At 43.8% G+C, this 136513-nt stretch overlaps 5 protein-coding genes across 9 annotated transcripts; 4 read left to right on the plus strand and 1 right to left on the minus strand.

Moving 5' to 3' along the window:
• Positions 1-16671: 16671 nt before the first annotated feature.
• Positions 16672-17564, minus strand: RPRML (reprimo like). The gene has a single exon (XM_055579872.1). It carries the CDS (start codon positions 17562-17564, stop codon positions 17199-17201), a length of 366 nt encoding a protein of 121 aa, XP_055435847.1. The 3' UTR covers positions 16672-17198.
• Positions 17565-17987: 423 nt separating this feature from the next.
• Positions 17988-48224, plus strand: LYZL6 (lysozyme like 6). The gene is made up of 5 exons (XM_055579873.1): positions 17988-18104; positions 44134-44367; positions 45316-45474; positions 46394-46472; positions 48076-48224. The coding sequence occupies exons 2-5, from the start codon at positions 44229-44231 to the stop codon at positions 48143-48145; spliced, it is 447 nt and encodes a 148-aa protein (XP_055435848.1). The 5' UTR covers positions 17988-18104; positions 44134-44228; the 3' UTR covers positions 48146-48224.
• Positions 48225-49766: 1542 nt separating this feature from the next.
• Positions 49767-60822, plus strand: RDM1 (RAD52 motif containing 1). 3 transcript variants are annotated; one of them, XM_055575637.1, is made up of 7 exons: positions 49767-49931; positions 50316-50495; positions 53184-53306; positions 53677-53848; positions 54741-54839; positions 57610-57695; positions 59345-59547. In XM_055575637.1, exons 1-7 carry the CDS (start codon positions 49836-49838, stop codon positions 59351-59353), a joined length of 765 nt encoding a protein of 254 aa, XP_055431612.1. In that variant the 5' UTR covers positions 49767-49835; the 3' UTR covers positions 59354-59547. The 3 variants fall into 3 exon arrangements, with proteins under 3 accessions (XP_055431612.1, XP_055431613.1, XP_055431611.1); XM_055575636.1 differs by lacking the exon at positions 59345-59547 and adding an exon at positions 60423-60822 and having other exon boundaries at positions 49768-49931; XM_055575638.1 differs by lacking the exons at positions 57610-57695; positions 59345-59547 and adding an exon at positions 60423-60822.
• Positions 60823-60982: 160 nt separating this feature from the next.
• LOC129650797 (leucine-rich repeat-containing protein 37B-like) lies at positions 60983-63623 on the plus strand. The gene is made up of 2 exons (XM_055579603.1): positions 60983-62187; positions 63566-63623. The coding sequence occupies exons 1-2, from the start codon at positions 60983-60985 to the stop codon at positions 63621-63623; spliced, it is 1263 nt and encodes a 420-aa protein (XP_055435578.1).
• LOC129648879 (leucine-rich repeat-containing protein 37A-like) lies at positions 63617-114023 on the plus strand. Of its 3 annotated transcripts, XM_055575642.1 has the most exons (15): positions 63617-65820; positions 68179-68250; positions 78937-79008; positions 83954-84025; positions 84630-84710; positions 93821-93892; positions 96619-96693; positions 103383-103501; positions 106153-106430; positions 106695-107960; positions 108359-108463; positions 112017-112060; positions 113419-113473; positions 113555-113697; positions 113807-114023. In XM_055575642.1, exons 1-15 carry the CDS (start codon positions 63938-63940, stop codon positions 113913-113915), a joined length of 4446 nt encoding a protein of 1481 aa, XP_055431617.1. In that variant the 5' UTR covers positions 63617-63937; the 3' UTR covers positions 113916-114023. The 3 variants fall into 3 exon arrangements, with proteins under 3 accessions (XP_055431617.1, XP_055431615.1, XP_055431616.1); XM_055575640.1 differs by lacking the exons at positions 83954-84025; positions 84630-84710; positions 93821-93892 and having other exon boundaries at positions 106153-107960; XM_055575641.1 differs by lacking the exons at positions 78937-79008; positions 83954-84025; positions 84630-84710; positions 93821-93892 and having other exon boundaries at positions 106153-107960.
• The last annotated feature ends 22490 nt before the right edge of the window (positions 114024-136513 follow it).

Genomic DNA, 136513 nt, shown 5'->3' on the forward strand with positions numbered 1-136513 from the left:
CCACGTGGACTTGCTCTGCGGCATGTGGCATCTTCCTGGCCCAGGGGTCAAACTCATGTCGCCTGCGTTGGCAGGCAGATTCTTAACCGCTGAACCACCAGTGGTTCACCAGGGAAATCCACCACAGTCACTTAACTGTGTTAGATACTTGCTCCCTTATCAGAGCCACCTCCCTCCTCTCCCCTGGAACTTAGCATTGGGCGTCTTCCCCATTCTCCTCTGCCCACCCTCCCAGGCTGAGACAATGCTCATTAGGGCTGTGTGAAAGCCAGACACTGACTCAGGAGGAAAAGGAAGCCTTTAGTTTTCTGGGGCCCAGGTACAGGCAGGCAGGAACTCCAGCTTCCATGGCCGCAGGGTGGGCAGTCCACCCTGCCTTCCCTCCTAGGCAGCTCTGTTCCTGGCCTCTGTGTAGCACTTAGCCTTATGGGTTTTTAACCTCCCTTCTCCTCCTCTCTAGCCATCAGCTCCTTCACACCCGAACTCCAAGTTCACTTGCACCAGGATGTCTTTCTAAACCATTTTTCTCAGCATGGCTATATTTGGTTCCTGCAATATAACTTTGCATATATTATGTCAGGGAAAGGAGATTCCTGAAGCTATTTTTTCTTTCTAAAGCTATTTTTTGGTATATTTTCTTTCTATACTGGAGAATTCCTGTCAGGGGCATATGTTGTTGATTTGCCCAGCATCCCCTCTTCAGACTACAAGCCAGTATCCCCTTCAGCTGGTGGCATATCTCCCCTTCATATGGAAAAGTCTCTTCCGCAGGATGCAGCCAGGGCTGCCTTCTCCAGCAGGGGGCAAGCACGTGAAGTCGGCCCGGCCAATTGGAGAACGCTATCCATGGGCCCTAGTGGTTGGTTCAAGAATGACCACATGACCACACAGAGCCAATTGGAGTCTTCCTTGGTATTCCTGGAGACAGTGCTGGCTCGCAGACCAATGTCCTCTCTCCCCTTGATTCTCACTCACAAAAGCCTACTTTTAGTGGAAGCCCAGTAGAAAATACTGTAGTCTCCAGGTTTTCTTGTTGCTAGGGGTAAATCATGACACCCTGTTCTAGTCAGTAGGAGGTGGGAAGAAGTTGCTGGAAGGGACTTATGGGAAAGACTTTCAGAAGGAACAGACTCAGACTGGCATGGCCCCTTGAGCACTAATTCTAACTGATCACTGGCTCTGTGGGAGCAAGACATCTTAACCTGGAGCTTGAATTCCAGACATGTAGAGAGGCTGCCTGAGAATGAAGCCCTCCAAGAGGAAAGCAAAGCTGAGAGGGAGAGAGGTTGAGAGAGACATGGAGAGGGGAGGGAGAGGACCATGTCAGTTAAGCCCCTGGATTGAGCCCTCAAAGCTTCCCAATTTCAGGAGCCAGGAAATCCCTTTCCTACTTAAGCAGGTTTACATTGGGTTTCTGTCTCACTGAAGGCTCAAAAGGAAATCCTCTACAAGACCAAAGCCATGCCTTTGTCTGTCTCTGTTCTCGCCTCCCAAGCTATTAATATTTACATTATAAGATGCTACATGCCAAGCTAGCACACAATATCATTAACTCAAGTAGACCATGAGCCTCCCCAGCCCAATTTTTTATCTCATCAAGTGTCAAAGTAGAGCTTGGAAGGACTTGATTTCTGAACCAAACTCATTAGAAGACACACACCCATCTGTCTTCTGGAGATGTCTCAGGCCATGCATGCTTGCCTTCTTCTCTTGGAGTCCCTTCTCGTCTTCATCAAACCATTCCTTCAGTACTCACCTCCTCCAGGAAGCCTTCCAGACCAGATCTTAACTTTGTCATCCTGCCTACCTTTACGATTCCTTGCTTTTGCTAACATTTTCATCCAGCTGTTCTTGGTTAGATGTTTCATTTGAGTGTAGCTGTGTGTGTGTGTGTGTGTGTGTGTGTGTGTGATCCCTCCTGCCGCCCCACCCCTTGCCAACTGACTCAGAGCTTTTCAGGACAGGGACTGTGTCTCTACCATCAGACTAGGAATCTTCTGGGGGCAGGACTCCCCTGCTAGCCTGGGAACCCAGATGCTGCTTCTCACAGCAGATGAGGCACTGCACAATTTAGAATCATCTCTCCATGCCTCATGAGCCTTATCAGCAAGGCAGGAAAAATCCAGTCTGAATCATATTATAAATGGAGAGTGGAAGGAAGACAAGTAAAGAGTGACCCTCCTCATTCACAGGAGGATCCACCTTAACCTTCAAGGGAAAACTGTAAGAACAGCCCACAAGATCAGTCCCAGAGCAGAATCTGCTGTTCACCAGCTCCTGCTCTATTCTAACTCAGATCCTGTTCCCTCCTGTGTAGCAACGTAAACAGAAGTCTCCCCACACGAGGCCAGAATTCTGCCTTACAGGCGTTCTTGCTTCCCTTGTTCCTTAACTGTTGGGTAACAATGAAGCCTTCATTGGGAAGCTTGTCAAATCTGCGTAGACACCAAGGGGGCGGCCATATGTTTTCCGTCTCATGGCTCCTGTTGGACTGCAGCCCTGGAGTAGCCTGTGTAGCTGACAGTGCTGGTGGGACGCGATACCACCCTCCTGCTCTCTTCAACACGCCCTTCTGTCTTGGCACCCCCTGCCCCCATCCCAACACTCAAGCCTTTTTAGCAGCAGCTGTGCAGTGAACCATGGTGGAGAAAGGATGATAAGGTTGGGTCTTGAAGAAGGTGATGGATTCCCAGTGAGAGTCAGAGAAAGTCACTGGGGGAGGACAGAACCTGAGAAAAGGCAGTGTGTGTGGGGAGGTGGGCAGGGAGTGGAAGAGGCTGCCCTCGGAGAACTGACTTGGAACCTCAGAGAGCAGGGAGCTGAGGTGAGGAGGGGTGAGGCAGAGAGGACATGAAGGGCTGGTTAGTTTGGTGGGAGAGGAAGGAATTGATGAAAGCCCTTCAATGCAAGTCAAGTCTGTATTGGGTAGAAAAAGCGATGAGGAGACGAGGCCAGATCTTGAATAGGAAAGAGACATGATAAAAATAGTGCCGGTGATCAGTCATCTGCATGTGGGAAGCTGAGCTCTTGGGGAAACGGAGGCGAGGCGCTAAGCCTGGGTGCTGCAGCAGGATAGGTGTGTGTGGCAGGGATTATGGAAGTGGGTTGGAGCAGGGATCAAAGTGAGTGATTCCTCAACTTTTAGACAGGCTTCATCTCTTGGATGAAGGTGCTAGGAGCTCAGGCTTAATTCCCCAAGGGGATGATGGCTCCAGGAATCTGGGCCACTACTTTGGAGATCAGTTGCTGCCAGAGCTCACCAGATCTGGACCATCACATTTCAACCCATGGAGAGCAGATCTCCTTGTCCTCAGCTGTCCAGGACTTACTTTCCATTGGCAGCAACTGGCCAGGGACCTTGAAGAAGGCAGGGATGGGGTACAGACTACCAAGAAGCTTGGGCCCAGGTAAACCAACTTGCATGGCAAAGGAGAAAAGGTGAAGGACCTTCAGCCTCACCGTTTTACCAGCATTCCTATCACATACCAAATAAGGATAAAGATGGGATGCATTTGCCCAATAACTCAAGACAGGGTCTCCATGGCAACAATTACCCAAAAATCCACTCCTGACAGTCGCAACAGCAGGAACTAGCAAAGAAGACTCTGGGGGTGGGAGACAGGCGTGGGGACTCAGAGGATGGCTTCCTTTTATTCTTGAACTGAAGGAAATGCTGACGGCAGAAACCAAGGTGTCTCAGAGCTTGACTCAGCCAAGAACACTTGGAGGGGGAAGCTGGAAGGAGCCTTAAAGATGAGGCCTGGCTGCAGAATACCATCAGTGTCCTGCAGGGGATGTTTCAGCTCAGGGGTGAGGGCTGGGCCATCAGTGCATCACCCCTCCCACCACCCACTTCGGGTGGACCAGGGTTCTCCCTGCCTCCTGGAGGTCATGGGATGGGGACAAGGGGTGGACCCAACTTCCTGGGAAGTGAGGGGCTCTGGGGAGTTTGAGCCTGCCTGAAGACTGAGTCCAGTCCCTGAAAATTCCACACATGATTGGGATCTAGCTCACTCCACTTGTTTCCCCAGAAGCGAATGTACAATCTACCTTGAAGAACCAGTACAAGACTGAGAGAGTCAAGTGAGATGGGAAATGCTTTACCAAAGTCAAGTCCAGTGCAGAGACAAGAGGTCTCCATGTATCCATGCAGAACAGCTTAACAAAATCTGACCGAGACTCTCCTCCACAGGAGAGTGTCCTAGGACAAGGGAGTCAGTATCAGAAATGCAAGGGGGCACCTAAGTGTGGTCAGAGAGCTGATGGGAAGATGAGAGCAGAGGGTATCTTAGCAACAGAAGCATCATCCGCTTCCTACCAGCAGACAGATGGACAGATGGACTAAGGGCAGGCAGCAAAGTGCGTGACCTCTAATCTTTAAATTTTTAAGAAGAGGTTTGGGTCAAAAGGAAAAGTATTCTGCTTTCTTCTTGGAAAAAAAACTAAATCCACTAGTAGCCCCCCACACCCACCCCTACTTCTAAGGTTATTTCTCTTTGGTAGTGCTCAAGAGCCATTGACTGTTTTTCAGATCCTGTAGATCAGGCTGCACTAAAAACCCTGGAGAAAGGAGAGGTTCTTCATCTTTCTTTTGGGAACAAAGAAAAGAGACAAACTGGCTCTATCTCTAGAGCCAAGAAGGCTCTGCTGCATTTGGACTTGTCTACCAGCCCCTATGGATAGCAGTTCTGTTACACTGAATTATGGTGAGAAGGGATTAAGCCAGAGTATTTCCTGAGCCCTCATTTGGTTCCAGCTCTCTCCTTTGCCATCCCATTTTCCATCTGCAAAATTTTCCTAGTCCCTTTTTATCTCCCTACCTATGGAAAGTTCTTTCATCCCTAGAGGTCCCCAGAAGTCAATCTTTCCACTCTGGGATACACAGACACACACACACACACACACCGCCTTCTGGACTGAGCAGGGAAGAGAGAGATGCTAGAGCAAGACCATCCGAGAAGTGTTGGCTGGGCCCTCAGGCAGAACTTTACAGGGTGGAATTCAGAGTGATCACCAAGGTCCAGGCTTCAGTAGGGACCAGAAATTTGACCAGGACACTCAAAAGTGGCCAGTCTCTCAGGACTGACCAAACTCAATGAAGAGCAACCAGAATGCCACTTCCTAAACTCAGGATGGAAGGGATGGAGGCTGCCTTTTCAGTCACTGGACTGCTCATGCTCTGCTGCTGCTGCTGCTAAGTCGCTTCAGTCGTGTCCGACTCTTTGCAACCCCATAGACGGCAGCCCACCAGGCTCCACCGTCCCTGGGATTCTCCAGGCAAGAACACTGGAGTGGGTTGCCATTTCCTTCTCCAATGAATGAAAGTGAAAAGTGAAAGTTAAGTTGCTCAGTCATGTCCGGCCCCGTGGACTGCAGCCTACCAGGGTCCTCCAGCCATGGGATTTTCCAGGCAAGAGTACTGGAGAGGGGTGCCATTGCCTTCTCTGACTTATGCTTTAGTAGCTCCCTTTCTTGGAGTCAGGAGACCAGGGAAACCAAAATAAAGGTCAGGAAGCCACTTGTAGAACAGAGAACCAGAGCAAGAAGGCAATAGGAGGGAAATCAAAAAAAGAGGGGATACATGTATATGTGTAGTGGATTCACTTTGCTATACAGCAGAAACTACCTTAACATTGTAAAGCAACTATTGTTCAGTCACTCAATTGTGTCCGACTCTTTGTGACCCCATGAACTGCAGCACACCAGGCTTCCCTGTCCTTCACTATCTCCTGGAGTTTGTTCAGAGTCATGTCCATTGAGTCAGTGATGCCATCCAACCATCTCATCCTCTGTCATCCCCTTCTCCTCCTGCCCTCAATCTTTCCCAGCATCAGGGTCTTTTCCAATGAGTCAGCTCTTCACATCAGGTGGCCAAAATATTGGAGCTTCAGCTTCAGCATCAGTTCTTCGAATGAATACATAAGGTTGATTTCCTTTAGGATTGACTGGTTTGATATCCTTGCTGTCCAAGGGATTCTCAAGAGTCTTCTATACTTCAATAAAAATTAATTTTAAGGAAATTCTATTTTTAGAAAATGCAATAGACCTAAGTGATGTAAACCCAGACCAGAGTGAGTCACCTCCTCAGTTACCAGAAGGCTCAGCTCCTCCATTCATTCATTGCATCATCCACTCAACAGATATTTGTGGTGTTCCTACTACGCAGGCACTAGCTAGGTACTGGGGACACAGTAGTGGTGAGAGTGGGCAATGGATGGGAGAGGTGTGGAACTCTGTGAGAGACTGTTAATGAAAAGACAAGGCCTAGGCTGGGGGAAAGTATTCACAAATCACACATCTGCCATGAACTCTCAAAAATTAATAATGAAAACCAACAACCCAACTTTAAAAAATGAGCAAGACACACTTCTCTAAAGAAGATATTCAGATGGTAAACGACCGCATGACAAGATTTTCAACACCATCATTCCTTAGAAAATACTAATTTAACTCACAATGAGATATCTCAACCTACATACTAGGAACAACACACATACAAAGAAACAAAATACAAAAACAAGCAACAAATAAAACGCTGACATTGCCAAGTGCTGTGAGAGTGAAGAGCAGCCAGAACACTCACACGTTCCTGATGGGGATGCAAAATATGACAGCCAGTGTGAGAAACAGTTGGGCAGCTTCTTGTAGAGTTGAAAATATTTATGACCCAACACTCCTAGGTACTGAGAAGGGAAAAGGAAGCTTCACTCATCCATACATCCCAAAACTGTACACGATTGTTTATGTTGAATTTATTCATAATCACCAGATACTGATACACCCCAAATGTACTTCAAATGAAGACAGATAAAAATCAAAATTTAATTGAAAAAGTCTGTGATAAATTCATGTAGCAGAATACTACTCAACAATAAAAATGAATGAGCTACTGATGCACAGAGCAATGTGGATGCATTAAGCTAGATGTATGTAGCCAGACTGAAAAGGCCACACAATCATGGGATTCCACTGATTTGACATTCTGGAAAAGAAAATCCCTAGGGCCAGGGAATAAATCAGTGATTGTCAGGTGCTGAGGGGGGGAGGCAGCATGAAAGGATGTGTGTTTGGCACAACTGTTCTGTATCTTGGTGGTGTTGGTGATCACACAACTCGAATCATTTGTCAAAACTCATAGTACTATACACCAAAAAAACATAAACTTCACTGTATGTAGTTTTAAAAATAAAAAGGCATATTTGTGGGGATTCCTCGGCAGTCCAGTGGTTAGGACTCTCTGCTTTCACTGCCAGGGACACTGATTCAGTCCCTGATACAATCCTCTACAAGCTATATAGTGTGGCAAAAAAAAAAAAAACCAAGACATATTTATGACTACTTTGGGGAGAGTTAAAAAAACTGGATGGAAATAAAATACTAGAGAAGAAAGCTTGGTAGATGGGTGAGGTAGTCAGAGTTCAAACATTTGAAGTCTTTGTTTTGCCCAGGATGAAGACAGAGATATTGATTAATTTCAGACTCTTTCATCAAAGATGCTATTAAAAATTGAAGGTAACTGCTATAAGAACAGGAATAAAATGCATAACTTCCAACCCAGTTGGAAGGCATGAAAGAAAGGGAGAAAAGGAAGCAAATAAAAGCAAATAAAAAGTAATAAAAACATAATACTAAATAAGATGGTAGAAATAAATCCAAATAGATTGGTTATCACAAGAAATGAAACAGGAGAAAACACACCAGTAAAAAGATCATGTGTGTTTTAATCCGGCTGTATTTTATGAACCTAATATATACTGCCAGAGAAACCCACAAAGAAAGGATTGAAAAAAAAGATACACAAAAGAAAATATTAACCAAAATAAAGTTGATAAAGAAAATATTAATATCCAACAAAGTATGAAGCCTTTATTTAATACCTGCTGTATGCAGAGCCCTGTCCTAGGCCTGTGGGGTGATATGTGAGAAACAGAATGTGACGCATGTCCTAGGGAACTAGTTAGGGCGGTAAACATGTGACTCTAGATTTTATAGTTAACAAATACTTGTTCAATGACTCTGCAAACCCAGTAAGAGGTGATATGTCTGAGAACGAGATAAGGTAGTGGCATACTTGGAATTTCAATAATAAAAATCATTTATTGATCAATGTAGTAGTTGGTTTCCAAAAACATCCACCAATGAGCCGTGCCTCCCAGATTTGATGCCCTTATATACTCTCTTCTCCCACAATGGATCTGGACTGGCCCTGGAACTCAGAAGTGATAAGTAGGATGTGGCATAAAATATGCCAATTCTGAGCCTAAGGCTTATGAGGGCTTGAAATCCTCTGCTTCTACATTCTTGGGAAGAAAGCTGCTATGTGTCAATAATAAGTACAGCCATCCTGCTGTAGAGACCGTGTGGAGAAACCACATGGAAAAGAAGATGCCATGAGACTATTAGGAAAGAAGAGGAGTCCCATCCCATCTCAGCCATCCCAGCTGAGCCCTGACTTCCATCTGTCCCCACCAAGGCACCAGACTTGGACACTCTAGCCAGATGACCCCTAGATGGCTGCAGCTCCTGCTGATGTCACATGCAGTTGAGGAACGTCCCAGCTGACCCACGGATGCCCAGTCAACCCACAGAACCATAAGAGATAATACAATTATTTTATTTTTAGTATTTATTTATTGAGCTGCATTGGATCTTAGTTGTGGCATGTGGGTTCTTTTGTTGTGGCACACAGACTCTTTAGTTGTGGCACCTGGGCTCCAGAGCACGTGGGTTCAGTTGCCACATGGTATGTGGGATTTTAGTTCCCTGACCAGGGGTAGAACCCCTGTCCACTGCATTGCAAGACGTATTCCTAACCACTGGACCACCAGGGAAGTCCCAAAATGGGTCATTTCACACCATAAAGTTTTGGGGGTAGTTTTTTATGCTGCTATAAATAATCAAGACAATAACTTTCAATGTGTGCTTACACTGTGCTTGCTAATCATTTTCATAAATGATGTTATTTGATCCCTTCAACAACACTTAGAGGTTTGTGGTATTAACCCCCATTTTACCAATGAAGAAACAGAAGCTTGGAAAGCGTGTCTTATAGCTAATAAGGAGCATAAGCAGGGCTTGTATCAAGGGCCCTTCTTGATTACAGACTCCACACTCCCAACCATCCCTTTATGTTGACAAGTGGGGGCATTGAAGAATGAAAAACACAAGGTGTTTCAGATCGAATTGTGTCTGTGTCCCTTAGAGGGTGAGCTCACTCTGAGCTTTCCTTTCTTTGTCTTTTTCATCCTGTGCTACTGTAGAGTGAAGCAGACTCTGGAAAGATGATCAGATAAGTAGGCAGAGGATATAAGTTGGAGATTTTATTATAGTTTTGACACATAACAAGCACCAATCATCCTCAGTGTTCAGTTGTCACTTGAGAAAATGTAAATGCTACATCTGCTCACTGACTGTCTTTTCTTCCAGATGAAAGAACATACATTCCTAACAAGGGAGTGGGCTTTGTTCCTCATCCTCAGCCCCACTAGAGAAGCCTGAGCCTTGGGACAGATGGGGAAGGGTTGAATCTTTATGGGCTGTCCTCTACCCCATAGCCCAGGCAAGCTTCTGGGCCCATCAGGTGTTAGGGATCATCTTAGTCCCCATCTTAGCCTCACTGATGAGAAAACAAAGGTCCACAGAGAAGGCGTGACTTCATAAAAAACCCACTGAGCAAATATCAGAATTAGGCTAGGACCCTCTCCAGATTCCTCTTCCAGTGCTCTCTGAACTCCAAGACTCTCTGGAGTCTCTCTCCAGCTGCAAGCAGGTCTCCCAACTCCTGATAGAGGCCTCCTGAGTCCACCAGACCCTAGAAGTGCTGAGAATAACCAGGATCTATTGACAACAAGACATGACCCAGGAGTTCAACGGACAGATGTTCAGCACCACAGACAGCTCCTCTGACCTATTGAGTAATTTACTTGAGAGACCAGTTGCCCCTCAGGGCAGAGTGTCATGGGAGAGAGAGAAAAGAATTGGAATGATCTTAGAGTCCAGCCACTCACTTTGCATGGGAGAAAACCCAGGAACAGATAGACTAACTTGTTCAAGGTCATATGACAGGTCAATAGAAAGGAGGGCCAGCAGCCCACTTCCTCGTACCCCTTCAGGGCCCTCAGATACCTGATTCTCATGACTTACTAATGATACAGCCAGAGCTTGAATCCAAGTCTTCAAAATTTAAGTCCATTGTCTTTGGGGATGGTAAGAAAAGAAAAGAAAAAAGGAGAGGCAAAAAGAAACTGAAAGAGCACCTGGCCCTGATGGTAAGGTTTGTGATTTGGCCTCTAAACTACAAGTCTTTGATGGGAGCTCACTACTTCCCCAAGGTGATGTGGCCTTTTAGAAACAGTTTTGTTACCATGGCAACCTCATTCCAGGTTTCATTTCCATGGCAATTCATTGGATCACTTTACAGATCACTCTTCTGGGAAAGTACACATGTGACTGCCGATACATACATTGCAGAAAAATTAATGTAAAACCACATTTTTAGAAGCATCTCATATTCTGAGTATGCAGTCAGGAGTATAACAAGGCAGGTTTCAGCATAGATGGGCCACGGCATCAAGGACCCAGAGCAGTCTTTGGAGCAGATATGCCCTCTGACTGTCATTGCAAACCTCTTCTAAACTTTACAGATCAATGTATCTTAAGCTCACCATGGCCATAAAAAAAAAAAGTCTCCTTTTCTGTATTGTCCCTAGTGTCCTGTGAATGACAAAGCCTCAGACTTGCCTCTGATTGCAAGAAGTGCTGGGACAAGGAGAGAGGGGGCTGATTCTTCTGACTGCAACCTCTGCAGTACCCCAAGAGTGTCCTCCTATTTCCCTTGCCTGTGCAGCCCAGTTTGGGGCACCCCTAGAGCTGTTCCCCTCTTTGGTGGCAGACCTTATTTAACTTGCGTGATCTGTGGGTTGTGGGCACCCCTTTCAACATGACCTAATCTACCACCTATCTCCCAGGAGATCTTTCTGGTTTCTAGTCCATGAGGACACCCCTTCTGTTTCCCAGCAATGCTATGGATTTTCTTTACTATCCTGATGTTTATGATGACATCGAGCTGGCTGGAGTGAGTATCTAGGGAACCACTAAGACCTAACCCTCTTTCTCTTTCTACTTTTAATGTTTTGTGTAGCTTTCCTTGCCAACTTAAAGTCTGTTTAATGATGGTCGTGAGTCATTCATTACTTCCTCATTATTTTCATCATCAGTAACAATACTATTTCTTGACTAAGGAGTCACCATCACATTCTGCAACAAAGAAAAGTAAGAAATGCTCACGAAAATCCCCATATCCTGAACGATGAAACAGAAAAATCAAGGTATGGTTTAATTTCAGAATTTTAATCAAAATCTTGAAATAAGCCAGCTTTTCACCTTCCAAATATCTTTCTTTTAAATTTTTTTATTTTGTATTGGGGTATAGCTAATTAACAATATTGTGGTATCTTCAGATAAACAGTGAAGGGACTCAGCCATACATATACAAGTATCCATTCCCCGCCAGACTCCCCTCCCATCCAGGCTACCACATAACACTGAGCAGAGTTCCATGTGCCACACAGTAGGTCCTTGTTGGTTTCCATTTTAAATATAGCAGTGGGTACATGTCTATCCCAAACTCCCAAAGTATCTTTAACCTGTCAAATATCTTTTGATCTCAGATAGACTTGAATTTAAGGCTTTCCTGGTGGCTCAGTCAGTAAGAATCCACCTGCCATGCAGGAGACCCGGATTTGATCCCTGGGTCAGGAAGATCCCCTGGAGAAGGAATTGGCAACCCATTTCAGTATTATTGCTTGGGAAATCCCATGGACAGAGGAGTCTGGTGGACTACAATCTGTGGGGTCGCAAGAGTTGGACATGACTTAGCAACTACACCACCACCACCAGATTTAATTTGGACTCTGGTTCTATAAATTATTTTTTTTAATTTATTTATTTAGATGTGCTGGGTCTTAGTTGTAGCACGCAAACGCTGAGTTGTGTGGCATGTGGGATCTAGGTCCCTGACAAGAGACTGAACTCAGGGCCTGTGCATTGGGAGCCCAGAGTCTTGGCCACTGGACCACCAGGAAAGTCCCTGGTTCTATGGATTCTTAACTGTGGTTTCAGAGGAATGACCTAAACAATTTGAGCCTTGTTCTCTTAAGCAGAGATGACAGCAATCTCTGCCTTGCAGGAATGATTAGATCTGGGTTATGAAAAAATCACAAAGGATTATGAGATCAAATGTGAGAAGTACTCCTCACTATTCCTGGCATGTGGAAGAGCTTCACTAAATGGCAATATTAGCACCTAAACGGGGAATCGTTACTGTGAAATTTTATTTGCGTCTAACTGAAGTGAGCGCTCCCCAACCTTGAGTTTTGTTTATTTGATTATAGGTGTTTGATCCGTATGAGCCATGACACTCTTTCAAAGCAGAGGCTGTGTCTTCAGTTCAACCCAGTTTTGTGATGTCCCTAAACAAAATAAAGCATCTTGCTTGCTGCCACAGAAAATGCACACACAGAGAAGACAGCTGTGATCCTCAAGGGTAGTGTAGTGATGGAGTTCTGTCACTCCATGGAGCTGCAGGGGTAGGCAGGTACTGCCTCAGGAAAACCACCTCACTTTTCAGCTGCCCTCTCAGAGTCCTGGACACTTGCCTGGTTTGGCATGGCTTGAGCTGGGGTTCGGGGTTCTGGACATCCCATGTGCCTGGTCAGATCTTGATTGACAAGAGAGGACTGTGAGCTGCGTTCAAGGGATGCTACTCAGAGAGCCTACTAAATTCCTTTGCATTGAGTTGACCAAAAAGTTCGTTTGGGTTTTTCATACAATCTTATGGAAAACCCAAATGAAATTTTTGGCCAACCCAATATAAACTACACACACACACACCCTTTTCCCCCAACACTGGAATGCTGGCTGTGGCCATTTTTGTCTGTGTCCACCACTTCTCACGTTTCCCTCTCCCTTCTAAACCTCCCTAACACTCCAGATTGCTCTTGGTCTGCTGCCGAGTGGGTGTCTCGGGAGAGATCAGGCAGGGCAACTCCTGGAAGCCAGCCCAGCCTGGCTCTGTGTGAAGGCGATTCAGACAAACAAGTGGGAAGATAAGTGGATGCTGTAATGTAAGCCCTTCCTACTGTTTCCCACTCCAGGGGACCTCTCTTACTAGTGAGGGCATAACTGACCCCAAATATTCCAGCACTCAAAGGAAGGAGGAAAGTGAATGGTTTGACCTCATCCCCAAGACCGTTAGCTTAGTACCCTAGGGCTAGCTGCCCTGAGGAGTGCGGCAAAAATCTGGGGCTTCCGGGGCTGCAGGCCAGGCTAGACTCCAGCTCTGCCACCCCCTTGCTTACCCTGGTGCCCACACAGTACCTGGCCCCGGATTCCCAGTAGACACGGGTACAAAGGATGAACGGGGGAAGGCCCTTAAACAGAACCTTAGTTTCCGCTCCTTAAACTGGCACACAGGAGAGTGTCTGCTCTTACTCACCACGCTATTGTGGACAGCAAACAAGAGCATGCAAAATGCGAGCAGTGATGAAATCGTCCCCTGCGGGGTGGGCGCTCAGTGCTCGCTCTGCAGGCTAGACATGTGATACATTGTTTTTATCCTGCTTATGAGAGTGCTTTGAAAACAACAAATTACATTGCAGATATAAGTTACTGGATTTCTGTCCAGGATCCCTTTTCAAAGAACCAAATATATCTTGCTGGGGAAGCATTCATACCCTAAACAAAAATCACGGCAGTCACAGTAATTATCTTTATTTGCTGTTTATTCCGTGCTAGGCACAGTGTTGGCTACCTAAACTCATCATCTCATGGGAGCTATGAGCTCTATGGCTTCCATTTTATGTTTATTTATTTATTATTTATTTTTGGCTGCGCTGGGTCTTCATTGCTGCCCGTGGGCTTTCTCTAGTCGCCCTGAGTAGAGGCTACTCTCCAGTTGCGGTGTGCGGGCTTCTCATTGCGGTGGCTTCTCTTGTTGCGAAGCACAGGCTCTAGGGTGTGTGGGCTTCAGTAGTTGGAGCACATGGACCGAACTACCCTGAGGCATATGGAATCTTCCCAGACCAGGGATGGAACTTGTGTCCCTCTGCATTGGCAGGCAGACTCTTAACCACTGAACCACCAGGGAAGTCCCTGGCTTCTACTTTACAAATGGAAACTAAGGAAAACTAAGGCACAGAGAGGTTGAGTTACTTCCCCTGAGTCACAGGGCTAGGAAGCAGGGTGACTAGGATTTCAAAGAATAGTCCAGGACTTCTTTTCTGAACCCAGGATCCCCAGAGACCTGGCCCCTCAAACTTGGGCAGCCTTTGTTGGAAGATCTTTCCCTGCCCAGCAATGGGGAGTGGGGGGACGGCATTGGAGAACTAGACCCCTTCTTGATCTAGCACCGCACGCCCCAGCCTCAGGATTCTGATCTAGTCCTGCTTTTCCCCCAGAGCATGATGCTTCCTCTTACGTAACTAAGTGTGCCCGCCCCCGAGGTTTATATAAGACAACTCTGGTAAACACACTGCAGGACATCAGGGCTTTGGGAGAACTGAGATGGACAAAAAATGAGATCTTACCCTCCACTCCTTCCCACTCACACTTGCTGTTTTCCTCTTTGGGGCTTGAGCCTGGCTTTGTGTGTCCCTACTTGTGCACGGGGGCATGCCGGTCATGGAGGGCACAAATGGGCATGTTGGTAGGCATGTCTTCATTGTCCTTTTTCTTCTTAACAGTGAGAAAATCCTGCAAAGCTTCCCCATTACGGCTTTCCTTCTTCAGCAAATTCAGGAAACTTAAATCTTAAATCCCCTCCTCTTGCCCCAGTCGTAGATCCATTTCATTGGAGGGAAGTTCTTGTAGTTGTTTGCTCCAACTTGGTCAGCCAGAAAACTAAGTTTCAGTGTCCCTCCTGAAAACTATCATTTTCCGGTCATTTGGGTTTTCCATGAATGCCTGCAGCTCTCTGAACCACATTCTCCAGGCCATCTCGTCACCCTGGGCTTTAGGCACCTGTGCTACAGAAAGCTACATATTCAGGTTGCCCCCATCACTCCAGGCTGCGCTCCCCAGATCAGGCCTGCAAATCACCCCAAGCCATCAACAGAACATTCTCCACATTGTAGATCAAATGGAGCCATCTGAATTTGATCCATCCAAAAGTATGGATCAAAACTATTTATAAACTATCCATTATAAATAGTTTCTGGCCCCTAGCCTCTACTGGACTGGCCTAATTGGATGAACTTGAACTCTCCCAGGTCTGAGATTGGGGTGGTGGGGTGTGGGTGGGAAGGTGACATATCCTGATGTTGATGACTGTGGTTACACAGGAGGGCTCAGGAACCAGGAAGGTACTGGGTCCTTCATAATCAGTGAGCATCTACGCTTTTGTTGACATGCCCTGCCCTCCCCCAACCTCGTATGGAACTAGTGTTGAAGACATGAGGCAGTGTGCCCTGTGTGTGTGTGTGTGTGTGTGTGTGCTAAGTTGCTTCAGTCGTGCCCGATACATTTCTTCCCAAAGCCAAGTAAGGCTTCAGTCCCCTTCCATCTCACTCATCTTTACTTCCACACATGGTGAAAAGGAGAAGAGAGAGAGAAATCAACTAGAGCCCTCCCCTCAAATCTTCCAAGCACCAGGGTGCCTGAGTCGGGCTGGCACTAGGGTTCAGGGGGATACATGGGCTACAAAGCCCAGCTTTCTCTCCTTCTGTCCCCCCTGACCCCAGGCTCAGTTCTTCCCCAGACCAGACACTTGCAGTCAGTAGAGCCACTCATTCCCTCTTGGCCAGTGAGTGCCAAGATTCTAACTGCTTAACGTGGCTTTATGGAAATTCTGCACCTGTAAGAGATGCCAGGGTTCTAGGCAGCAGGGGACATCTCATAATGGCAGGTTCCAAATTCCCCGAACCCAGCTGCATTGGAGGCCATTTGCTCCCTTTTAAACGTCCTGGGTGTGGACTTCACCGGGGGTCCAGTGGTTAAGACTCCACCTTCCAGTGCTGGGGGTGTGGGTTCAATCCCTGGCCGGGGGAGGGGGCATTGTGGTCCCACCCCATGCCAAGGGCTGCAGCCAAAAAAAATTTTAATAAATAAACATCCTGGGTCCTTCAAACCACAACACCCTCTCCCAAGCTCACATCCCCCTTCCCCCACACCCTCCCTCCCCACACTGCAAAGGCAAATCTTCAGAATCTGCTCACCTACCCTCTACAAAGGTGAGTCAAACAAGCCCTGAGCTGGGGCTTTTGGCCCTATCATGAAAATTTTACCTCCATCTAGACCTCTCCCCACACACCAATTACATTTCATTTGTCCACTCTCCTGATGTACTGTTTTTGCTATTTTCTCCCTTTTGAATTCAAGTCGTTGATTTATTTATTTTTTCCATCTCAGAATAGATTCAAATTTCCCAATGATTTAATTTACCTCACCAGCTGTCCAGCCGTCCTTGCAGGACCTGCCTGCCCGGGCTGGCAGCAGTAGAAAACGGGCACTTTCTCCCCCTTCCCGGCTTTGAAGTGGGGTCTCAGGAGACCCCGACCATCCGCCATAGCTGCCCAATCCGGCAGCCAGGCGTCCTGTGACCTGCTTAACGTGTTGGCTCCTAGGTTACACACCGCCCCCGCCGCCAACAAACGCCTCAGCATACACACAACACCCCACAGAGGAAGCCCCCGACGGCTGTAGCTTTATTATAAGATCTCTTCTCAAATGCGAAATCAGGCCAACAAGCCCAACAAGCTCAGTGACTCAGATTCATCCACAACTGCACTCTCCCCCACCTCGCCATGCTGCTCGGAACTGGCCCCGACTCCACCCCACCTACATACATACAAAATTCCCACGCAGGTGACCTCAGCCCCAAGCTGCTTCCCACAGCCTCTCCCACCACCCTGTCCAGAACTTTCCAAAAAAAAAAAAAAAAAGCAGTTTAAGAACCCCCATCCTGCCCACCAAGGCAGGACCGCACGCAGTCTTGTGTGGAAGTCCCTTCCCGCGCCGCCGCCTGGAGTCCTGCAGTGTCCTGGGGGCGGGCGCCCCGTGGCGCTTTGCGGGTGGGGGGTGGGGGGAGCCCCTCGAGCTGCCCTCCCGGAGGCGGCGGCAGAGCTCGAGAAGGAGGATCTAGGGTCCTGGGCTCTCCTCGGTCTTCTTCCAGCCGCGCTGACGAGGGCGGGCAGAGGCTGCGCTCAGTACAGCCCCAGGATGGCAGCGCCCACGTCCTTGGAAGGCCGGCGCTCCTGCATCAGAAAGTTAATCATGCTTTCGGACTTGATGAGCAGGTTGCAGCCCAGGAAGAAGACGCCGAAGACCACGGTGAGCGACAGCACGCAGAGCACGGCGATCTGCGCCACGCGCGACACCCACAGGCTGCGCTCGTCCGGTGCCAGCCCCGCGGGGACCCCGTCGCTGGCGGACAGCGGCGCGCCCCCGGGGCAGCAGCCCAGCCACGTGCCCAGCCCGTGGCTGCGGTTCCCCAGCGCAGCCCCGCCGCCGCCGCCGCCCAAGCCACCCGCTGTCTCCAGGCCGCTGTGGTTCAGGAAGGTCGAGTTCATCGCCGCTCGGCGCCCGGGGGGGTCTCGGGGCGCGGTCCGGGGCGCACTGGAAGGCTCTCCGGCGTCGGCGCTCTAGGAGAAGCCCGGGTCCACCTGTGCGCGGGGAGAGGGAGAGGGCGGGGGGGCTGCCGGCGCGCCTCACCCCCTCCGGCCGCCGGCCCCGGGGCACCTGGCGGGAAGCGGCGGCCCGGAGAGGCGAGCAACAGGCTTCGCGCGAGCTGGAGCCGCAGAGCCCAGCGCGCCTCTAGGCACCGACTGCGCTCGGCGCCCGCCCAGCCGCCTCTCCCCTAGCAACGGCCCCGCCCCCTCTCCTTCCTTCCCTCCCCACCAGCTCCCCCAGGCCCGGCCGCATCCATGGGGAGGTGGGAGATCCCGCAGCGATCGCATCTCCGCCTGTGTCCCAAGGTTGGAAGAGGTCGGGAGATCAGGGCAGCCCCGCCCTCAGTCGGCGAAGCTCGACACCCTCAAGGCATCCTTGGTCTGTTCCAGCCGGGAAAAATCGCCCCAAGGAGTCCCTTCTGGGATTTGACGCTCTCTGCAGTTAAGTTCTTCCTGAAGTCTGCCCTAAATCTCTTCTCTGCTCTTTACTGAGGTCATGGTAAGCCTTCCCAGATGTCAGAGGAGTTGCAGAGAACACCCACCCCGCCCCCCATCCTCTCCCCGCAGCGCGGCCTTTCCTTTCTTCTGCGCCGTATCCCCCCCTCCCCCCATCACTGGGCCGTGGCCGTGGGTGGCCTCCAAACCCCATTGCCCCGACTCAGGTCGTCCCAGCCTCGCCCCCACCATGAATATGAGGAGTACTCTCGGCCTCCTTCCCACCTCGTCCCCACCCCTCCCCACGTGGTTTTTCTTTACTTAAAAATAGGTTATTGCGTTTTTTTCTTTATTCCTTTTTACAAAGCCACATTACTGTAAACTAGTTAGAAAGTACACATTCGGAAAACGGAGAAAATCTAAAAACTCATAATCCTACTACCCAGGGAGTGTCCATGTTACCGCCTTGCTTCAAAATCTTCCTGGCCTTTTTCTATGTGTTTCTATATATATATATATATATTTAGAATAAGGATGCACTGTTCATACATACTGTTTTGTACATGCTGTTTTGTAATCCTTTGTCATTTAACAGTTTATTCTTTCGTAGTGATAAATATTCATCTACAACAGGAGCTTATTAAAACCCAGATTCCTGAGCCCAGCCCAGAGTTTCCCAATGGTAAATCTGTGCATTTCAAACAAATGCTCTTTCTGTTCTTCCTGGACTTTGAGAATTATTGGTCTGCGACATCATTTTCAGAGAAGGAACTGTGTTTCAAAGTATAGACTGTTATACTGTTACAATTTATTGAACCGAAGTCTCTATTTTTGGATATTTGATTAGTTTCTGTTGCTTCTTTCCTTTTTTTTCTCCCTCTTTCTTTTTTCTTTCTCTTTCATCAGAAACAATATTACCATAAAGAACTTGGTAAGAAATCTTTGTACAGGACCTGTAATTTTTTATTTCTATCATATTTTGAAAAATGGACCTGCAGAATCAGTAAATTACATCTGACTAAATTGCCCTCCAGAAATGCACCAGTTTCCACTCCAGCCTTCCACTGGAAGAAAGAGTGCATTGCTCCCAGGCCTGGTCATTGTCAATATTTTAAAAATCATTGTGTGAATTCAGGGGATAGGGGATAATTTCTCACCCTTGTATTCTTTTGTTGTTGAATCAAAAGAAAATTGGAAAGCGTTTAGGACTTGTTGCAAGAGTCTAGGCAAAAGATGGCTGGCTGGAGGCTTGGATTCCAGGGATGGCAGGAGAAGGAGAGAAATGTGGATGGAAAGAAAGAGCCTGGCAAGTTGGAGGGAGGGGATTCAGGCTGTCTCCAATAGGTGAGCCTCTCAAAGTCATCCCCTCATTATTAGCAGAACACTAATTTGTGTGTCTGTGTCCTGCGAAGCTATTGAATTTTTCATTTTAAAGATGAAACTGACACATGCATAGACGCACATACACACACACAGAGGAGAAATTAGAGAAAGGCCCGATCACCTCCTCAGTCCTAGGAACACAGCCTGGCACAAGGGCACTCAGAGTTTTCTGGGCAGGAGTCTCCCTGCCCTGACTACCCCTCAGGGCCAGGACAGAACAGAATGAGAACGGTATCTGGCTTGGACACTTTCTCTTCTGCTTTTGACCAGTTGGATTTCTTTAGAGAAATACTTTTATGCCCTTTGTCCATCCTTCTTCTGAGACACACCTCTGACCTTTGATGTACCCTGGACTTAGCCCATGACTGACTCCATCCAGCTGAAGTCAGTCAAGCTGCCAGAAGCGCAGAAAGGTGGGGGAGGGTAAGTAAAGGTGGGGTACGGGGCCCTGCCTACTTCAGGAAGAGGCTGTGAGGCAGCTGACGGCTGGCCTTTTCTGTGTGTCCGACTCTTTGCAACCCCATGGACTGTAGCCCATCAGGCTCCTCTGTCCATGGAATCTTCCAGGTGAGAAATACTGGAGTGGGTTGCCATTTCCTCCTCCAGGGGATCTTCCCGACCCAGGGATTGAACCTGTGTCTGTCTCCTGTATTGGCAGGCAGATTCTTTACCACTTGTGCCATCTATGAAGTCTGCCCTTTCCTTTATTAAGCACCTATTGTATGCTCAGTGCATCAAATATATTACCTCAGTGAATGTTTTTTATTTTTGGACCACACCATTCAGCATGCATGTGGGATCTTAGTTCCCCAACCAGGGATCAAACCCATGCCCCATGCAGTAGAAGTGCAGAGCCTTAACCACTGGACCTCCAGGGAGTCCCTCACTGAATTCTTTTTTTTTTTTTTTAATTCTTTATTTTTTTTTAATTTTATTTTATTTTTAAACTTTACAAATTGTATTAGTTTTGCCAAATATCAAAATGAATCCGCCACAGGTATACATGTGTTCCCCATCCTGAACCCTCCTCCCTCCTCCCTCCCCATACCCTCCCTCTGGGTCGTCCCAGTGCACCAGCCCCAAGCATCCAGTATCGTGCATCGAACCTGGACTGGCAACTCGTTTCATACATGATATTATACATGTTTCAATGCCATTCTCCCAAATCTTCCCACCCTCTCCCTCTGCAACAGAGTCCATAAGACTGTTCTATACATCAGTGTCTCTTTTGCTGTCTCGTACACAGGGTTATCGTTACCATCTTTCTAAATTCCATATATATGCGTTAGTATACTATATTGGTGTTTTTCTTTCTGGCTTACTTCACTCTGTATAATAGGCTCCAGTTTCATCCACCTCATTAGAACTGATTCAAATGTATTCTTTTTAATGGCTGAGTAATACTCCATTGTGTATATGTACCATAGCTTTCTTATCCATTCATCTGCTGATGGACATCTAGGTTGCTTCCATGTCCTGGCTATTATAAACAGTGCTGCGATGAACATTGGGGTACACGTGTCTCTTTCCCTTCTGGTTTCCTCAGTGTGTATGCCCAGCAGTGGGATTGCTGGATCATAAGGCAGTTCTATTTCCAGTTTTTTAAGGAACCTCCACACTGTTCTCCATAGTGGCTGTACTAGTTTGCATCCCCACCAACAGTGTAAGAGGGTTCCCTTTTCTCCACACCCTCTCCAGCATTTATTGCTTGTAGACTTTTGGATCGCAGCCATTCTGACTGGTGTGAAATGGTACCTCATAGTGGTTTTGACCTCACTGAATTCTTAAGTGAATGTATCTTTGACGTGAGGAAATAGAGGCTCAGAGTGGTTGACTTACTTAAGCCCAAACAGCTAGTTAAGCATCAGAGTCACAATTTGAGCCTAGATCTATCCTGTTCCAAAGCTACACTTTTCTTTTTTTAAATTTTATTGAAATTAGTTGATGTACAATGTTGTGTTAATTTCTTCTGTACAGCAAAGTGACTCAGTTATACATATATATATAATATATTCTTTTTCATGTTCATTTACATTATGGGTTGTCACAGAACGTTGACCATAGTTCCCTGTGCTATGCAGTGGGACCTCTTTGCTTATCCATCCTCTATATAACAGTTTGTGGCTGCTAATCCCAAACTCCCATTCCTTCTCTCCTCTACCCCCAAGTCTGGTCTCGACATCTGTGAGTCTATTTCTGTTTTGTAGACATATTGCTTTGTATCATCTCTTTTAGATTCCACATGTATATTATACCATATAGTATTTTTTTTAACTTTTTATTTTGTATTGGGGTATAGCTGCCTAATGTGATAGTTTCAGGTGAACAGCGAAGGGACTCAGCCATACATTTACACGTATCCATTCTCCCCTAAACTCCCCTCCCATCCAGGCGGTCACATAACATTGAGAAGAGTTCCATGTGCTATACAGTAGATCCTTGTTGGTTATCCATTTTAAATTAGCAGCGTGTACGTGTCCATCCCAAACTCCCTACTATCCTTTCCCCCCATCTTTCTCCCACTCTGCAATCACAAGCTCCTTCACAAAGTCTATGAGTCTGTTTCTTTTTTGTCTGTAAGTTAATTTGTATCATTTCTTTTTAGATTCCACATATAAGGGATGTCATAGATATCATATCATAATCTCTAGATCAATCCATGTTGCTGCAAATGGAATTATTTCATTCTTTTTGATGGCTGAGTAATATTCCATTGTGTGTATATACCACATACAAAGCTACACTCGATTGTAACTGTCCCCCATCATCCCTGAGCAGCTTTCTCTGGACACCTGGTGGGAGAGAAAGACGTTGTCTATGACCTGGGATAAGGAAGGGAGAGAGAGAACTTGGTCTTGTGGAAATAAGCAAAGATCACCCAAAGGAGAATGAGCAAAGTCTATTTTTCTAGAGTTTGCTACAGTGAGGGAGTCAGCCATACTTGCTTGAGTTTGACAGACACACAAAGGCAGGCAGAGGAGTGGGAAAGCTTTATAGTGGGGGGGGGGGCAGTGGCGGGAATGGTAGCCTTCATATATGCCCTGATTGGAGACTGCTGCCTTGGAAAAGATGTAGGTGGACAGACTAGATAGGGGCGTCCCGTGTGATTGGTTAGGGAGCATATTTAACTTTCTCCAATTTGTACTATGTTGAAAGTGGGGGCAAAATTAGAGAAGCTTGTTATTGATCAATGTCTGGCCGTTGGGGCTGGTTGCTACAAAGGTTGTGGTTTGGCTTCCGGGGCTGTTGGTATAGGTAGTGAGTCAGAGCACTGTTTTTATATACAGTCTGGCCATTGTCTGTATATTCAGTGTGTCTGACTCGTCCCCAGAGTTCAGGAGTGGGGACCTACCTAGCCTGGACCCAGCCAGGTACTCCCTCCTTCTGCTTCTCCCTTCTGCCCTTTCTGGAGGCACTGGTCCCAGAAAGTCTGGTTGCCATTTGATTGGCTTTTTTTTTTAATCTTTTTAAGCCATACCATGTAGCTTGGGGGATGTTAGTTCCCTGACCAGGGACTGAACCTGTGCCCTTGCAGTGAAAGCTCAGAGTTCTAACCACTGGACCACCAGGGAACTCCTTGCATTAACTTTTTTTTTTTTTTTTTAAGCTCTTTGGGGCCCTCAATTCTTTTTATTAATAATTAATTAATTTTTGGCTGTGCTGGGTCTTCATTGCTGCGCGGGCTTTTTTTCCTCTTGTTGCAGTGAGCGGGGCCTACTCTCCAGCTGTGGGACATGGGCTTCTCATTGCGGTGGCTTCTCTTGTTGCAGAGCACAGGCTCTAGGTGCATGGGCTTCAGTAGTTGTGGGGCTCGGGCCTTGCTGCTCCGTGGCATGTGGGATCTCCCCAGATCAGGGATCCTGCATTGGCAGGCAGATTCTTTAGCACTGAGCCACTCACTAGGGCAGTCCTGCGTTAACTCTTAATTCATACAATAACCCTGAAAGGTAAGTATGTTACTTATTTATCTCTGCATCACAAATCACGCTCAAATTTAGCAAATATTTATTATCTTGCAATAGTTTCTGAGGGCCAGGAAACCAGAAGCTGCTTAGCTGAGTGGTTCTGGGTTGGGGTCTTTCATGAGGTTGTAGTCAAGGGGTTGGCTGGGGTCACAGTCACATAAAAGCTCCATGGTGTGGGGTAGAGGATTGACTTCTAACGTGATTCCTCAACACAGCTATTGTCTTGAAGGTTCAGTTCCCGGCTCTGTAGACCTTCCCGAGGGGCTGCTTGAGTGTCCTCATGACATGCAGTTGGCTTGCCTCAGAGCCACTCTTGAAGAAGGTGCTGGAGGGACTTCCCTTGCATTCTAGTGGTCAGGACGCCACGCTTCCAATGCACGGGGGTGTGGATTCCATCCCTGGTCGGGGAAGTAGGATCCGACATGCCACAAGGTGGGGTCAAAAAGAAAAAAAAAAGCATGTGCAGGAAGGTGAGCAACTGGTGGAAGGGAGAGAGGCAGAAGAATGAGGCTGCAGGATAGTAGAAATTGTTATTTAATCTTCACAGCAAGCCTTACCGAGAGAAACCGTGAGCCTCTTTGGATAGATGAGAAAATGGAAGCTCAGAAAGGAGAAAATTCTTGCCTGAGGTCACAGAGCTGGTAACTGACACAGCCAGAATTTCAGCCCTTAGCTACCTTATAACCCAGCCCAAGCTCATTCCAGTTCCAGCAATTTGTTTGCTCATCAGGGCAGGGAGGGCGGGGGACGAATGGTGAATATAGGAGTGTGCTTTGATATTAGAGAAAAGCTCCCCCTGCCATCCAGGCCCCAGGATTCGGGAGGGGCCTCAGGAGCCCAAGAAGGTGCCTGTCTGTGGGCTCTCTCCCGCCCTAGAACCAGGAAGCCAGTGCCTCTGGGCCCAGCTGCCTCCCACACAGCACTATTTTTACCCTCCACCTCAGTGACAAGCCTGCCTCTCCCAGATCTGGAAAGGCCATCTGGGCAGTCTGGCTGCCCCAGGAAGAACCTCCACCCAGAGGCCACTGTTGTCCCCGCAGCTGTTTCTAGATGAACCTTTAGCTCTCAGGCCTGCCTTGGCCATCCAGGATCAGTGAGACACCTCCTCCCCTAGATTCAGAGATTAATCAAATCTCCCCAATTAGCATCACTTGCCAGGTGGACCTATCCAAACTAAAATGTTTAAATCCAAAGGTATTTTACATTGTCAACCTTTCCAAAAAGGCTACTAAAGTGCTCCCTGCATTTTAATGAAGAGGTCAGAATGATTTTATTTGCATATTCAACTGTACACAGGAACATGTTATTCAGTTGTTGCTCAGTCGTGTCTGATGCTTTGCAATCCCGTGGACTGCAGCACACCAGGCTTCCCAGTCCTTCAGTACCTCCTGGAGTTTGCTCAAACTATGTCCATTGAGTCGGTGATGCCATCCAACCATCTCATCTTCTGTCATCTCCTTCTCCTGCCTTCCATCTTTCCTAGCATCAGGGTCTTTCCTAGTGAGTTGGCTCTTTGCATCTGGTAACCAAAGTATTGGAACTTCAGCTTCAGCATCAGTCCTTCCAATGAATATTCGGGGTTGATTTCCTTTATACTGACTGGTTTGATCTCCTTGCTGTCCAAGGGACTCTCAAGAGTCTTCCCCAGCACCACACTTCGAAATCAATTCTTTGGTGCTCAGCCTTCTCTCTCACATCCATACATGACTACACACACACACACAAAATATCAATAGGTGACCCTTGTACCATAGCTTGTTTCAGGGAGGCCCAAGAACCCTTGAAAGGAATTTATTTTCTGAAGTGGTTTCAAACAGCTGCCCTGGGGCTCCTGTTTATGCTAGTCATTCATTTGGCAAACTCTTCCTGGAGCGGGCAAAGGTTGCTTTATGCCCAGGTCCTATCCAAATGATCTCACGTTTCACATTTGCAGAGGGGAAGTTAATAATGATTTCCTGCATCTGGTACAGAATTTAAATAAACATGAACTGCCCTGTTCAGCCTTTGCCCCTCCAGAGATTTCGAGGTTGGCCCCTACTCTGTTCATGCACACAGAGTGGAGGACAGAGGAGCCTGACTGTTCATGCAAAGGTGGCTTTGCCGAAAGCAGTGAGAGAAATGCCTTGGGGGGTGTTTGTGCCATAGCAGAAAGCGGGAAGTATTTTTTTAAGTACTGTACAGTGGAGAACTTGTGAGCAGATGTCAGGTATCAGGAACTTCACACGTCACCTCCTGCCACCTGTCTGACTTGTGTTTCAGAGAATACCTGGTTTTTGGAGATCTATTTCTGGTTTTAGATTTAGAATCTATTTCTGCCCCTAATTGTCTGCGTGACCTTTGACAAATCAGTTATCCTCTCTGGGCTTTGATTGGCTCATCTGTAAATCAAGGGAGCTGAATCTGATCATTTTCAATAAAACTTTATTTATAAAAACAGGAAGTGGGGCCAGATGGGTCATGGTTTGTGTTTCTCCACTCTGTCTTTCCTGGAAGGGGTGGGGGTGGATGTGCAGAGAGCATGGGGCCCAAAATCTGTGCCTGGTCTGTACATCAAGCATTACCCAGGCCTTTCTTGTTGATGTCATTCAGTCACTCAGTCATGTCTGACTCTTTGTGACCCCATGGACTGCAGCACGCCAGGCTTCCCTGTTCTTCACCAACTTCTGGAACTTGCTCAAACTCATGTCCATTCAGTCGGTGATGCCATCCAACCATCTCATCCTCTGTCGTCCCCTTCTCCTCCTGCTTTTAATCTTTCCCAGCATCAGGGCCTTTTCTATTGAGTCAGTTCTTCGCATTAGGTGGCCAAAGTATTGGAGTTTCAGCTTCAGCATCAGTCCTTCAACGAATATTCATGATTGATTTCCTTTAGGACTGATAGTTTTGATAGTTTGATTGATAGTTTTGATAGAATTGATAAAATACAGGGAGCACTTTATTAACCTTTTTGGAAAGGTTGACAATGTAAAATACCTTTGGATTTAAACATTTTAGTTCAGACAGGTCCACCTGGCAATCGATACTAACAAAAAACTGAACAAACTTTTTCTTTTTACTACTGTGTACCACTCAGCACAGTTTGGACTGGTTTGATCTTGCTGTCCACAGGATTCTCAAGTCTTCTCCAACACCACAGTTCAAAAGTATCACTTTTTTGGCACTCAGCCTTCTTTATGGTTCAACTCTCACATCCATCCATGACTACTGGGAAAACCATAGCTTTGACTAGATGGACTTTTGTTGGCAAAGTAATGTCCCTGCTTTTTAATATGCTATCTAGGTTGGTCATAGCAAGTGTCTTTTAATTTCATGGCTGCAGTCACCATCTGCAGTGATTTTGGAGCCCAAGAAAATAAAGTCTGTCACTGTTTCCATTGTTTCCCCACCTATTTGCCATGAAGTGATGGGACCAGATGCCATCATCTTAGGCCTTTCTTACCCCATTTGTAAGATGAAAAACAAGGGTAAGATCTGCATTCCCCAAACTGTGTATTCTGATCAGCAGTCCCAGTGAGGTACCCACAGAAGTGACACTGACCCCAACAGGTTTCTTTACTACAGGACTTCTCAGAGCCTTTAGAATACTGATGTGATTTGTGACTTTCCCAGGGCGATACAGGTTGTGCTGTGTAACAACGGGATGCTTTTTTCCTCACCAGCAACTAATACTGGTTGGCCAAATAGTTCATTTGGACTTTTCCATACCATCTTGTGGAAAAACCTGAATAAACTTTTTTTTTTTTGCCACTGTGTACCACACAGCACAGTTTGGGAAATGCTCTGTAATCTCCTGAAAACCTTTTGTTTGCTTCCCTGCAGAATAGGGGTGATGATGGTTTCTGCCTCCTGGAATTGTTGGGAAGGGTAAGCGAGGTAATGCCTGGAAACAGGCCTGGCACAGGGCCTGGCACAGAGTAAGTGTTCAATAAATGCTGGCAGCGATTATTTATAATAAGGTTCTTCCTTTCCAGCTCTGACATTCTGTGCTTCTAACTGCAGCATGTAATTAAACCCCAAAGCATCTGGCTTCTCAAGCCTAAAGAACAAGCCTGGAGGAAGGAAAAAAGGAAGAGAAAGATCCTTCTGGGTTGCCCATTTGGCATCAGCTTCAATGCCAGTCATCACAACAGGGGGAATGCAGCAGAATGCCAGCTCCTAATGACAAGGCTCTAGGGAGTCAGTGGTTCCTTGTTTAGCTCAGATGCTGTGGGGAATATCGCAGACTGTGGAGAGGAGAAGGGGAGGACCAGGGCTGCTTTGGGGTCAAATGGAAGAACCCCACAGCATCCCACATGAGTCAGCCACCCCTTCCCACTGTCCGGGCACAGTGATCTTGGCCACTTACGGTTCTGTATGATGTGCTAGGGGAACAGTGACAGGAGAACTGAGTCAGAAAAGGTACATAGGAAAATTCAGACAGAAGGGGCAGGAAGAGCAATCTGCAGGGGAAGCAGCATCTGCTGTGGCTCTGAAACCTGAGGGAGCCCAGGACTGTGGTCACAGGGACCCAGGGGTGAGGCTGCGGCGCTGCGGAGTGTCGAGAGAGGAGGCTGAAGAGTGGGCAGGGAGGGGACTTGCCTGGTCGTCCAGTGGTTAAGAATCCACATTTCCAATGTTGGGGGCCTGAGTATGATCTCTGGTCAGAAAATAGATCCTACATGCCACAGCTAAGACCTGGCAAATATTAAAAAAAAACCACATACACACAATATTAAAAAATATAAAAAACAAATATTAAAAAAAAATAATGAAGTACTAAAGATGTAGTGTACAGCATTATAAATATAATTAACACTGCTGTATGTTATGTATGAAAGTTAAGAGGATAAATTCTAAGAGTTCTTATCACAAGGAAAGTTTTTTTTTCTTTTTTTCTTTTGTATCTATGTGAGATGATGGATGTTCACTAAACTTACTGTGATAATCATTTCATGATGTATGTAAGTCAAATCTCTATGCTGTAAACCTTAAACTTATGCAGTGCTGTATGTCAATTATATCTCAGTAAGACTAGAAGAAAAAAGAGAATAAGATGATCATTTTATTGATTTTCTGAAAGCCATAATGAGCATGTGCAATGGGAGAACCTTGGAGAACCTTGGAGAACCTTCTACAAATCATTGAAAGGGATGAGACAAGGGAAGGAAGTGATTCACACCACACTAGGAACCAGTGTCTAAAACATTCACCCTGCAAAGCCAATTGGACAACAGGAAGCTGTTCACACCTGTTTGAATATTAGAAACGTCTTTTTTTCCCTTTTTCTTCAGGGTCATTTGACAGCTGAAATGACATACACAAGCTGCTTTTATTTTTTTTTTAAGTTTTTTTTTTTTATGTGGACCATTTTTAAAGTATTGAATTTGTTACAATATTTATTCTGTTTTCTGTTTTGGTTTTTTGACTGCAAGGTATGTGGGATCTCAGCTCCCTGACCAGGGATGGAACCCGCACCCCAAGCATTGGAAGACAGTCTTAACCACTGAACCGCCAGGGGAGTCTCCATAAGCTGCTTTGAAATGGTTCAGGCCTTCCACCAGCTATATTTCCAAGAATTTATCACATTGCAATGGTTTTCAAACTGTATTCCTTGTGGAGCACTAGGGTTTCATAGAGACATTTGGTTGGTTCTACGAAACTTTGACTTGAATGCCACAGGTGCTGAGGCTGATCAGAAACAAAACCAAAAATAACTATGATCTACAACCCCTGACTTTTTAAAAAGAAAATGTACATTTGAATTTATAAAATATATGTAACTAACAAGATGCCCCTCTTACCTGTTGTTTATATGAATTCTAGTTCAAGTTTTATTTGGAAGGGGTCTTACTTCTAAAAGTAAATGGTATCACCATCCCAAGAAAATAGTCATTTTATGCTAGAAGGTGTAGCTTCAAAGATACTCACTACAGCACTGCTTATAGCAGGAGCCAGCAGACTATGGCTCAGAGGCTAAATTGGCCACTGCTTGTTTTTGTAAATAAAGTTTTATTGGAACACAGCCACGCTCTTTCTTTTATGCATTGTCTGTGGCTGCTTTCGTGCTACAAAGGCAGGGTTAAACAGACACCTTCTAGCCTATAAAGGCTAAAACATATTATTCGGCCCTTTACAGAAAAGGTTTGCTAACTCCTGGTTTCTAATATTGAAAAAAATGGAACCAAATTGAGTGTCTAAGGAAGGGAGTTGGTCAAATTACAGTGTATCCCTTCAGTAAAGAAAACGCAAGGCCACCATGGGAAAGCGAGGCTGTGGCAAGGAGCGCTCCAGCTTGACTGCACATTGGAACCCCCGGGGAGTCTTAAAAGTCCTATGGACCAACCCCATCCAGGGTCAATTAAATCTGCCTAAGAGTGGAACCCAGACATGAATATTTGTTAAGCTTTCCTTGGGACTTCTAACAAGAGCCACTGTTGGAAAAAAATATTCGATGACATAGAAATACGACCACTGTTTGCAGGCGTCCCTCCATTTCCACAGGGAATTGGTTCCAGAACCTGCTTCAGATACAAAATTTCCCGGATGCTAAAGTCCCATAACCAGTCCTCCATATCCACAGATACGGAACCTGCCTTGTTTTGAAAAAAATCTGCAATAAATGGACCCGCGCAGTTGAAACCTGTGCTGTTCAAGGTCAACTGTATTGTTACGTGAAGAGAAGCAAATTATCTAACAGAGTATACCTCATGACTCCTTTTTGGTAAATTTCTGCCTATACACACACACATGCACACAGACTCACACAGATGAACAATAGGTGTGAAACATAGATGTGCTCATCTCTGTGTAAGATACTTTAATATTTTTCTTTTATCTATATTTCCTATATGTTCTAAAGTGAATATTATATCTTGTAATAAGTACCAAAAAAAGATAAAGTCATCAGCTTAAAAAGTCATACACTTTTCATTTCAGGAAAAAAAGAGAAATGAGCATCTAACCAAGGTATTCACAGGTCATTTGTGTATACACCACACCCATAGGGGTGATGCAGCCCAGTGGAGAGGCAGGTCCCAGCCTCTTGTGACTGCTGGGTTCTGTGAGTTAGGCAGTCGCTGCTGCCTCTAAGCCTCAGGGCCCTCAAGATCAATGGGATGCAGGCTTCCGTGGTGGTCCAGTGATTAAGAATCCGCCTGCCCATGCAGGAGACATGAGTCCCATTCCTGGTCCTGGAGAATTCCACACGCCACGCCTGTGCACCACGCCTGTGCACCGGGCACCTTAGTGCCCATGCTCTGCAACAAAAGAAACCACAGCAATGAGAAGCGCTGCAACAAAGAGTAGTCCCTGCTCACCGTGTCTAGAGAAAGCCCTCACTCAGTAATGAAGACCCAGCGCAGCCATAAACAAATAAATCTTAAAAAAAAAAAAAAGATTAATGGGATGAGTTTGTCCACCTCATGAGATAAAAGACATGAATGTGCAACGTCTGGCACAAAGCAGGTGCTCAACAACATTGCATTTTTCTCCATAAGCAGCTCTCAGAGTCAGCCTGCAGCCAGTCAGCTCCTTGTTCATTTTGCTGAAGGAGAAGGGTTAGTTTAGCCCAAGTTCGTCTACAGTTGCTGGTCCCCGGTGCTGTTGCTGTTGCAGTTTTGCTAACCTGGAGGCACCTTTCACTGGCTTTAGCTTGGAGTCTCTGCTGCCTGTGGAATTTTCCTGGACTCCCTAGAAAGACCCGGGCTTCTTACCAACCTGTTGACCCTCTTATAAGCATAGCCTGTCTCCACCATCCCCAGATGGGGTCCCATCTGCATACAGAAAGAAGGGCTTTCAATTTTCCTGGGGCTGCTCACCTTTAATAAAAATGACAATTGTAGCTGCCATATTTGGACCCTACATCCGCCCAGGCTTACCTCCTCTGTCTCTCAGCCTCAGCTCTGTTGGGCATGGGATGATGCTATCCCCATTTCACAGGTAAGAGAGGTGGAGGGACTCAGTCAAGGTCACACAGCTGATAACTGGCAGGTCTGTCTGGTCCCCAGGTTTCCCCACTGCACCACACTGCCTTCTAGCAGCTGTTTCTGTTTGCTTTTCTATCCCAGTGGATTCTAATGAACAGCCAAGTTAGAGAACTGTTTTTACAAAAGCAGTGATTCTCAACATTAACTATGGAATTGCCCAGAGAGATGTTTAAATGCTAATGATAGGGGTGGACACTGAAGGGTGTGGGGTGGGAAGGGTGGAGGTGGGAGGAGGGCGAATGGGAAGTCACTGGAAGGGACCCTTCAGGTCTTCTGTGGTTGTGGTAAGGTTCTACTTCTTGATCTGGAAGCTGGGTGCTTAGCTGTGTTCGTTGTGTGTGTGTGTGAAGATCACTTATGATTTGTGGACTTTTCTTTGTCCATGTTATTCCATAGTAAATTTTTTAAAATTATTTTTTAAGTAAAGAAAAAAAAAAGGCAGTTGTCCTCAACCACATCGCTGCCTCCTGGGAGAAGGCAGTCTGTGACCCTTGGACTCATCTTGAGAATTCCTTTCACAGCATCAAGCCGTTGTTGGCCTTTGAGTCTGTGCCTGTCCTTGACAATGAGCAGACAATTCTTCCACGGCTGATGCTGCACTTAGCTGTAAAAGGCCCACTGTTGCTGCAGTGGGTACTGAGGGATAGTCAGGCCCTGTGGCTGGGTTCAACACCTCCTCCCTCCCCACAACTGAATTCGTGTGACCCCATTCCACCCAAGCCCTGGAACCTAGGGCAGCAGAGATGGAAACAGCTACACCCCAGCACCTGGGTCTAAGGGTGAGCCCCCTGCTCACTTCTCCCTTATATCATAATTTGAGTCCCTGAAACATGTTCTCTGATTTTCACTTATAGACTCTCTGATTTTGAGTTGGGCCCATCCATGAATGTGTGAAACTCAGACTGTATTTCCCATTGTCATTTGCAGCTAGGTCTGGTTCTGGCCAATAGAATGTAAGTGAAGTAGTCTGCATAATTCTAGGAAATGCCCTAAAAAAGGAGACTGTACCTCTCCTTTCTTGTTACCTGGAATATGGCAAGGAAAGGCTGAGTCCTAGCAGCCATTTTGGGCCAAGGAGCAAAGTCATGACTGAAGATAGGAGAACAAGACAGGGGAAACTAGATCCTCTCTCTCTTTGATCTCATTTGCACCATGGGGCAACCTGTTGGTAGCAGACTGACTCCCTGGGGGTGTCTTAACATGAGAGAGAAGTAAGCTTCCACTCTGTTTGAGCCAGTGATATTTGGGGTTTTCCATTCCTCTCAACCCCAATTTAAGCCTAGCTAACACTCAGTGCTTCTGATTAAACAAATATATATACTTGTAATTGATCTACTTGTCTGTGCCAGGTCTTAGTTGCGGCATGTGGGTTTTAATTCCTCGACCAAGGATAGAACCCACGCCCCCCTGCATTGGGAGCACAGAGTCTTAGCCACTGAACCACCAGGTAAGTCCCAGGGCTTCTGAGTTTGATCCTTGGCCTGAGTTCTAGCCTTGGTCACCCGCCCAATATGAGGATGAGGGTCTTACCTTTCTCCCTCTGGGCACTGGAGTTCTGCCCCAGTCCCACCTGAGTGGTTGAACCCTGCAACCTGCCGGTGCTCCCTATCCATGCTGCCTGCAGGATTGTGTTGGCCAGAGTGGTGTACAGCCTGCTGCTCCAATTGCTTTCCTAGAGTGAGCCCTGCCACTTCCCTCTTCCCTCTCATCCCCTTACCTGTGGCTCCTGCCCTGTACCTGACAGGCTGGCTGCTTTCTGGACGTCTACAGCAGGACCAATGCCTGCTGTACCTTCCCCAGGGGGCAGACAACAGCCAGTTCCTGAGATGTATTGAGAATATGCAGCTAATGCAAAAGAAAAAGTACAGCTAATAAATAATTTTTTGTTGTTGTTCAGTCTCTCAGTCATGTCAGACTCTTTAGGACCCCATGGATTGATTAATGAATCAATCAATTAACTTGGTACCCCTGCAGCCCCACTTCCTGTACAGGGGCCGTTGCTGGCCCCTAGTGGCCACTGGATAACTTGCACAGAGAGTTGGCCTGAGAATCAGAGTGTGGGAAAAATTTCCCCCCATTTCTGAATTTTCCTGATGCTGGGGGTTTCAACCATGACAGACCCATAACTCCTTCGTCATAAAATATATTTTGTGTAATGATAATAGTTTTTAAAGATTTTAAGCACTTTATTGAGGTTGTTGTTCAGTCGCTAAGTCACGTCTGATTCTTTGTGACCCCATGGACTGCAGCATGCCAGGCTTTCCTGTCCTTCACCCTCTCCCAGAGTTTGCTCAGATTCACGTCCGTTGAGTCAGTGATGTGCTGTGCTGTGCTTAGTCGCTCAGTTGTGTCCAACTCTTTGCGACCCCATGGACTGTAGCCTGCCAAGTCGGTGATGCTATCTAATAAATGACATATTTGTAGGGTGCAATTTGATAATTTTTGATTTTTGTGAATATCCATGCCCATCATCACAATCAAGATGGTGAACATCTCCATCACTCCCCCCAAATTTCCTTGTCCCCCTTTCTACCCCCTGTCCCCATGCAACTAATGATTGCTTTCTGCTTTCTATAATTTTTAAAATATTTTATTTATTTATCTTTTTGACCATGCCACAAGGCATGTGGGATCTTAGTTCCCTGACCAGAAATCAAACCCTTGCTCCCTGCAGTGGAAGCGTGGAGCTCTAAACACTGAACCACCAGGGATTCCCCCCATTCTTTCTATAATTAAAAAAAACATATAGATTAGTCCACATTTTTGAGTTTTCTATAAATGAAATCAGTATATACTTTTTTTTGGTCTGGCTTCTTTTACTCAGCATAATTATTTTGACATTTATCCATTCAACGAATTAACCAATAGTTCTTCTCTTTTCATTGATGTGTTTATCCATTCAGAGTGATGGTAAATTTAAAAAGCAGCATTATGCCCTAACTATCATATAGAAAAGAAACAGAAGGAAAGTAACAAAATAATAGATAAGTCCCAAGTAGATGCTCATGCATGAGAACAGTAAAACTTACAGCGATGTGGTCACAGGCTTTACCTACACATGAAATTACACGAACCCAGTTCTTTGCCAGAAACTTTGGCTGGTTTGGCTCCAAAGGCCACTCCATGCAGGAGAGTACATGCTGTGTGGATCACACATGGGTGCTGAGATTGAGCAGAGGAGGTGGAAACAGGCAGATTTTAGTTCAGTGGATTCATTTCTCAGAGGACTGATCATTAGGGTGGCATGTTACTTTTTGAATTATGTGAGTGGTGTGTTCAGTGTGGACCACTGTGGAATTTTCTCCAGTCTATTAACTACTCAGGGACCTCCCTGGTGGTCCAGTGGCTAAGATGCCGCACTCCCAATGTAGATGGCCCAGGTTCAGTCCCTGGTCAGGGAACTAGATTCCACAAGTTGCAACTAAGTTTGCGTGCCACAACTAAAAGAACCCACATGCTGAAAAGAAGGTCAAGGATCCATCATACCACAACTAAGACCCAGTGCAGCCAAGTAAATAAAGAGACGTTAATTACTCCGGCTTATGAGCTCACTGAGGTCCGTACTTGATTTTTTTTAAGGCATGTTTGTATTTGATTCATCTTGTGTTTCACAGTGCAATCTAGAAGCTTCCTTTGCACTTTCCTGAGCAGAAACAGAAGTCTCCTTCCGTGACCCATGCTCTCAAGGCCAGCAGCCGGCAATGGTACCTCTTTGTCCCACTGGAGGCCTTCTTGAGTCAGAACATGATTTTATGAGAGAAAATGTTTGGCAATGGTTTTGAAGTAACAAAGCTTTAGAACCCTAAGTTATTCTACCTTCTTGGATAATCAACCTACTGAGTTTTGTGGTGACCTGTAGCTTCAGAGTGACCTGTCCTTGCGAGGAATTTACTCCAGAAACTTTGAAGAATTTAGCTTACACTGTACTAGTGCCGCAGAGAAGAATCCAAAGTCCAAAGTGGGACACAATATGCAGGTTCTCTCGTTGCTGTTTCTTAACTCCATTTTTAACTTGTCACCCAACATTTCCCCTGAATCCAATTCAATATGAAAGTCTGAAAGTGTTAGTCACTCAGTCGTGTCCGACTCTTTGTGACCCCATGAACTGTAGCTCTCCAGGCTCCTCTGTCCATGGAAATCTTCAGGCAAGAATACTGGAGTGAGTAGCCATTCCCTTCTCCAGGGGATCTTCCCCACCCAGGGACCAAACCCGGGTCTACTGCGTTGCAGACAGATTCTTTACCATCTGAGCCACCAGGGAACCCCTCAATTAAATATATTACGCTTTTATTCTTATGCTTTGCTTCCTTCTGTTTTCCTTGGGAAAGTTTTTCTTCTAATTTTTCTAACTTCTTGAGTCAAACACTCAAATTTGTTTTACTTGAATGAAAGCAGTTAAGACTATGAATTTACTTCTAAATAAATTTCAGACACGATATATTAATGTCATTTTCATTTTAGAAAGCTGTTACTCCAGATTTTATTAATAATTTGCCAATGACCCAATAATTATTCAGGGGAGAAAAAGTGTATGTGTGTCTGTGTATGTGTTTCTTTTAAAGTTATAAGAAATTGAGGTTTTTAAATTGTAGCCAGAGTATGGAGCTGATATAATTCCTCCTTTTGGGACAATTTGAGGTAATAGTTTTAGCCTAGTTTATAATCAGTTTTGTAACTATTCCTGAAGTTATTTGAGAAGGTATACTTTCTTTGGGGTAAAGTGAAAGTGAAAGTGAAGTCGCTCAGTTGTGTCTGACTCTTTGTGACCCCACGGACTATAGCTTACCAGGCTCCTCCGTCTTTGGGATTTCCAGGTAAGAATACTGGAGTGGGTTGCCGTTGCCTTCTCCAGAGGATCTTCCCGACCCAGGAATCGAACCCAGGTCTCCTGCATTGTAGGCAGAGGCTTTACCATCTGAGCCACTAGGAAAGAAGTACAGCCTAAATATAGAATAAAAAACTCAGTCTTGGACTTCCCTGGTGGTCCAGTGGATACGAATCCGTCTGCCAATGCAGGGCACACAGGTTTGATCCCTAGTCTGGGAAGATTCCACATGCCACAGAGCAACTGCTGAAGCCCATGTACCTAAAGCCTGTGCTCCACAACAAAGAAGCCACCTCCATGAGAAACCCGCACACCGCAACCAGAGAGTAGCCCCAACTCGCTGCGACTAGAGAAAGCCCACACACGCAGTGAAGACCTAGCACAAACAAAAATAAGTAAATAATTTTTAAAATTCAGTCTTATGAACATATGGTTTGAGTATGTCTCATTGTGACTGCCTTTTCATGTCAGATCTGCAAACTCACCTTTTTCAGCTCTCTTGTCTTTGTCCCAGGTTAAGTCTCTGATCTTTGTCATCCACATCATCCTTTTTGGTCTCATCGTTTTCCGTGTGCCTTTCTGCTCAGGATTTGGAGGACTTCCAAGTGTGTGACAACAGCCTTTTTTTTTTTTAAAGATATTTTTATATGGACCATTTTTAAAACTTTATTGAATGTTACAATATAGCTCCTGTTTTATGTTTTGGTGAAAGCTTAATGGCTCTTGCTAGGCACTATTATGAAGTTCAGAGAGGCTTTGAGCGGAAAAGTATTTAGGTAAGAGAAAAGACTAATAAATTAACTCTTCAGAGCTTTCCTCTCAGGTAGCCTGAAGGCAATAGATTTGAACACAATGAGATATCATTTGCTAGTAGTGCTGAGTGTACAGTTTCTTATTTTTGTGTTCCTATTCTTTGTTCTGGAAGTATCCATGAATTAGTACAATATTTACCTCAGCTGTAAAAAGCTGAGGAAATGTTTGTAATATTGCAAAACTCACATTACACATTACTCTTATGTTTTCATATATGTCTAGACTTTAGACATAATATAATACTAATTCTTTACATTGGCAACAAGACAGACATTAAATGCCAGACTTATGAATTTTGACATTTTAATTTGAAAAGTTACTTTAAGTTTTAAATTACATTTACAATTTAAATAAAACTTAAATGTTAAAATTCAAAGTTACTTAGTAAAGTGTAGTTAAACTTTCAAAGAGTAAAATAAAATGGATCTCTGTAATTTTGATATAAAAATTTAACATACATCCACTCTAATTTGCATTTTGACTTTTAAGAAAATAATTTTATTTATTTATTTATTTATTTTTGACTGTGCTGTGTCTTTGTTATTGCTCGGGCTTTTCTGTAGTCTCGGCAAGTGGGGGCTACTCTCTAGTTGCGATGCGCAGACTCCTCGTTGCGGTGGCTTCTCTTGTTGGGGAGCACAGGCTCTAGGGTGTGGGGGTTCACCAGTTGTGGCGCACGGGCTCGGTAGTTGCAGCTCCCGGGCTCTAGAGCACGGGTCAGTAGTTGTGATGCACAGGCTTAGTTGCTCCATAGCATGTGGGATCTTCCCGGACCAGGGACCGAACCCGTGTCTCCTGCATTGGCAGGTGGATTCTCTACCACAGAGCCACCAGGAAAACCCTTGACTTTCAAATTATTAGCTACTTTTTAATATTTTAAAGAAACTAACGTTTTGGAAAACAGAAAAAATTAGTACATTTTTTACATAAATTTATATTTTTGATGAAAATATATTTAAAATGATGTACTTTGAATATAATTATGTTTTTAATTCTTAAATATATTTAAAAGTTGATCATGGAAATATAACTAGTGTTTGTGCTGAAAGGAAGATAAGAAAATAAATTTCATGAATGTTTTAATCCTTTATGAATTATGTATACACTTATTATTCATCCCAACATTATTAGTCCATTAACAGAGCTTCCAGGCATGTGGAATAAAAGTTAAATTCATTGATCTTGGGCATTTTGCTAACTTTGAGTCATATATTAATATAAGCTGTAGCTTCATATGGGCTTCCCAGGCAACATTAGTGGTAAATAATTCACCTTCTAATGCATGAGATGCAAGAGACATGGTTCGAGCCCTGGGTCAGGAAGATCCTCTGCAGTAGGAAATAGCAATCCACTCCAGTATTCTTGCCTGGAAAATTCCATGGACAGAGGAGCCTGGCGGGCTACAGTCCCTGGATCCGCAGACTCAGACCCAACTGAGCGCACACACACACACATAGCTTTAGACACAGTTTAAAACGTTATTCTTTTAAAGGAATGTTTGTCAGAATATGAGGATAGAAAATATTTTATTTAACAGCTGTTGCTGCTGCTACTGCTGCTAAGTCTCTTCAGTTGTGTCCAACTGTGTGCGACCCCATAGACGGCAGCCCACCAGGCTCCCCCGTCCCTGGGATTCTCCAGGCAAGAACACTGGAGTGGGTTGCCCTCTCCTCCTTCAATGCATAAAAGTGAAAAGTGAAACTGAAGTTGCTTGATTTATAACTTGAACATGTTTATTTAGACAAGCGATAACGTGGAGTCCATGTCTTCTTACCCCAGGCTACAACTTCCAGACTTTATTCATGGGTCCCAGGTTGGATGTGCCAGTTCCTTGAATGGGTAGGAATCCATCCAGGGCTCATGTGTACCACAGTTGGGAGTGAGTGGGGCTGGAGGGTCCCTATGGTCCCCTTCTGAGTGCTGCCATCATTTCCTCTAAGACTTCGTGCTGCAAGGAGACCCTTGCCTGCAGGTCCAATTTCCAGCATGTGGTCCTGGACAATGGAAGCCTTTCCTGTCACCCAGGGCTCTAATTCTGCACAGGTGAGGTTACTTGGATCATCTGAAGTTATCTGGGTCATCCATTTTGGCCACAAATGGTACTGCATAAAGTGATACCCAGAGAATGCCCTCCTCCCAGGGTTCAACCTCCACCAGAGCTTCAGAATTGATGCTTTCAAGATGTGGTGCTGGAGATGATTCTTGAGAGTCCCTTGGACTGCAAGGAGATCAAACCAGTCAATCCTAAAGACAGTCAGTCCCGAATATTCATTGGAAGGACTGATGCTGAAGCTCCAATACTTTGGCCACTTGATGCAAAGAGCCAACTCATTAGAAAAGACCCTGATGCTGGGAAAGATTGAAGGCAGGAGGAGAAGGCGACGACAGAGGATGAGATGGTTGGATGGCATCACTGACTCAATGGACATGGGTTTAAGCAAGCTCCAGGAGATGGTGAAGGACAGGGAAGCCTGGCGTGCTGCAGTCCATGGGGTCGAAAAGAGTCGGACACAGCTGAGTGACTCAACAACGAGAGCTTCTGCTGTCTTTACATCCCAAGACGCAATGCGCTGCTGCCCCAGTAGGGAGACAAGTCCAGAGATACAGGGTACAGGGCATCACTGCCCACTTAGAAAACTCCTCCTACTTTCTTTCTGGTAGACTCTATCACCCTGTCTCAAGGGTGAAGTGAGCATCAGTAACAAAACTTTCTCTTGCCTCCTTTTTGCTATGCTTCTGCTGCTAAGTTGCTTCAGTCATGCCTGACTTTTTGCAACCCCATGGACTGTAGCCTGCCAGGCTCCTCTGTCCATGGGATTCTCCAGGCAAGAATACTGGAGTGGATTGCCACGCCCTCCTCCGGGGGAGCTTCGCAACCCAAGATCTTTGTCTTTTATGTTTCCTGCATTAGCAGGCAAGTGTTTTTTGTTTTGTTTTGTTTTGTTTTTTTAAACCACTAGCTCCACCTGGGAAGCCCTTCCTTTTTGCTATAGTTGGTGGAAATGTCTCCAGACTTCCTTGGTGACAAATGACACTCAGATGTGTGTCCTTCATGGGGAGGTGACAGGTTGTCAGGTCACCATTCCATGGATGGTTAACTCCATCCTACCTGTACTAAGCAGGTCTCTTTTGGTTGTATGGGTGACAGAAACTCAACTCAAATGTGTTTATACAAGAAAGGACATTTATTGAATCACAGGGTTGCAGTAAGGGCAAAAGTGAGTTTAGGCTGCAGAAGCGGTGGATGCTGGGACAAGAGTCCTGTCTGGACTCTGCTCCCTGTTCAAGGAGGCTTATTCTCTCAGATGGGCTGTATCCATCAGATTCCAAGCAGTCTCAGGCCCCACACCTGAAGGCTTCCTGTGAGAAGCTGAGCCTCGCCACTTAGTTTCAGTTCAAGATACACGGTTTGGGGCATGAACAAACCCTCTCACCTGGAGGGCAGGGCCCTGAGACCAGCAGACTGCCTAAAACCCATGGGGGAAGGAGTTCCCTCAAAGGTGTTACTGTGCCCAGAAAGGAAGAGGGTGGTGCGCCCTGTCTACCCTGTCCCACCAGTGGTCCTCATCACAGTTATCACCAATCCCTCCAGGCCCATCTGCCGCTTCTGCCTCAAGATTGGCCTCAAGACTGAGCCAGTTTGCAAGGTTAAGACCAGAGTATTTCCAGGAGAGTGATGACATCACAGAACTGGGGTTCCAGAAGGCGGGGGTGACTGAGGGCTCCCATCTTCTTTGGAACATGGAGAGCAGTAAGCTGGGCGGGGCTAAAGGATAGTCCATGAGGAAGAGGAGGCTCCCACCCAAAAGGCTTTGTTCTATAGATTCTCACGGAAAGCCCTGGGCAGGCTGGGACCTGGGGTCAGCGAGGGATAGGAGAGAGGTAAGCTTCGGGAGGGGAGGTTGGGATGTACCTGCCCGAACCACTGTCTTCCCTGGAGAACCCCAAGAGGGGCTTTCAGGGGCAGAGATGGAGCTCCCTGCTTTCCAAAGCTCAGTCATATCTGTCTCTGAAGGATCCTACTGAGTCAGGGCCAAGTAAGGTTGTATGAGACACACTTATACCAAAAAAATAGCCATTGTTTGTTTGAAATTCTAACATAACGGGACATGCTGTGATTTTATTTACTAAATCTGGCAACTGTAGGGTGGGAGAGAGAAGCAAAAGAATGGTCTCAAGCTCAGGCTGCTAAGGAGTGAGTCTCAGGAGACAGAATAAAACATTCATGAGGAGACAGACTGTCAGGGTAGCCATTTTGTCCAAGAAACTGCCAGACTCATGAAGCCAGTGGATGGAGGAACCTTCAGGAATATATACCTAGTTAAGGAAACCGCGCCCCCACACACACACACACGAGGCTTCCTAGGCGGTATAGTGGTCAAGAATCCGCCTGCCAATGCAGGAGACATGGGTTCTATTCCTGAGTCAGGAAGAGCCCCTGTAGGAGAAAAGGACAAGCCACTCCAGTATTCTTGCCTGGGAAATCCCATGGATGAAGGAGCCTGATGGGCTAAGTCCATGGGGTTGCAAAGAGTTGAACACGACTTAGGGGCTAAACAAGACAGCAGCAGTATGACCACAGAGCAAGACGTTTTCCCTTCCTCCTTCTCCATTTCCAGCAAAGGGACATGTATCCATTCTCCCCCAAATTCCCCTCTTGTCCAGATTACATTGAGCAGAGTTCCCTGTGCTATACAGTAGGTCTTTGATGGTTATCCGTTTTAAATATAGCAGTGTGTATGTATGTATATGTTCATCTCAACTTCCCTAATTATCCCTTTCCGCATCCCACCCCCATCCTTCCCCCCTGGTAACCATAAGTTCTTTCTTTAAGTCTGTGAGTCTGTATCTGTTTTGTAAATAAGTTCATTTTTATCATTTCTTTTTAGATTCTGCATAAATGGGTATCATAAGATATTTCTCCTTCTCTGACTTACTTCACTCAATGTGACTGAAGTCAAAATGCTGTCTGGTTTCTCCACTGTACTGTGACTGTTTTTCTCATGCAACTAAGATGCAATCTGCGGGGAGACACGTTAGGACCATGAACATACTCAGTTCTTCACTAAGCTTCCCACTCCGTCTGATTTAGCACCCACTGTTGATTCTTTCTTGCTCAGATCAATCTATGATGGTTTCAGGATGGTGATTTTTCAACTTCATGCCTACCTCCACATTTATCAGTCAGCATTTTCTTGTCAGAAAGAGCCCCCGCCCCTTGATCCCCATTATGAACCTATTTGTCTATCTATTACTGTTATGAACTCATGGATTCCTATCTCACTCAATGGGTTATCATCATTTGATAGAGTGAAAGTTATCACAGATAATAATTATCATTTATTTTGATGGCCAAATTGTTCTAGATTATCATGGAAACCGTTATTCATTGGTTTCACAGATATGATACCAAAGCACATGCAACAAAAGAAAAAAATACATAAATCAGTCTTCATCAAAATTTAAGACTTTTGTGTTTCCAAGAAACACTGTCAAGAGAGTGAAAAGTGACCCATAGAATGTGAGGAAATATTTGCAAATTACATATCTGATAAGGTTCAGAATATATAAAGAACACTTACAACTCAATAATGAAAAGACAAAAAACCCAACTGAAAAAGTAGGCAAAGGATATGAAAAGACATTTTGCCAAAGTCATACAAATGGCCAATGAGCATGGGAAAAGACAATCAACATTATTAGCCATCAAGCAAATGCAAATCAAAACCACAATGTGATACCACTTCACACCCATTAGGATAGCTTTGCTCAAAAAGACAGTTAATAACTGTATTGGTGAGGATGTGGAGAAGTTGGAATCTTCATACATGGTTAATTGGAATGTAAATTGGTACAGCCACTTTGGAAGTTTAGCAATTCCTCAAAAGTTTACACTTTAAGTCACCATGTGACCCACTGTTTGGTATATATCCATAGGAATGTAAATATTTGTCCACACAAAAACTTGTACATGAATGTTCACAGGACCGTTATTCCTAACAACTGAAAAATAGAAACAACTCAAATGTCCACAAACTGATGTATACATAAACAAATTGTGATATATCCATACAATGTAATATTATTCAGCCATGGTTTAGTCACTCAGTCATGCCCAACTCTTGTGACCCCCATGGACTGACGGTAGCCCTGCCAGGCTCCTCCATCCACAGGATTCTCCAGGCAAGAATACTGGAGCGGGCTGCCATTTCCTTCTCCAGGGTATTCAGCCATGAAAAAGGAATAAATACTGGTACATGCTATGACATGGATGAACCTTGAAAATATTATGTTAAGTGAAAGATGTCAAATTCAAAAGACCAGATATTGTATGACTTCATGTATATGAAATGCTCAGAACAGGCAAATCTATAGAAATAAAAAGATTGCATGCATGCATGCTAAGTCACTTCAGTTGTGTCCCACTCTTTGAGACCCTCTGGACTGTAGCCCATCAGGCTCCTCTGTCCATGGGAGTCTCCAGGCAAAGAGTACTGGAGTGCGTTGCCATGCCCTCCTCCAGGGGATCTTCCCCACCCAGGGATCGAACTTGCATCTTTTATGTCTCCTGCATTGGCAGGCAGGTTCTTTACCACTAGCTCCACCTGGGAAGCCCAGAAAGTAGGTTAGTGGTTGCCAGAGTCTGGCGAGAAGTGGAACAGGGAGTCACAACTAATGGATATGAGGTTTCTTTTTGGGTCGATGAAAACAGTATAAAGTTGACTGTGGTGATGGTCACACAGAACTGCATTCTGAAAGTGATTTTCTGCGACCTGAAAGTGATGGAATTACACACTTTAACGGAATTAAGTGTACAGTGTATGAATTATATATTGTCAATTATATCTCAGTAAAGTTGTTACCTCAAAAATGTTATTCCAGATTTGGCTAGTGGGTACCCCTTTAGGCCAGCTCACATGTCTATTTGACATGCCCCAGCTCTGTTAATTTTAAATTGGGAATAAAAAACCAAACAGGAGACCAAAAAAAAAAAAAAAGTATTTATAGAATAATACATGAAAGGAAAGAGAAATAGCCAGGAGGGGAGCAGTGAGTGAGTGAGGACATTTGGCTGCCCTCTCCAGATTCCCCGGGAGAAGACCAGCAGGCAGTCTGAGAGATTCCAGGACCCGCAGGCCCTCCACCGCTCACCCTCCACCGTGCCTCCTCCCCTCCAAGGATGACAAGCCCACTGCTCATCTCGTTGGCCAGCTGCCTCGTTGCTGTGAACCAAGCCAGCCTCATTGGCCGCTGTGACTTGGCCAAGGTGCTGCACCAGGAGGACTTGGATGGGTTTGAGGGCTACTCCCTGACTGACTGTGAGTGACATTTTCTCACTCCCTCCTCCTTCCTCCTCCCACGGTTGTGCCCTCAGTGGCCATCTTTCTTTCTTCTCTTATTTGTTTTTTCAAAGTCAAGTGAACAAAGCAGCCCTTTCCAAGAAGTCTTTCCCAACATTCCATATTTGTTCAACCATTATTAACTGAGCACTTACTATGTCCCAGGAATGATTTTAGGTGCTGGGGATGCAGACTTCAACATAGCTCCTTTTCTTACAGTATTCACATCCTAGGGGAAGAGGCAGCAAGAAACATACACACAGATACATGAAGTGCTTCCTGGTGGTGATAATGCTATGCAGAAGAATAAGTCGGGGAGCGGGGGGGTGATGGGTGACACTGTTGTAGAAGGGGAAGTCAAGGAAGGCCTCTCTGAGGAGGTGACTTTGAGAAGTGCTGAATAGAAAAAAGGATCCAGTCCCCCAAACGTCTGGAGGAAGAGCATTCCAGGCAGAGCGAACAGCCTGTGCAAAGGCTCTATCCCACTCCTCAATAGAGATAGCTCCTTTTGGCCCAGAATTTGTGCATATCTGCCTTACAACACTCTCTCCTTTTATTTTGCCTTGTGGGTTTTTTAGGTCCATAGTTTCATTCTTACTCTATAGGCTCCTTGAAGGCAGTATCTGCATTTGACCCAGCTAAATGTCCCTCTCTGAGCTTTGCACAGTTTCTGGCACACAGCAGGTGATCATTAAGTGCAGAAAGGATGGATGGACAGATGGATGCATGAGTGGTTGTACTGATGGGTGGCTGGCTGAACGGACTGAAAAATGAGAGGAGAAGCTGATGGATGTTTCTGGCCTGCCAGCCCCATCTAGCCTCTCAGTCCTTGCTCCTTTCTTCCGATTCCTCATCCCTTTCTCCTCCATCTTCCTTCTCCCTCAGCTTGGCCACCCCCTCTGAAAACCCTCTTCTCCCTGTTCTAAGGGCTGTGCCTGGCTTTCGTAGAGAGTGATTTCAACATAACAAAGGTAAATGAAAACACAGATGGCAGCTTTGACTATGGCATCTTCCAGATCAACAGCCACTACTGGTGCAACGATTACCAGAGTCACACGGAAAACAATTGCCAAGTGGACTGTCAAGGTCTGGCAAGGGCCCCAGGGTGGGAGAGGTGAGAGAGATGACCAGGCTCTACTCACGGGACTTCCCTTCCCATGCACAGCCTAGGAATGCCCCCAGAGGGATGGCTTAAAGAATCAGGGAATTCCTTTACTGAGCAGGGGGTTAGACTGTGTTCCTGGATGCCCACAGGAGGTTCTGCAGGGTGCTCTCAGGATGCAGAAAGGCTCTGCACAGTCAGTAGAGCAGAGCAGTGCAGCAGCCAACATTTATTGAGTGTATTGCATACTCAGTACTTTGCACACATGGCTCATTTTACCCAACTTGCTATGTGATAGAGACTAATATGATCCCCACTTTACAGATGAGCAAACTGAGGCTCATAGAACCAGTGCCAAATGCCACACTAATGGTCCTGAAGGCTCAGCTCTTGCCAGCAAATAATGCTGTCTTTGGCTAATGGTCTGACCGAAGGTCAAGTGCAAAGTCCCCACCTCAGGGCTAGTCTAGAAGATTCCACAGGTCCATGACTCTGTGATGAGGAGGAGACCTCATCTCCTCCTTTGAACTCTGATGAATGGCCCTCGGCTCTTCACCTGAAGAGCCTCGCTCCCTAGGCAGGAGTTCACTTTGGTCTCTGCAGCCTGTTTTTGGCTTTTTCTTTCCCTAGAAACCTCCACACTTGGGGTGAACCACCATCCACTAGAGAGTATGGCAGTGACAGACCCAAATCTCTGTCCTCCTGACCCTCCTGCCCCTACTCCTCCGCCACCCCCAACCTCCACCAGCCATTGTATGGATATCCAGATGGGCCTCTGAGAGGGAGGCCATGCCTCGACTGGAAGTTCTCAGCCTCTGGGTGGGAGGTGCATCGCAGGGAGAGCCAGTCTTTGGGACTGTCCCTGGCACTTTCATGGGTATTCTCTTTCTCCTTTTCTTTCAGAACTGCTGAGCCCCAATCTTCTCGCAATTATCAACTGTGCAAAAAAGATTGTGTCTGGAGCGGGGGGCATGAAGAACTGGTGAGGAGGTCACTTTGGGACGAAGTTAGTGGGCAGAACCTTAAGAAAGATGTGGTGACAGAGAAAGGGACAGTAGGTCAGGACTTCCTCTACAGTCTAGAAAAGTGGGGGCTGCAGCAGGAACTCTGTCTTAGTAGCAGCTGGGATCTATCTAGCTCTTTCTCTGATGCTATATTCAGCAAAACTCTTTTGGTTGCAGTAACAGAATGACTTTAGCTAGCCGGGAGTAGGGTGTGTGCGTGGGGAGGGGTGGATTTATGCTGAGAGGACAAGGTGTCTTGCTGGGCCCACACGAGGGATGCAGTTAGGCCTCAGGAAAGGGATGGAAGCAGGGCTGGGGACTTTCCCTGGCAGGTTTCTGCTTTTCTCGGTGCCTTGGCCTCACTACTCCCTCTGCAGACCAGCTTTCTCTAATCTACAGTCTACCAGACGGACTATGTCTGCCCTGAATCTATGGGCTAATGTCCTAAATGACCATAGAGACCCGTGAGGCTCAGTCCTAATCCAGACAGAGGGTCTGTTAGGTTCAACTTGGACCTATTGACCCACCTCCATTCAGCTGTAGGGATGGAAGCAATTAAGCAACATAAACATGGCTGCCATGGGACCCTCTCTCCATAACTGGCAGCAACATTTCTATAAAAAAGAGAGTTGTTCATCAGCTGGATGACTGTTGCAGATCCAGCTTAACTATGGTGGATGTTGAGTTGATTATTTAACATTTCTAAGCCTCAAACTGGATATTTAAACAATGTAAATGGCTGCCTCTACCGGAAACTGAAAACAGGAGTTAAGTGCCTTGCATGCTCCAAAGTGAAGTGAAGTGTTAGTCATGTCCAACTCTTTGCAACCCCACACACTGTAGCCCGCCAGGCTGCTCTGTCCATGGAATTCTCCAAGCAAGAATACTAGAGTGGTTTGCCATTCGCTTCTCCAGGAGATCCTCCCTACCCAGGGATTGAACCTGGGTCTCCTGCATTGCAGGCGGATTCCTTATCATCTGAGCCACCAGGGAAGCCTGAATGCTCCAAAAACAGCATGCAAAATAAGGGGCACTGGGGCTTCCCTCGTGATCCAGTGGCTAAGACTCCACACTCCCAAAGCAGGGGGCCCAGGTTCAATCCCTTGTCAGGGAACTATATCCCACATGTCACAACTAAGACCCGGCAGAGCCAAATAAATAATTTTTTTTAATGAATGCACATAGCAACTTTATCAAAAGAAGAGAGAGAGAGGGAGGAGGGGGCATTGATGACTGTTAGGGCTGACCCTTTCTGAAGGGAAAGTCAATAGTTGCACCTGGGATTTTTTTTTTTTTTTTTTTTTAGTAACTCTCAGCCCTGCAAAAAAGTGCTCTCCCCCTTCAGAAGGAGTTGAGGATTTGAAAATGTGGAAGTATACTAAGTAGGGGGAAAGAGCAAACACTATGGATGACAGAAATTAAAGGAAGAATCAGAGGGGCCACAGGAGGACCCAGTAGAGAGCTGGGAATGAAGGGGTTTCTGGGCGTTGCTCTGTATGGAAAACTCACGTAACGCTGGGTCAGGTATTAAGAAGCAGCTGCTAAGTAGAGAGCAAGAACCACTCTTCTTTCTCTTCATAGGGTAAAATGGAGGTTGCACTGTGCTGGCCGGCCCCTCTCCTACTGGATGACAGGCTGTCACCTGGCATGAGGCAGGGAGCAGGCCTGTGGTGGAGTCATTCCAGAACTCCTCTCCTCACTCTTCAATTCTTCTTCCTCTTGCCTCCACTTCATGTTATTTTCTTCCCTTCCTATTTACAAATAAAACTGACCAGAGCCCCAGGAATAAATGGTTTTCTAGGGCTTCCTCCTTGTTCCCATCCAGGCCCAGGTCCCTGGTTCCTGACTGTCATTTGCAAACCAAGAAGACCACGATGAAAGAAGCTTCTCTATTTTTTTGGAATTATTAAACCATTCCTTGTGCAAAGAATGTGTTAATTTATTCATGATTAATTCCACCTATATTTGAGTACCTAATAGATTATGAGTGTGTGCTAGGTACAAGAAGAAGGATGATAAATGGTAACTGTTCATGTGGTGTTCATAATCCAGCTGGAGAATCAGAGACATCTGTGAACAATGGATACAATGAATAAATGGACACATACAATGAATGCAAGAATAATGAAATAGATAATAAAATCTGTAGTTACTGGTTTGAAACAATATCAAGATCCAAGTTATTCCTCTAAGGTCAACTATTTTTGAAGTAAAAGAGCTCAGAAGTAGGTAATGAGTGAGGCTAAAGTTCTGATATATTGAAGTGGAGAAAGTCGTGGTAGGCATACAGAAATATGGCAGGTGATTTGGGGGTACTTTAGGAAAATGGGCTAGAAACCAGCTTTTTAAGGATTTCAAACTAGACTGTTGATGGCTTTAGTAAGTTATACCTTGATTTGCATATTTTAAAACTCATGAAAACAAACACTCTTAAGTCCAAGTGTTGCATCTTTGGTGGTCATTTCCCAGAGTCAGGACATCTAAAATTTTAAAGTTCAGTGGGTATTTACTGCTGCTGCTGCTAAGTCGCTCCAGTCGTGTCCGACTCTGTGCGACCCCAGAGACGGCAGCCCACCAGGCTCCCCCGTCCCTGGGATTCTCCAGGCAAGAACACTGGAATGGGTTGCCATTTCCTTCTCCAATGTATGAAAGTGAAAAGTGAAAATGAAGCTGCTCACTCGTGTTCGACTCTTAGCGACCCCATGGACTGCAGCCCACCAGGCTCCTCCGTCTATGGGATTTTCCAGGCAAGAGTACTGGAGTGGGGTGCCATTGCTATTCTGGGCTTCCCTGGTGGCTCAGACGGTAAAGAGTCTGTCTACAATGCAGGAGACCCGGGTTCGATCTCTGGGTTGGGAAGATCCCCTGGAGAAGGAAATGGCAGCCCACTCCAGTATTCCTGCCTGGAAAATCCCATGGACGGCGGAACCTCGTAGGCTACTGTCCATGGGGTCGCAAAGAGTCGGATACGACTGAGCGACTTCACTTTCACTTTCACTTAGTACTCTAGTCTTCCCTGGGAGTCTGAAGATGAAGCCAGCTGCTATAAAGTCCGCACCATTCGATCCAGTAAACTAACGCTTTGGACTCGATCCACAAAATACTCGTGTAGACTCACTAAACTCCAACGTCTCCCCGGCGACTGAGCTGCGGAAGGGGAACTGGAGGCGGAGACCCGCCAGGAGTGGGCGGGGCGAAGGAGAGGTCCGAGCACCGTCCTCGTCTCACTACCCCATAGCTGGCCCCGCCCCCTCACGCGCTCTTTTTAAAAAAGCGCGGGCGCGCCGTGCGCAGGCGCAGTGCGGCTTGCTCGCGAGCCGCGCACGCGCGGTGACGGTAGGATGGCGGAGTTGGTACCTTTTGCGGTTCCCACAGGGAGTGACAAAACCTTGATTGTGTGGGAACTGAGCTCTGGACCCACGGCCGAGGCCTTACAAGTGAGCCAGGCCGGGGTGGAGGGAGGGATGGAGAAAGTCGCCTCGCGTCCTAGTAATTGGGAGCCCCGGGGGCGCTGCTTCAGTACCTAGCCCGCCTGTGGTCTTTGCTGAGAGGAATCTTAGCTCTAGAGCCGACTGGAGCAGTCAACTCGTCCTTACAGATTTTTGAGAGAGAGCTCCCAGCAGGCCTCACACTGCCTCCTAATGCTTCTCGAAGCTTAGCAGTTCAGAGGGAAACTTGTTTGTGAAATGAGAAGTGTTTGGAGTTGGAGGCTCACCACCGTCGCCTGTGGCGAAGGGCTGGGGGGAATATAAGGGAATGGGCAATTTTGTTTCCTGGGCTTGAAATTTCCTGCTCTTACTTAGCGTGGGACCACCCTACAGCATTCTCTGTTCACAGTCTTCTCCCAGTTCGGCCTTCTGTATTCGGTCCGAGTCTTCCCAAACGCAGCAGTGGCCGGTCCTGGATTTTATGCCGTCATCAAGTTTTATTCAGCGAGGGATGCTCACAGAGCCCAAAAGGCATGCAACCAGAAGCAGCTTTTCCAGAAATCTCCAGTGAAGGTGGGTCCAAATGTGGAATTCCTCGCTCCGCTGGGATGAAGTGCTGAATTTAAAACGAATAGGCCAACGTTTGTAAAGCACTCTGGTTTACAGAATGCTTTGAGATGCATTGCTCCACTTACCGCCCCCCCACAGCTCCCCATTTCTTCCCCTCACCCCCATTTCTTTTCTCTTCTTTTTTAAAGAAACTCGAACTCAGGATGGTTAACTGACTTACTTAAGGTTCATGACAATAAATATGGAAACTAGAGGTCAAACCCAAACTTACTGATGTTAAACCCCATGTCATTTCATGCTGCCCCTTAATTTAAGAAATCTTCACAAGAGTTCTTTATAGTTTTATATGAATTTTAAATATGTGAGCTTGACAAAGTCTTTAGTCAGTTGTAACATAAAGGATGCTTTATCATCATCATCATCATTCTCAAACTGCCTATTCAGAACTCCCTTCAGTTTCCAGAAAATGGTTAAAATATTCTTTAGTGCATGATTATTCTAATAATATGGCTCCATAGTAACATGCCAGCCAGTTTTACTTCCCCAGAGCCCCAGAATGAAAATTTCATTATATCCTTCCACTCAGCCACCATTCTTTTTCCAAGGATTTTTTCAATTCCTCTGAATAAGTGAGTAAGGCTTAGATTTCCCAAGCCTTTCACTTTATAACTGTATGTCTCCTCTGGTTGGCTGCTGCTTCTTTTTAAAAATATTTATTTATTTATTTGGCTGGGTCGAGTCTTAGTTGTGGCGCCGGGGTGTGTGGGATCTTAATTCCCTGACAAAGGATTGAACCCACGTCCCCTGCTTTGCACAGTGGAGTCTTAACCACTGGATCACCAGGGAAGACCCTGTGGTTGGTTTTTTGATCTGGCTACTTCCCACTGACCTTGCTGCCTATTCTTACCCATATTTCTTTCCTCACTGGTTTAACCTTGATTGAATCTGAGAACTCTTCTCAGACGTGACTCTAGGTACAGTACTTCCCACTTTTGTACCCTGTTTCATACCCTCTTCAATCTGGGCTCTCCTCGCTATGATTGAAATGATTTCCTGTCAGACATTCTTTAATTTGGAGACTATGATCTGCCTGCTACTAGGTGTGACCATTTCATGTACCCACTTAGATATTACTGGAAAGATTATGAAACAATTACTTGGTATCAGTTGTGAGTAATGAGCTCTTTTTCTTATATTGACCATTAAGACCATTCCGTAAGCTTAGGTTTTGAGATTTGCACACCATAAAATCCATCACTGATAGAGAAATGAAGAAAATATTCTATAAGTCACTATACAGTTGAGAGGAAAGGGCATTCATATTAGATTTCTTTATGTAATGCAGAACCTTGAGTTTTTACCCCCCTCCCAGTTGTTTCCTAGTTTAATTATATGTTGTTTGCCAGTGAGAACTGTGGCAAAGTTATCCCAGATGTAGACTGTCTCTACTATGCTCAGAGCTCTTCTGAGGCTTCCTTATTGTCCAGGATAGCTGAATTATGACTCACCATACAGGGCCTAGCCTCCCTCAAGACACTTAACATTTAACAATTAGTCTTCATTTCTCCTTCCCAGCAGGCAGCTTCAGTTGGAGAAAGTAATTTCATTTTCTTATTTACTCATTCTTTCATTCGTTCACTGAGTCAACAGACCCTCAGCCCTCTATTATATGCCAAGAATTATGCTTGTTCCTGGTAACAAGATATGGTTCCTTCCAGCACTTAAGAAGTTCATAAACTAGTGATAGAGGAAGATCCACAAACAGAGCAATAAAGAATTAATAATGCTTTGACTTTATTTGAATTTTTATTAATATATTTATATACTACACCCTGTTTAAAATGGAAATAGACATTTAACAAAGTGCTAGTGATGTAAAAAATCCACAGTAATGTGATACTGTGTAAGTTATTTGGAGAGTTAATGCTGGAAATATTTATACTCTCAAAGAAGCTTGTTAATGTAGATGAATCTCTAATTCTTTTGGTTACTTATAAAATTTATAGAGGTATGTGTATTCCCTCTTCTAACAGGGGTTAGTAACTTGAGGAGGGGGTGCTACAGATTAAGGTCCTACTTCAGTGGCAGGTCCACCTTGTCTCCCCTTCAGGTCATATTCTCAAGCAGGATAAGATAGGGATAAGATGACTAAAAGTTTTCTTCCTTTGCTTACCCACAGCCCTATAATAGGCTTCTACTGGGCTTCCTTGGTTGCTTTCATCATCACTTTCACCACCAGAGGTCAGGGAAACCTTCCGATGAATCAGGGGTTCTGGAAATGATGCAGAAAAGTACTGACTTATTAAAAATAATAAAGAACACTTATTTAGGGCTCATTGTGAACTCATTGCTTAAAATGTCATATATAGTCTTTACAACCACTCTGAAATTGGTTGGGGTTTTCCCAGGTGGCTCAGTGATAAAGAATCTGGCTGTAATTCAGGAGACGAGGGTTAACTCCCTGGGTGGGAAGATCCCCCAGAGGAGGAAATGGCAACCCACTCCAGTATTCTTGCCTGGAAAATCCTATGGACAGAGGAACCTGGAAGGCTATAGTCTATGGGGTCACAAGAGTTGGACACAACTCAGCAACTAAACAACACAAGAACGTGAAACTGGTATTGACAAACAGGCATATTCAAAATAAATCTATGTCAGAATGTGATATTTTTAGGGTTCTTATGTCTTTAGATTCGTCTTGGCACCCAACATAAGGTGGTTCAACACAACGCCCTTGCCCTAAACAGCTCCAGATGCCAAGAATTGGCAAATTACTACTTTGGTTTCAATGGATGGTCAAAAAGGATCATCAAGGTAAGCTCTAGATTTTCTTTGACCAACCAGGCCCCTTTCAACATTGAACTCCTAGACTTTAGAAAGAAAACTAGAACTGGGCTACAGGGAGGAAATGGGAAAGACTTCCCTGTGGAAGTGTCTGAGCATGGACATGCTACCTAGAATTCGTGATCATCTCAGTGACTTAAATGGCAGTGTCCATAATTTTCTCCAGTATTTGTGTGATGTATAATAAAAAATAGTTCTCTGTACCTAGTAATTCATTTGCAAATCTCACTTGATTTTGAAGCTATATGACACCTCAACTATTAACTGGGATTGATGGGAGTTTTTTAGTTTTCAAAACAGAATATTTTGAAGTATAATCTTTAATTCAAAATCCTAACAGCTTCAGGATCTTTCTGACCTTGAAGAAGAAAGGGAAAATGAAGATATTGTGGCACCTCTTCAGAGGCAAAGCCTGAAGTTCTTCTGTGCTTTAGAGGTGGTGTTGCCATCCTACGAGTGGAGAAGTCCAGGAGTTGGCATGGCTGAGGAACCTTTGGATAACTTGGAAGAAGGTCTGTTTTCCTTTCTTTCTGAAACTCGCCTTTTCAGATACATCATCACCTTTGCCAAGCAGCTGAAGTCCTGGGCAGAGTTTCTCTCCTTTGCCACATAGGTTTTTAACTTAGGCAATACCTGACAGGACCTTAAACTTTAGAGTTTTAGAACTGACTGCCTGCCAAGGAGGAGGGAAAATTAAGGTGTTTTTTTTTTTTTTTTTCCCATTTTTGGTTAATTGTTTGCTGCTAAAATAGTCCTTCAAATACAGATCTCTTGTGGCCTTCAGTTATCCCAACAAAATCATTGTCTAACAGTTATCCCAACAAAATCATTGTCTAAAGATTTAAATAAACTCTTGTGTAAAGGTTCAGTCCTTTGCCTCCTATGGAAGGGCTTGAGTGGAGAAAGTCAAATGTAGATACCTGGAAAGGGGATTCCCATTGGTATGGATTCCCATAGCACTTGGGCTTCAGTCAGAAGCAGGGCTGTTAGCAAAGGGAGCGGAGGAGGCCCCACCATCCACCTAAGAGTGATGCCTGGGGAGAGGCCAGAGCATCTGTCTCACTGTGTGAATCCAGCCCTCTCAATGCAGGAGTCTGCAGGAGCGTGGCTGTAGCTTGTCCATGTGGAATCTGTGAGAAATGAGAGATTGTGTCATGTTCTTGGTTTGCATCTCCCATCCAGTATTTCAGGAACTTCAAGAATAGATGTGAGCAGGGAAAACGTGCCCTGCCGGAATATAACTGCATCATAGTCATTCAACCATACCCTAGTGTTGTGTTCACCCTTAATCACTAAGATAATGATCTAAGAATCACAGGTGCATTTTTAAATTTTTAAACATATAACCTAGAAATTAGTTATCCAGATAAGCATTTTAAATTCATTTGTTTTGGTTGGATTTAGGGCCATTATCACTCCTTATGAAAAGGAAGAAAACTCAGAAGCTTGCTATTCAGAAGGCTATGACGGATGCATTCCAGAAACTGCAGATTGTGGTTTTAGGTAAGACTTTTTTTGATTCTCCTTAAAGTACTTCAGTTTCAATGAGTAATTAAACTTATTTGAAAAGTTAATTGGATGAAAATAATGGTTATCTAAAACATGACATAGGGATTTCCCTGGTGGTCTAGTGGCTAAGACTCTGTGCTCCCAATACAGGGGGCCTGGGTTTGATCCCTCATCAGTTGAGTAGCATGTGGCTCCCACATGCCACAACTAAAGATTCTGCATGTCACAGCTAAGACCTGGCACAGCCAAGTAAATAGGTAAATAAAAAGTAAAAAAAAGAATGTTTACAAATAAATAAAACACTACATATTCTTTCATTTACCAAATGCTTTCACAACAACAGTCTCAAATTTGTTCTTTGTGGCGTTTATGAGAAAAATGACACAAATATTATTGTCCCCACTGTTTAGATGTAGACTGACTTGCCTCAGTTCGTATAGAAAGTGTTTGATCCGGTTCTTGTTTCTTGATTGCTGACGTATCATACAGAATAGTATAGTGACTATAAGCCTCGGACACCTGTGTTTGAGTCCTGACTTTGTCTCTTAGATTTTTGTTGTTGTTGCAATTTTAGGTTTTCTAGCCAGAGAGATTTGAAGGTATTAAATATCTCTAAGCTGCAATTGCTTTATCTATAAGTAGGGTTAGTATTTCAGCTTACCTTGTGGGGGATATTGTAAGAGTAAATAAGATGATGAATGTAAAAGTCTTAGAACCATGCTTGGAACATAGTAAACACAAAATATTTTGACTATTGTTATTATCGTTATTTTATTGAAGAGTTGATTAGATTATATTTTTGGAATCAGTTTCAGTTTTCATTTCTGATATATTGGGTGAATACGATTCTTATATATACATTTTTGTGAGCCTTGAGTGTGATCATACTATTGAATAGATTGATTATGTACCCTATTGAGTTATATAGGGTGAGAATGTCACAGGCTGTGCCCAAAGGGAAGTTCATGGTTGGTATATCCCTGGAACAGAATTGCTCCCCTGTTTCACAGCCCTGCAGGCTTAGGGACTGAAAAATGCTAGCTAAGTTGTCAGAGACCTTATTTGCTTATCAGAGTTGGCCTTGGACTGGTGTCAGCCTTCCAGCCTGGGCAGTCGTTCCAGTGAAGTTTGATTTCCCTGGTCACCAGGCAGAATCTCCATCTGTCAATTCCAGTAACAACCTTTGAGAACCAAACTGTCTAGGTTGTTTGCCTATCCCTAATATGCAAATGCAGTTGGCTCCATTGCTCAGGGGTTAGAGTTAGAACTGGACATGGAACAACAGACTGGTTCCAAATAGGAAAAGGAGTACGTCAAGGCTATATATTGTCACCCTGCTTATTTAACTTATATGCAGAGTACATCATGAGAAATGCTGGGCTGGAAGAAGCTCAAGCTGGAATCAAGATTGCCGGGAGAAATATCAATAACCTCAGATATGCAGATGACACCACCCTTATGGCAGAAAGTGAAGAGGAACTCAAAAGCCTCTTGATGAAAGTAAAAGAGGAGAGTGAAAAAGTTGGCTTAAAGCTCAACATTCAGAAAACTAAGATCATGGCATCTGGTCCCATCACTTCATGGGAAATAGATGGGGAAACAGTGTCAGATTTTATTTTTGGGGGCTCCAAAATCACTGCAGATGGTGATTGCAGCCATGAAATTACAAGACACTTACTCCTTGGAAGGAAAACTATGACCAGCCTAGATAGCATATTCAAAAGCAGAGACATTACTTTGCCAACAAAGGTTCGTCTAGTCAAGGCTATGGTTTTTCCTGTGGTCATGTATGGATGTGAGAGTTGGACTGTGAAGAAAGCTGAGCACCGAAGAATTGATGCTTTTGAACTGTGGTGTTGGAGAAGACTCTTGAGAGTCCCTTGGACTGCAAGGAGATCCAACCAGTCCATTCTAAAGGAGATCAGTCCTGGGTGTTCTTTGGAAGGAATGATGCTAAAGCTGAAACTCCAGTACTTTGGCCACCTGATGCGAAGAGTTGACTCATTGGAAAAGACTCTGATGCTGGGAGGGATTGGGGGCAGGAGGAGAAGGGGACAACAGAGGATGAGATGGCTGGATGGCATCACCGACTCAATGGACGTGAGTTTGAGTGAACTCTGGGAGTTGGTGATGGACAGGGAGGCCTGGTGTGCTGCGGTTCATGGGGTCGCAAAGAGTCGGACATGACTGAGTGACTGAACTGAACTGAACTGAATATGCAAATGGTGTTCCTTATACGCACTCAGAATTCCTTAAACTGAAAAGCCTGGTGGCTGTAGTTTGCCTTGAGGGAAGCTTTGTAGTCCAAAAGGTACATAGGCCAGTAAAATTCTCTCCAAAGCTTTGTTCATTGTATCTGGTAGAATTTTGGTCCCAAGTAGTAGACACTTGCCTCGATTCTAATATGACGTTTCCTGTATAGTCCAGTGGTATCTATCCCCGGTTTGAACTCACTTTGACCCCTCCTTAATGCCTTCCTATTTAATCATATTGTGATTGAACAGTTTTGTTTCCACAGCTTTTACTGCATCATTCCTTAGTTCTTATTTCTAAGATCATAAAGGTTTTTGAACCAAAATTGATACTTCTCTTACATATTTTTTCACAAATAGTAATGATATGTGTCGGATGAGGGAACTGCTAGGAAAATGCTCGTTTTCTGCTTTTAGAAATAAAAAGAATGTCTAATTATTGGATGCTACCATTGTGCACAGGAAGTTTTGGAACAAAATTTCTGAAGTGATATTTGTTAACTCTATTTCAGAAAGTGGTAAAATAGCTGTGGCGTATAGATCCTGTGAAGAGGTCACAGATGCTAGAACCGAAGAGGAACTACAGGATTTAATTCAAGTATGTGGAGAGAAAGACTGAAGGGATTCAAAGCCAGGGTAGCCATAATTCAAAACAACCAGAAGATTCTTGGCATGTCCGCTCAGCTCCATCATCTTTAGGGAAATGAGAAACTCTGAAACTGCTTTTGAGGCAGGAAGTTTCTAGGAATTTTCCTGATGTCTGAGCCTTCTCTCTGACCCCTTATTTGAAATTTGGAGAGCAGGGTTGAGGACCATGAGGTACTTGTACAGTTGTGGACACAGGAGAAGACACAGGCCTCTTAGAACTCCCCTCAAACAGAATTGTGGGCATTTGGGAACAAAGTAATTATGGCTTTAATTTGTTGTGATTATGCTACAGTGTGTGAAAACTGTATTAATGCCTTTCAAATAAGGTTTTACCCAGATCTCATATGTATTTTGTGTGAAATATTTTGCTGAAGGACCTTTCTGTAAACCATAAATCAGGGATTAAGTTGTCAAAGTAATTTCTAAAAGAAAACATTAATGTACTGCATATAGGATTTAAAAAAAAAGAGCAAAAAAATGTGTTTCATGTCATTGAGAACTTAATTTGGGGCTAGATTTCTGATTATTTAACCCACCCCAATGTTGCAAAGTTTGTTTTGAAGAGAAGAAAGTAGAGAAAGAAAAGGTGGTTATATCCTGAAAAACAGAAATTTTGAAAGTTTTTTCTTCACAAAATAATTATTTTAATTCAATTTAAATCAAATAAGTCAGGGAAACTTCAAACGTATCCAAGTCTGGGCTTTTAGAAGGCTAACTTCCTATGAAATGAGAGAGGAAAGGATTCGGTATTGATGCTAAAGATTTTGGAAACCTGATTATAAAAACAAATCCGTTCCCAAATGAGGCCAATCTTCGAATCAGTTCCATTTAAAAAGCATTAGGTTGGACAGTGGGAATAAGATGAAGCTCTGCCGGGAGCCAGCACGGGAGTTCCCACCTGTGACAAAGGTCATGCGGAGAGGCCTGATATGCAAAGGCGAGTCAGGGCTCAAGGGGCCCCCCTGGACCTGCCCGAGCATCTACCCCAAAACCAAAATGTGTCTGTTTTACTATTTCACGACTTTCACCAACTCTTCTGACATTAACGGGGGGCTATCCCCGACCACCTTTCTCTGTAAGAAAATCAACTTAAAACTCTAGTTAATAAGTCTCCTGGGCATAATAGGAGTGTTTCAATTCAAACCCCTCTGATGACTTTCTAGCTTGCCTGACAGGTTTGTTTGGACTCTTGCAGCTACGCATGTGATTGTTCACAGCCTCCCAACCACGAGAGGCACAGGAAGCTTAAGATATTCTAACAATGCAGAGCTTCTCAGAGAGTTAAAATTGTTAGAATAGAACTAGTAGAGGATTTCTTTGTTGCGCTAATGCTTGCTGCCAAGTTTCCATATCCCTTACCTACTGTGTCCCTGGGAGTGTATTGATTAATATAGTTGGTATATAGAAATGTGAGTAGTAGCTTTAATGTTTGTAACCTTGGACCCTTGAGTTAGTTCTTTTCTTGTTATAGCCCACCACACTTTTGCCCTATAGGAATGCAACTTTATCTAATGCTTTCAGAGGGTGGCGCCTGACTTAGAATAATCACCTTTAGAGAAAAATAAGTTTTCTGAAGAAAGGGTCATAAAATGTTAACAGGTCTCCTGACCAGAAGATGATGTAAAGCGCCTAAAAGCTTTTGCACATGATAAGTTTGCAGAAAGAAAGCCTGGCTTCGATAAGGATCAAGGACTGCTGACCTTGCATGACTCTACCCACCCCCACCCCCACATTATCCTCTATGCACAACTTAAGGTATAAAAACTACTTTGGAAAATAAAGTGTGGGCCTTGCTCACCAAAGCTTGGTCTCCCCATGTCGTTCTTTCTCTTTCCTTTTCCTTTTCAGGCTGATTCCCTAGAGTGCAGGGGCCCTCTGCGTTCACTTTCCTGCCTGGGCTTCTAAGACCCACTCAAGAAGGTGCCTAAGGTGGGGCACCTTCAGCTATTCGAGAGGGCGCCTGCGGCCTACGTGAACAGAGCAAGTCCCATGCTGGGGCTTTATTGGCTTTCTGCGTAAACCAAGAAATATCAGCCTCTTTTCTCTCCTCTATTTTCTTAACTGAAAAATTCTTTCCTTATCTCTTTCTTTATTTCTCTCAGTCGCCGATGCCGTCCTCCTGAGGGAACCCCTGGATCCAACCGGGACTGAACCCCGGTAAAGCTCCTTTTCTTTTGGAGTTTAAATGTTAGAGGTCTTGCCAAACAAAAAGGACTACATTATTTAAAAGGACTGTGAAGAAAGTAAACTGCATGCTTAGTTACAGTATTTCAAGAAAATTACTAAAACATGCTGACTTTTAACATATTCAAATAGTGTTTTGTCCAGGTGTGTACACAGAGCAGGACTCTATAAAGTGACACTGCAATTTTTTTTAGATTAATGGCTGTGTTGAAACGAGGTGGGATGGGGCAAGTTTTCCCATGGTAATGTAAAAGGCCATTCACTTGGTTAGACATTCTTTCCCAGAATGACTTGCTCACTTGCCCAAAGCCTCTCCTACAGAAATTTCGAAGTCATCACTGATTTGGTGGTAACCCTTAACAGCAGAGTGGTAAATTAATGACCAGACTTGGGTACTGAAAGTTTAGAGGAAAGAGCAACATTTTTGAATAACTTAAAAATTGTAAGGTGTGTTCCCCTCCCGCCAGCCTAACTAGCCCTGCTCATTTTGCAGGTCAGCTGCTTTTCCTGGAAGCCGTGTGGCCAAGGGGAGGAAGAATGCCTCTCAGACTTCAGCTTTGAGGAGCAAGAGTTCACAGTGCCAGAACTGGACTAGCACTTCTGAATTTCTCGGAATGCTTGGCCTCTGGGGCTTCCTTGGGAAGCTCTGCATCCCCTTCCACTCCTCCCCAACCCCTGGGCTGTCAGCGTCCAGGGCCATTTAGATCTGCAGCCCAAATCCTGCCTGGTTGCGCAGAGCCAGGGAGGGGCTGGGGTAGGCTGGGGAGAGGGCCCGGCCGGAGGTCACTGTGCGAGAGGAAGGACGGTTTGGTTTGCGCCCTGGTGACTCTGGGAAAAAGGCGCTCTCAGATGGCGCAGATTGGTTCGAACCTAATAAAGGTGTCGTAACTAAAGGTGTCGTAAATAAAGGGCTGGACGCGGGGTGGGGGAGGGGCGCGCGGTTGCTAACGGTGCGCGCTCGTTGCGGGCTCACATAACGGTTCGGCTCCCGCTCAGGGGCGGCGCCGGCGCCCCACTGGCCTGGGTCGCTGCGCCCGGGAGCCTCCGCATGTCATGTCCCCGCTGCGCCGCTGGCTCCTCCTTACCTGGCAACCGTTGTGGCTTTTGGTTCAGGCAGCTCAGCCTCTGGAGTGGGCCCAGGGCCCTGTCCAGTTGACCTCGGACCCCCCAGGGCTGACGGAGCCCTGGTCTTCACACTCCTCTGACCTCCTGCCCGAATTGCCCCATGCACTCACACCCGTGGCAGAGCCGGGGGGCTTTAATTACTTGACTTCCTCCTCTCCAGACCACATGTTGGCCCTGCCTCATGAGGATTTGAGTGAGACTCTGGTTCCATACCTGGACTCGGATTCAGCCGGAGAGCTGTTGGCAGAGCCAGATGAGTTTGCTATTCTACACGAGGATCTGGATGACAACCTAACCCAGCATCAAAAACTCCCAGTAGCAGTTCCAGTGCTAGATTGGGATCAGAATCAAGCCTTGGTTCTGCCTCCTCGACACAAAAGTAAGACTAAAACTATAGATCAGCCTGAAAATCACCAATCATTTGAAATACTTGTTCCACCTCTAGGTAGTAAGAGCTCAAAACCAACGAAGTTTATTGTTTCACCTTCAAACCTGAAGAAAGATCTTGTTAAGCATCGACCACTTGCCAAAGTTGTTGTTGGAACTACAAGACAACTTGGAAAAAAAAATCAGGGTCTAGAAGAACTGCAGGATGATTATTTAGATTCCAGTATGGATGCCTTTTATCCTGAGGAGAGTCTACCTATGGATTTTCTGGGGAGCCCAGATCAACCTCCAGAGCCCCCTGAGGCTGAAATTTCTTCATCTCAGCAGGTGCACCACACTCGCCAACCGTTGCCCACTGAGCAGTTGGAATCTTTATCCCAAGAAGAGATGCCTGAGGAGGCTGAATCTTTTTCATCCCAGGAGGAGGCCCAGGCTCAGCATCTGGAGCCCACTGAAGAGGTAGAACCACCTCTACTTCAGCAGGAGGCTCTGTCTCAGTCTTCAGAGGCACCCAAGGAAGTGGAAACCTCAAGCCCTCAGGAGGCCCTAGCCCAGCCTTTGGAGACACCTAAGGAGACTGTAGCTCGACCAGTAGCGCATCATAAAGTTCAGCAGTCACACTTGCACAATGTCACTGTTAAACCTCTGGATCTGGTGCTTACCTTGACTCCAGAGGTCACTAAAGAGGTGGAACCTTCTCCAGTCCAGCAGGAGATCCTATCTCAGCCTCCAGAGCACTTTGAGGGGTTAGAACCTCTTCCAGCCCAACAGGAGGCCCCATCTGAGTTTCCAGAGCAACAATATGGGGTTGAAACTCCTCCAGTGCAGCCGGAGGATCTATCTCAGCCTGCAAAGCATCCTGAGACGGTTGCATCTCTACTCCATCAAGAGACCTCAACTCAAGCTCCAGGGTTCCCTACTGAGTATGTACTCCAACTTCCAATCAGCGATGAGGTAATAGTTCGACCTGGCATTCAACATCAGGTTCATTCACACCTGCACAGTGTTACATTTCAACCTCATGATTTGGGACTTACCATCACTCCTACGCTCACTAAGAAAACTAAATTTCCTGCAACTCAGCAGAAGCCTCCAGAGACCCTGGGGGAGGTTGAACTTTCAAGTGAGCAGGAGCAACCGGCTCAGCCTTCTGAGCTTACCGGGGAAGTTGAAACTTTTCCAAGCCAGCAGGAGACCACAGGCCAGGCCCCCGAGGAAGTGGAGCCTTCTTCAAGTGAACAGGAGGAACTAACTCAGCCTTCTGAGCCTACTGGGGAAGCTGAACCCTCTCTCACCCAGCAGGAGACCCTGACTCAGCTGTCAGACTCTTTTGGAGTAGCTGGATCTTCTCCAGTCCAGGAGGAAGATGCTGCTCCGTCTCCAGAGTCCCCTAATGAGGCTGAATCTTTTCCCACCCAGCAGGAGACCCTAGCTCTGTCTCCAGTGGAGACAGAATCTGCTGCAACCCTGGTGGAGCAACCTGGTCAACATTCAGGCATATCCAATATCACTGTCAAACCTGCAGATCTAGAGCTTACCATAACCACAGAACCCACTCCAGTGGCAGGACTTTCTCCAAGTCAGCAGATGCCTTTGGCTCAGTCCTCAGTGCCCCTTACTAATGCAGAATTTTCTGCATCCCTGCCAGAGGCCCCCACACTGCTTTCACAGTTGCCTGAGGAAGCTGAACCTTTGCCAGTTCAAGTGCCAGCTCCAGTCCCATCTCCAGAAGCTGTTACCCAAATTACACCTTCAGAACAACAGGAGACCCCAGCTCAGGATCCTCAGACCCATGAGATTGTACCTTCTCCACCCCAGCAGGAGGCCACAGCTCAGCATCCAGAGCTACCTAATGAAATTATAGTTATCTCTCCAGAACATCATGTGACAACAGTTTCTTCTCTAGGTCAGCTTCTGCAGCGGCCCAGCGCCACTATCAAACCTGTGGATCTTGCACTCACCATCACTCCAGCATTCACTAATAAGGTCAAAACGTCTCCACCCCAAAAGGAAACCTTAGCTCAGTCTACAGTGTCCCCTGGGCAGTTAAAACCTTTGTCAGTCCAGCAAGAGGTTTCAAATCAGCCACTGACTGCCTCTGAAAATGAACTTTTTGTGGCCCAGCATGAGCAACCAGCTCAGCCTCCAAAGGACACCGATGATGCTGCTACTCAATCTTTAGTAAAGAATGAGGTAACAGTCTCACCTCTGGGTCCAGTGTTGCCTCATATCACCGCAAAATCCGTGGATCTGGCGGTTGCCCTAACTCCAGGCCCCACTAAAGAGCTTGAACATTCTCCAGTGCAGCTGGAGAACTCTGCTCATACTCCAGATCCCCCTGGGGGGATCGAGCTTCCCTTAGCCCAGGGGGGACACCCAGCTCAGTCTCTGGTTCCCCAGGGGAGCTCAACTGTATCTCTCAAGCCCCCCAAGGAGGTGGTGTCTTCTCCCACACAGCAGGTGCTTCAGACTCAGACATCAGAATCCCCTGCAAAGATGGAACCACTTCCAGACCCTCAGGGGACCCTTCCTCAGCTTCTACGGCCCCCTCAGAATGTAGGATCTTCTCCAAACCAAGAGGAGTTCCCAGCCCCACCCCTTAATGAGACAGAACCTTCTGCAGCCCAGCAGGGTGCCCCATCTCAGCCTCCAGTGCCACCTACAGAGGTTGTAGCACAAACTCCAATGCTTTATGAGGTGACAGTTTCAACATCAGGACAGGATCAGACTCATCATTCAAACTTAACCAGTGCCACAGTCAAACCTTTGGCCCAGAAGCCTACCATAACTCCAGAACCTACACCCCTGGAGGCGACAATTCCTAATCCAGAGCAGGTTCAAGTTCAACATCCAACCTTGACTGAGGTCACAGTTCAACCTTTGGACCTTGAACTGACCATAAAGCCAGAGCCTACCAAGGAGGAAGAACCTTTTCCAACCATGCAGGAGCTACCACCTCAGCCTGTAAAGCCACCTAAGGAGGTTGTGGCTGATTCAACTCCAGGCCAGTATCAAGCTCAGAATCCAACACTGCCCAGCATCACAGTTCAGCCTCTTAACCCGGAGCCTACTGTAACTCCAGAGCCTACTGTAGAAGCTGAATCCTCGACAGCTCTTCGCCCCAAACCCCCTGAGGTGACGCTTCCAAATCCAGAGCAAGTTCAGTCTCAGTTGACAGAGTTCGCAGTTCAACCTTTGGACCTGGAACTTACCATAACTCCAGAATCCACAAATGAGGCTGAATCTTCTTCAGCCACGCAGGAGACCCCAGCTCAGCATCCAGTGCAGCAAGAGGTGACTGTTCCAATGCCAGCTCAGAGCCAACTGCCGCCCAGTGTTCAACCATCGGACCAGAGGCCTAACACAACTCCAGAACCTACGACAGAGGCTGAATATTCCACAGGCCTGCAGCAGACTGCAGCTATTCCACCATACCCCGAGTTAACACTGCCACATCCAAAGCCAGTTCAGTCTCAGCGCCCAGCTTTGAGTGAGGTCACCTTTCAATCTTTGGACCTGGAACTTACACTAACTCCGGAATCCACTGTGGAGGTCGAACCTTCTCCAACTGTGCAGCAGACCCAAGCTCAGCCTCCAAAACCCATTAAGGAAGTTGTAGCTCAGCCTCCATTGTATTCCGAGGTGACAGATCCAGCACTCGAGGCAGCGTCGCCCGCTGTCACCGCTTATCACGTGGACCTGGAGCTTACCGTAACTCCAGAACCTGCTACATCTGAACATTCTACTTCCCTGCCACAGACCACAGCGTCTCCTTCAGAACAGCCTGAGGGGACACTTGCCCATCCAAACCTGACTGAAGTCACGGTTCAACCTATGGACGTGGAAGTTAACGTTACCGCAGTGAATAATACAGAGACTGAACCTCCTCCAACCCTGCAGGAGACCCCAAGTAAGGATCAAAGTCAGCCTCCAACATCACCCAGCGTCACAACTCATCATGCAAACCTGGAGCTTACCGTAACCCCGGAACCTGCTATGGTGTCTGAATATTCTACCGCCCTGCAGCAGACCACGGCTCCCCCAGAGGGGACGCTTCCACCACCAAACCTGACTCAAGCCACAGTCCCAACTGTGGACCTGGGTGTTAGCATATCTCAGCAACCGAGGCCATCTGGGATGACATCTCAGGTGGTTCTTTTTCCTTTGACTCCATTTTCGGAACCCACAAGTCCCCCTGGTGTAAAACATATCCCAGGAAAGAAGCAACCAGTACAGAATGCCCCCACAGCCATCAACGTATGTAAGCTCTGTACCTGCAAAGACGAGACGCTGTCGTGTGTTGGTCTGAGTGCAAAGCAGAAGCTCCACAGAGTGCCTGAGCCAGGGCCCAACTCCTACAATGGCACCTTCACCATCTTGTAAGAATGGCCTTTCTTTATTTGTTTTCTGCATCCTGCCTAACATGGCAGCCCCTCTTCCAGGTTTTCCTGGGTCTTTCTCATCTCCCCTACCCATATTGACTGACTTGCTATTTTTAACCTTTCATTTGTCAACGATTCCTTATATTCATTCTCCTCCTTACTCTTGTTCCCTCTTCTCCAGTCTTTTACTTATAATCACCCCTATTCTTTTTCCTTCTCTATTTTTTACCCCATTATTTAATTCCTCAACATCTACTCTTCTCCCATCTTTGCTCCATCCTCTTTACAGCAACATGTCCCTCTCCCCACCTCATTGGTGGTGAAACAACAAATGGTTAAGAGTAGAGATTCCAGAGCTGAACTGCCTGGGTTTGAACCCACATCTGTAATTTGTTAGCTTTGTGACTCAATTTCCACATCTGTAAAGTGGGAATTATGATAGTCGTCATCTCATAGGATTGTTGTGAGATTTAGATGAGTTAATACATGTAAAGCTCTTATATCAGTGCCTAACATATATGGGCTTTCCTGGTGCCTCAAATGGTTAAGAATCTGCCTGCAATGTGGGATACCCAGGTTCGATCCCTGGGTCAGGAAGATCCTCTGGAGAAGGAAATTGCCATTTCCAGTATTCTTGCCTAGAGGATTCCATGGACAGAGGAGCCTGGCAGGTTCCATAGGGTCTCAAAGAGTCAGACCCAACTGAGCGACTTAACACACACAATACCTGTAAAACAAAATACATGTAAAATACATGTAAAACATCAGTGCCTAGCATAAATGTTAGTGTTAGCTATTATTATATTCAGTTCCTCAGTTATATCTAGAACTCATCTTTGTCCCCTGACTTTCTATGTATAACACCCATTTTGTGCCCAACACAGGGCTAAGTACTGTGGGAGCCACAAAAGTATGACATTGTCTACAGAACATGACAATGATAGGTGAGAAGAAAGGGGATGTGCTTTAAAAGGGAGATAATATGCAGTTAAGCATTAAAAGAGATGCAGATATCTGCTGTAGTTCACCAGAATCTGTAATCATTAGGGTGTGGAGGTCAGGGAAAGCTGCATGGATAAGTTAAAACTTCAGCTGGGACTAAAACATTGGCTGTGATTTGTTAGAGAGAAAACAGAGAGCACGGTCGAGGCAAATGTATGCCTGCGAGGATGATCAGGATTTCATAGATTAGTCTGGCTGTAAAAAGAAGTGGGTCGGTGGTGGTGGTTTAGTAGCTAAGTCATTTCTGACTCTTTGTGACCCCGTGGACTGTAGCCCACCAGGCACTGCCACCAATGGGATTTCCCAGGCAAGAATTCTGGAATGGATTGCTGTTTCCTTCTCCAAGGGATCTTCCTGACCCAGGGATCAAACCCACATCTGCATTGGCAAGTGAATTCCTTATCACTGAGCCACCAGGGAAGTCCAAAAGATTGGGTTAGAGAACAATGAAAGCTATGATTATGAAAAACCTTGGCTATCCTAATGGAGGTTTGAAAGCGATGATGTAAGACATGCGAAGCCACTGAAAGTTTTCAAGCAAGAAAAATGATTAAAACAAGAGAATTATTAAGACCAAATAAATGGTCTAGCAAAATCTAGGGGTAAAGTGAGAAAGGGCTGAATTAGAGTGGTTGTGAGAGGAGTAGAAAGAAAATCATGAGAGCATGACAAAGGCAAAATCAACTAGATGTAGTCATTGACTAGCACTGGGGGACTTGGGTATGTGGGAAAGAGAAAAATCGCATATGTTGATGGGGCTTCCCAGGTGGTGCTAGTGGTAAAGAACCCACCTGCCAAAGCAGGAGACATAAGAGACATGGGTTGATTCCCTGGGTTGGGAAGATCCCCTGGAGAAGGAAATGGCAACCCACTCCAATCTTCTTGCCTGGAGAATTCCATGGAGAGAGGAGCCTGGCAGGTTACAGTCCATGGAGTTGCAAAGAGTTGGACACAACTGAAGCGACTTAGCATGCATGCACGATGGGGAGAATGATGGTGGTATAACAAGTGGAAATATAGCAGTTGGAAGGAGAGCTAGTTTGAGGAAGATGAGTTCCGTTTTAAGCATTTAAGGTTTGATCCCTGGGTTGGGAAGATCACCCAGAAAAGGGAATGGCTACTCACTCCAGTATTCTTGCCTGGAGAATCTCATGAACAGAGGAGCCTGGTGGGTTTATAGTCCAGAGGGTCACAAAGAGATGGACTAAGCACACACATTGGGAAGCTGTGGGAATTAAAAATCTGTTTTTCTTCTGCATTTTAATATTCCCCATAAGGTGGCCATGGTTCTTTTACATATTCTCTTCATTCTTTTCCTGCCTATTCAAGGATATAACCTCTGTTTCTCCACAGAAATTTCCAAGGAAACTATATTTCTTACATTGATGAAAATATATGGAAGGCATACCGTTGGGCTGAGAAACTGTGAGTATATTCTCTCCAAATGTGAATACAAACTGCTAACTGTCTTATAAGAGTTTAGTATATATCCTTCCAGACTCTTTCGTATACATTTGAATACATATATATTTCCAGATAACCAAATAGGTTTGTTGTATGATTTTCTTATCTTTTTTACACAAATGAAACATCCTGCAACTTGACTCTTTCACTTCATGATGTCTTAGATTTCTTTCATTCCTAGTACATAGAGGGTTAACCCATTCAATTCAACTCCTGAATAATATTGCATAGTATAAATGTATCACAGTTTAATAATGCCCCTATTGAAGGATGTTTGTATGTCCAGTTTTCTTGTTGCATGCATTGCTGCAATGAATATCCTCATACAGGCACCTCTGTGAATCTGGTCAGGTATTTCTGTAGAATAGATATCTAGAAATGGGATTATTGGGGCAAAGACTATGTAGAAATAAATTGTTCAGTTCAGTCTCTCAGTCATGTCCGACTCTGTGACCCCATAAACCGCAGCACACCAGGCCTCCCTGTCCATCACCAACTCCCGGAGTTTACCCAAAATCATGTCCATTGAGTCGATGATGCCATCTAACCATCTCATCCTCTGTCATCCCTTTCTCCTTCTGCCCTCAATTTTCCCAACATCAGGGTCTTTTCAAATGAGTCAGCTCTTCGCATGAGGTGGCCAAAATATTGGAGTTTCAGCTTCAACGTCAGTCCTTCCAATGAACACCCAGGACTGATCTCCTTTAGGATGGACTGGTTGGATCTCCTTGCAGTCCAAGGGACGCCCAAGAGTCTTCTCCAACACCACAGTTCAAAAGGATCAATTCTTCTGTGCTCAGCTTTCTTTATAGTCCAAGTCTCACATCCATACATGACTACTGGAAAAACCATAGCCTTGACTAGACAGACCTTTGTTGGCAAAGTAATGTCTCTGCTTTTGAATATGCTGTCTAGGTTGGTCATAACTTTCCTTCCAAGGAGTAAGCATCTTTTAATTTCATGGCTGAAATCACCATCTGCAGTGATTTTGGAGCTCAAAAAAATAAAATCTGACACTGTTTCCACTGTTTCCCCATCTATTTCCCATGAAGTGATGGGACCAGATGCCATGATCTTAGTTATCTGAATGTTGAGCTTTAAGCCAACTTTTTCACTCTCCACTTTCACTTTCATCAAGAGGCTCTTTAGTTCCTCTTCACTTTCTGCCATAAGGGTGATGTCATCTGCATATCTGAGGTTATTGATATTTCTCCCAGCAATCTTGATTCCAGCTTGTGCTTCATCCATCCCAGCGTTTCTCATGATGTACTCTGCATGTAATTTAAATAAGCAGGATGACAATATACAGCCTTGACGTACTCCTTTTCCTATTTGGAACCAGTCTGTTGTTCCATGTCCAGTTCTAACTGTTGCTTCCTGACCTGCATACAGGTTTCTCAAGAGGCAGGTCAGGTGGTCTGGCATGCCCATCTCTTTCAGAATTTTCCACAGTTTATTGTGATCCACACAGTCAAAGGCTTTGGCATAGTCAATAAAGCAGAAATAGATGTTTTTCTGGAACTCTCTTGCTTTTTCCATGATCCAGCAGATGTTGGCAATTTGATCTCTGGTTCCTCTGGCTTGTCTAAATCTAGCTTGAACATCTGGAAGTCCATGGTTCACGTACTGTTGAAGCCCGGCTAGGAGAATTTTGAGCATTACTTTACTAGCGTGTGAGATGAGTGCAGTTGTGCGGTAGTTTGAGCATTCTTTGGCATTGCCTTTCTTTGGGATTGGAATGAAAACTGACCTTTTCCAGTCCTGTGGCCACTGCTGAGTTTTCCAAATTTGCTGGCATATTGAGTGCAGCACTTTCACAGCATCATCTTTCAGGATTTGAAATAGCTTAACTGGAATTTCATCACTTCCACTAGCTTTGTTAGTAGTGATGCTTCCTAAGGCCCACTTGACTTCACATTCCAGGATGTCTGGCTCTAGGTGAGTGTGAGTGATCACACCATCATGATTATCTTGGTCGTGAAGATCTTTTTTGTACAGTTCTGTGTATTCTTGCCACTTCTTCTTAATATCTTCTGCTTCTGTTAGGTCCATACCATTTCTGTCCTTTATTGAGCCCATCTTTGCCTGAAATGTTCCCTTGGTATCTCTAATTTTCTTGAAGAGATCTCTAGTCTTTCCATTCTGTTGTTTTCCTCTATTTCTTTGCGTTGATCGCTGAGGAATGCTTTCTTATCTCTCCTTGCTATTCTTTGGAACTCTGCATTCAGATGCCTTTATCTTTCCTTTTCTCCTTTGCTTTTCGCTTCTCTTCTTTTCACAGCTATTTGTAAGGCCTCCTCAGACAGCCATTTTGCTGTCATCTGCATATCTGTCATGATTTTTGCATTTCTTTTTCTGGGGATGATCTTGATCCCTGTCTCCTATACAATGTCACGAACCTCCGTCCATAGTTCATCAGGCACTCTGTCTATCAGATCTAGTCCCTTAAATCTATTTCTTACTGGCACTGTATAATCATAAGGGATTTGATTTAGGTCATACCTGAATGGTCTAGTGGTTTTTCCCACTTTTTTCAATTTCAGTCTGAATTTGGCAACAAGGAATTCATGATCCGAGCCACAGTCAGCTCCCTGTCTTGTTTTTGCTGACTGTATAGAGCTTCTCCATCTTTGGCTGCAAAGAATATAATCAATCTGATTTGGTGTTGACCATGTTCTACTCCAATCAACATGCCATGATGACATTCATTTCCCCCACATTCCTTCTACCATTGGATATTCTCCGCCCCGCCCCCCACTCTTTTTTTGGCTAATCTAATGGGTGAATCAAAGAGGTCTGATCTGAATTTGAATTTTTCTAATCATTTATGAATTTAAATGTCTGTATATGTTTACTGAACATTTGTCTTTCTAAATTGTCCTTAGTCCATTTTTCTGTTATTTTTTTATTGATTTGTAGAAAAAAATCTGCTTAGATACATAAGTGATTTTGGGAAAAAAACATTCAAAGTAATTAACTAGTATTTTTCATGACCGTTTGTGGTCATATCATTCATTCAACTTGAACAGACCAGTCATAAATGAATTTTGAATTAATAATAAAAGACATAACAGTCAATCTAAAAGTAGGGATTATGACCACCCTTAGAGACATGTTCCCTTAGTTTGACTATCTTATTGGTAAGGAAAAAATGCTAGAACCAGGCAATTTTTTTAAATTACAGATTTCATAACTTCAAAATGTAGTTTATATTTCCCATGATAGTATCTAACTTGGAGATTTTATTTCCGAAACTTGTAAGAAGAATGAAAGTCATGTGGCACAAGAAATAGATTAACATTCGTTTCCTCTGAGGAGTAGAAGGGAATGGTAGACTAAGGGACAGAGGTAAGAGAAAAAGTTTGGATTGTGTACTATATATCTTTGGGATTTTGAGCCAAATATGTAATATATATTTGTAATATATAGTCACAAAATATGTGAATATATATTACATATTTTGTGAAAAATAAATTTAAAATAAAAAGTTAACTGTTAAAAAGCCTGTGTTTGGGAAGTGATACAGTGTAACATGAATCTGGTAAAATTTGAAGATTTCTCAGCCAGCTTGAGGTTTATACCTTATAAGCAGAGGTTCCTAACTTGGTGTCAGTGGTTCCCCAGGGCAGAATTTTTTAATCTCCCTCCTGATCCCCCATGTATGTCTCTTTGGCGTATAATCTACAGAAGCTTATGTTCTTGGGATAATGTTTTTAAGTGTATAATACATCAAAATATATAGAAAAACAAAGGAAACCGACTATATTGCAACACTGACTAGTTTTCAGGATAGTTTAAAAATCAGTGATATAGTAATAAATATGCTTCTCTTAGCACATTAAATAACAAGATAGTGGTAGGCCAATAAATGTTATACCTCAGGGTAGTGGTGTGAATAAATGATATTTTGAGATATCTGCAATGTACATGTGATATGAAATGATCTGTGATTTCTACTGGGGACCAAGTTAACTACTACTGATCTACTGTGATTTGTTGCCTTTATTCATAATGGAAGGAAATGCTGATTTTACTGAGAGATTGTGAAAGTTGAGATGTAATTTTGTTTCCCATCCAAGTTTAGCCCTCTGAATTCAGTCTACTCTGTTCATAGACCTCTGCCCTAAAAGGATGGTCCACAAATGGAAATTGCACATATACTTTTACAAGTGTTCGAGGCAGTGCAGTTTTCTAGGGAAAAGGACATTGTTTTTATGAAATTCTCAATGGATTCTTCTCTCAAAAGATTTAGTCACAAATGTAGGGGAGAAGACATTTCTTTCCCTGTACTTAGCCTCATCAGTTCAGTTCAGTCCCTCAGTCATGTCCGACTCTTTGCGACCCCATGAATCACAGCACTCCAGGCCTCCCTGTCCATCACCAACTCCCAGAGTTCACTCAGACTCACGTCCATCAAGTCGGTGATGCCATCCAGCCATCTCATCCTCTGGCGTCCCCTTCTCCTCCTGCCCCCAATCCCTCCCAGCATCGGGGTCTTTTCCAATGAGTCAACTCTTCGCATCAGGTGGCCAAAGTACTGGAGTTTCAGCTTTAGCATCATTCCTTCCAAAGAAATCCCAGGGCTGATCTCCTTCAGAATGGACTGGTTGGATCTCCTTGCAGTCCAAGGGACCCTCAAGAGTCTTCTCCAACACCACAGTTCAAAAGCATCAATTCTTTGGCGCTCAGCCTTCTTCACAGTCCAACTCTCACATCCATACATGACCACAGGAGAAACCATAGCCTTGACTAGCCGGATCTTTGTTGGCAAAGTAATGTCTCTGCTTTTCAATGTGCTGTCTAGGTTAGTCATAACTTTCCTTCCAAGGAGTAAGCGTCTTTTAATTTCATGGCTGCAGTCACCATCTGCAGTGATTTTGGAGCCCCCAAAAATAAAATCCGACACTGTTTCCACTGTTTCCCCATCTATTTCCCATGAAGTGATGGGACCAGATGCCATGATCTTAGTTTTCTGAATGTTGAGCTTTAAGCCAACTTTTTCACTCTCCACTTTCACTTTCATCAAGAGGCTTTTTAGTTCCTCTTCACTTTTTGCCATAAGGGTGGTGTCATCTGCATATCTGAGGTTATTGATATTTCTCCCAGCAATCTTGATTCCAGCTTGTGTTTCTTCCAGTCCAGTGTTTCTCATGATGTACTCTGCATGTAAGTTAAATAAGCAGGATGACAATATACAGCCTTGACGTACTCCTTTTCCTATTTGGAACCAGTCTGTTGTTCCATGTCCAGTTCTAACTGTTGCTTCCTGACCTGCATACAGGTTTCTCAAGAGGCAGGTCAGGTGGTCTGGTATGCCCATCTCTTTCAGAATTTTCCACAGTTTATTGTGATCCACACAGTCAAAGGCTTTGGCACAGTCAATAAAGCAGAAATAGATGTTTTTCTGAAACTCTCTTGCTTTTTCGACGATCCATCGGATGTTGGCAATTTAATCTCTGGTTCCTTTGCCTTTTCTAAAACCAGCTTGAACATCAGGAAGTTCACGGGTCACGTATTCCTGAAGCCTGGCTTGGAGAATTTTGAGCATTACTTTACTAGCATGTGAGATGAGTGCAATTGTGCAGTAGTTTGAGCATTCTTGGCATTGCCTTTCTTTGGGATTAGAATGAAAACTGACCTTTTCCAGTCCTGTGGCCACTGCTGAGTTTTCCAAATTTGCTGACATATTGAGTGCAGCACTTTCACAGCATCATCTTTCAGGATTTGAAATAGCTTAACTGGAATTCCATCACCTCCGCTAGCTTTGTTTGTAGTGATGCTTTCTAAGGCCCACTTGACTTCACATTCCAGGATGTCTGGCTCTAGGTGAGTGATCACACCATCGTGATTATTTGGGTCGTGATGATCTTTTTTGTACAGTTCTGTGTATTCTTGCCACTTCTTCTTAATATCTTCTGCTTCTGTTAGGTCCATACCATTTCTGTCCTTTATTGAGCCCATCTTTGCATGAAATGTTCCCTTGGTATCTCTAATTTTATTGAAGAGATCTCTAGTCTTTCCCATTCTGTTGTTTTCCTCTATTTCTTTGCATTGATCGCTGAGGAAGGCTTTCTTATCTCTCCTTGCTATTCTTTGGAACTCTGCATTCAGATGCCTTTATCTTTCCTTTTCTCCTTTGCTTTTCGCTTCTCTTCTTTTCACAGCTATTTGTAAGGCCTCCCCAGACATCCATTTTGCTTTTTTGCATTTCTTTTCCATGGGGATGGTCTTGATCTCTGTCTCCTGTACAGTGTCACGAACCTCATTCCATAGTTCATCAGGCACTCTGTCTATCAGATCTAGTCCCTTAAATCTATTTCTTACTTGTACTGTATAATCATAAGGGATTTGATTTAGATAATACCTGAATGGTCTAGTGGTTTTCCCTACTTTCTTCAATTTAAGTCTGAATTTGGCAATGAGTTCATGATCTGAGCCACAGTCAGATCCTGGTCTTGTTTTTGTTGACTATATAGAGCTTCTCCATCTTTGGCTGCAAAGAATATAATCACTCTGATTTCGGTGTTGACCATCTGGTGATGTCCATGTGTACAGTCTTCTCTTGTGTTGTTGGAAGAGGGTGTTTGTTATGACCAGTGCATTTTCTTGGCAAAACTCTGTTAGTCTTTGCCCTGCTTCATTCCGTATTCTAAGGCCAAATTTGCCTGTTACTCCAGGTGTTTCTTGACTTCCTACTTTTGCATTCCAGTCCCCTATAATGAAAAGGACATCTTTTTTGAGTGTTAGTTCTAAAAGGTCTTGTAGGTCTTCATAGAACCATTCAACTTCAGCTTCTTCAGCATTACTGGTTGGGGCATAGACTTGTATTACTGTGATATTGAATGGTTTGCCTTGGAAACGAACAGAGATCATTCTGTCATTTTTGAGATTGCATCCAAGTACTGCTTTTTGGACTCTTTTGTTGATCATGATGGCTACTCCATTTCTTCTGAGGGATTCCTGCCCGCAGTAGTAGATATAATGGTCATCTGAGTTAAATTCACCCATTCCAGTCCATTTCAGTTTGCTGATTCCTAGAATGTCGACATTCACTCTTGCCATCTCTTGTTTGACTACTTCCAATTTGCCTTGATTCATGGACCTGACATTCCAGGTTCCTATGCAATATTGCTCTTGACAGCATCGGACCTTGCTTCTATCACCAGTCACATCCACAGCTGGGTATTGTTTTTGCTTTGGCTCCATCCCTTCATTCTTTCTGGAGTTATTACTCCACTGATCTCCAGTAGCATATTGGGCACCTACTGACCTGGGGAGTTTCTCTTTCAGTATCCTATCATTTTGCCTTTTCATACTGTTCATGGGGTTCTCAAGGCAAGAATACTGAAGTGGTTTGCCATTCCCTTCTCCAGTGGACCACATTCTGTCAGATCTCTCCACCATGACCCGCCCGTCTTGGGTTGCCCCACAGGCATGGCTTAGTTTCATTGAGTTAGAAAAGGCTGTGGTCCTAGTGTGATTAGATTGACTAGTTTTCTGTGAGTATGGTTTCAGTGTGTCTGCCTTCTGATGCCCTCTTGCAACATCTACCGTGTTACTTGGGTTTCTCTTACCTGGGGCGTGGGTTATCTCTTCACGGCTGCTCCAGCAAAGTGCAGCCGCTGCTCCTTCCCTTGCACGAGGGGTATCTCCTCACCACCTTTCTTCCTGACCTTCAACGTGGGATAGCTCCTCCTAGGCCCTCCTGCGCCCCGTGCAGCCACTGCTCCTTGGACGTGGGGTTGGTCCTCCCGGCCGCCGCCCCGGACCTCGGACGCGGGGTAGCTCCTCTCGGCTGCTGCCCCTGACCTCGGGTGTGCGGTAACTCCTCTTGGCCACCGCCCTTTGGGCATGGGGTCCTTCCGGCTTCTGCCCCTGGCCTCGGGCGTGGGGTAGCTCCTCTTGGCCGCAGCCGCCCGCGCTTAGTGCGCCATTCGGTCGCAGCTGCCCGCGCTTACCCTCATGAATGATGGTAAATGGATGATTTGATTTAAATGAAAATATCAAATAGTTGATAACCCGTCACTTTTTGAATTCATTCAATAAATATTTTTTTGAGTGTCTTCTATGTGCCAGGAACTGTTTTACATGCTGGGAGACAGGCCCCAAAACAAAAAAGACCAAGTATTCCAGTTCTTAGGGGGGGTTACAAATACATAAAAATAAGTAAGTATAATAAATAAATAGATATAATTTTAAGTTTAATGAATACGTTGGAGAGAAAGAAAGCAAAGTCGAGTAAATCACTTCTAGAATGGCCTACTATTTGCATTATACGTATAGCTGAGTCAAAGAAACACTGAGCCCTCTCAGTTTTCTAGAAGTTGCAGAACGGAGAGAAGGATAATTGTCTATAAATATAGAATCAAGAATGAATGTGAAACTTAGAAGATTGCCTTAGATAAGAACCCTGGTCAGAAGTAAAACATGGATGTTTCTTAAACATTACTTCATGCCTGGTTTTGATATTTTCATGATGTGAGAAAGTTTTCGATCTGGATTGATTCCCCATAGTTTTAAATTTCTTGCCTCAGAATGAATGTTTGGAGTTCTACAGATCAGTAGACTTTATTTCAGTTAGTTGCTTATTTGAAGCTCTTTTTGGGGGTACTTTTTGGTGACTGACACTCTCAATCTAAACTTTACTTCTAGGTTGCATTTATTACTGTTATTTTTTAAAATTTTAATATCCCGCCATCCAAACAAGTCCACAAAAAGAAACCCCATTAATTTAAAATACATATTCTTGGTTACTCTCTGTCCTCCCACAATATTCAAACTCCAACTAGTCTTCTATGGGCATCAGCCAATCAAAGAAGACAGTGCAGTGAAGAGTTGATCATCAGCCCCATCTCTTCACTGTCCTGATTGAGTCCTTGTCAGTGTTCAGACTTATAACTAGTACATACGAGTTTCACTTCTGTCTCAACCTTTTTCATATATCATTATTTCCTGTGACTTTTGTAAATCACCTATGGTGTACACAGTTTTTTTACATGATGCGGGGAGGTAGAGGTCTTTCCAACTTTCAAAGTTACAAAAAGGGTTACTATAAATGTCGTTGGACATATTGATTTGAGCTTCCCAGGTGGAGCTAGTAGTAAAGAACCTGCCTACCAATGCAGGAGACATAAGAGATGCAGGTTTGATCCCTGGATTGGGAAGATCCCCTGGAGGAGGAAATGGCAACTCACTCCAGTATTCTTGCCTGGGAAATCCCATGGATAGAGGAACCTGGCAGGCTACAGTAAGTGGAGTTGCTTCTGTCTTGAACTTTTTCATATATCATTATTTCCTGTGACTTTTGTATATCACCTATGGTGTACTCAGTTTTGTTATGTGATGTGGGGAGGTAGAGTTCTTTCCAACTTTTGAAGTTATGGAAAGGGTTACTATAAACGTCATTGGACATACTGATTTTTTTTTTCTTTTCAAATCATTTCCATGGAAATATGAAACCACTACTTAACCGAGGTGAGGAAAGAGTCAGTCTTAGCACCATCTGTTGACCATTCCCCCTTCACCTGTCCATCACTGCTGTTCTTTCTAACATGGTGAATTTCAAATTGAGGTCAGGATCTTTGAAGCATTTTCAGGACTCCGAGAGTTCTTTGTGGAAATTCTGTGGGAATAAAGTCTTCTGTGTTTTTGTTTTAGTGATCCTTTGTACATGCCTTTGAAAATGTATATGCCTGTATTCTATATAATATGAAGCATCTTATAACTGAGTTACAGAGTTTCCAGGTAGTAATACTTTAATTCTCATAAGCTATGAGTAAAGAATTAATTTATGAGATGGAATCAAGCTATGAGGTGGAATTAATATAAATATGTGACCAAGATACACTGTGAGTGAAAAACAATGTTTTAAATGCAGAACTCAGTGAAAATATTCACAAGGCAACATAACGTGTGCTCAGATCCCCAAGACTCCTGAAGAATGTACCACTGTTAATATTGCAAGGAAGGGGATTCTTGCAGGCAAGAGAAACTGACCTCTGATATCTTTATAGAGTTTCTTCTTTACTAAAGTCAGAGAGAAAGCTGTGATTGGAAAGGTCTGCCCAGGGACTCCTCAGATGCTGACAGGATTCTTTTCTGACATGAGTGGTATCACACAGGGATTTGTTTCATAATTATTAAACTGAACAATTGTATATATTTTATGCATATTTTTTAAATATGCAAATAATTTTCAAAAAAGTTTTCCTAGAGGAAAAAAATCAAATGGCTTCATTTGCAGCCCTGATACAGTTCTGTGTGGAACTTCCCAATAAGGTTTGGGAAAAGAGAAGAGGGAAGGACACCTCTGCAATGTTGGTGCTGCCCAGAGTTGGATTCTAAGAGAAATCCTGTGATCTAGGGAGTAGGCATTAACTGAATGATCTGTATGATTTGGTGGGAAGAGTGGATGGAGTGTGTGTGTATGTGTGTGTGTGTGTGATGGAGAGAGATGGACACAGCAAAGAATGTGAGGAGAAAGGTTTAAATGAAAACAGAGCAGAAATTGCCACCCCTAAATTAAATAAAAATTAGGGTGTTTAGATGGCACCATTACTTAGCTTCCTCCGCTTACAGGAGTACTATGTAGTAAATGGTTATAGTTATTTTGCATTTTGATTAAGAAATAACCTTTTCATTTTTCAGAATTCTCAGTGAAAATTCGTTGACTGAATTACACAAGGACTCATTTGAAGGCTTGCTATCCCTCCAATATTTGTAAGTTAATTAGTGAATCATATTTATTTATGAGATCTTCTCTATAAAATAACTATGGGGTTCAAATTAGATAATCTCTTCAATTTCTTCCACCCATACAATTCTACAATTTTGTAAGTCTGTGTAGGGCCCAAGCCCATCTCTACCATTAAATACCTCCTAATCATTTTTTAATTTAATTATGTAGACAAGATATAGATAGGAAAATACCCTTTAGTTGTAGAGGAAAAGTGGTAATGGGATCTGAGCAATTATAGACTCCCATGTCTATAACATTATATATAAATGTTCATATACTATCTGCTTATATTTTGTTCATGACTCAAATCTGACCCATGGTCCATTTTTATACAGCCCATAAGTTTAAAATGATTTTTAAAGGGTTGTAAATGAAAAAAAAAAAGAGAGAAAGAAAGAAATATATGTGACAGAGACTATGTCGCCTGCAAAGCCTAAGATATTTACTCCCTGGCCTTTTTGGAAAAGGTTGAAAAATTTGTTTTAGTAAAATGAGAGAAATTAAAGTTAACTTCAAATTGTCACCCACGGGAAAGAAAATATAGAGCACTTACATGAGTGTGAATGCCATTAACTCATAATTTTGATAATTTAATCTAAGCTAAAACTGGATCAGTTCAGTTCAGTCGCTCAGTCGTGTCCGACTCTTGGCGACCCTATGAATCGCAGCACGCCAGGCCTCCCTGTCCATCACCAATTCCCAGAGTTCACTCAGACTCACATCCATCAAGTCGGTGATGCCATCCAGCCATCTCATCCTCTGGCGTCCCCTTCTCCTCCTGCCCCCAGTCCCTCTCAGCATCAGGGTCTTTTCCAATGAGTCAACTCTTCGCATCAGGTGGCCAAAGTACTGGAGTTTCAGCTTTAGCATCATTCCTTCCAAAGAACACCCAGGACTCATCTCCTTTAGAATGGACTGGTTGGATCTCCTTGCAGTCCAAGAGACTCTCAAGAGTCTTCTCCAACACCATAGTTCAAAAGCATCAATTCTTTGGCCCTCAGCTTTCTTTAGAGTCCAACTCTCACATCCATACATGACCACTGGAAAAACATAGCCTTGACTAAATGGACCTTTGCTGGCAAAGTAATGTCTTTGCTTTTGAATATGCTATCTAAGCTGGTCAAAACTTTCCTTCCAAGGAGTAAGTGTCTTATAATTTCATGGCTGCAGTCACCATCTGCAGTGATTTTGGAGCCCCCAAAAATAAAATCCGACACTGTTTCCACTGTTTCCCCATCTATTTCCCATGAAGTGATGGGACCAGATGCCATGATCTTAGTTTTCTGAATGTTGAGCTTTAAGCCAACTTTTTCACTCTCCTCTTTCAATTTCATCTAGAGGCTTTTTAGTTCCTCTTCACTTTGTGCCATAAAGGTGGTGTCATCTGCATATCTGAGGTCATTGATATTTCTCCCGGAAATCTTGATTCCAGCTTGTGCTTCTTCCAGTCCAGCGTTCCTCATGATGTACTCTGCATATAAGTTAAATAAGCAGGGTGACAATATACAGCCTTGACGTACTCCTTTTCCTATTTGGAACCAGTCTGTTGTTCCATGTCCAGTTCTAACTGTTGCTTCCTGACCTGCATATAGGTTTCTCAAGAGGCAGGTCAGGTGGTCTGGTATGCCCATCTCTTTCAGAATTTTCCACAGTTTATTGTGATCCACACAGTCAAAGGCTTTGGCATAGTCAATAAAGCAGAAATAGATGTTTTTCTGGAACTCTCTTGCTTTTTCCATGATCCAGCGGATGTTGGCAATTTGATCTCTGGTTCCTTTGCTTTTTCTAAAACCAGCTTGAACATCTGGAAGTCCATGGTTCACGTATTCCTGAAGCCTGGCTTGGAGAATTTTGAGCATTACTTTACTAGCATGTGAGATGAGTGCAATTGTGTGGTAGTTTGAGCATTCTTGGCATTGCCTTTCTTTGGGATTGGAGTGAAAACTGACCTTTTCCAGTCCTGTGGCCACTGCTGAGTTTTCCAAATTTGCTGGCATATTGAGTGCAGCACTTTCACAGCATCATCTTTCAGGATTTGAAATAGCTTAACTGGAATTCCGTCCCCTCCACTAGCTTTGTTTGTAGTGATGCTTTCTAAGGCCCACTTGACTTCACATTCCAGGATGTCTGGCTCTAGGTCAGTGATCACACCATCGTGATTATTTGGGTCGTGAAGATCTTTTTTGTACAGTTCTTCTGTGTATTCTTGCCATTTCTTCTTAATATCTTCTGCTTCTGTTAGGTCCATACCATTTCTGTCCTTTATTGAGCCCATCTTTGCCTGAAATGTTCCCTTGGTATCTCTAATTTTCTTGAAGAGATCTCTAGCCTTTCTCATTCTGTTGTTTTCCTCTGTTTCTTTGCACTGATTGCTGAGGAAGGCTTTCTTATCTCTCCTTGCTATTCTTTGGAACTCTGCATTCAGATGCTTATATCTTTCCTTTTCTCCTTTGCTTTTCGCTTCTCTTCATTTCACAGCTATTTGTAAGGCCTCCCCAGACAGCCATTTTGCTTTTTTGCATTTCTTTTCCATGGGGATGGTCTTGATCCCTGTCTCCTGTACAATGTCACGAACTTCCATCCATAGTTTATCAGATGCTATTGAAGCAATGCTATTCAAATAGAACCTTGGGAAAAACTCAGTGAATTAGGCCCTTCATTACTTCTATGAAATACTTTATAAGCTGATTATTTTATGTTAGCATCCATATGCTCATTCTTTTTTAAAAATGCCAATCAATAAAAAAGCTAAAAAGCAATATGCTAAGATTGGGGGCAAGAGGAGAAGGGGACGACAGAGGATGAGATGACTGGATGGCATCACTGACTCGATGGACGTGAGTCTGAGTGAACTCCGGGAGTTGGTGATGGACAGGGAGGCCTGGCATGCTGCGATTCATGGGGTCACAAAGAGTCGGACATGACTGAGTGACTGATCTGATCTGACCTGATCTAAAGCCTAGTGTTGGAAACACAAAGGTGGTTAAGCTAGGATTCCTTCTAGCAATTCATGATCTCACAGAGAAAATAAACATAGAAACTCAAACCATGACAAAGTGCAGTAGAGGCGCAGAAGAGGGAACCATGAAGGAATAAAGGTACATTTCTTTTAAAACAGTCATTTTCTTCTTATTCACTCCCTACTTGTTGATTTTATAAATATTTGAGTTTGCTTTATGTCCATGCGTTGGCTGCAAACATGATAGACAATGTGCATAAACAGGATCTAACCCATACAGTCAAGGAGTTTTATGCTGCGAGAAAATGGGATGCAAAAATAGCTTTCTTTTTTTAAAAAAAGAAATGAATAAGGGTAATGAGAGCTGTAAGTTGGTGTTGGAGCATAGAAGAGGGAAAAAAGACTTCTAACTGGCTCAGGGAAGATGTTGCTAAAGCAGTGCTGTTCAAACGGAACCTTGAAGGGCCATTGGTATCATCATCAGATAGACATCTTGGGAAGAATAAGCTTGCAAAAGAAAATTGGGAGAAAGATAAAACACAGGAAAAACACTTTGAGTACCCATAGAGTTCCAGTGGGGAGAGTAGGAGATGAGAGCCAGGTTATCAAGGGCACTGGGGGCCAAGCCCAGAATATCATGCCAAGCGACCGCGTTACCACAGCAGTGCTCTAGGACAGACTTGAGCCTGCAGCAGAATTAGTCACTTGGAGGGCTTGTTGAAACACAAGCTCCACCTCTGTAGTTGATGATTCAATCAGTCCAGAATAGGGCTGAGTATTTGTAGCTTAGTAAGTTCACAAATGGTGCTGGTATTTAAGGACTGCTTCTGGAAATTGGCTCAGATGGTAAAGAATCTGCCTGCAATGCGGGAGACCTTGGTTCAGTCTCTGGGTTGGGAAGAGCCCCTGGAGAATGGAACAGCTACCCACTCTAGTATTCTGGCCTAGAGAATGCCATGGCCCAAGGAGCCTGACAGGCTACAGTCCATGGGTTCGAAAAGAGTCGGACACAACTGAGCGACTTTCACTTTCTAAAGAGTTAAACTAATGATCATGTAGAGGCTGGCTTAGGAATGGAGAGAGCAGAGATAGAAACACCAGTCAGAAGACAGTTATACCCATCCAGGTGAAATGAGACACAAGCTGATATCAATGGAAACAGGATAGTCAGCTATAGTCAAGAGTGGGTATTTTCAAATAAAAATCAATATGATAGAAAGTGTAATACTGAATTAGGTAAAGTTACATATCAATGAGGGGAGTAACTTCCTTTCAGGTTGTATGAAAATATATCTTTTATTTCTGCTAGTACTGAATTGGCCTAGAAAAACAGAACTAAATTGGGAGGTGTGTAAATATAAGAAAATTCCTTTTAATGTTAGAAACTGTAATTGGAGAATAAAAGCTTTGAGCTCACAATCTAGAATTTGAAGAGACTACAAAAGGTGAGAATCTAATCAATTCTGCTGTCGGGAAAGATTACCTCCAAAATCTATCAAGATCTATAGTTGTAGCTCAAAGGGTAGAGATTCTGCCTGCAAGGCAGGAGACCAAGGTTCGATCGCTGGGTTCGGAAGTTCCTCTGGAGAAGAGAATGGCAATGCACTCCAGTATTCTTGCCTGGAGAATTCCATGGACAGAGAGGCCTGGCAGGCTACAGTCCATGGGGTCGCAAAGAGTTGGACATGACTGAGCAACTAACAGTCCATAGTGATACCTGCCTTCCACGTGATTATGATATAAACTTTTAAAAAGTTCTATAGTTATATATTTTATTTATAGAGATTTCTTGAGAGAGGTGAAGGCAGGGTTAGGGACTCTGGAAGGTTCAAATAACAATTCCTAAGGTTTGGAGTTTAGACCAAAGCTATGTATTTGTTATTATCATTCTAACCTCTACTAGTTATTCCTATTAAATAGATATCTAATAGCTAATTGAGGCAATATTTTCCTTTTACTTTTCCTAGAGATTTATCCTGCAATAAAATACAGTCTATTGAAAGACGTTCATTTGAACCACTTCCTTTTTTGCAGTTTATGTAAGTTGCAAATATAACTTCATTATATTTGGAATTTTAGAAAACTTAATTTTTATCAAATTAATTTGTTACTCATTTTGAAATATTATTAAAATTATATAACAAGTATTTTTTGTCTCTGGCAAATATGAGTGTGAGAATTATTACACAGATCAGAGTGTATCGTTATAGAACAGTGGTTCCCAACCAGGGTGATTTTGCATGAAGTGACATTTGGCAGTCTGGAGACTATTTTTGGTTGTTAGAACTGTATGTGCTACTGACATCTAGTGGACAGAGGCCAGAGATGCAGCTAAACACTCAACATGTACAGGAGAGCCCCAGCACAAGATAGAATTATCCAGTCTCAAATGTCAATACTGCTGCTTTTCTAGAGAAATAAAGATCACTCAACACAAGCATTTATTGAGCATTTACTAAATGCACCACATATATAATCATTAAAGTGTAAATCATATTATCTTCCACATTGAGATTTCTTTAGTGTATGGAAGGAGTACTGATGTTATTTTCATCACATATAAATTAGCTTTACTGCAAAAGGATAAGTGTTTTGAAAGAATATATATTTTTCTTCTTCTTTTGCTTGTGTCTTTTTTTGTAGAAATCTTGGTTGCAATTTACTCACAGAACTGAGCTTTGGAACATTTCAGGCCTGGCATGGAATGCAGTTTTTACACAAGTTGTAAGTGAAATAGAAGATGAATACATGTATAAAACTATGTGTAAAAACATCATACAGTTATTGGTTACCTGGGTGCAAGCCTAGTATGAATCCTGAAAAGTATGTCCTGAGATCCTTTTTTTTTTTTTTCCTCTCAAATGAGGAAACTAAGGTACAAAGAGGTCAAGAGACTTGTCTAACTCCTGTGTATGAAACGGTCTGGTTTCCATAGTACCGATCTTTTGCACAGGCAATAAAAGGCACCAAGCAAAAACATTCAAATTAGCACTGTCATGGAATCCCACTGATGCTGCTCCAATATGGGAAGGGTCCATGAAGTTCCATTTTTGAATTTACCTTTGATTCCTGCTCATGTGCAAAGTTCCTAACTGCTTAAAATCTATGCAATGCAAAGCTGCTAAGATCTCAGTTTAGCACACATTTCTTCATGGAACAAAAGGTGTGGATGCTTCCTCAACCATTAGCTTCTTTTAAATGGTAAAGGAAAAGGAATTCCTGAACATCCATCACAGGGCTCTCCCCCATCACCCAGATCCTTGTTTTCCAAAAAGTATGCCTCTGAAGTGAATTATCTGTGGCCAGTAGGAACCTTTCAGTTATGGAAAAAGATGATGTTTTTGTTCAGCTGTAGTGTGAAAAATATAAAGAAAATACATTGCTGTAGCCTAATTCTATAGACTTTTCCTTTCTACTTGTCAATAACAAGTGTGGGTTTTACACTCCTTCTGCTCAAAAATTCTGTGATTTCTCTGTGACACAAGCAAATCATAGTACATTCCAAGGCCAGAAGGGGATTTTCAAGTCAAGGTAAAGAGCTTTGTCTATGCCTCGCTTTGGTAAAGACTCTCTTACTGTCTTGTGGCTCAGAAATCCAGTTTCACACAGTTCCTTTCCAGTTAATGAAGGTATTGACGGTGTGTCCAGAGCTACACATCCCTGTCTTGGGTGGCCACCCCCCCATCCCCGCCCCTCATGAGTTTCCTGATGCCTACTTTGGGGAAAGAGCACCCAGGGTCAGTTTTTCTTTGGCCAGAGAGCCAGAGAGCAGGCTCCTAAGGTCCCTCCACCAGGAAGTTTCAGTAGGGTCAATACACTGTCTTAAACTCACCACCTTTTCTAAACATTTTATAATGCCAAGAGTCCCTAATAAGAATCAGAGTTTCACTGTGGTTATGCAGGCAACAGGAAAATAAATTTTGGAATCACAGTTGACAAAAATTAATGAATTCATTCAAAAACATTCACAGAGTGCCATGCCCACTGTGTGTCAACACTGCTCTAAGTGCTGTGTTGGAGACACAAAGAAGAATAGGACAAGGACTTTGTCCCCAAGAAGCTTTCACACTGGAAAGAGGAAGATGGATGTTGATGGGAAAATATATGAGAGCCATGCTAGCATCTATGCAGCTGGGTAACAAGGTGGGCAGGGGCAACAAAGTAGAAAATGGGTGATGGGTCAGAAAAGATTCTTAAGGGAAGAGACACCAACTTATTCCTTTTGAATTTCTTTGTTTATCATAAATGACAGGAAAAGGTAATGAAAGAATCTGAGCTATCTGGTGTTGGAAATAAATTAATACTATACTCCTAAAACTCATTCAAAGTTTTACCATCGAAAGATTGTCACAATATAGTAAATGTGTGTTGTGGGTAGGGCTCTTTGTTTTAGGCCAAGTCTTTCTACTAGACAAAGCTAATTTGGTTCAGGCAACATTTGCCATGGTGAGATATAAACTTTATTGCATCTCTTTCCAAAGGCAAGATGCCAAGAGAAGATGCTACCCCTCGAGTTAAGTCATTTTATTACCTATAATGACTAGGGTGTTTATAAGTTGAAATATTTTCCCTTGCATTAAGTAAGTTTGGTAAAGGGCCCCAGTTGAGGTGGATTTATCATGAATTAAATGAAGCTTAAGCTGCAGGGCTCCTTACTTGCATAAGTCCCTTCCAAAGTCTTGGGAGTGGTCCTAGCAATTTTTGTATTCTTATCTTTTTGTGTTTTTATTAGAATTTCCCAAAGTAGATACGGTTCAGGCCCTACAAAAACTTGATTCTTCACTGGCTTTCAGGTAATTATAACCGTAGGTTTCTTAAATGAAGCCTGTATGCTATTGACAAACACCAGATAACCAGGTTAGCAGTGTGGTAGTCTATTCTGAATCTGAAATTCACCTCAAAGTTGAACCAAGGGCTTTTTAATTAAGTACAACTTTGTGAATGGCAGTAATAATCATATCTCTTTCAGATGAAATCAGGAATGAAATGTATTATGGAAAACCAGCAGTGGTTGATAATCCTAAATGTTAAGTATACTTTTTTTTTTCTGACTTTAAAGTGCTTCTCCTTCATTCACCTACACAGGTCCAGACTGATGGCTTTTTTTTTTTTTTTTTTAATTCTTTTAGTCACTTCATTGTTTTTAACAATACAAGCTCCATGATTTTAGAAACTGAAGGACTGTCCAATGTAGAAAGGCTATCTAATTATCCAGACAGAGCATGTTCACATGCTGGCTTGTCTGTGGTACATCAATATTGTACCAAGAACATAAGCATTATGAGAGAATTAGAGGAAAACCAAAGCCTTATCCCTATTGAATTATTTACCCCACTGTTGAGAATATTGATGAGAGGGATGTGGTCATTCCATGAAGGCAAACTGAGCTGTGGTCACCAAGCCTCCCAGTAGCTGGCCTTGGTTTTCTTTAGATAGCTGTGTACACACAAAAGTTAGCACACTGGAGGGTGTTGTCATCACTTTTTGGTATGTACTGGAATCCTGGCAGCGTCTCAGATTCAGAAAGGCATCAACATTAAAAATGAAAAAGAACTCACTTGGGTCTGTCCTCTGGGATGATTTATGGTGGCTGATTTTTTTTTTTTTTTGTAATAGTTCAAAAATTTGAGATCGTCACACCTAACAACTACTCTCTTTTTCTTCTCCCAACTGCATCTTATTCTTACCACCTATATTACAACGTTTCTTCTGTCTGTCAAAAGCATTGTAATTCTTCCTCTGCCTTATAACATTTCTTTAATACCTACATCTCTTAGATACTTACTATGTTCCAGGCACTATACTTACTATACAAGTAAGATAGTGTGCCTAAAGCTTTTACCATAGTGCTTGATACATGGTAAATACTAAATACATATTACCTCACACTTTTATTCTCCCAACAACTCTTATTATCCCCATTTTGGGGATGAGGAAATTGAAACTCAGAGACATTGGATAACTTGCCTAGATTCACACTGTTAATAAGAGGCAAAACTGCTCATGAGCTTTGCAAGTAATTTTCTACGCAGCTCTTCATTTCCTTGTAGTAAAAACTAAATGATGACAATTTGGCTCTTTGTACCTTGCATCTTGAAGTTGGCTTCTAACTTGAATAGCGCCTTTAGAGCAGAGAGCTCTGTTTCCCTGTGATAATTCCACACTTCTGGAGCTCTTGGCAAGGCCACCTCTGGGCATCCCCAGGGTTTCTGGCCAGTGCAAATATGACATCATCACTTCTGAGCACCTACTCTGTGCCCAGTCTATGCTGGGTGCTTTGCATATGCTCTTTCACTTAATCCTCAAGCTGCCTTACGAGGCAAATGGTACTAAGACAGAGATGTTCATTATTCAAGTCACTGTACCAGAAAGTGACAATCAGAATTCAAACTCAGGTCTGCCCGATTCCCTTGTTTCTTTCTCTGTTCCTCACTGCCAGGGACTTTTCTTCAAGGCTATTCTCAGAACTTGGATGGAAAGACAGATTCACCACTTCAAATTCTTTAGGCTGCCCCCAGCTCACCCGAAGAAAGGGTTTACATGGTGCAGCTGGAGGTCTTGTATTGAGGAGGTTCACGTGGGGTGTCATGTTCTCATGGCTCATGGACCTATGTAGATGAATAAGGGAAAGGGGGTCAGCTCATCCCCAAGTACTTCAAATATATTGGAACAGGGTCCAAGTCACTCTGCTCATTTCTTTGACTGCCTTCCTGCAAGGAACCAGTTTGCCCTGCCTGCCTTGGGATTCTAGCATAGATAGTTGTGGAGTTTGTCCTATTTGAAATCTGTTTTCACTGCCTGCTTTGGACATTTTTTCAGCTAAAGCTGTTAGGATTTCAGTACACTCAGGACAGTGATGACAAGCTTCAGTCCTCAATTCTTTTGTCTCCTCAGTTAATAGAAAGGAAACGTAGCCCATCTGTCTGGACCTGTATAGAAGAATTTGGAGAAAAAAATAATAGGTAGGAAATGTTCCCTATTTTGTGTTCTGCAGCAGAAGGCTGATGTGAAAACATTTGAACTTTATTCTTCAAGTAAGATATATTTTTCAAAACCATTTAGGACAGCATTCCTTAAACTTTGACTCTGAGATGGTCTTTGAAGCTAATAAAAACTGTTGCCTAGGGGAATCTGGGTAAAAATATACACATATTCCTTGATCTGTTTGTTTTGATAACATTTTATAAGTTTGAAATTATTCAAATAAAACTTTTTAAAAAGTTGCCCCCAAAAAAACTGTTCCCATGTTTTGTTCCATAAAGATAAGCGCATGAATCAAAAAGGTAATGGACTAGAAGTTGGCATACCTTTTATGTGTAAAATGAGAGAATCAGGCCAAAATGGAAATGATCTGTAGTACAGTGTCCACTGTGAATCTAAAATCATTTGTCCTTTGGTTTGTGGGAATGCAGGTGCTGTAGGAGCCCCCACATTGAGTTGTTGACTCATTCTCACTCATTCTCCCCTTTGCCCAGACACAAGCTTAGTGAATAAAAGGCTGCATTAAAGGCAGGAGAAAAAAACAGGGTAACTTAGAGTGGCCGCACACTTTTATTTCACTAGGGATGAACACAAGGATGTTAATCTCAGAGAAGGGCTGCTTGGTTAAGAAAAAACAGTGAGCTCATGGAACCAAGACCATGGACAAGCTATTAAGAAAAAGTGAAGGGTTGGAGAATTGAGAGAATTCTGGAGAAGGATAACAAACTTTGCCAAACTGTTTTCTCTACCTATTGCTTTATAACATTCTATTTTTATATATAGGCATTCGTGATGACTAGGGAAAAGTGGACAGGAGAAGATGCAAAAGGAAAGGAATTCACTGTCACAGGATCTCACCAGTGATCTGATAGGTTTTAATGCCAACAATTTGTTTTTCAGCTCCTCAAAAGCTTGAGAAACTGTGCTTAACCAAACATATGACACTCACATTTTTTCTTTTTCTGACGTGTACACGCTGCTCTATTTGTTTCTTATTTATTTATTTTTGGCTACGCTGGGTCTTCGTTGCTGCACACAGACTGTCTCTAGTCGCAGTGCACAGGCTTCTCATTGCAGAGGCTTCTCTCGTGGAGCATAAGCTCCAGGGCGCGAAGGCTTCGTAGTTGTGGAACAGGGGCTCATTAGTTGTGGCTCGAGGGCCCTAGAGCATGCAGGCTTCAGCAGTCGTGGCTCTAGAGCGTGGGCTCAGTAGTTGTGGCACAGGGGCTTAGTTGCCCACAGGGGCATGTGGAAGCTTCCTGGACCAGGGATTGAACCTGTGTCTCCTGCATTGGAAGTGTGGAGTTTTAACCATTGAACCTCCAGGGAAGTCCTATCTTTTTTCACTTTCTTGATAGTGTCTTCTGAAGCACAAACATTTTTAATTTTTATAAAGTCCAGTTCATCTATTTTTCCTCTGATTGTTTATGCTTTGGGTATCAGGTAGCTTAGCGGTAAAGAATCTGCCTACCAATGCAGGAGATGCAAGACATGTGGGTTTGATCCCTGGATCAGGAAGATCCCCTGGAGTAGGAAGTGGCAACCCACTCTATTATTCTTGCCTGGAAAATTCCATGGACAGAGGAGCCTGGTGGGCTACAGTCCATGGGGTCAAAAAAGAGTCAGACCTGACTGAGTAACTGAACACAGCACACACACAATGCAAGGTCATAAAAACTCACTCCTTTGTTCTCTTCCAAGAGTTTTATAGCTTTAGCTCTTACTTTTGGATGTTTGATCCATTTGGAGTTAATTTTCTTATATGGTGTGACATAGAGTCCAGCTTCATTATTTTGTGCGTGGAGGTACAGTTGTCCCAGCACCATTTGAAAAGACTACTCTTTCCACATTGAGTTGCTTTGGCACCCTTGTTGAAAATCAATAGACCATAAATATAAGGCTTTATTTCTGTACTGTCAATTCTGTTCCATTGATTTAACATGTCTATTCTTATGCCAGCCCCACACTGTGATTGCTGTAGCCTTAAGCTGGGTTTTGATACCACCAACATTGTTTCAGTTTTTCTTTTTCCTTGAATTGCCATGTGAATTTTAGAATTAGGTTGGCAATTTCTGGAAAGAAGTCAACTGGGATTTTGACAGACATTGCCCTGAAACATGAGGTCAATTTGCGAAGTGGTGAAATTTTAATCATGTTTCTTTCCTATCCATTTTACTTAGACCTTCTTTAATTTCTTTCAACGATGTTTCGTACTTTGCAGTGTGAATCTGGCACTTATTTGGTTAAAATTTTTCCCAAGTATTTTATTTGATGCTGTTATTCATGGAATTGTTTTCTTAATTTCATGTTTGTAGTATTCATTGCTGCTTTCACTTTTCACTTTCATGCATTGGAGAGGAAATGGCAACCCACTCCAGTGTTCTTGCCTGGAGAATCCCAGGGACGGGGTAGCCCAGTGGGCTTCCGTCTATAGGGTCGCATAGAGTCGGACACGACTGAAGCGACTTAGCAGCAGCAGCAGCAGCAGAAATATAACTAATTTTTGTATATTTATCTTACATTCTGTAACTTTGCTGAACTCTTTATTTAAGGCTAATAGTTATTTTTAGATTCCCAAGAATATGTCTTGTGGTCTTCTAGTTTCCCAGGAATGTGTTGGAACATTTCAAAGTCTCTGTGGGCATCTCATTCCTCAGCTTTTCTTTCTCTCTTCATTTCTGGCCGTGGGTCTTCTTTGCTGTGAAGGCTTTTCTCTAGTTGCAGTAAGAAGCTACTCTCTTGTGGGGCACAGGTTTCTCATTGCAGTGGGTTCTCTTGCTGCAGAGCACTTGCTCTAGGGTGCATGGGCTCAGGAGTTGCAGCTCCCAGGTTCTAGAGCACAGGCTAAAGAGTTGTGGCACAGGGGCTTAGTTGCCACGTGGCATGTGGGATCTTCCTGGACCAGGGATCGAACCCGTGTCTCCTGTTTTGGTAGGTGGATTCTTTACCAGTGAGCCACCAGTGAAGTCCCTCAGCTTTTCTTTTTAAGCTTTTTGGTTAGGCTGTTTTTTGCCTCAAACTGTTATCCACGGCCTCATACAACTGTCTTGTTAAAATATTTACCTGAAAATATTTTCCAAAAATACCACCTGAGAAGAGGCCTTTTACATTAGGTAGCTTCCAGTCAGGTCAAAGGCAAACCTTTCAAGTAAGGTCTTCCAGGGAACCACCAAATGTGTAAAATAATGATAGTGCTTTGAAAGTGAGGCTTTGAAGGCACTCCCAGTCCGTTCTGCTTCCTCTGGTACCAGAAATGTGGGCTATTTTTCAAGGCATGGAGAGCAAAGGTCTGGAACAAGTGAACAGTCTCCTCATTTGTAAAGTGGGGCAACACAGATCTCATTGTTCTTACAGAAATTAATTTATTTTCCTTGAATAAATGGTTCCCTGGTTTGCTGAAAGCCTGTTGGTTAAATTTCCAGAGTTCAGTTGATTCTGACCATTTTTTGGTCAGTTTTGTTGTCGTCACTTTTATGGGGGGATGAATTTTCAGATGTCCTTACTCCATCAGTTCTACTGATTTGCCTGCAACATTGTTTAAAGTCTCAGTGACCATAGGCTAATTAAATATTTGATCATGGGAGATGATTAGGGAAAAGAAAGAAAAAGAAAAAGTACAATTCTCATAGAGGCTTTCCCAGATGGATAGATGAAGTTTGGAAAGGTATTTCTATATTTAGTGCTCTCACAATTAAGGTTAACATAACAGATATTTTTAATCCCTCATTTTTTTTTCCCACACAGGTTAAACACAGGCTTTAGAGTCAGAACTGAGTACAAATTCCAGTTCTGCTTACTAGTTTGATGACTTAGAACAAGTTATATAACTTCTCTGTGCCTCAGTTTCCTCATTTGTAAAATGGGGTAATAAGTTGATCATGTAAGATTACTATGAGGATTAAATGTTAAATGCCAATCACAGATGCCTAGCAACCCAACAGATGTTAGTTGTGATAATTAGCTTTATAATATTCTGCAAAAATATGTTAGTGATTCTTGGGTGAAGTTACCCTAAAGACAGATTTTCTTTCCTTTCTTCCTGTTTCTTCTTGGTTTTCCTTTTCCTTATTTGTTTTAAAGAACTAAGAAGAAAATCTATTCTAGTATTTTGGAATAAAACTTTGTTCCAAAAAAATTAATTTTTTCATTTTTTGATATATACACAAAATGTTATTTATTTATTCAACAAACATTTATTAACTACCTAGTAAATATTAGGCACTCTGTCAGGCACAGGGATAACAATGACAATATAGTGTGGTCACTGCTTTCAAATTGTTGACAACCTATGAGACTGACAAACAGGTGATTACATGCATTGTAGCAAACGCTGTGATCCTAGGATACACATGGGACCAAGTGATGGGAATGTGACTTTCACCAGTTCCTCTGGTATTTATCTCTTCTTCTTTGGCTCCAAAATCAAGGAACTGTCCTATTTCTGTCTTTAATTGGGTAGTTTAAACTATGAAATATAAAAAAATTTTCTAGAAATGAAAAACACCTTGAATTATGGAGGACCCTAGAAATAGTATTTCTTATGGAGCAAGGCCTTCCTACCAGCATAGTCACTTATAGGGTTTTTGACTTGAAAGGTTCTTTGGTGTATTTTTTTCTTTGCTATCCACTATTTTTCTATTTTTTCCCTCTTTTTCTCTTCTCCTTCTTATCATCTAGAGATTTGGGTAATTCCCAAAGGAATAGTGCTTTACGGATTCTAAGGGTGATTTATAGGTAAAGACAGAAAAAGATTATTTTTTTTTTACTAAGTTCCATATGCCCTAAAAATGAATGTAAACTTTCTTGGATGTCATTGAAAATGTGGACAATTTTAATTCCATCCCATTTTTCAGAATTCTCAATCGTAATCCTTTGACAGCAGTGGAAGATTCGTATCTTTTTAAATTGCCAGCATTAAAATATTTGTGAGTATTGCAGCATTTTAATGGCCCTTGAGATGATTTCTGCTCTTTCTTACTTTTGTTACAGGCTGAGTATTTTGGCTAAAAAGTCATAATTTAAATTTTAACTAGGTTATTGATACAAGAGTTATTGCCAAAGAAAAAAGTTAAAGAATGTATATGAGTAAGACAGCCAGCAGAGGAAGAGAGCAGTGTTGAAGAACACACATAGATATGGAACATGGAGATGCATGTAGGAATATTATTTATCCCAGAAAGCAAAAAGGAATAAGGGGTACATTATTTTAAAAAAAAAGTTATTAAGAGAGGTAGATGCAATTGAAAATGAGAAGTCAGGGTAATAAAGATTTTACTATTCAGCACCAGGGTCATTAATTTGATGATGCAAATTTAAATTTCTCCAATAAGAGTTCTGTGGAATTATCTAGGACATATCAATCAGTTCAGTTCAGTTCAGTCACTCAGTAATGTCCGACTCTTTGCGACCCCATGAATCGCAGCACACCAGGCCTCCCTGTCCATCACCAACTCCCAGAGTTCACTCAGACTCACGTCCATCGAGTCATGATGCCATCCAGCCATCTCATCCTCTGGCGTCCCCTTCTCCTCCTGCCCCCAATCTCTCCCAGCATCAGAGTCTTTTCCAATGAGTCAACTCTTTACGTCAGGTGGCCAAAGTACTGGAGTTTCAGCTTTAGCATCATTCCTTCCAAAGAAATCCTAGGGCTGATCTCCTTCAGAATGGACTGGTTGGATCTCCTTGCAGTCCAAGGGACTCTCAAGAGTCTTCTCCAACACCACAGTTCAAAAGCATCAATTCTTTGGCGCTCAGCCTTCTTCACAGTCCAACTCTCACATCCATACATGACCACTGGAAAAGCCATAGCCTTGACTAGCAGGACCTTTGTTGGCAAAGTAATGTCTCTGCTTTTGAATATGCTATCTAGGTTGCTCATGACTTTCCTTCCAAGGAGTAAGCATCTTTTAATTTCATGGCTGCAGTCACCATCTGCAGTGATTTTGGAGCCCCCCAAAATAAAGTCTGACACTGTTTCCACTGTTTCCCCATCTATTTCCCATGAAGTGATGGGACCAGATGCCATGTTGAGCTTTAAGCCAACTTTTTCACTCTCCTCTTTCACTTTCATCAAGAGGCTTTTTAGTTCCTCTTCACTTTCTGCCATAAGGGTGGTGTCATCTGTGTATCTGAGATTATTGATATTTCTCCCGGCAATCTTGATTCCAGCTTGTGCTTCTTCCAGCCCAGCGTTCCTCATGATGTACTCTGCATATAAGTTAAATAAGCAGGGTGACAATATACAGCCTTGATGTACTCCTTTTCCTATTTGGAACCAGTCTGTTGTTCCATGTCCAGTTCTAACTGTTGCTTCCTGACCTACATATAGGTTTCTCAAGAGGCAGGTCAGGTGCTCTGGTATGCCCATCTCTTTCAGAATTTTCCACAGTTTATTGTGATCCACACAGTCAAAGGCTTTGGCATAGTCAATAAAGCAGAAATAGATGTTTTTCTGGAACTCTCTTGCTTTTTCCATGATCCAGCGGATGTTGGCAATTTGACCTCTGGTTCCTTTGCCTTTTCTAAAACCAGCTTGAACATCTGGAAGTTCACGGTTCACATATTGCTGAAGCCTGGCTTGGAGAATTTTGAGCATTACTTTACTAGCATGTGAGATGAGTACAATTGTGTAGTAGTTTGAGCACTCTTTGGCATTGCCTTTCTTTGGGATTGGAATGAAAACTGACCTTTTCCAGTCCTGTGGCCACTGCTGAGTTTTCCAAATTTGCTGGCATATTGAGTGCAGCACTTTCACAGCATCATCTTTCAGGATTTGAAATAGCTCAACTGGAATTCCGTCCCCTCCACTAGCTTTGTTTGTAGTGATGCTTTCTAAGGCCCACTTGATTCCATTCACATTCCAGGATGCCTGGCTCTAGGTCAGTGATCACACCATCGTGATTATCTGGGTCGTGAAGATCTTTTTTGTACAGTTCTTCTGTGTATTCTTGCCACCTCTTCTTAATATCTTCTTCTTCTGTTAGGTCCAAACCATTTCTGTCCTTTATCGAGCCTGTCTTTGCATGAAATGTTCCCTTGGTATCTCTAATTTTCTTGAAGAGATCTCTAGTCTTTCCCATTCTGTTGTTTTCCTCTATTTCTTTACATTGATTGCTGAGGAAGGCTTTCTTATCTCACCTTGCTATTCTTTGGAACTGTGCATTCAGATGCTTATATCTTTCCTTTTCTCCTTTGCTTTTTGCTTCTCTTCTTTTCACAGCTATTTGTAAGGCCTCCCCAGACATCCATTTTGCTTTTTTGCATTTCTTTTCCATGGGGATGGTCTTGATCCTTGTCTCCTGTACAGCGTCACGAACCTCATTCCATAGTTCATCAGGCACTCTATCAGATCTAGTCCCTTAAATCTATTTCTCACTTCCACTGTATAATCATAAGGGATTTGATTTAGGTCATACCTGAATGATCTAGTGGTTTTCCCTACTTTCTTCAATTTCAGTCTGAATTTGGCAATAAGGAGTTCATGATCTGAGCCACAGTCAGCTCCTGGTCTTATTTTTGTTGACTGTATAGAGCTTCTCCATCTTTGGGCATATAAGAAGTCAGAATTGAAGTAGTCACATGTTAAAAATTTTAAGTTTAGAATTTGTGTTTATATTATATGTTTATATCTTACATGTTTGGGCTTCTCCAGAGACATGGGAACAACACAAGTGTCACTTACAACAATTGAAAGCATTCTCATGATGACCCTTGAATTGGAAAAACTGTAAGTTGATTTTTATTATATTTATTTTCACTCTATTGTGTATTTTTAGGTTTATTTTATTATTTTTTAAAGTTTATCGATGTATTGTTTTCATTTAATAAAATTCACGGTTTAAAAATATAGTTTGATGTGTTTTGACAGACTTATAGTTCTGTAGCCAGCATTACATTTAAGATATAGAAAACTTCTGCACCCCCTCAAAGACCCCTCATGTCCCTTTGTAGTCAGTCTCCTCCTCCCACTACCAGCCCCTGGCAACCACCAATCTGATTTTTGTCTTTATAATTTTGCCTTTTCCATAGTATCTTGTACATGAAATCATGTGGTATGTGGCCTTTTTGTTTTTGACTCCTTTCACTTAGCCAGTCTCCTTGGAGATTTATTGATGCAGTTGCACCTATTGGTAGTTCATCCCTCAGCAATAATGCTAAGTGGTATTCTCGTTGTGTGGGTATATAGTTTGTTTATGCATTTTTCAGTTGATGAACATCAGCTGAGTTGTTTCGTTTTTTGGCTATTATGAACAAAACCTCTAAAAATATTCACATGCATGTGTGAGCATATGTTTTGTGCAAATGTATATTTTCATTTCTTTGGGATAAAATACCTAAGGGTGGGATTGCTGCATCATATGTTAAGTGCATATTTAACTTTTTAAGAAACTACTGAACTGTTTTCTAAAGTGGCTGTTCCATTTTGCATTCCCACTGGCAACATCTGAGAGCTGGGATTGCTCCACATCTTCACCTGATCCTTATATTTGTTTTAAAAAATTTCAGCCTTCCTAATAGGTCGGAGAAGGCAATGGCACCCCACTCCAGTACTCTTGCCTGGAAAATCCCATGGATGGAGGAGCCTGGTAGGCTGCAGTCCATGGGATTGCAAAGAGTCGGACATGACTGAGCGACTTGTTTCACTTTTCCCTTTCATGCATTGAAGAAGGAAATGGCAACCCACCCCAGTGTTCTTGTCTGGAGAATCCCAGGGACGGGGGAGCCTGGTGGGCTGCTGTCTATGGTGTCGCACAGAGTCAGACATGACTGAAGTGACTTAGCAGCAGCAGCAGTAGGTGTGTGGTTAAATCTCATTGTGCTTTAATTTGCATTTCTCTAATAGCTGATGCTGTTGAGTGTCTATTCATGTGCAGATATCTCTTAAAATGAAGTGTCTGTTCAAATCCATTTTAATTGGATATTTATATTGAGTTTTAAGAATACTTTATAGAGCACTGAAAAATAAGTCCTTTCTCTTAGATATGGGTTTAGTAAATATCTTCTCTCAGATTGTGATTTACCCTTATTCTATTAAAGTGTCTCTGAAGACCAGAAGTTTAAAAATTTTGAAGAACTCTAGCAATTTTTCTTGTACAGTTTGTGCTTTTTTGTGTCTTACCTAAGAAATCTTCTTCTGAGATCCCATTGCCTAATCCAAAAATCACAAAGATTTTCTCCTGTGTTTTCTTCCAGAAGTTGTATAGTTACATTTAGGTCTATGATCCATTTAATTTTCATGTATGGTGTGAGGGAAGGGGTCAGGTTTTAATTTTTTACAGTTTAAAAAAACTATTTCTGTAGGTCTTTATTGTGACAGTTTATTACACACCTTCAGCTCAGTTCAGTCGCTCAGTCATGTCCGACTCTTTGCAACCCCATGGACTGCAGCACGCCAGGCTTCCCTGTCCATCACCAACTCCCAGAGCTTACTCAAACTCATGTCCATAAGAGTCAGTGATGCCATCCAATCATCTCATCCTCTGTGGTCCCCTTCTCCTCCTGCCTTCAATCTTCCTCAGCATCAGGGTCTTTCCCAATAGGTCAGTTCTTCGCATCAGGTGGCCAAAGTACTGGAGTTTCAGCTTCAGCATCAGTCCTTCTAATGAATATTCAGGACTGATTTCCTTTATTTGGATGGTGTGTTCTATAAATGTCAATTAGGTCAAGTAGGTTGATAGTGTTGTTCACGTCTTCTAGTCCTTTCTGATTTTTTATCTACTTGTTCTGTTAATTATTGAGAGAGGAATGTTGAAATCCCTAACTATAATTGCAGATTTTTTATTTGTTTCTCCTTGCCACTCTCATTTTTCATTCATATATTTTGAAGCTGTTACCAAATGGATAACTTTTTAGGTAATGTCTTCTTCATCAATTGACCTTTCTATCATGGTGAAGTAACATTCTCTATCCCTGATAATAATCTCTGCTTTGACACTGACTTTGTCTTAAAATGATACATCCACTCCAGTTTTCTTTTCATTAGTGTTAGCATAGGATAATTTTTTCTATTCTTTTAACCTTTTATTTTCTATTGAAGATGGTTCTTGTATATAGTTGGCTTTTGCTTTTTTGTCTAGTGTGATGATTCTTTTAATTGGGGTGATTAGAGCATTTACATTTAATATAATTACATTCAAATCTATTGTCTTGCCATTTGCTTCCTATTTGTCCCATCTGTACTTTCTTTTTCCTTTTTCTTCCTACTTTCAGACTGAGTAGATTTTATTATTTTATTTCCTTTGTTGGCTAATTCATTATAACTCAGGTTTTGTTATTTTAATGATTGCTTTATAGTTTAGAGTATGCATCTTTAACTTATCACAGTCTATCTTTGAATGATATTACACAATTTCATTAATACTATAGGAATCTTACAATAGGGCACTTCCATTTCTTCCCTCCTGACCTTTGTGGGATTGTTTCCATATATTTTACTTATGTCATAAACAGCACACTGTATTATTTTTTGGTTAAACAATAGATTATCTTTTAAAGATATTTAAATAATAAAATCTTACATATTTACTTATGTTGTTACCAATTACAGTGTTTTTATTCTTTTGTGTAGATCCATGATTCCATCTGGTATCATTTTCCTTCTGTTTAAAAATACTTTTTAACATTTCTTACAATGAAAATCAACTAGTGATGAATTCTGCAGCTTTTGTATGTCTGAGATAGCCTTTATTTTTGAAAGATCTGGGTATAGAATTCTCGCTTGATAGAATTCAATTCACTCCTTGAATTGTTATTACGTTAATCCACTTAGTATTTGTTTACATTGTTTTCAACAAGAAATCTGCTGTCATTGTTATCTTTGTTCCTCTATATGTAGTGAGTAATATTCCCTGGTGGCTCAGAGGGTAAAGCATCTGCCTGCAATGCAGGAGACCTGGGTTCGATCCCTGGGTCAGGAAGATCCCCTGGAGAAGGAAATGGCAACCCACTCCAGTACTCTTGCCTAGAAAATACCATGGACAGAGAAGCCTGGTAGACTACAGTCCATGGGATCACAAAGAGTCGGACACGACTGAGCGACTTCACTTTCTATATGTAGTGTATAGTTTTTTCTTCTAATGGCTTTAAAATTTTTCTCTTTATTGCTGGTTTTGAGCAATTTGATTATTTGTGCCTTGGTGTAGTTTTGTCCATGTTTCTTATGCTTAAAGTTCACTGATCTCAACTTTGTGGGTTTATAGTGTTTAGCAATGTGGGGAAAATTTGGCTATTATTTCTTCAAATTTTTGTATCTCTCCTCTCCTTCATGGACTCTATGTATACATATATTAGGTCACTTGAAGTTGTTGCACAGTTCATTGATGTGCTCTTCATTTTTGTTGTTTTGTTTTTTTACTCTTTGTGTTTCATTTTGGGTTGTTTCTATTACTATGTCTTAATGTTTTCTGATCCTTTCTTCTGCAGTGTCTAATATGCCATCAACCTTACCCAGTATCTTTTTCATTTCTACATTGTTTTTATAATCTCTAGAAGTTCAATTTGGATCTGTTTTACATCTTCCATGCCTCTACTTAACATTTTCAGTCTTTAGTCTGGGTTTTGTAACAAATGAAATACAGTTGTTATAACTGTTTTCATGTATGTTGTTGTTGTTGTTGTTCAGTCGCTAAGTTGTATCTGACTCTTTGTGACCCCATGGACTGCAGAATACCAGGTTTCCCTGCCCTTCGCTATCTCCCAGAGTTTGCCTAAATTCATGCCCATTGAATCAGTGGTGCAATCTAACCATCTCATCCTCTGTCACCCTCTTCTTTTGCCTTCAATCCTTCTTTGCCAATGAGTTGGCTGTTTACATTAGGTGGTCAAAGGATTAGAGCTTCGACTTCAGCATCAGTCCTTCCAATGAATATTCAGGGTTGATTTCCTTTAGAATTGACTGATTTGATCTCCTTGCTGTCCAAGGGTCTCTCAAGAGTCTTCTCCAGCACCACAATTCAAAAGCATCAATTTTTCAATGCTCAGCCTTCTTTATGGTCCAACTCTCACATCCATACATGACTAATGGAAAAATCATAGCTTTGACTATATAGCCCTTTGTTGGCAAGGTGGTATGTCTGCTTTTTCATATGCTGTCTAGGTTTGTCATAGTTTTTCTTCCAAAAAGCAAGCGTCTTTTAATTTCATGGCTGCAGTCACTGTCTGCAGTGATTTTGGAGCCCAAGAAAAGAACATCTGTCACTGCTACCACTTTTTCCCCTTCTATTTGCCATGAAGTAATGAGACCACAGGCCATGATCTTAGTTTTTTGAATGTTAAGTTTTAAGCCAGCCAGCAGTCAGCCAGTCAGCCAGCTTTTTCATGTTATAATTTTTAAAATGTCCTTTTCTTATGTCTGTATAGATAATGAGTTAGTTTTGATTGATTGCTTTTTTCTCCAATATAGGTCACATTTTCCTGCTTACTTGCATGCCTGGTAATTTTCATATGATTCTAGACATTATGAATTTTTAGCTCATTGTGTGCTATATATTTTTATAAAATGCTTGGGCTTTGTTTTGGGTAAAGTTAAGTTACTCAAAACAATTCTGTTCTTTTAGGTCTAGCTTTTAAGATTCATTAGGTAGCACTTCAAGTAACCTTTAGTCTAGAATTCATTATTTGCAACTACTGAGACAAGTCCTTTCTGTGTTCCATGAGGTTTTCTCTTCTGACTTGTAGGAACACCCAACCCTGTGTGATATCCAGTTAATCTTTTTTTTTACTTTTAAACAAATTTATTCATTTTTTAAAATTTATTTTTTATTGAAGTATAATTGCTTTCCAGAATTTTGCAGTTATTCTTATTATTAATCCTTTCATGTGGTTCTTTTCCTGGCATCAGTTAATTCCTCACACAAATGTTGTGTGACCAGTACTTTGTTGAATACTTAGGAGCTCCCTCTGCATGTCTTCAGAGTTCTTTGTCTGTGTACTTCGTTACCCTCCATTACTCTGCTTTGTGAACTCTCATCACCTTGGTTTTCCCAGATTCTCAGCTCCATTTCTTCATCTGGGGAGTCTACCAGTCTTCCTTACTCAGGGAAGGGTTTCTCTTCCCTGTACCATGACCTAGAAATTCTCTTAAAGAAGTAAGCTATGGCAATCAAAGGGGTCACTTCATTTATCTCCCATCTCTTGGGGATCACTGAATTTGATTGCCTGAGGTCCAGTTTCTTGAAAACTGTTTTTCATATGTTTTGGTTGATTTTTTCATGGTTTCAGGTAAAAGGTTAAATTGGTCCTTGCTACTTCATCTTGACCTGAAGCCAATAATATTCTTTAAGTCTGTTTTATTTTGATATGGAGTCCAATCAAAGACTAGGCATTGCATGTCATGTCTTTGTTCCCCTTAATGTAGAATGTTTCCCTGCTATTTTTTTTTTTTTTGGTCTTTTATGACATTGGCATTTCTAAAGAGTCTAAGCCAATTGTTTTGTAATTTGCCCCACAATCTGGATTTGTCTGTTTCCTCATTAGATTCAAAGTAAACATTTTGGAGAAGAATACTATATAAGTGATGTATCCTTCCTACTTCATCACTTCAAGTGGCCCAATGCTAAGTCTGATCACTTGATTAAGGTGATATCTTACATATGTCTCCATTGTAAAGTTATTTTCCCCCTTGGTAATTGATAAATAATATGTGGGCTGAACTTTGGAATCAGTGAAGATCCTACTTCCAGACAACTCTTTACCCAGCTGTGCATCAATGATAATCCTTGTCTGAATCAACTATTACATTGATAGTTGTAAAATGACACTTTCCTAATTTTATCATTCCTTTCTCATTTATTACCTGTTATTATTCTATATAAAGCAGAGCTCCCTCACTTTTCTTTTTGAATATCATTATAAACTCATGTACTCTAATTATAACTTGTTATAATGATAATATCATTCTTTTGAATGTTCACATTGTCCAGATTTGGTCAATGAGATCTCTATTATTGTTTAACCACACAGTGTTTTTTTATTCCTAGAGTAATTTCTAATGTATTTATTACTCATAAATAAGAATTGAAAAAGAAACTGAATAAGGGCACTTATTCAGATTCTTCTCAGAAGTCTGCCTACTTCTGTGTACTATCAACCCAAAATGAAGTTTTTGGGTTGGAAGGAGATATTTCTGAATTAAACTACAGATCAATTTCACCCAATTCTAGTCCCTATTCCCTTTTTTCTAGGCATACCATCCCCACTGCCACCCTAATCCTTCTGTTGGGCACCTCTGGCCTCTATATTTATTTTCAACAGTCAAGAGCAGCAACTGGCCAACTGATCTGAATCCAGTTCTCCAGTCCATATGCCCCAAGAACTAACTCCTTTATGCACTGGCCTGTGGTGGCCTTGGCCTGCCTCTTCCGCCTACTCGAGTAATTTCTTTACCACAAATTTGATTCTCTGCATTTCCATTTATAGGGTCTTACCTATCCGTATGGCCTGCTGCCTCTGCCAATTCAAAAATACTATCGAGGTTGTCTGCAAGACAGTCAAATTGCATTGTGACAGTGATTGCCTGACAAACGTCACATTTTGTGGTGAGTCTGAATTTCCTAATGGTAATTTTTAAATTTTCTTCTAATTCTTTAATTTTTATTTTTAACCAGTGATGATAAATTTTAAAATTAATAATGTAATTGCATTATTTTTATTCATTCAGAGTTCCACATCCCTAAATTTCTAAGAACTACTTTTACTAAAAATCAGATTCTTGGTTACATTATTAAGCTAATAATAGCTTAGTTACATTGTTAACTTAATAAGGTAACTGATATACATACATAAAAGAACAAGAAAAAGGAATGAAAGTGGGAAGGGCATTAACACGAATGGCCACATAGTGTATTCTGTGCTGTCTGCAAATGAGAACTTACTCATACAGTGCATCAGTTTGTAAACTGATTCTATATACCTTAGGTCTCAAGTATCCTTTGTCTTATAGGATAGATGTAAACATATTTTTGATGTTTTGTCTATTTTTATAATATTATAAAAGAGTACAAGTGATGCTGTCTTACGGCGGAGCCTGAGAGTTTCTGGTTCCACCACCAGAAGCTGCCAGCTAGCTCTTCTAAAGGGTGGGTGCACTGTGTGTGTGCTAAGTTGCTTCAGTCGTGTCTGACTCTCTAAGATTCTATGGACTGTTGCCCACCAGACTCCTCTGTCCATGAGATTCTCCAGGCAAGAATAGTGAAGTGTGTTACCATACCCTCCTTCAGGGGTTCTTCCCAACCCAGGGATCAAACCTGCATCTCTTACATCTCTTGCATTGGCAAGTAGGTTCTTTACCACTAGCACCACCGGGGAAGAGCAATTTTATTCTTAGACTGTCCAGCTCTGAACTTGTTCTGAATCTCAAACTTTTCTATCCACAAAACACTCAGGTGCTTCTGACTATTTTTCTATATATTAGATTTGTTGGCACTAACTTGATAACCTCCAAAATGTGCTTTGATACCCAGATAGCTTGAATACAGGTGTCTATCAATGGTCTGCTGCTGCTGCTGCTGCTGCTGCTAAGTCACTTCAGTCGGGTCCGACTCTGTGCAGCCTCATAGATGGCAGCCCACCAGGCTCCCCTGTCCCTGGGATTCTCCAGGCATGAACACTGGAGTGGGTTGCCATTTCCTTCTCCAATGCATGAAAGTGAAAAGTGAAAGTGAAGTCACTCAGTCATGTCCTAGAACACATCATAAATAATAACACTTTGTTACTTATAAAGACAATTTTTGATTTTTTTTTTTTAATTTTATTTTGGCCACTCAGTTCCCTGACCAGGGATAGAACCTGAGCCATGGCAGTGAAAATACCGAATCCTAACCATTATACCTGGAGAAGGCAATGGCAACCCACTCCAGTACTCTTGCCTGGAAAATCCCAGGGACGGAGGAACCTGGTAGGCTGCAGTCCATGGGGTTGCGAAGAGCCGGACATGACTGAGCAAATTCACTTTCACTTTCCACTTTCATGCATTGGAGAAGGAAATGGCAACCCACTCCAGTGTTCTTGCCTGGAAAATCCCAGGGACGGGAGCCTGGTGGGCTGCCATCTATGGGGTCACACAGAGTCGGACACGACTGAAGCGACTTAGCAGCAACCATTATACCACCAGGGAACTCCTCAAAACAATTGTTTTTACCAATTATATTACTCCCTTCTCCCCCAGAAGTGGGCCAGAAAAGGCATTTTTAATCTCCTTTTGCAGATGAGGAAAAGCAAGGTCCGAGGTATTCAGTGCAATGGCCTAGTACCCAGATCTCCTGTCTCCGATTTTAGGCTCTCTGCACACCCATGCCCCTCCTCTCTCATGACCCTTACGTCCTCCTTTGACCCTTGCCACAACCACTGAAGTTTTTAATCCTTTTGGAAGAGAAGCCTAGCCACACAACGATACATATACAGTCAGAAGCTTTGGATGGTTTCCCAAAACACTGGAAATATTAGAAGTGAAATGAAATGAAAGCAAAGTAGGCAACTGACGGAAGTTGCTTTTCCCTTCTGCATTATAGTACTTCAAGTATTCTTCTATTGATCTGTTGAACATTCCACACTGGCATATAGGCTGGCAAATCTGTTAGCTAATGGATCCCTGCCTGAATGTCAGCAAAGAGCCAAGGGGACGTAAGAGTTTTGGACATAGAGCCCTCTCTTCTAGAGGCTGGAATATATGGAGGCAGGGACTGAGCAAAGGACTCAGTGGGTGGGTGGAGGACACGTTCGGACGATGACCTGTCGGCAGCAGTTGTGGTCTCGATCATCTGTGATAGTAGTAAGAACGCAAGTGCGCTGAAGAGGAGGAGGGAGGAGACCTTACGCTCCTCTGCGTCTGAGGCAGGACCGGGTGGGGTATGTGACTGTGAGGAGTCACAGTAGATCTGAGTAGAGGAATCTTTGTCTTCCTGCCAGTCCCTTGGGAGCCAGTCGAGTGATCCTAAATATAATTACTATATTTCATGCCACAGAATCTTCTGAGTAGATGGTCATTTTTTTCAAAAGATATCTTTTTTCACCTTTTATTGTTGTCAATCATTGACTTATGTTTGGGTTTCTTTCTCTCCCTTCCAAGTGGCATTGGTGATGCCGATTTGCTGATGCCTAATTTATTTGTATGGGATACATGATTGTGGACTGACAAAAAGCTCTCCCATCAGTCTTCAGTTATCAAAAGCAGTTTCTTCTCTTTTGACAGATGAAAATACATCTATAGGGAATGCAGAAGGATCGTTCATGAAGGTGTTACAAGCCCGGAAGAAGAACACCAGCACGGAGCTGACTATTGAACCCGAGAGGGCATCCTCAGACAAAAATGCTGTCAGTCTGTCAGCCTTTATGAATGAGCAGCTGGACTTTAATGACGAAAGTGATGTGATCAGCGCACTGAATTACATACTGCCTTATTTCTCAGAGGGAAATCTAGAAGATGTTGAATCAACATTATTGCCCTTCATTCAACTTCTTTTTACAAATGCCCATGAAGGAGATATGCCACTGGGCCATTTCAAAAACAATACAAAAAAACCTTCTGTTAAGCCTATAGACAACAATTCGACTTATAAAAATAAATTGAGGAAACTCTATTTTCTGGAAAACTTGTTAGATGCAGAAATTCAAGAAAAAATTGATGAGGTTAAAAAGAAAGAAAAAACGGCCATGCTTATCCATGCCAACCTTTTGGGTCCCAAATTTAAACGCCAGATGTTTCCGAAGAAACTGGAAAAAGCCCAACCACAGGAAAACGGCCCAGCTGAGATTGAGATCCCAGGGCAAAGGCTGCTGAGAGTGAACAGGGTCCTCAAGCGCCCAAGGGGCCTACAGAAAAGGCACTTCAAAGATGCGGGAGATGAGAGCAGCGAGAAGAAACAGAATGCCCAGCCACTTGTGGAGAACACTGCCAAAGAAAGAAGGCTCAGGAGGCCATCCCCAAGGGAGCTGGACGAGCTGGACATGGTGCAGAGGCCCAGGAAGTTAGTGGGGAACTCCTTCAACACAGAGCCCTCATTCATGAAGGAACACAAGGCCGCAGTCTCTTCTTTCCTGAAACAGTACTCTCGGGGCAGGCCTTCTGACCCCCTCCCTGCAAAACCCCAACCTGAGGCTAAAAACAAATCAAAAGACTTGTCCTACACCATTTTCGTTTTAGAAGATGCTGATGCTAGAGTGAGAAACATGAAGTCTTCCAAACCAGTCTCGCATTCCGGAAAAAAATACATCTTCCATAAAACTCGCTCTCGGATGCCCCAGAGAACACTAAAGGCCAAAGTAAGTCGAAAGCTGAGAAAGAAAGGTTCACTCAATAGAATGATGCTGGCCAGAAGGCCTCTGTTCTCTGCAGTGAGGAGTCTCATCAATTCCCCTCCACGAGAGGCATTTTCATCTTCAGGATTACTGGATCCTCAGGAAAACCGTTTTTCAGAATTATATTCTCTTGCAAACCCTCCTAAAGAAAACTCTAGTTCAGTGAACAATACTCCACATGTTTCTGAAGCAGTTATCTCTTCAGGAAACATTACTCGGCCAAAAGAAACCAGACCTGGAATCACTGCCCGAATTAATGTCTCCAGTGCACATTCTACTGTTGCTGCGGACTTCATGCCACCTGTTAAGCACACCAACGAAACACAATGGGAGTACCACAACGTGGGCATTGAGTTCACCTCTAAGCCCCCAAGCGTCAGCTTCCCAGTGCTCTCATCCCCAGGCGATCAGTTTGAAAGTCAGCTTAACCAGCAGCTACGGTCCCTCATCCCCAACAACGACGTGAGAAAGCTCATTGCTCACGTCATCCGGACTTTGAAAATGGACTGCTCTGAGACCCACGTGCAGCTGGCGTGTGCCAAACTCATCTCCAGAACAGGCCTCTTGATGAAGCTTCTCAGTGAGCAGCAAGAAATAAAGGTGTCCAAGGCAGAATGGGATACGGACCAGTGGAAAACTGACAACTACATCAATGAGAGCACAGAAGCCCAGAGTGAACAGAAAGAACAGGAGCCCAGTGAGGTGAGGATCACGCCTGAAACATGGGACCTCAGGACATGCCATTAAAGTGCTCAAGCAGGAAGACCTGGGGCTCCTGGTCTGTATCTTGTCTCGGCCAAGCTGGCTAAGACAATGACCTCCCACTCTGCTCATTCAGAGAAGGTGTCACTAGTCCTAGGGTAGATGAGAAGAGGACATAACACACAAGATAAATACATTGTAGAAGAAAATGCTAACGATGAGATCAATAACTTTAAATATGGTTTTTTCTGATAAAAGCTATCCACCTGAAAAGGATGGAGTCTTCTAGTACTTTAAGAATAGTTAGCTATTGTTTAGAATAGGTTTAAGAATACTCAGCTTTCATCCTTTCCAGCTCCCTGTTTTTAAAAACTTGTTATTTATTTATTTATTTTTAGCTCGCAAAAGAAGTTCCAGGTTACGGCTATAACAACAAACTCATCTTGGCAATATCTGTGACTGTAGTGGTGATGTTTTTGATTATAATGTTCTGTCTCATTGAGGTAAGGACGATTCTTAATTCACATTCAGAACCCCCAACCCAAAAATTCAAAGCCACCTTTCCGCCTGCTAGTACTTGATACTCCTCTTCAGTCACAAGGACTGAGATGTATACTTTGTTCTTTTACTGAAGGGTGTGTTCTCAGGGTTTTCATAGGAGCTCCACTCCCAGGAGATATCTGTGGAACTGAATCCAAGATAACAAGCCATTAGACTATTCTGACCAGTTAAGTTTATAAGAAGCCAGAGTTGACACGATAGTAACATTTCTTCGACTCAGAACACCATGTGGATTTGATGTACTCACAGTCACTCTCATGCTACCTTGATTTCTCTCCTTGCTGGCTGCAGTGATGAGAGATACATCATTTCCACCCTCACGTAGCTGTCGGTCACCCTAGGAGGGCTAAAAGGATCCGGCTGATAGATAGAAGTGCGATCTTATCAGTCCCTTAGATCTCCTTAGCAGCTGTCTTCTCCGGTGTGTTAGGCATTGTGTAAACAGGTTCCATGATAGCACTACAAGTAAGAATCCTGCATTAGGCCACCTTGAAGTATGTCCTGTTTAGAGTAGCATCTTCCTGGAGCTAGCCTCCTTACCTTTCCTTCAGTTACATAATGGTTTATTACTTTCCCCAACAGGCAGTTGCTAACATTAAGAGGAAGATTTTGGTTTTTTTTTATTTTTTATAACCTTATTATTGATTTATTTTTGTGGCCCTGGGTCTTTGTTGCTTTGTGTGGGCTTTCTCTGGTCAAGACAAGTGGTAGGGCTACTCTTCCTTGCTGTGCACCGGCTTCTCATTGTGGTGGCTTCTCTTGTTGCAGAGCACGGGCTCTACGTGTGGGAGCTGAGTAGTTGCAGCATACGGGCTTAGTTGCTCCATGGCATGTGGGGTCTTCCTGGTCCAGGGATCAAACCCGCGTCTCCTGCATTGGCAGGCGGACTCCTATCCACAGCACCACCAGGGAAGTCCAAAAGAGCAGTTTTAATGAGCTGACCATCTTGATTCTACTCTACCAAGTCAATCTACTTTATCTTTTCCTCTATCCCAGCAGCCCTCTATTACAGCCAAAGCAGCCCCTCACCATGTGCTCATTACACCGTACCCATTGCTGCTTTTACATGTGGCTTTGCGCAGACAAATTCCTTTATTTTACTCTGCCTGTGGGAGTCCTGTGACTCTCAAAAGCCAACTCAAGTTCATCTTTCTTCAAATAGACTTCCCAGAATAATCCAGCCCTCCCGACCCTAGTCCCGTGAGGCCTGTTACCAGTTCTTAGGGGCCCCAGCAAAGCAGTCCCCTCACCTCAGAACTTAGAAAAGTGGTAAACAGTTCTTTAGAAGGTGGCTCCATAAGAGCCTCATGGAGGGGAGCAGAGCGGTGTAAGGACCAATGGCTTCCTGATCTGTCAGACTTGAATAAAACCTGACATGATGTGTTACCTGCTAAAGAGAAATGTGTCCGTCTGCAGGAGGGATGGTCAGTAGTGAAAGTACAGAAAAGGTGAAGAGGGACCGGCAGTGCCCAGCCTCACCTTGTCCAAGAGTAGAGATGGCACCTGAGGCAGCATAACTGAAGAGTCAGGCCCATCGCCAGGCAGCACCTGTTGAGAGCATCTGGCTACCGCAGGCCTTTCCACTTAATGTGGGATTCAGCTGATTCCTTTGGTTCTAATTCTGTTCTCACCAAGTAGCCTTTTGAGTGTGTGGTTGTGCTTTGGTGTGCCTTGGAGGCCTGTCTCTACAGAAGTTTAATTCTCTGGTTGTGTAGACACAGGTGCCCTGTCTGTAGAACAGATGTATTTCTTGTTGTCAAGTAAGAATTTGGCATTCTGATTTTTGATCAGTCCTGTGATATTATTGATAAAGTGAAACTGCCACAAGAGGAAGATGTGAGTTCTCTCTTCGTGGGGAAGGAAGGAAATCAGCATTGAGGCCCCAGTGGTCAAACCAAAAGCAGGAGCAGTATCACCCGACTGCAAAGCCTGTGCTCCCTACTCTGCTCTTTTGTCTTGTCTCCTTAGAGACAGAAACAATGCTGAAATTCAATGAAAGCCAATATTTATTTATTATAAAGAGGTTTGTGGTGGGGGGTTGTTTTTGTTTGTTTGGCCATGCTGTGCTTGCAGGATCTTCGTTCCTGACCAGGGATCAAATCCAGACCACCACAGTAAAATCACAGAGTCCTAACCACTGGACCACTAGGGAACTCCAAGGGGTTTTATAAATCAATAGGAAGAAGATAGACAATCCAGGAGAGATGGGGGTGAGGGCTGAGAAGAGTAGGAGAGGCATTGACAGCCTGCCACCACACTGGGCCGTCCTCTCCTCAAGGCTCATGTGCAGCAGGTTTTGTTAGCCAAGCCTTTGTCACCTCATGATGTAAAAATCATCTCTAATCATCATTTTCAAGTACTTTTATAATCTGCCTAGAACTTGCTGTATTTGATTTTTAGTGTGGTTGAGGTAGGGAATCTAACTTTTTCCCCAGTACGAAATGATTCATTCTTTCTCCCCTGTCTAAAATACTATCTTTACTTGGATTTTATTCTGTTGATCCAGTTATCTTTTCCTGTTATCTTTTCAATATCACACTGCTTAACTCCAGTTACTCTATAACATGTAATTTTATATCTGTTAGGGTAAGGCCCTGCTCTTTGATCTTCTTTTTCATACATTTCATAAGTGTTCTTGCATATATTCTCTGCCAAATGTCAGCTCACCCAGTTTTGTTTAAAAATTTCCTTGGATATAAATAAGGTTGCATTGAATTTGTAGGTTAATTTGAGGAGAATTGACATCCTTACAGTATTCTCGGAAGATAGAATCCCATGCCATGTATGTATTGCTTCTCAATGTCCTTCAGGAAGGTTTTAATATTCTCATTACATAAGTCTTACACATTTTTGGTTGAGTTTATTCCTAGTTACTTTATGCATCTTACTGATATTATAAATGGGATCTTTTTTCTATTTTTTTAGCTAGTTATTTGTGCTATATAGGAAAGCTATTAAAGCTTATATGTTGATTTCTTGATTTTATACATAAGCCATCTTACTGAATTCTCATATTACAGTACTTAAAATTTCAGTTGATTCCTTTGATCTTCTAAAGTCCATCATTCATATGCAGATATGTTTATCTCTTCCTTTCCAATTCTGCCATTTTCTTACTGTACTGATTAGGACCCCCCTTCTCCACAGTGATCAATAGTAACAGTAATGATAGGCATCTTCCCCCTGTTCTTGATTTTTAAACAGTGCTTAGGTTTCTGGTCAATACTTCTATTTTCTTTCCCTACTTCTGAAAGTTTTTTGTTAGGAATTATCTGTTGAACATGATCTAAAATGGTCCATAAAATGTATCACCAGCTGCATGCAGCACCCAAGGTTAGGTACTGTGGGAGAGTCAAAGAATTCTTAAACAGGATAGAATTCCTGTCTTTAAAAATGTTATCAACTCACTGGGTACATAAGACTGAAAATAAAAAGTAATGAATAAAGATTTGGAAGTGGCTGTCATGATAGTGATCATGTTTTCTTTTAAAACAGATTTATTCTCATAGAACAACATCAGAGGAAGAAGGAAGCAGAAGGTAAATATTGGTCTTTTAAAGTAGAATTTTAGAACTAGAGGAGAGCTGATAACTCATCTGTTTTAGTCTCCTCACCAAAGGCAGGAAGAAGCTTTATTTACCCTAATGCTTTACGCTAATTTATTTATCAGCAGAACTAGCTCCCCAACCAAATCTGACCTAGCACAGGACTGGGACGGATTCATCTGGTTTCACTTGTTCTCTAAGGAAAGAGGGTAGACAGAGAGAGGTTTGGGTTGTCCTGCCGGTGGTAGGCATCAGGCGAGGTCAGAGGTGTTCTTGGAGGTTCTGGGGTAGGGAAGTTAGAGATTTGGGGGCTAGCCTTACTCAAAGCTGATGAAAAGTAGAACAAATTATGTGTTCTTTTTGTAAAGGGGAGGAAAGCTTCCCCTCTCATCCTCCTGGTTTTCAGCCCCCAATCCGTATTCCCTTTATCCAAACCTCATAAAGTTTTAACTGGAAGAAACTTTAGACAGTAGTTTGTCTTTTCCTTTTATAATAGAAAAAAAATGGAGAAAGAGAAAACATCTGGCCCCATGGTCACGCTGATAGTGATTATCAAAAAGAAGGTGGTGCCTTTCCAACGAGGGCCCCTCATGATCACACTGCGCTTGGGCTGTGAGCTGCATTTTATGTCACAGCTCAGTACACACATACTTTATGGACAGAAGTGGTTTCTGATACAAACTCATTGTGCACTCCGTTTTGTTTTGTTTTGTTTTGTTTTCAATTCTCTTTGTTTTCAAAAAGAATACTTTTGTGTTTTCCTGCTGGTCATAACCTTTAAACTGATTTCACAACTCACTCACACCTCAGTGACAACCTGCCATATGCAAGTCAGAGAGCTAGATAACTTTGCTAGTTGGACTTAGGGGTTTACCTGCTGAGACGCAGTTTTTCAGATAGAGCAGCTAAGAAAACAGAAGCATCTCCTCCCCTCCCCCACCCCCGCCCCAGCAAATGCTGCACATGAGACTAAGTCCAAGGGGGCTAGTGTGGAATGCTTCTGAAAGGAAAGTGCCTCTGCCCGGCACGGCTGTGCAGTGTATTCACTGCGCGAGGGCAGTTGGCTGAGGGCTGAGAAATGTGAGTGGGGCCGCAGTCATGCCTGTAGGGCATGCTAAGCCACATGCACAGGTCTCCCCAGAGATGCGGGTGGGGGGCCATTTTGGACAGACCCGGAGAGCTTCTGGAAGGCCAGCATGCATGGAGTGATTCTCAAGACCGCAGGTCTGTGGTGACTTTGCTCATGGTGGTCGCTGACTGAAGTCCCATTTAGCCCTGGTGAGACCAGAGCAAACACACTGTGAGAGACGGAAAGCGGCACGTGACGCTGACTGTGTGTGCTTTCCTCCAAGGGGCTTTTTCGGATTTCTGCTGCATAAGAGAAGCTCAGGGACAAGTGAGAGTCAGGTAGGTTTGGGAGGGATAAAGCGCTGTGGCCAGAGGAAGCAGGGGAGAAGCAGAACTAACATGTCGCTCTCTGTGTCCCAGGAGGGCTTTTTCTGGAGGCGGCGGCCACTTTGGCTTCAGGACATGTACAGGCCTCTCAACGCCACACGCAAGAAAAACATGGCACAGAAGCTACATGACAAGGAGTCTTCAGAAGAGGATGAGATTTTCAATAAGGATGCAGGGTAAACGATAGGGGACAATTTATACTTCTTGCCTCAGATGAGGAAATAATGAAAAGTGTAATTGCCCCTTTCGAGACTAAATGCTTTGGCACTCTTCTTCTTATTCCAGGGGGGGCCCTGAAGCGCCGACAGAGGAGGCTCCTCCGGCTACAGATTCGGCTGCTGAAGAGCCGACGGGTGAGGAGAGCGAGGCAGCCGCCGACACTGCCACAGAGTGAGCCCCGTCCTGCCACAAGCCACCTGCAGGTTTTATTTTCTAATACTGGCTTCTCAACATCACTTGTAAAATACTTATTTTTCTCATATTAAAATGTATAAATCCATAACCAATTCTAACCATGTGGTAAGGAATTAAAATGTCAATAGTTGAGTATTTATGTACCACTATGAAGGGCCTGCAAGAAAAAAGCAGAGCTTTTTTTTGAAACTAGACTCCCTCAGGGCAGCCAGAACTTCCACCAGAGGAAATGCGGGCAGAAGAGGATAAATACAGGGATGGAGGGTGGCTTCCATCCCTTGTTTCCCCAGTATAACCAGCCCCTGGGAACTGGAAAACAGGTCATCCTCAGGGGGCATAGGTCATTAAATCAAATAATGATTTCTCTGGTGCTCGCTCTCCTGGTTCATCAAGTACAAGTATTTACAACACACTTGACCTCCTGCTCATGGAGGATCATCCCCTTCCGACCCCTCTTGTAAGTCACTGGGACTGACAGAATATTTGGATCACTGGGTCTCCCTCCACCACGGGACCAAGGCCTGACTTTCTCCCAAGCTCTCCAACTCATGTACAGATGTGCTCCCTGTCTTGGTAGGGGGTTCTCCACCCCTTCAAGCTGGTGGAAAATGCACATTGGGTTGTATTTTTTCTTTAAAAAAACAAAAAATCTGAGCCTTTGAATAGCTAGCAGGGAGGGGCCCGAGGGGCAGGATAAAGAAAAACATGTGAGAGCACCCAAGATGGTCCTCCTCAGGCCCCAGCCTCTCTTGACCCCTTTGAGGGTCAGTCCTGTGCTGCTCGGCTCCCTCCAACACCAAACCCAACCCACTCCTGCCTCACCCAGCACGTGCCCAGGGCTGCCTTGACTCCAGGTGATGAGGTAATGACAGTGCTGTGTGGGGAAGGTGCAAAGGCTCTTCCAGTCCTTCTTCAAAGAAAATCGGTAATCAATCGCATTTAGTAAGTCAGGGAGACAGGAATATATTAATAAGCAAAAGAAATTCTGAATGAACAAGATTTGATAATCTACCAGAATGACCACAGATAGCGCTGGAGCTTTAATAATACGAGGTGAAGAACGGTGCAAAGCATGGGATGAGACCGCACAGTCCCCCAGAGGAGCAGTGGGCCGGAGAGACAGCCCAGCAGGTTCTGCTAGCTGGGTGGGGTTTCAAGCAAAGTGGTCAGCCCACCCGTTTCTTCCGGTTTATGAGTTCCCTGGGGCTTCATGAAGACATCTGTTCTCTCAGTGCCTGCCCAGGTTATCTTCCAAAGTTTCTCACCAAGAATGAAAAACAAATGTTTTCTCTGGGTGGTAACTTCAGCCAACGAGTATTTGCTTTGTTTAAAGTGCATGCGCAGTAATATCAATAATAGGAAGCAGAAGCAGCTAGCATGTTCGATTTGCTTGTGTGGTCCCCAGCCCTGGGTTAGGCATTTTATGGTCTTATCTAGTCCAACAATCCATGGAAACATATCTTGTTATCCTCGTTTGACAGACAGGAAACAGGGTTTAAAGGATGTAGGTAACCTGGACTTCCCTGAGGGTCCAGTGGTTAAGAATCCACCGCTCAGTGCAGGGGGCATGGGTTTAATCCCTGATTCGGAAAGATTCCACATGCTGCGGGGCAACTAAGCCTGTGCGCCACTCAATTACTGAAGCCCGTGCTCTGCAACAAGAGAAGCCATGCACCTCAACTAGACAGAGCTCATGTGCAGCAATGAAAACCCAGTGCAACCAAAAACAAATAAAATTCAACAAAGAACATAGGTTACCTGCTCAAGTGCCCCAGGCCACACATCCAGAGGTGTGTTAGGGTTGTAGCGCAGAACTGCTAGATTCCAATAGGGGTGAGAGAAGTATAGAACCTTTGGTTGCCACCAAAGAGTCAATAACAGTGATGATAATAATTAGGGGGAAGAGGTGGCTGCTGTTTATTGAGCACCTGCTATGCGCCAGGTACTATATACTAGGGGCTTTGGTTACACTATTAGTTCACAAGAGCAGAAAGTCCCCATGTCCGCTCAAAACCCTGTAATGAAAGGGAGGTTGATTTCAGTAAGAGAGGTAGACACAAAGACAGGGAGTTGACAAGACCAGGGGTAGAGATCCTTGCACTGCTGGGCTTCCCAAAGCATGGACCAGGATTCCTGGGAGCTCCAGGTTCCTATCTGGGAACATTTTCATTATTTCAAAATTGGTACATAAAGTGAGGTTTAGATACCATTTTTTTGTATTATACTACCTCAAATTTGCACAATTTTATATTGGTCTCACATGCTACCCTACCAATTTTCTTAATTAAAATTTCCAAAAGTTAGTCTGTTTTGCCCAACTTGACCTAAAGGTTGCTGTTGTTGTTTAGCCACTCAGTCATGTCTGACTCTTTGTGACCCCATAGACTGCAGCACGCCAGGCTTCCCTGTCCTTCACCCTCTCCCAGAGCTTGCTCAAACTCATGTCCATTGAGTCGATGATGCCATCCAACCATCTTGTCCTCTGACCTAGACTGGGCAGTGTTTTTGCCAGAGCCCAGAGACATCACCTGGCCAGCCTATGAGTGAGATGTCTCTCCTTGGATCAGGGACACATCCCTGGAGAGAACTTGAAAGTGAGAAGAGTGCCCAGGGTCAGGTGGCACAAAGCTTGTCTGCCTAGGGCTGCCTCTGTCCCCATCACATGATGGACAAGCCAGCGCAGAGCCCAGCTCCTTATTGAGAGCTGAGTGACAGAAGGAGAGAGGGAGACACAAGACTAATAGCTACCAAATGAATGAAAAATGTCACTGATTCTGATTAAATCTGTCAGAGAAATTAGCCATTTTTTAAAAGATAATGAAATGAGACAATGTATGATTAGGGCAAAAATGATACAGAAAAGTTGTAAGACTCAGAGGAGGGAAGGTTAGGAAGCTAGGGAGAGTCCGTGAAAAAGGGAGAACTTAAGCTGGGCCTGGACTATAAGCCAGACACTGCTCCTGGTGCTGGGGAAAGAGTTGATTGGGACAAAGTCACTGCCATGAGGGACCCTAAACCTAACAGGAGGCCCAGACACCTGAGGATGCACATAGAAGACTGTGTTGGCAAGACAAGGGCAATGGACCAAGAAGTGGTTCAGTTTCTGGTTGACTGGAAAGGAGTGAATGCGAAGGGCGGCTTGGAGGAGAGGAAGAAGAAGAAAGCCACATAGAAGCTTCTTAGGAGGACGAGACGAAGGAAGGGCATTCTTGACGGAGGACAGTACAGAGGTCAGAAGCATGAAATTGCGGGTGGGCCTGAAGCATGTGCCATCTGGTGTTCCCAAGCGTGGAGCTCAGCGGGGAAAGAGCAGCAGATGAGGCTGTGCAGGTGAGCAGGGAACCAGTCCTGAAGGGCCTGGCAAAGGCATGTGGACCTGACCAAACAGAGCACAGACTATAATGTTTTAAGCAGAGAAGAGAGACACGACCAAGCTTGAGTTCTATAAAGAGTACTTTGATGGTGGCCTAAAAGTAGTCAGGCTAAGAGATCAACGTGGGGATGTAGACCAAGTAGGAACCAGAAGAAAATGGGGCACCAGACCAGAGGTTTTGATGCAGCTGAAGGACTTGTGCAGTGGGTGCAGATGAGTAAGAACTGAAAGGACAAGAGCTTTTTTTTTTTTTTTTTTAATATAAGGAGCTTATGTTTTAAGGATGAAAGATTGGTCTTGTGTGTGAAACCCACATGTGCTGGCTGACTGACGCTTATCAGAGGTGGGCTCCGACCCTGTCCCCGCAGCTGGGAGACAAAGTCCCTAGCTTCAGGTGTTGGCTGGAACAAACAGCAAATTCTTTAGGCAGCCTGGGGTTTTTCCAGGCAGGCACTTTAAGGGGGGCTAGAGGCAATGGTACCCCACTCCAGTACTCTTGCCTGGAGAATCCCATGGATGGAGGAGCCTGGTAGGCTGTGGTCTATGGGGTCGCGAAGAGTCTGACACAACTGAGCGACTTTGCTTTCACTTTTCACTTTCATGCATTGGAGAAGGAAATGGCAACCCACTCCAGTGTTCTTGCCTGGAGAATCCCAGGGGCGGGAGAGCCTAGTGGGCTGCCGTCTATGGGGTCGCACAGAGTCAGACACGACTGAAGCGACTTAGCAGCAGCAGCAGAGTCTTCCTAGAGCTGCGGCCTTGAACTGGTAGAAACTACATTGGGGTTTGTTCAAGTCTTTATGGGCCAAGGTTGAATCTAGAGGGAGGTTCAGAGGAGCCTGGCTAGAATTTAGTCCCGGAGAGAGTCTGTCACTGTCCAAACCCACATGCCCACCCCTCCGGCCTCTGTCACCCTCTGAAGCAGGGGGACCCCTTCTTCTTGTGTTCATTGAAGTGCTGAGATATGGAAGCAAGGGGGCCAGGGAGGTGTAGGATGCAGAGGTTCTCTGGCTTCTTCAGGGCCAGAGGTCAGCAGGAATTTGAGGGTAGGAGAGGTCGGCTGCAAGGATGACTGGGAGGCAGAATGGACATCTCTGCTCACCCCTCCCACTCCCCAGGAAGGTAAGGACTTCTCACTCCTGGGGAGCACCAGGCCTGGCTTCTGGTGAGAGTGAGATGCTGTTGAGACCCCCTGGGGAGGGCAGTGGAGCAGCAGCTTGCAGACATGGTGGGAGCACACCCATCCAAGAAAAAGACAGGCCCCGAGGCCTGGAGCAGAAGCGGAAACATGGTTCAGGGTGAGGCTTCAGGTGTTGGAGGGTGATGTAGGAAAGAGGGTTTGGTGCCGTGCTGTGGCATGTTTGGACTTGGCAGGAACTGATCTGTGAACGAAGGCTGTATGTAGGTGGAAGAGGGCTACAGCGAGAATGGTGGAGCCTGGCTCTCCAGCACATGAGCCGCCAAACTAACCCTGGCTGCTTACCCAGATTCTTACACAAAAGATCAATAAATGTCTTTCTTATTTAACTCACTATTGTGTAGGGTGTCTACTGCAGTGGCTTAACTTATAATCTAATAAAGGAGTGTACACATGTATTGGTTGGTTATTGCCACAATAATGCTATGTAATAAACTCATCCCAACCTCAGTGGGATAAGATAGCAATTCTCATGAGTCTGCAGTTTGGCTGGTGCAGCTGTGGTTTAACACTCTGCTGGCTGTGTCCACTCTGCTCCTCACTGCTGATCTGCAGACCAGATGATGTAGCTCTTTTCCAAGTGTGTTTATCCTGGGGCCCAGGCTGAAGAGGCAGCAGCAGCCCAAGTGACGTATATGAGAGGAAGCATCACCAGGCCTTCTCCAACCTGGCACGGAACTGCCACACTCTCATTTTTGTCCATTCCATGGGCCAAAGCAAGTCACATGACCAAGCCCAAGCCCAAGGACTGGACAGTCCACTCCGCCCACAGTGAGATGAGTATAGATGTAGTGAGGGATAAGGGATCAGGGCTAATGATTCTATCCATCCTGGGATATGGTGAGTCTTGGTTTGGGATGTGTGCAGATGATTGAAATTTTGTTCTGCATCAATAAACAGCTGCCATAGGACCTGTTGGTAAGGGTAGTCCTGGTTCTGTAGCAGAAGGAAGGGTTTTGCAGAATGCACACCTTCCACTCTTGAAGGTATCACCTATAAATGGAGCATTGTGAAAGTCACTGTCCAGACCCAAACACTTTCTCTATTATGTCAGGAACTCTGACAAGGCAAGAATCACATCCTCTTCCCATCCCCAGTGTGTAAGAGCAGGCCCTGCGACCGGCAATGACTCAGGGATATTCTTGAGTGACTTTTAGATCATTTCTTCATTCTCCCCATATGATTCCTTGTGATATACAGACTGAGCTCCTAAAGGTCAGCACATGATGCTATGTATTTGTTCCACAAGCTGCAAAGGGACTATGTCATTTGGAGGTGGGTTTTGTACCCAGATCTAGCTGAGACTGAATTCTGTATTCACTGCTGCCCGAAGAGACCTCACAGAAGAAAGCGTTTGTACAGAGTAAACATCAAAACAGGGTAGTGAAATGTCTTTCTCTAGATGCCATTGGAAACTGGGTAGATTCTCATTGCCTGAAATATCCTAAGAGGAAGACTGTCTAAAAGCACAATCCTGGGGATTTCCCTGGTGGTCCAATGCAGGAAGTAATGTAGGAAATCACCTTCCAATGCAGGAGGTGCAGGTTCAATCCCTGGTTGGGGAGCTAAGATCTCACATGCCTCGGGGCCAAAACATAAAACAGAAGCAATACCGTAACAAATTCAATAAAGACTTGAAAGAAAATGGTCCATATCAAAAAATCTTTAAAAAGAAATAAAACAGTACATTTCTAGTTATGCCTGAGCCTTGGTTAAATTATGACGCAGATTGAAAAAAATAAAAATAGCACAACCCTAGGGAATTCCTGGCTGTCTAGTGGTTAGGACTCAGTGCTTTCACCACCATGGGCCCAGAGTTCAGTCCCCGGGTGGGGAGCTAAGAACTTGCAAGCCACGAGACATGGCCAAATAAATAAATAATACAAAAGCGCAATAATACAAAATAATACAAAAGGGATCCACATGGACTTAAGGACAATTGTAAGAACAATGAGATGGTTCATCAGAGCCCCCGTGGCTCTGATGTCACATGTGGCTAACGGCTACCATATTGGACATCACAGGTAGACTGTTTTCATCATCATGGGTCTATTGGATGATGCTGGGACAGAATATGTCCAGCACACAGAGGAAACTGGTAATGGTAGTTGCTTTCAGAGAAGGAAACCGGGAGGCTGCAGTACCATATTCCCTCTGGTACCTTTTGAATTTTTTGTCATGTATTTGTATGAAGTACTTGTATTAAAAACAACAACATCAACTGGGGATTAGAAATCTCCACATAGAGTCACCGTACCAGGACAGTGATTCTCAGGATAGTACTTTGCAATCAGCATAAAACAAAGTAAGCTAATAGATGTTATGATTTCACATTTAATTTTTTTTCATGGTGTAAATATTTAGCTCCTGCCACCATCTCTCTGCTCTTGTGAACTCATAGACAACAACGTGAAGTAGCCAGGGGGTGTTAAAGGAAAAACAGCCTACTGTCAAGCACTGGTTGGCAGCATTATTTTTCCTGAGAAATAAATTTGGATGATCATGATTTTATTCCACAATAAACAGCAGCCATAGGACCTGTTGATAAGGTCATTCCTAGTTCTATAACAGAAAGAATTGTTCTGCACAATGCACAGCTTCCAAGTGAGCCAGGAAGGAAGAGGGCAGGGCACAGTCTGTACAAGAACAACATAGTCCTTGAATATACGACACAAACTGGCTAGAACCAGTGAAGTCCAAGATTGCAGAAGATTTGACTGCTGGTAGACCTCAAGCCTCTTGCCTTCTGAGATGGCCCGCACTCTGTGTGGGGTTTTTCTCCCATGGTCGCTCTCCGAGATTTCTGAGATGGCCCCATGCCCTGGGGCTGCTCTTGCCAGCTGAAACTACACAACTCAGATGGGACTTGAGCCCAGCCAGAAGCTACACTGGGACTTGAACCCACTGTCTTTGAGTTGAGTTCACAAAACTGGCCTTAGGACTTAATGAAGCTCAGGTTCTTGATGTTTATCACAGAAAGAATTCAGTGAAAGGCAAAGTGATAGGTAAAAAGTAGATTTATTTAGAGAGATACACATTCCATAGACAGAATGTCTCAAAAGGCATGAACTCCCCTCCAGGACATGTGGTCATTTCAGAAAATAAGCCCTCAAAGAGCTATGTCATTCTTCTAAAGGTTGTGCCCTGCCCCGTCCCTCCTGTTTTACAAACACCCTGCCTCCTGAACGAGTTTGAGAACTGGTGTAACAGGGAACGGGGATCCTGCTTGTAACCTGTATCCAGGTCATTTAAGGAGGGAATGGGGATAAGACAGGAAGAGGGCAGGGAACAATCTTTAAAAGAATGACATAGTGGGAGGACAGGACATAAACTGGTTAGAACCAACTAGGCCCAAGATGGCTGGCAAATTGACTTCCACTGGAACTTGACCCTCACTGCAACACATCAGCATGCTAAATGACACACCCACAGGCACCATGACAGTTCCAAGGCTGACCATAAAAGTAAAAAAGTGGATCGTGGCCTCGATCCTGGAAATCTCCACCCCTTCCTCAAAGTAGCTGGAATACTCCTCCCACTCATTATCCTATGAAAGTACCCAGCCCTATAGAACTGACAACCCCATACTCCACTGCCACTGTCCCCTTTGAGACGGCCCTGTCTGCGGAGTGGGTTTCTCTCTGAATAAACTCACTTCTTACCTATCAGTTTGTCTCTCACTGAATTCTTTCTGTGATGACATCAAGAAACTGAGCTTCATTAAGTCCTGAGAATGAGGTGTGTGATACCAGTTAAAAGACTGTGAGTTCAAATCCCAATCTGAGTCACATGGTTTCATGACCAGGGATTGAACCAAATCTGGGCAGTGAAAGATCTGAGTCTTAACCGTGGGGCCACCATGGAATTCCCTGCAAAAACTATTAGTTATCTGGAGACAGTGACGTAACTAAGTCTCAAGAACAGTTTGGGGGTGGCAACTCCTTGCCAGTGCCAACTAGGAACTCAATAGACAGGGTCTAAAATGGATAAATTAAGAACTAGATGTGCAAATAGAAATGGAGAAAAACAGCAGAAGATCCATCTAAAACCTGCTCCGTAGAGGTGCCTAGGCCCAGTGAGCTGGCTCGGGAAGGCGGGCAAGGACTGGGCCAGGGCAAGGAACTGCTATGAGTCCTTGTGTTTCACGCTATTTCATTTCACTTGGTACTATCTGAATATAAACTGCATGTAATACAATTTTTTGTTGGTTTTTGTTTATTTTCCAGTTCATTACTTGGTGACTTTTTTTTTCCAATAAGAGGTATAATTCACAAATAATTTAAATCCATTTTTAAAAAGAATGGGATGTGGAATTCCCTAGTGGTTTAGTGGTTAGGGCTCCACTAGAGGGGTCACAGGTTTGATCCCTGGTCCTGGAACTAGGATCCGGCAAACCATGCCATGTGGCCGAAATGAAGAGAAAGAGAGAGAGAGTGGGAAGAAGCAGTTCCCTACTAAAGAACCTGGGAAAACACCAGCTATTCCATTGTTGAAAGAGATGGTTGCAGTAATTATGTTTCATGATTTTAACCTGATGCCGAGTAAGACTATATCTGGGATCCAAAGAAGAAAAGATCTCACTCCAGTGCTCAGAAGAGCAGTGAAAGGCAGGGGCCTGACTGAATTGGGAAGGTAAAAATTGCCTTGGGCTTCCCTGATAGCTCGGCTGGTAAAGAATTTGCCTGCAATGCAGGAGATCCTGGTTCGATTCCTGGGCCAGGAAGTTCCCCTGGAGAAGGGACAGTCTACCTGCTCCAGTATTCTGGGGCTTCCCTGGTGGCTCAGAAGAATTACCAGAATTGTAATAATAATAGTCAGCTTTCAGTGCTTCCTACAGACCAGAAAATGTCTTAATGATATTATCTTATTTAATTTGATGTTTTCCCCAATTTACAGATGAGGAACTGAGGCTCAGCAAGTTTTAGGAACTTCCCTGAAGTCACACATTCCGGACCACTCTGCCTGAGGCTCAGGGGCCAGAGGATGTTGTGACTTACTTCTCTTTTCTAAACATCAATAAAACTCAATTTAGAAGTTTCATTTTCAGTGATATCTCAAGGGACCCATGAAAATTAACAACACTGTGGCAGTTGTCCTAACTTCACACTCACTGGATGGCCCTGAGCCTGGACTGTTTTAGGGAAAGCTTAGCAAACACCTGGGCTTCCCAGATGGTTCAGTGGTAAAGAATCCGCCACCAGTGCAGGAGACATGGGAGATGCGGGTTCAGTCCCTGGATCAGGAAGATCTCCTGGGGAAGGAAACGGCAATTCACTCCAGTATTCTTGTATTCAGTATTCTTGCCTAGACAATTCCATGGACAGAGGAGCCTAGCAGGCTACAGTCCATGGGGTCGCAAAAAGTTGGAGATGACTGAGCACACACGTCCATCCATTTACTATCAGCAAACAGTATGGGATTCAAAACTAAGCATTCCTGTCTCCAAAGCTCACTTACTCTGCCACTGAACTATGCTTCCTCACCAACCAGAATCAGAAAGAGCTGGGTGAGAATCCTGCTTCTGCTGTTTATTCATTGTGTGGCCTTGGGCCCCAAGTTACTTAACCTCTCTTAAGCCTGTTTTCTTATTTGTACAGTTGTTAGGGGAAGCACTGACCGAAACCATCCTCCCTGGCCAGACCCAGTAATAACCACTTGCATGTGTTATCTTACAACAAGAGGTCCTGGGAAGGAACATGAAACTAACAAGCTACCACCAACCAGGAAGAAGTTGGGAAAGGTCAAAAGGAGAGAGGAGACGCCAGTCCATATGTCCTACCGACCTCCCAGAATCCTTCTTGCTGGAATCCATCTTGGCTGAGCAATGTGCATGCCATCAGGAAGGACCCTGAGTCAGAATGATCAGCCAGAGGGACTTCCCTGGTGGTCCAGTGACTAAGATTCCATACTCCCAATGCAGGGGGCCTGGGTTCAGTCCCTGGTCAGGGAAATAAATCCCACATGCTGCAACTGAGATTTTGCATGCCACAACTAAAGATACCACATGCCGCAACTAAGACCCAGAGCAGCCAAATAAATACATAAATAAAAATAAATAATAATTAAAAAAATGACTGGGTGGAGACAACCCAGAAACTAACACCATCACCATAAAACCTAAGACTGTGAACTGCATGGCAGAGTTCTCCTGGATTCTCTTACCCTACTGCTCTCTGCTGGAGCGCCCCTTCCCAATAAAGTCTCTTGCTTTGTTAGCATGTCTTCTCCTTTGGACAACTCATCTCCGAATGTTAGACAAGCCCTCACTCTCAGGCCTTGAAAGGAGTCCCCCTTCCTGCAATACTGTGGGCATACCAAGGACGCCTACCTCCCAAGGGCTTGGTAAGGGCAGATCACAATTCCATCCTGGCAAACAGTAGGAGCTTCTATTTTCCACAAATGTCAAACCCTTACCCTTCATCTCCCAGGTTGGGGCAGAGATTCTCACATTTTGTTATGCTTCACATCCATCAGAGGTGAGGGCAGAAGACAAGAGGGATGATCAAGCCCAAATTTTTGGACCCTGTCTTGTAGTGACTCTTTAGAGTAGGGGCGGGGTTCAGGATTCTATATGTTGGACCTGTCCCCAGGGAATTTGGATGGCTGCAGTTCTTCTATCTGGCCTCAGATAACTCTGGATAGTGCTAGGAATCTAAGCTTTCAGACCAGTAGGAGATGAACTGCCTTTGCAAATGTTTTGAGCCCTCCTTGCCCTGGTCTCCAACTGTGTCTGTGCCTCCTCCCTTTCTCTCTGGTGGAATCTATCTTTATCTTCCCTTTTATCCTGACCCCCTGCTCTGACTTTTCCCTTTCCTTACTTCCTTGCTTCCCCTCCCCATCTTGGTCCACCCTCCCCCGAGCTCAGCTTGCATTTCTACCCACCAGCCATTTCTTCTTCTCCTTCTTCTTCTTTTAATATTTATTTATTTGGTTGCAACAGGTCATTGCTGCAGCATGCGATATAGTTACTTGTGGTATGTGGGATCCTCTATTGACAAGAAGGCCCAGATCAAAAGCCACCTCCTCTAGGATGCCTTTTGAGCTCTCTTGTCTAACACTTTGTGGATGCCTTTATTATTGTTCAAATTATGTGGTTATGTGAGGTTCCTTTTCTGGCTGGAGTCTACCTGGTGCACTCATGGTCCACATAAAATTTTTTGTGGGAATGCACACTCACCTTCATTCTCCAACCCTCCAACAAGCCCCCAACCCCTGCCAGGATTCAAGGCTTTATTCAGTTTCACAAAGGCTTGTAGAACAAGAGGAAGAGAGGAAGACAAGCTCGCAGACTTTGCACAGAGGCTGAGAAGCCTGGGAAGAAGGAGAGGACTGAGAGATAGGCGTGCTCCTGAAAAATCAGATAGCAGATTATTCCAGGGGTTTCCCACAGCTTTTGCAGATGGCAGTCGTGCAAAAATTCACTGAAATTGAAATTGCTGGGTGGCATTTCAGGGGGCTTGAAGAGCTCTGGTTCTTTATGTCTCAGAACAGAAAGAATTCAGTGAGAGGCAAAGTGATAGATAAGTGATTCATTAGAATAGGGTGCTTTAGAGGTGTACAAGCGGGCAGTGAGAGGTTGCCTTGCCCCAAGAACTTAGTGGGTTACAGATTTCTAATCAAAGGAAAAGTGGGGAGGGGAAAAGACCATCTTCTTCCTCATTCATGAATAGACTTCCACCATTAACTCCTCCTCTGTCTCGTGGCGGGGTGGGGGTGGGACGGGAACATAGTTTTCTTGTCCCCGTGTGGTCAAGCTGGGACTGTCATGACTATGGAAAAATTATTTCAGGTCTCATTACAATGAGTGCCTTTCACTTTGAAATGTCACATTTCCATAAATTCTTGTTTTTTTTTGTCTGCAGAGAGTATGTCCAGGGGTCATTAAATTACTGAGCCCACTGGGCAGGCTGCGGGTCTCCTGTCGCCACTGTTTTATTGTTTGGGGCATGTCTTGTGCTTCTGTTGCGCGTTTTTCTTGCTCAGCGAGCCTGCTTGGTTTTGTGATTAAGCAAACCCCTGCTTTCTTGAGTAATCACTAACTTACAGGGGTCTCCCACGCTATTCTTTCTACTTACAATGCCCTAGTGGAAATAACTGTTTAACAATCACCTATCTTGTCCCTTTACTTGTCCCTGTCAGAATAACCAAGGGACACTGAATGCTCCATTTGAGGGGAGGGTATGCTTGTGCCAATTATGACCAAAAATACTGCCCTTTGGCCAAGGTGACCAGATTTCCCTAGTAACTCTCTTACTTTCCACCTTGTTTAAAATGAATTTAACACTGGGACTTCCCTGGTGGTTCGGTGGTTAAGAATCCACCTGCCAGTGCTGGGACACAGGTTCGATCTCTGGTCTGGGAAAATCCCCCGTGATGCAGGGCAGCTGGCCCCATGTGCTGTAACAGGAGAAGCTACCACAAGAAGCCCTCTCACAGCAACTAGGGAGAAGCCCTTGCTCACTGCAACCAGAGAAAGCCCGTGCGCAGCAATGAAGACTCAGCGCAGCCAAAAATAAAAACATTAATTAATTTTAAAAAGGAGTTTAACAGTGAGAATACTTTGCCTCTGTATCCTTCTTTCTAATCTTCCTGATCAACAATTAACTCTGGTGAACGCATTCAGCAGTCAGACTCATCAAGCCCAAAGCCAAAGATGGGGTGGTTCTCACTCCTGGACAATTTCAAAAGGGGCAGACCACAATGCCGACAGCCAGGCAGGTGGGTTATTTTTTTTTTTTTTTTTTTTGAGAAGAGAACAGAGTTTATTAGAGTGGGAGACGCAATTAGAACAACAGGCCAGCTCAAGAGAGAGCTGACCCCTTTCAAGGGTTAGTTGCAAATCTTTATAGCCTTAAGAAGTGAGTGAAGTGAAGTCGCTCAGTCATGTCCAACTCTTTGCAACCCCATGGACTGTAGCCTACCAGGCTCCTCCGTCCATGGGATTTTCCAGGCAAGAATACTGGTGTGGGTTGCCATTTCCTTCTCCAGGAGAGCTTCCCAACCCAGGGATTGAACCCGGGTCTCCCCCATTGTAGGCAGACACTGTACCATCTGAGTCACCAGGGAAGTTCTTAAAACAGAGACAAATTCTACTGGAAGGGTGGTATTGGGATGGCTAAGATGTTATGGTGTGGGTGATCAGTGCAAAGCAATAGAGGAAAACAACAGAATGGGAAAGACTGGAGATCTCTTCAAGAAAATTAGAGATACCAAGGGAACATTTCAGGCAAAGATAGGCTCAATAAAGGACAGAAATGGTATGGACCTAACAGAAGCAGAAGATATTAAGAAGAGGTGGCAAGAATACACAGAAGAACTGTACAAAAAAGATCTTCAAGACCCAGATAATCACAATGGTATGATTACTCACCTAGAGCCAGACATCCTGGAATGTGAAGTCAAGTGGGCCTTAGGAAGCATCACTGCAAACAAAGCTAGTGGAGGGGATGGAATTCCAGTTGAGCTATTTCACATCCTAAAGGATGATGCTGTGAAAGTGCTGCAGTCAATATGCCAGCAAATTCAGAAAACTCAGCAGTGGCCCCAGGACTGGAAAAGGTCAGTTTTCATTCCAATCTCAAAAAAAGGCAATGCCAAAGAATGTTCAAACAATTGCACAATTGCACTCATCTCACACACTAGTAAAGTAATGCTCAAAATTCTCTAAGCCAGGCTTCAGTAATACATGAACCATGGACTTCCAGATGTTCAAGCTGGATTTAGAAAAGGCAGAGGAACCAGAGATCAAATTGCCAACATCCGTTGGATTGTCTAAAAGGCAAGAGAGTTCCAGAAAAACATCTATTTCTGCTTTATTGACTATGCCAAAGCCATTGACTGCGTGGATCACAACAAAATGTGGAAAAGTCTTAAAGAGATGGGAATACCAGACCACCTTACCTGCCTCCTGAGAAATCTGTGTGCAGGTCAGGAAGCAACAGTTAGAACTGGACATGGAACAACAGAATGGTTCCAAGGGAAAAGGAGTACGTCAAGGCTGTATATTGTCACCCTGCTTATTTAACTTATATGCAGAGTACATCATGAGGAATGCTGGGCTGGAAGAAGCACAAGCTGGAATCAAGATTGCCAGGAGAAATATCAATAACCTCAGATATGCAGATGACACCACCCTTATGGCAGAAAGTGAAGAAGAACTAAAGAGCCTATTGATGAACGTGAAAGAGGAGAGTGAAAAATTTGGCTTAAAACTCAACATTCAGAAAACTAAGATCAGGTACCTGGTCCCATCACTTCATGGGAAATAGATGGGGAAACAGTGGAAACTGTGACAGACTGTATTTTGGGGGCTCCAAAATCACTGCAGATGGTGACTGCAGCCATGAAATTAAAAGACGCTTGCTCCTTGGAAGAAAACTTATGACCAACCTAGACAGCATATTCAAAAGCAGAGACATTACTTTGCCAACAAAGGTCCATCTAGTCAAGGCTATGGTTTTTCCAGTAGTCATGTATGGATGTGAGAGTTGGACTATAAAGAAAGCTGAGCGCCGAAGAATTGATGCTTTTGAACTGTGGTGTTGGAGAAGACTCTTGAGAGTCCCTTGGGCTGCAAGGAGATCCAACCAGTCCATCCTAAAGGAAATCAGTCCTGAATATTCATTGAAAGGACTGATGCTGAAGCTGAAACTCCAATAATTTGGCCACCTGATGAGAGGAACTGACTCATTTGAAAAGACCCTGATGCTGGGAAAGATTGAAGGCAGGAGGAGAAGGGGACGACAGAGGATGAGATGGCTGGATGGCATCACCGGCTCAATGAGTTCCAGAAAAACATCTATTTCTGCCTTATTGACTATGCCAAAGCCTTTGACTTCTCTTGGGCTGCAAGGAGATCAAACCAGTCAATCCTAAAGGAAATCAACCTTGAACTCAGTGGACTCAATGGACATAAGTTTGAGTAAACTCCAGGAGTTGGTGATGGATAGAGAGGCCTGGAGTGCTGCAGTCCATGGGGTCGCAAAGAGCTGGACATGACTGAATGGCTGAACTGAACTGAACTGAATAGGGTGAGTATTTTACATAATGTGGGGTCAGGGAACTGCCTGGTTTAGACCAGGAGGATCATGGTAACGGTTGCTATGGGGCTTGGTTAATTCTAGAATTTTTTTCCTGGGACCTTGGTATAAGGGTCCATACCTGTGACCTTTGTATAGGGCTCCACAATTCCCCTCTTTATTTATGGGCCAATATCCTGCTCATGACTAACTGACTACCTATCCCTATCTTGGCCGCAACAGCCACTTATAAGTGGGAACAGTCACCAGAGTTCCTTAAAAGCTGGGTTCACCTCTTGGGTGTTGAGCCAAAAGACACAATTATTATCAAGGCTGTTGCTCCAGATTCATACAGCTGCCTCTCCCTCAAATGGAAACTAGTTGCTCTTACCTAAGTTTCAGGAGGAAGTGCAAAGAGAAAAACAAGAACTAGTTATAACCAGCTAGGTCCAAGATGTTGGAAGATTTGACTTCCAGTAGACTCAGGAGAAGGCACTGGCACCCCACTCCAGTACTCTTGCCTGGAAAATCCCATGGACAGAGGAGCCTGGTGGGCTGCGGACCATGGGGTCGCTAGGAGTCGGACACAACTCAGCGACTTCACTTTCACTTTTTACTTTCATGCGTTGGAGAAGGAAATGGCAACCCACTCCAGTGTTCTTGCCTGGAGAATCCCAGGGACGGGGAAGCCTGGTGGGCTGCTGTCTTTGGGGTCACACAGAGTCGGACACGACTGAAGCGACTCAGCAGCAGCAGCAGCAGCAGACTTTGAGCCTCATTACATACTCACTGTAATTAACTATTATACTAAATGACACACCCATCAGCACAAGGACAGTTGACAACTGCCATGACAACTGGAAAAGCCATTCAAGGACTGAAAAGGAGTACTGCATCAGTTACTGGCCCAAACCACACCCCTGTACTGGGTAACTCATGGCTATTCCTCCCTCTCTTTCCAATTTACTCCCTTTAAACTGGACCCTCCTATATATATGATGTCTCCACCTGAAGTGGGTTGAAAAGGTGACTTGAGAACTAAGTTCTGCTTCTCCGTTCTTTGTTGTTGTTCATGGCTCAGTTCTGTCCAACCCTTTGTGACCCCATGGACTGCAGCATGCCAGGCTTCCCTGTCCTTCACCATGTCCCAGAGCTTGCTGAAACTCATGTCCCTTGAGTTGGTGATGCCATTCAAACATCTCATCCTCTGTCATCCCCTTCTTTTCCTACCTTCAATCTTTTCCATCATCAGGGTCTTTTCCAACGTATGGATGTGAGAGTTGGACCATAAAGAAGGCTAAGTGCTGGAGACTTGGAGCTTTTGAACTACAGTGCTGGAGAAGACTCTTCAGAGTCCCTTGGGCTGCAAGGAGGTCAAACCAGTCAATCCTAAAGGAAATCAACCCTGAATATTAATTGGAAGGACTGATGCTGAAGCTGATGCTCTAATACTTAGGCTACCAGATGTGAAGAGCTGACTTACTGGAAAAGACCCTGATGCTAGGAAAGATTGAAGGCAGGCAAGGGGGATGACAGAAGACGAGATGGTTGGATGGCATCACAGACTCGATGGACATGAGTTTGAGTAAGCTCTGGGAGTTGGTGATGGACTGGGAAGCCTGGCATGCTGCAGTTCACGGGGTGGCAAAGAATCGGACACAACTGAGTGACTGAACTGAACTGAACTAGATTTCTCATCGCTTTTCTTCCAAGGAGCAAGTGTCTTTTAATTTCATGGCTGCAGTCACTGCCTACAGTGATTTTGGAGCTGAAGAAAATAAAGTCTGTCACTGTTTCCATTGTTTCCCCATCTATTTGCCAGGAAGTGATGGGACTGGATGCCACGATCTTCATTTTTTGAATGTTGAGTTTTAAGCCAGATTTTCACTCTCCTCTTTTATCTTCATCAAGAGGCTCTTTTATTCCTCTTTGCTCTCTGCCATAAGGGTGGTGTCATCTGCATATTTAAGGTTACTGATATTTCTCCTGGCAATCTTGATTCCAGCTTGTGCTTCATCCAGCCTGGCATTTCCCATGAGGTACTCTGGCTCAGATCATGAACTCCTTATTGCCAAATTCAGACTTAAATTGAAGAAAGTAGGGAAGACCACTACACCATTCAGGTATGACCTAAATCAAATCCCTTATGATTATACAGTGGAAGTGAGAAATAGATTTAAGGGACTGGATCTGATAAACAGAGTAACTGATGAACTATGGACGGAGGTTCATGACATTGTACAGGAGACAAGGATCAAGACCATCCCCATGGAAAAGAAATGCAAAAAAGCAAAATGGCTGTTTGAGGAGGCTTTACAAATAGCTGTGAAAAGAAGAGAAGCAAAAAGCAAAGGAGAAAAGGAAAGATATAAGCATCTGAATGCACAGTTCCAAAGAATAGCAAGGAGAGATAAGAAAGCCTTCCTCAGCAATCAACGCAAAGAAATAGAGGAAAACAACAGAATGGGAAAGACTAGTGATCTCTTCAAGAAAATTAGAAATACCAAGGGAACATTTCATGCAAATATGGGCTCAATAAAGGACAGAAATGGCATGGACTTAACAGAAGCAGAAGATATTAAGAAGAGGTGGCAAGAATACACAGAAGAACTGTACAAAAAAGATCTTCACGACCAAGATAATCACGATGGTGTGATCACTGACCTAGAGCCAGACATCCTGGAATGTGAAGTCAAGTGGGCCTTAGAAAGCATCACTATGAACAAAGCTAGCAGAGGTGATGGAATTCCAGTTGAGCTATTTCACATCCTGAAAGATGATGCTGTGAAAGTGCTGCACTCAATATGCCAGCAAATTTGGAAAACTCAGCAGTGGCCACAGGACTGGAAAAGGTCAGTTTTCATTCCAGTCCCAAAGAAAGGCAATGCCAAAGAATGCTCAAACTACCGCACAATTATACGCATCTCACATGCTAGTAAAGTAATGCTCAAAATTCTCCAAGCCAAGCTTCAGCAATACGCAAACTGTGAACTACCAGATGTTCAAACTGGTTTTAGAAAAGGCAGAGGAACCAGAGATCAAACTGCCAACATTCGCTGGATCATCGAAAAAGCAAGAGAGTTCCAGAAAAACATCTATTTCTGTTTTATTGACTATGCCAAAGCCTTTGACTGTGTGGATCACAATAAACTGTGGAAAATTCTGAAAGAGATGGGATTCCAGACCACCCGACTTGCCTCTTGAGAAACCTATATGCAGGTCAGGAAGCAACAGTTAGAACTGGACATGGAACAACAGGTCAGTTCAGTTCAGTCGCTCAGTCGTGTCCACCTTTTTGCGACCCCATGAATTGCAGCACGCCAAGCCTCCCTGCCCATCACAAACTCCCAGAGCTCACTCAAACTCATGTCCATCCAGCCATCTCATCCTCTGTCATCCCCTTCTCCTCCTGCCCCCAATCCCTCCCAGCATCAGAATCTTTTCCAATGAGTCAACTCTTTGCATGAGGTGGCCAAAGTACTGGAGTTTCAGCTTTAGCATCATTCCTTCCAAAGAACACCCAGGACCAATCGCCTTTAGAATGGACTGGTTGGATCTCCTTGCAGTCCAAGGGACTCACAAGAGTCTTCTCCAACACCACAGTTCAAAAGTATCAATTCTTCGGCGCTCAGCAGACTGGTTCCAAATAGGAAAAGGAGTATGTCAAGGCTGTATATTGTCACCCTGCTTATTTAACTTATATGCAGAGTGCATCATGAGAAACACTGAGCTGGAAGAAGCACAAGCTGGAATCAAGATTGCCAGGAAAAATATCAATAACCTCAGATATGCAGATGACATCACCCCACCCTTATGGCAGAAAGTGAAGAGGAACTAAAAATCTTCTTCATGAAAGTGAAAGAGGAGAGTGAAAAAGTTGGCTTAAAGCTCAACATTCAAGAAACTAAGATCATGGCATCTGGTCCCATCACTTCATGGCAAATAGATGGGGAAACAGTGGAAACAGTGTCAGACTTTATTTTGGGGGGCTTCAAAATCACTGCAGATGGTGATTGCAGCTATGAAATTAACAGACGCTTACTCCTTGGAAGGAAAGTTATGACCAACCTAGATAGCATAGTCAAAAGCAGAGACATTACTTTGCCAACAAAGGTCCGTCTAGTCAAGGCTGTGGTTTTTCCAATGGTCATGAATGGATGTGAGAGTTGGACTGTGAAGAAAGCTGAGCACCGAAGAATTTATGCTTTTGAACTGTGGTGTTGGAGAAGACTCTTGTGAGTCCCTTGGACTGCAAGGAGACCCAACCAGTCCATCCTAAAGGAGACCAGTCCTGGGTGTTCATTGGAAGGACTGATGCTGATGCTGAAACTCCAATACTTTGGCCACCTCATGTGAAGAGCTGACTCATTGGAAAAGACCCTGATGCTGGGAGGGACTGAGGGCAGGAGGAGAAGGGGATGACAGAGGATTAGATGGCTGGATGGCATCACTGACTTGATGCACATGAGTTTGGGTGAACTCTGGGAGTTTGTGATGGACAGGGAGGCCTGGCGTGCTGCAATTCATGGGATCGCAAAGAGTCGGATACGACTGAGCGACTGAACTGAACTGAATTCTACATAGAAACTAAATAAGAAGGGTTGACATACTAAATAAGCAGGTTGACATACAATATATAGGCTTCACATACCTTTCCCAATTCAGAATCAGTCCATTGTTCCAGGTCCAGCTCTAACTGTTGCTTCTTGACCTGCATACAGGTTTTGTAGGAGGCAGGTAAAGTAGTCTGATATTCCTATCTCTTTAAGTACTTTCCACAGTTGTTGTGATCTACGCAAAGAGTAGACATGACTGAGCGACTGAACTGAACTGAATACAGTCAAAGGCTTTAGCATAGTCAATGAAGCAGAAGTAGATGTTTTTCTGGAATTCTTTTACTTTTTCTATGCTCCAATGGATGTTGGCAATTTGACCTCTGGTTCCTCTGCCTTTTCTAAATCTAGCTTGTACATCTGGAAGTTCTCAGTTCACATACTGTTGAAGCCTAGCTTGAAGGATTTTGAGCATTACTTTGCTGGCATGTGAGATAAGTGCAATTGTGCAGTAATTTGAACATTCTTTGGCATTGCCCTTCTTTAGGTCTGGAATGAAAACTGACCTTTCCAGTCCTGTGGCCACTGCTGAGTTTTCCAAATTTTCTGGCATATTGAGTGCAGCACTTTCACAGCATCATCTTTTAGGATTTGAAATACCTCAGCTGGAATTCCATCACCTCCACTAGCTTTGTTTGTAGTGATGCTTCCTAAGGCCCACTTGACTTCACATTCCAGGATGTCTGGCTCTAGGTGAGTGATCACACCATCATGGTTATCTGGGTCATGAACATTTTTTTTGTACAGTTCTTCTGTGTATTCCTGCCACCTCTTCTTAATATCTTCTGCTTCTGTTAGGTCCATACCCTTTCTGTCCTTTATTGTGCACATCTTTGCCTGAAATGTTCCCTTGTATCTCTAATTTTCTTGAAGAGATCTCCAGTCTTTCCCTTTCTATTGTTTTCCTCTGTATCTTTGCATTGTCCACTTAAAAAGATTTTCTTATCTCTTCTTGCTATTCTCTGGAAGTCTTCATTCAGATGGGTATCTTTCCTTTTCTCCTTTGCCTTTTGCTTCTCTTCTTTTCTCAGTTATTTGTAAGGCTTCCTCAGACCATTTTGCCTTTCTGAACATGCGTATTTCATGAAGGGGCTTGGATGGTGTATGCACCTCATGAAGGGGCTTCAGCAGAGGGATTTAACATAGAATAAGGAAAATGTTGACAGAGTTCAAGTTTTAGTTGATTGAAGTCCCAAAGTCAGAAAAGGTCAACATCATTCCTTATTTTTCCTCCAGGCTGGTAACTGAGCATGCAGTTACCACCCGCCACCTGGTGGGAGGGAGGGTGGGGATGTGGGGGGTGAGGGGGGCTAGGGGGACTTAATTCCTGCAGCACAACTCAAAGATGTGTATCAGATTGTTATGTCCAGCCCTTGAGGAGGAACTAGGATTCTTGTTTCATAGCTGAATTATTGTTTCCTGATTGCAATCCTTTGTTCCTTTCAGATCATTAATTACTGAGAACTGTTCAAGGGCAAGCATTGTGGACAGGCTTAGATCACAAAACAGCTTAGGCGGAAAATGGCTTCTCATGTCAAAAAGCTATATTGAGTTCTTTTCCTCCTAGGACCTCCCCATCCCCCCATCCTATCTGCTTACACTTGGACCTCAACCTTCCCAGAGATATGAGGGACACCTTCCCTGAAGAGGCTGATGGAGCATAAGATCCCAGCAGGGATCAGTGGACCTTCCTTCCAAGAACTGGTGTGTCCCCCATCCCCCAGTCCTGTAAAGCCACTCCAAAGTCCCACGGCCCTGCATATAGTGGTACCTCTTCCACACGCAGGCCCTAGTCTCACTAGATCGATACCTGCGCGTGTCAAATGTCTCGAGTATGTCAGGACCCACCCCTCCCACCCCCACTTTTGACCCTTGGTTCTCAATACCCACCTTTTAAAAAAATATTTGGCTGCACCAGGTCTTCACTGGTTTGTGGGATCTAGTTCCCTGAGCAGGGATGGAACCCCCTTCATTGGCAGCATGGAGTCTTAACCACTGCACCACCAAGGAAGTCCCTATTCTGATTCCATTTGAAAGAGAAATATCGCTTCTACAACGGAAAGCAAACAACTACAAGGCAACGTGAGAATAACTGCTTGAGCGAGTGTGGCGCCCAGGGGACCTCAAGGCGTTTCCTTGATACAAGCTGTGCTTAAAACACACGCTTTTCCTGAGAAACGCCAGGCGGGACAGAAGCTCCAAGTTGGGCCTGGGCTCTGCCCATCTAGCTACACTGATGCCCTGGGGGAGGCAAAAATAGGGTAGGCGTTGGTCCCATTTTACAAGCGGGGAACCTTCGCTGGAGGCCAAGTGACGGCCCCAGTTCTACGCAGATGAGGTCGGGAACTCAGAAGCGAGGATCTCGTCCGACACAGA

This window comes from Bubalus kerabau, chromosome 4 (genome assembly GCF_029407905.1).
Source record: "Bubalus kerabau isolate K-KA32 ecotype Philippines breed swamp buffalo chromosome 4, PCC_UOA_SB_1v2, whole genome shotgun sequence".
In the NCBI taxonomy this organism is placed as follows: domain Eukaryota; kingdom Metazoa; phylum Chordata; class Mammalia; order Artiodactyla; family Bovidae; genus Bubalus; species Bubalus kerabau.

What these genes read in the sequence shown, in the direction of transcription:
- RPRML (XM_055579872.1), bottom strand. Translation starts at nt 17,564, where the DNA reads ATGAACTCGACCTTCCTGAACCACAGCGGCCTGGAGACAGCGGGTGGC.
- LYZL6 (XM_055579873.1), top strand. Translation starts at nt 44,229, where the DNA reads ATGACAAGCCCACTGCTCATCTCGTTGGCCAGCTGCCTCGTTGCTGTG. An exon ending in GGGCTACTCCCTGACTGACT is followed by an intron (nt 44,368 to 45,315) that starts GTGAGTGACATT and finishes CCCTGTTCTAAG; the next exon opens with GGCTGTGCCTGGCTTTCGTA. An exon ending in GCGGGGGGCATGAAGAACTG is followed by an intron (nt 46,473 to 48,075) that starts GTGAGGAGGTCA and finishes TTCTCTTCATAG; the next exon opens with GGTAAAATGGAGGTTGCACT.
- RDM1 (XM_055575636.1), top strand. Translation starts at nt 49,836, where the DNA reads ATGGCGGAGTTGGTACCTTTTGCGGTTCCCACAGGGAGTGACAAAACC. An exon ending in TCCAGAAATCTCCAGTGAAG is followed by an intron (nt 50,496 to 53,183) that starts GTGGGTCCAAAT and finishes TTATGTCTTTAG; the next exon opens with ATTCGTCTTGGCACCCAACA. An exon ending in GGTCAAAAAGGATCATCAAG is followed by an intron (nt 53,307 to 53,676) that starts GTAAGCTCTAGA and finishes AAATCCTAACAG; the next exon opens with CTTCAGGATCTTTCTGACCT.
- LOC129650797 (XM_055579603.1), top strand. Translation starts at nt 60,983, where the DNA reads ATGTCCCCGCTGCGCCGCTGGCTCCTCCTTACCTGGCAACCGTTGTGG. An exon ending in CCTCCAGAGCACTTTGAGGG is followed by an intron (nt 62,188 to 63,565) that starts GTTAGAACCTCT and finishes TTTGTGGCCCAG; the next exon opens with CATGAGCAACCAGCTCAGCC.
- LOC129648879 (XM_055575640.1), top strand. Translation starts at nt 63,938, where the DNA reads ATGGAACCACTTCCAGACCCTCAGGGGACCCTTCCTCAGCTTCTACGG. An exon ending in TACCGTTGGGCTGAGAAACT is followed by an intron (nt 68,251 to 78,936) that starts GTGAGTATATTC and finishes TTCATTTTTCAG; the next exon opens with AATTCTCAGTGAAAATTCGT. An exon ending in GACAAACGTCACATTTTGTG is followed by an intron (nt 103,502 to 106,152) that starts GTGAGTCTGAAT and finishes CTCTTTTGACAG; the next exon opens with ATGAAAATACATCTATAGGG.